The sequence below is a fragment of the Dreissena polymorpha genome, chromosome 11, assembly GCF_020536995.1.
Source record: "Dreissena polymorpha isolate Duluth1 chromosome 11, UMN_Dpol_1.0, whole genome shotgun sequence".
Classification (NCBI taxonomy): Eukaryota; Metazoa; Mollusca; class Bivalvia; order Myida; family Dreissenidae; genus Dreissena; species Dreissena polymorpha.
In genome coordinates this window covers 36,794,465-36,938,643 of record NC_068365.1, presented here as the reverse complement: position 1 = coordinate 36,938,643, position 144,179 = coordinate 36,794,465, and the positions used below count along the sequence as shown (strand labels likewise).

General features: G+C 36.8%; 1 protein-coding gene and 3 long non-coding RNA genes across 6 annotated transcripts; 3 read left to right on the top strand and 1 right to left on the bottom strand.

The window, feature by feature from the left end:
• Positions 1-14,468: 14,468 nt before the first annotated feature.
• Positions 14,469-17,104, top strand: LOC127850320 (uncharacterized). Its single transcript, XR_008035198.1, has 3 exons — positions 14,469-14,544; positions 16,034-16,151; positions 16,570-17,104. It is a non-coding gene; the product is annotated as an uncharacterized LOC127850320 (long non-coding RNA).
• Positions 17,105-56,691: 39,587 nt separating this feature from the next.
• On the bottom strand, positions 56,692-106,672 carry LOC127849765 (protein dopey-1-like). Its single transcript, XM_052382515.1, is given in 39 exon segments — positions 56,692-56,703; positions 58,749-58,882; positions 60,355-60,507; positions 61,573-61,784; positions 65,006-65,115; positions 68,117-68,217; positions 68,900-69,366; positions 69,415-69,795; positions 70,276-70,436; positions 71,581-71,718; positions 72,553-72,681; positions 74,309-74,479; positions 74,776-74,864; positions 74,867-74,979; positions 75,265-75,328; positions 75,430-75,478; positions 75,621-75,683; positions 75,767-75,877; positions 75,961-76,021; positions 77,271-79,064; positions 80,271-80,423; positions 83,156-83,259; positions 84,683-84,835; positions 85,773-85,884; positions 86,641-86,764; positions 87,063-87,148; positions 87,499-87,627; positions 87,902-88,015; positions 88,668-88,781; positions 89,815-89,848; positions 91,494-91,740; positions 91,918-92,040; positions 98,243-98,467; positions 100,098-100,758; positions 101,499-101,674; positions 102,388-102,577; positions 105,631-105,983; positions 106,519-106,557; positions 106,559-106,672. Coding segments are annotated over 39 exon segments (7,764 nt in total).
• LOC127851447 (uncharacterized) lies at positions 62,233-64,255 on the top strand. 3 transcript variants are annotated; one of them, XR_008035770.1, is made up of 4 exons: positions 62,233-62,314; positions 62,449-62,515; positions 62,718-62,784; positions 64,196-64,255. It is a non-coding gene; the product is annotated as an uncharacterized LOC127851447 (long non-coding RNA). The 3 variants fall into 3 exon arrangements; XR_008035771.1 differs by lacking the exon at positions 64,196-64,255 and adding an exon at positions 63,728-63,787; XR_008035772.1 differs by lacking the exon at positions 64,196-64,255 and adding an exon at positions 63,661-63,720.
• A 24,081-nt stretch (positions 106,673-130,753) lies between the features above and the next one.
• LOC127851505 (uncharacterized) lies at positions 130,754-132,370 on the top strand. Its single transcript, XR_008035803.1, has 3 exons — positions 130,754-130,856; positions 131,556-131,655; positions 132,207-132,370. It is a non-coding gene; the product is annotated as an uncharacterized LOC127851505 (long non-coding RNA).
• Positions 132,371-144,179: the final 11,809 nt, after the last annotated feature.

The following is a 144,179-nucleotide window of genomic DNA, read 5'->3' as shown; positions in this document are numbered from 1 at the left end:
TTTTTCCGTAAATTTATAAATCTTAAATCGAAACATCTTCATTCATTTTCATAAGATAATGTTTTATTAATTTTCCATTGCCTTGTGGCTTTAAATTTAAATAATGAGATTTGTGACGTATATCGTGTGTGGTCATTTCAGTGACGAAAAAAAACTAGTTTAACCTCAAAATATTTAACATACAGCCCACACAGGCTAAACAGGGTCGACACTCTTCGCTGTTATGACATTTTTCGTTTAAATGAAGTCTCTTCTTAGCAAAAATACAATTAAGGCGGAAAGTGTCGTCCCTCATAAGCCTGTGCGAACTGCACAGGCTAATCTCGGACGACACTGTACGCACACGCATTATGCCCAGTTTTCTCAGAATACGACACATAGTTTAAACGCATTTTCGATAGAATTAGCGACGACATATGAACGTGGTTTGTTTTTAACAGTTAATTATTTATTCAAAGCATCATCAAATGCAAAACGTATTTAGGATTTTTTTGTTTGTCATGCATTATTGTAAACTTCGATAAGATTAAAAAAGAGCATACATGTGTATGTGGTTAAAAAAAATTAAGATAAATTGAAAGAGAGCATAATGTGGATGTGCATTTCGTTTGACTCTCTGGATTTTAATGACAAGTCGGACGTGGCATTTTAGTTAACAGTAAAATATTTGTTAAAACATCGAACGAGCCCAAAACGCATTTTTGGATCTTGTGTTTGTCATGCATACTAGAAAACTTCCATAGGCATAAAATAACTCGCTTCTACGTGATCGCGGGTTTGTAAAAAAATGGTCAGAATGGTTAGCGTTCGAAACAAACGTTATCAATAATGGTGTGGTTTAAATTAAATTGCGAAAAAGTGACGGAAGTACAAAAATGGTTGTGCATATCATTGTAAATATACCTTTAGACTTTTTTTCGTTGTATATTCGGAGTCCAATGCAATCAATGACGATTTGTCCAGTATACTTATTGAATTATCTGTCTATTTGTAAATCCAGTATGAAATTTATCAAACCCATGTTGATACTTAAAATACTTTCAAATATATATGCATTTAAATACAAGCAAAGTTCGGATTTCAATACACATATCTATACTTAGATTCTCAAAACCATACCCATATCAGTAATTTTAGTCGAAAAACTCACCCCGTATTTTCGGCACATCCCTATATACCCGTATATAGGAAGTTACCCCCCCCTTTTTCCGGGGCTGGATGTCGAAGGCATAAATTGCATTTTATTGGACGAGGTAGATTAATGTGTTATAATGGAAATGACACTTCAAAAGTAACTGTACTGGCGGATATCATTACATTATATCTAAATAGATATCATATATCTAAACATTAAGATATAATTGTTGTACCATAATCACATACCTTTATCTCAGTGCTTGTTCATCTCAAATTACCATGTGCAGTATGGACACAACCATTTTTCATATTGGTTTGTCATTGTGTACCCAACACATCTTTTGTGACACCATCTATTCAATTTGCATCTTTTATTGTCACATTCCACCATATCGCCAACTATATCAGGCAACTTACAAGCGCAAAAAATCTTAATAGAACAACTTTTTGCTACTTTACACGGCATTTTTGGCATTTTTTTCTATTTTTGGAAATGTTGTAAAATGTTGTTTAGTAATACATTCTAATAAATGTGCTCTCATTCTTGGTATATCATATCTGATAATTGAAAAATCTACATCATAATTGTTGTGTAACACCTCAGTAAGATTTGCAATAGCAAAAACACCACAATCTGTGTAATTAGGTTGACGTTGTACGTCGGGTATTTGTACTTGTACACTGCGCTCTCCATTTTCATAGATTTGAGCGATTTGAATTGAAATACTACTGTTTAGAGTTCTTGGAGATTCAAACTGTCCACCACAATAACATGTCGATCTTTCTGTGATTGGTATGATAATACCCAGTGATTACTGGCGTTGTAATGTATTTAGGCGGACGGGGGATTTTGTTTCGTTAAACGTTTATTTATATCCCAGGTACCTAAATCATGATTAAAGTACGGAACAAGAAGTGTGTTCTGCATCCCACTGTCAAGCGCGAATTGTTCTTTTAGCATTTGCTGACATTTGTTTATTATTGGGTGGTTCAGCCACCCAAATGGATTTTTAACTAGCTCTAAATCTATTGTAGATATATTTGCAATTTCTACATTATCGTCTTACGCGTCATCAATGGTCATTTGATTAAAACACGTCTGTTCACTGGTAAATGAATAATCGCTGCTTATATTTAAATGGTTTTCTTCTTCGAGAACGTCTTCTGCAATTGAACTTAAATTGTTGTCAAACTTTATTTGTTTACAAGAAGTGAATGAATTGTTGGTGTTCCGGCTTCTTTTTTTTAGACGTTGGTGTTTTGGGGGTTGATGCTATTAAATTGGCGAGCTTTTGTTTCAGCGATGTGTCGCAAGATTTTCCAGTTGGTGTCATGAGTATTGAATCGGGTGCTGGGTTAATTTCGAAGTCGGCTTTTTTCGGTTTCGTTTGTTCCGTTTTTTTTTGGCAACACGCCGTTTGCTATTTTTTCGAAGAAGCGTGAGATTTTTAACCGTGCGTTTATCACAGATTCCATCAATACCAAAATATGAATCATTTTCTGCACACGTGAAATGCAAATTATTTCATTGCGAATGAGATGCTAATAGACTGATGTAATGACAGCGATGAATTGAAAGAATCTGTTTGTCTTACATGTACACTATACATGAAGGTATCATTAATCTCGTTTATTTTATATATATTATTATGAAAAATTATTCCGTAAAAGGCATAGTCAAACGGAAAAACTTTTCATGGTTATTATTATATATCATTCCTTCACTAAAATGAATGATATATCTTTGAATAGTTGTCAATTTTGTGGTTTAAATTTGAAATGTCATAATATGTAACGTCTCATACAGAGTATATTATATATACGATTTTGTAGTGACTGTCATGTTTTATACATAGCACACACAATGCACCCATATCCGATTTTTCGTCATTTAAAGTCAAAAGTTTCAATTGGTTGCATCAAAATATCACTCACTACAAGTTGGTTTTTAACTACTTCAAAAAATGAAAATGTCCCTTTAATTGACTATAGAGGATTTGACACTATTGAGTTAATGCTGTTAGTACAGATGACATAATAGTTTCAGATTTTAATTCGCACCTTTCGCTTAACTCAACGTTCAATGGCACGCGCACTTATTATTGTAACTAATGCAAGCTAAAATTAATATGTGAATACTTTCTAAAAAACCACTATACTGCGAAAATGGATCTTATTTAATTGTGGTTCCCTCTTATGTTGTCCGTCGACTTTAAGAATAATGTGTCAGTAATAAAAGTATTGTACATATTCACATGCTTTGTAATAAATGAAAGATGCAAATGTGTCCAATTCATCTTTGTCAGTGCGCTTAATGTAGCTTCTTTACCTGTGACTACGTGCTTATTTTTTCGAAGAAATGAAAGATTCAAATGTGTCTTATTGATATAATACTACATGCTATACTGCCAGGGTCACGCGAAAATGGATCTTATTTCTAAATATCCAACTTAATTAGCGCCGTCTTTATTAAGGCTATGTCTATTTAAAGAACAGATTACGGGGCGCCTAGATTACAGTGAAGTTTATACTAATGTGCAACAATGATGTGGGTCCACTCTCGTTGTTTATTTTAAATGTACATAACAATTTGGCAATAAATGACATCAGTTATTTTCAGTAAATCCAATTTGTTCATAACAGTAGCCAGGTGCCTGAGATAGAGCTGATAAATAGGGATAACCACAGCGGGTGGCTAATACACAGTGTAGACTTCCCCTGTTTTATTATTGGAATTGTTTTTTATCTGATTGGCATTTATGAAGTGTATTAATTCGGGTCTGTTGGCGATCATTTTATGTGCAAAACTGTGTTTCTTACATACTTTCAATCGTTATGCTTTTAAACACAATTTCATGAAACCATTTAATTAAATACATTGGCGCGTTGGAACATGAATTATAAATCAAGCTGAGTGGTATCAGTTTTTAAATCGCATAACTCGCCTAAATCAACGTTCAATGTCACGCACGCTTAACAAAATTATAAAAACATCACGTGATTCATTATATTTGTTTAAAAAAGTATGTACACATATTATATGTATTGGTATATTTTGTTTTTGTTTTTAATCAACAAGAAAAAATAAAACATTGTCATATATATAGCGCTTTACCTTTGCAAAATTCTACATTACATAAAGAAGTATCGTATTTGTTAAAGTGAACATGCTTGACATATTTATAATGCATTATTACAAGTATTATAGTGCAAACGGAATTTGACCTTTAAATTTATGCAATCCACATTTTTAAGCGTCGTATTGTAACAGTAGCAGACAACAGGCATCAGGTTAATAAGAATAACTGATGTATTTATTGAACGTGAATAACATCACCAAGTAACATGTTTTGAAATTACAAATAATAGTATAACATTATTCAACTATCAATGGTCATTAAAAGCTATGTTTAAAAGCAAATAATATCAAAATGTTTGCCGAAATAAACAATTGTGCTGTGTTTGTGTCACGCTCTATTGGTATTTAAGTCGGTCCATACAATCACCGAAAAGCACCGAAAAGCACTCAATTTCTCTCTCTCTATTTGCAATATATCGTTTCTAGCGTGTGTTAACGGGTTTAATTAGTTATTAATGGTTATATGAATGTATGTCTATACTACATTTTGCCCAAAATTGGATAAATATCGGCAATATACCGACCGAATAGCAATTCATGTGAAGACCGAAAAGCAATCAATTTCTCGCTATATAAATGAAAAATTGCGTTTCTATTGTGTGTAACGGATTAAATGAGTTATAAATGGTTATATTTTATGCATACTTATACTACCTTTTGTTTATTATGATGTATTAATGCCCAAAATTGGATAAATATCGGCAATATACCGCCCGAAAAGCACTTCATGTGACGACCGAAAAGCACTCAATTTCTCGCTATATATATGAAAACTTGCGTTTTTATTGTGTGTAAACGGACTAAATTAGTTATAAATGGTTCTATTTCATGCATATTTATACTACCTTGTGTTTATTATGATGTATTAATGCCCAAAAATTGGATAAATATCGGCAATATACCGACCGAAAAGCACTTCATGTGAAGACCGAAAAGCACTCCCGCGACAGCACAGAATCACCGAAAAGCACTCAATTTCTTCATATTTACATGAAAGTAAGCCATAAGTGCGGTTTATAATGGATTGAAAACATGTACGTATTAATTAAGTCATTAATGACTTCGTTAAATATTGATTTAAGTTTAAAGATTACGCACAATAGTATTTTTATTTGCAACCGAAAAGCACTATCGCGCCAGCATAGAATCACCGAAAAGCACTCAATTATTCTATATATATACATGAAAGTAATTATAAGGGCCGATTTTAATGGAGTGAAAAAATGTACATATTTATTTAGTCAATAATGACTTCGTAAAATATTGATTTAAGTTTAAACATAAAAAAGGCAGTTCTTCTTTTCATTTGCATCAAATTAAAGGTTAAAGACCGATTGTTTAACAAAACTGCTATTTTATGAATATATATCAAGCACGTACACTTAACAAAAAATACGATATTTCTTTATTTAATGTAGAATTTTGAAAAAGTAAAGCGCTTTATACATAACAATGCTTCTTTCTGGTACTCCTTGAGTAAATAAACAACAATGTATAGCATATTATATTTGTACATAATTTATAAAAAAGAACTATGCGCGTCCCATTGAACGTTGAGTTAAGCGAGAGTTGAGAATTAAATTACACATTCATTGTTTCATTTTTTTTTTAAATTTAAATGATTGAAAAATTATGTCAGAAAACCAGCTTTTCTGCATTAAATGACCTTTAACAAAACGCCATCAGACCCGAATGAATACACGTCATTTATTCCAAGCAGGTAAATAACAAATACTATAATAAAACAGGGGAAGTCTACACTGTGTATTAGCAACCTGCTGTGGTTATCGTATCAGCTCAATACACAGGAACATGGCCATAATGGCTACTGTACTGGAAAAATTGGATTTACAGTCAAAATAACCAATTTCGTTTAAGTCTACACTGTGTATTAGCAACTTGCTGTGGTGATCTTATCAGCTCAATACACAGGAACATGGCTACTGTACGGAAAAAAATGGATTTACAGCCAAAATAACTGATTTCATTTATTGCTGAAGTGGTGTGTAATTTAAATTAACAACGAGCATTGATCCACCTCACCGTTGCACATTATATTAAATTAATTAATTTAATGAACTAATTAAAGACGGCGCTAATAAAGTGTGAAATAAGATATATTTTCGCATGACACTGAATACACACGATACATGGATAAAATATAAATAAGACACATTTGAATCTTTCATTTCTCCAACAAAATAGCACGTAGTCACATATATAAGATAGCTTAAAGGCCAGAAAACAATATAAGTTAGACACATTTGCATCGTTCATATCTTAAAAAAAACAAACATGTGAATCTAAGGCAAAAAAAAACGTTAAAACAGGCTGACTTTGACCGGGATTTACAGGCGGACTCTGACCCTGCCATAAATTATTTTGACATGGTTAATAACTGTGGAGTATCTTCTTTACAACGGTACCATTATAATTAATATCGGACGAATAATAATGCATTTATAACCATTTTCGCTTTGATGCTTCGCCTTATTTCATATTATGCTTTCTCACAATATTTTTTTACATATTTAGAAACAGTGGAAGAATACCGTAACAACGGTTCCAAAAATGTATGGTCGGTTGGGAAAAGGATGCTTTTAGCTTTTAGCTTTTCCATGTTTTCATCAAGACATTGTTCTGTGTAAAAAAACACGGTATTTTTCGGTCAACTTTTACCGCACAGCGATTTACAGGTTGACACTGTCCCTGCCATAAAATATTTTAACATCATTAGAAACTATGGAGGTTCTTCTTTGCAACGGTACCATTATAATTAATATCGGACGAAAAATAATGCATTTATAACCATTTATATCGGTTCCGGGTTTTCTTTACGGCATTTGCGTGTGTAAAAAAAACCGTTAAAACAGGCCGACTTTGTCCGCGATTTACAGGCCGACTACGACCCTGCCATAAAATATTTTGATATGGTTAGAATCTGTAGAGGATCTTCTTTACAACGGTACCATTATAATTAATATCGGACGAATAATGATGAAGTTATAACCATTTATATCGGTTCCGGGTTTTCTTTACGGCATTTGCGTGTGTAAAAAAACCCGTTAAAACAGGCCGATTTGTCCGCAATTTACAGGCCGACTACGACCCTGCCATAAAATATTTTGATATGGTTAGAATCTGTAGAGGATCTTCTTTACAACGGTACCATTATAATTAATATCGGACGAATAATAATGAAGTTATAACCATTTATATCGGTTCCGGGTTTTCTTTACGGCATTTGCGTGTGTAAAATTTTTTGTTAAAACAGGCCGACTTTGTCCGCGATTTACAGGCCGACTACGACCCTGCCATAAAATATTTTGATATGGTTAGAATCTGTAGAGGACCTTCTTTACAACGGTACCATTATAATTAATATCGGACGAATAATAATGAAGTTATAACCATTTATATCGGTTCCGGGTATTACCTAAAAGATTTCCGGGTTTTCCGGATATTTCCGGGTTTTATACCTCGCCCGTCAAAATGGCCGACTTCTTCAGAATGAACGCTTAGAAAGTATTTACAAAAAAACATCATCACAAACGATGTTAAGTGAACCTGTTTTGTAGATAAGTATACGATCCATTGGAAAACACTAACATTTGACATAAAAAAACGCCAGTGGATATGGAAATCATCATCGTTCGAAATAGCAGACGGCGTCAAGACTCAATGGCTGCTAATACATTAGTCAATATAAATTGCCGCCTTAGAGTCTTTTGATGATTTTTGCTTTGGCAGACTCTTGGCGTCAATAGTCCACTCTATCTTTTTAATAGCGAGAGTTCCGACACGAATTTCGGTCGCATCATTCCTGAATTTAAATACACACATATTTGTGACTATTATGAAAGAACGTTGCCTAAATAGCATTTATTGAGCAAAATATATCGAAATTTACCTGTTAATAAACTATATTTCGAGTTTGTTTCATTCAATATAAATCCTTGTATAGTAAAGGGTTCATGTTATCTCCCTTGAACTGGAGGTTAAATTCAACTATGTTTGTAACTGAGTTCGAACACAAAAATTAAGTGTGCAATATGCGCAAAACAGTAAGAAATGAAATTGAAAATAGTAAGAAGATGAAGCAAAAAAAGAATTATAACTATTATAACTCAAAATATTAGAATCGACAGTAACAAAATACCCAAAAAGTAAAAGGTACGAAATAGCTATGGTACGAAATAACAACAACAACAACAATGCTAAAATGGCTGCCTTTGAGAAAATGATCGCTCCATGTCTTTGATTTTAAATGTAATACAGGTAATTTTTGTGAACTAAGTTCATATTTGTCAAACAAAAGGTAGATTTCAGATATATACACTTGTAAATACTGTAATTCCCATAATAATATTGTATTTATTTTTCGTTATGGTTTTTACAGACCGGAGTTTCAGCGTTCAGATTTATTCTGAACGCGAATTATTTCAGCTACTAATACATGTTCGAAAAGAACTCGAGAAAGTATTAACAAAATAACATTATTAAAAATGATGTAAAGTGAACGCTAATTCGCTGTTTTGTAGATAAGTATACGATCTATTGAAAAACCATAACATTTGACACAAAAACACCCATGGATATGGAAATCTTCAGCGTAACGAAATAGCAGACATCACACGGCGTCTCATCTGGGTCTACGCTGTTTGCCAAGGCCGATAATATAATGAATGGAAATGCACAAACTCAGTAACTGGCAAGCATATATGCATTAGTAGGTTGTTTCGTGATTATTCAGAAACGACTACATAATTCTTTTGGTTCAGCCAGTGCAACTTAACAGAAATAAGTATAAAAAGTTTCTTCACCTGACAACAATGTGCCAACTTAATACAAGGTAAGTTGTTTACATTATTTAAAATATTGCAAGCTTACAGTACTGAACAATAAACAGCTGGTACAATGAAATGTCATCGTTTTAATTTTAATAAGCCCGTGGTAAATTACCCTTTTTAATGTTATGGATCAATGCATCTCTAACACCTTCAATAGACTTGTTCATGAAAAATATACACCCTCAGTGCATGTTATCCCATACACCATCAATCACTTACTAAGGCTCGATTGGTCATTCTCGGCTCGGGTACTACTTACCGGTACATGTACCCCGGGTACTCTTAACTTTACTTACATGTTCCCAGGGTACGGTAAATAAACTTAAACATACCCGCAAATATTAGATTATATCCGAGTTGTATATCCGCCAAAAATCCGATGTCGTTAAACATGCTACAGATAACGTAAAACAATATTGTTTACCTTAAACAACCTTCTCTTTTAAAAAATCTACATCAACATGCTTTTTAGTTTGAGTGTTGAGAGGACGCCGTAGGAATAAGCAAGTAATCAAGAATACGTCTCTGTTTCTGCTTTTATTTCCTTCATGTATAACGACGATAAGGATTGACGACTAACATTGACGACAATCATCACAAGCATTTACGACTAACACTGACGACAAGCATTGGCGACTAGATGTAACATTGACGATTCTCTACAATAAATGAAATTAACAATAAAAAATGAATAATAAGATTATAGTACAACAGATATGCTTTTCAAAGTATAATATAATGGCATACACTAATTAGAATAAGAGGTTTCATAAATAACAATTTGAAACATTTTCAATCAATATCGAAATATCTTATACAATATTTATTACACAGCATGAATTAATTGTTAAAACATAATATAAATACCGAATATGGTGTTCCCCATTTAACGGACCTTGCAAACCAAATAATGTTTCTTTTAAATAATCTATGACGGTAAAAAGTGAACGTGCGATGTCACGGAAAATATTATACTTAACGACGTCATACAATGACGCGACTTTAAACAATTTAAGATTTAAAAATAAATCACATTATTGATTTTAACAATGAGTTTTGATAATATAAATGCCATTGAACAGAAAATTGACATAAATGTAAACATAATTAATTTTTACAAAATACCCGACAACAACCGATTTAGTGTTAAAATTCCCGGGTACGTTTTAGTATATTTACCGTACCCAGGGTACGAGCCTTACTAACTGTATTATTATTATATCTCACCGACTACAAGGTACCTTTACCTTGTTGTGTTTATCAACCTGGAATTTATGTAAAATCCGGCTTTCTTTACTTTTATTTTTCATTCATTTGATTACGCAATTGTTGACGTACCTCGTGGGAAATTATTTGAATCTTTGGATTTTAATGTCGACAAGCTGGAAGTGTCAATTTATTTTAAAAACGAATCTAAGATTTTAAGTATTGTGTGTTTGTCATGCATAATTCAGTGTTTTCCAGAAAAAATTGAGTATCCAGTTATATGGCCGGCAACTATGCAGTAAAACAAAAGCATTTATGACATTTACTTGATATATATTGGGAAAAGTAGCCGTCATGTAAATGTAAGAGTAAATGTAACCGGCAGAATCGCTGGCTGCCGGTATTTAAAGAGAACACTGATAATAGTAAACTAAATCTCTACGACACGATTACAGCGTTGTAAAATTGTGTTTTGGGTGATAATGGTTAGTAATTCATACAAATGTTATTAAAAAATATTGTGCTTTAAAATTAATTTTGAGAATGGGATGGAAGAACAGAAAATGAAGAGCATACAGGGATGGAAATAAGTGGTTTCCCATGAGCCCGGGGCAAGTAGATTTTGGCCTGGGCAACTCGATTTCAAAAGTTGGTAAACTTGTTTTTTTTTAAATCTTAAAACAATTCAGTGCAATAAAAATTGAAAAACAATTGATCACCATGGATCAATACTAGTTAAATAACATTCATTATTTAGGAATAGGACATGATTCAATTCAGGCTCATAATAATACATCATGCATTGAACATGTGTATTGTCAGCAAATGTATATAATTATTTATTATTTTATTAAAAAAATGTATAATAATATTCACATGTTCATATTTTTGGGCTCGTTATTCTTTATCTGGGCAACCAAAATACTAAAGATGGTTGCCCACAATAGTAAAAAGTTAGTTTCAATCCCTGGCATATCATTGTAACTTTATTGTTTAACTGCATTGCATTAAAATTGTGATTGAGGTAAGCTTGTTGTTTATAGTATATTTACTTTTTAGCTCGACTATTATATATGAAATATATATAGTGGACCTATCCTACTCACCCCGGCGTAGGTGCGCGCATTGGAATGTTTGCGTACCACCTCGAATATATTTCCTATGTCCATTGACATATTGCTTTCATACATGTATTTTCCTTCTTAACCAACATGACCCCAATGTATAAACAAAAGCAGATAACTGTATCAAGCATTTTGTAACAATTATGGCCTTTTTTTCACTAAGAATAAGCATATAATTGATAAATCTATTTTAAAGTTTGCGTACCACCTTTAAATTCATTTTTTATTGCCACAACTTCTTTATTATGTTCTCCCCAAATTTTTTAAGGGGGAAGCATATAGTCGCCGCTTCGTCTGTCCGTCCGTGCACAATTTTTGTCCGGGCTATTTCTCAGCAACTAATGACTGGAATTCAATTAAACTTAATGGGAAGCTTCACTACCAAGAGGAGACATGCATATTATCAGCCGGTTCTGGTCAAATGATTTTTCACAGAGTTACAATGTATGGCCCTATGAAATTTTCCATTAACTGTACATATAACGCGATCTACCTGTTGGCGTATTCGTTATTACTGGGAAAAATCTAGTTTTTGATTAAATCACGAAAAAGTGGTGTTTTTTATTGCGCAATCGCTATAAACACGTGGCTTGGCCGAAAGTACATCTAGCTTTAATAGCAACCCCAAGACAATTCACCCCCAGGAAACAATTCACGGGCTAGACTATTCAAATAAGATTTTTCATACCCCAATTTTTCGATTTTCGTAATCATTTTTGTCGTACCCAAATGTTTTTCATACCCAAATTTGTTCGTACCTAAAAAAAAAATCGTACCCATTATTTTCGTACCCAAATGTTTTTCGTACCCAAATATTTCGTACCCAATTTTTTTGGTACCCCCTTTTTTCGTACCCATTTTTTTCGTACCTAAATTTGTGTTTGTACCAAATTTTTTTCGTAACAATTTTTTTTTTCGTACCCATTTTTTTCGTACCCAAATGTTTTTTGTTCCCAATTGTTTTCGTACCCAATTTTTTTTTCGTACCCATTTTTTTTGTACCCAAATGTTTTTCATACCCAAATTTGTTCGTACCCAATTTTTTTTTCGTACCAATCTTTTTCGTACCCAAATTTGTTCGTACCCAATTTTTTTTTATACCCATTTTTTTCGTACCCAAATACAAAAATTCGTACCCATTTTTTTAGTACCCATATTTATTTCGTACCCAGATTTTTTCGTACCCAAAGTTTTATTTGTACCCATTTTTTTCGTACCCAAATAGTTTTCGTATCCTAATTTTTTTCGTTTCCTTTATTTTTTCGTACTCTAATTTGTTTTCGTAACCAAATTAGTTTTTTTTCCTGCCCATATTATGTTCGTACCCATTATTTCTTCGTACACAAATTTGTTCGTACACAAATTTTTTCGTACCCATTTGTTCGTACTCAAATTTTTTTCGTACACAAATTTGTTCGTACCTAATTTTTTATTCGTACCCATTTTTTCGTACCCAAATAGTTTTTCGTACCTTTATTTTTTTCGTACCCTTTTTTTTCGTACTTAAATTTGTTTTTGTACCCAAATTTTTTATTTTTTTAGTACCCACTGCCCACATATTTTTTTGTACCAATTTTTTATTTTGAAATAATCGATTTTAAATTTGATATGAACTCTCCACTCATTCCATCCCGCGAAACCCTTAAGGTGTCGCAACTCTAGTATGGAATGAGTGATGTATTGGACGTCATCATTGATGACGTTCATTCGAACGAATGATAAAGGGGGCTAAGTTTCGTTAAGCTGGGGCATATAGCCGCGATTTGAGCTTCTTGAAAACTGGCCCAGCACGTTTGCTGAAATTTGACATGTATATGGAGAAGAATGCGATCTACCTGTTGGCGTAGGCGTTATACCTGGGAAAAATCAAGTTTTCGAGTATTTTGTGTTGAAATATTTTTATGGAAAACGGCACGCGCGCATGACGTCATGAAAAGCGCTTAGGCTAGCTTCCATCTTGTTAATAAACAAAGAAACCAAGTTACGCGTTATTAATTCAGTTAGGCGTTTAATCGATAAACACAGACGTAACAATTGTGTTTGAATATCAATCGGTAGTACACATGCATGTCTTTTGTGCACATTGTGGTTTTTTAATGAACATGACATAAATCTATGTGTTATTCAACGTATTGTGTGCGACGAGTTGAGGAAAGGTTTACACGGCTAGGCTTTCCGAGATAAATGTAAGTACACACTGGTATTTAATTAGAATGGTATTCTATTTATCCGATAATATCTTGAATATAAATGATATTGAGACAATTACATTATTAGGGTTTAATAATTTATTATTTAATCAATAAATAAACGCGAGCAGCAAATCAATTAATTTCGTTTGTAGTGGAAACCGAAAGTAAACAAACCAACCGTCAAAATGGCTGACGACATAGCAACATAACACTCAGAAAATATTTACAAAAGAAGATCATCAGAAATGATGTAAAGTGAACGCTAATTCGCTGTTTTGTAGATAAGTATACGATCTATTGAAAAACCATAACATTTGACATAAAAACTAACGCGGATATGGAAATCTTCAGCCTAACGAAATAGCAGACACCACACGGCGTCTCATCTGATTCTACGCTGTTTGCCAAGGCCGATGGTATAATGAATGGAAATGCACAAACTCAGTAACTGGCAAGCATATATGCATTAGTAGGTTGTTTCGTGATTATTTAGAAACGACTACATAATTCTTTTGGTTCAGCCAGTGCAACTTAACAAAAATAAGTATAAAAAGTTTCTACAACTGACAACAATGTGCCAACTTAATGGGTCTCACTAAAACGCTTACGGAATTTGCATACAATATAGTTGAAAACTGCATACGATATGAACAAAGAAGGAAATTGCAGACGGTAATCGCTGTCCGTTATTATGGTGTTTATTATGGTTTAGTTATTTTATTTTTATTTTTTGATGTTAAAAATACACGATGGATACTTAAATATTGATGTTTACCTTTTTTATTTTGATATTTTATGGTGCAGATTAACCTAAGTTAATATAACAATCAAAACAGTAGGGCATGGAATGGCAGATCAACATAAATTTTCGGATAAACTTTCTGGATTTTGCCAAGGTATATTTTTTCATAGATTTTCAGTTTGTTTGCTTCAAGAAGTAGTATGTAGATAAAACATTTCCTGTAAAAAAATATATTTCATCAATCATAACGTGTTTATGAGACGTATTGGCTCTCATAATGACGATTTTAACGGATATTTCTGTCTGTTACACAGTTGTCAAAATCTAAAACGCTTCACAATTTATCTGTCAAATCATTTCTTATTATACGATTTTAAAATGGCATCAACTGTAGTAACACATCTTTGATAAATTTTAGTGCTTATATGCTTCTCAAAGTTTTCTACTTTCACTTTATTTATTTTTAAGATGATTGTATAACTGTTGATCAATTGGGGTGTGACCCATGAATATGGAATTAGGTTGTAGAAGATACAGTCAAGTTACCATTACCGGATCATTACCCATAGAGGATCACTTTCATGTTCAAGAATGCGCTTCCCGATAAATAGTTGTCAGTTTTGGATGATATTTTGAACACAGCATTTTCAATCACATATAGAAAACAATTATAACAAAAACAAATGAATATAATTTATAATTGGCAATGTAATTGGGGCATTGTAAACAACACAGTTCATGTTTCGACAGTTCAAATAGCGTGGTAGAAGCCCCCTGAGTGGTTTCGATCACGTGATCCGTTATGGCTACAACTGATCTGTTTATGCATGAATTCTGCAGCGAAAAAAAGGTATCACAAATACATTTTGCCTGCGTTTAAAAATAAGACTATTTGCTGAATCAGTGAGCAAAGGTAATATTTAATCAAACTGATGTAAAAGAAGTCTCAAAACATTTATTGCTTTTCACCAGAACAACTTTATTATGCTACTGATCCGGTAATGGTAACTTGACTGTACATGTATTATAAAATTTGTGTTGCAAATCTGTGTGCAATCCTGTAATGGACTGTAAGCAATCGCAATTCTATTTGTAACACCAGAATTAACCCTTTACATGCTGGGAAATTTGTCGTCTGCTAAAATGTCGTCTGCTGAATTTCTACAATTAGCATTTCTTCGATTTAAAAAAAATATACTATCAGAATAGCCAACAGTTTGGATCCAGATGAGACACCACGTTCTGTGGCGTCTCATCTGGATCTAAACTGTTTGCAAAGGCCTTCAAAATTCGGTTCCCGCACTGAAAGGATTAATGAATGCGTCAATGTCAGTTAAGTGTTCATGATCAAGTTGAAATTAAAACAGTGATGCGCAAAGATAAGTATTCATTAAAACAAATATAGAAATAAAAAATGTAGAACAACACAAATTTGGAAGTCACTTTAGAGACTATAGTTTCCAGTTTTAGACAATTTAAAGGTTGTCTGCTCATATGTTTTGGAATATTGGTAAGATTGTTACCAGATTCAATACTTGTGCGGGCATTTTTTTTATTTGTAATATATTATGTTTAAATATAATTAAAACCACACATATATATTTTGCAATAATTTTGTTAAGGCCTGTATCTTGTTGTTTCAGTGAAGAACTCCAATGATATACATGTAGGGGCATGTGTCCAAAGCTGATCCACATCATAACATACTGATTGGGAATAATGACATAGTACCAACAGATGTGCTTACACTGTAATTAGCAGGTATGGTATTACTCACACCATGTATTGTTTACCTCATTTGTGTTTAGTATTTATTCTATTTTTTTCATTAGTAAAACAACATATGATTTATTGATTATCTTATCCATGGCATGCGGATGTTTAGATAAAAACTAACAGAATTTATTAAACAAAAATGCCTTAGCTCTTTTCACTATGCATATCTGGAGGGAACAGAAATAAATTATGTACAAAACAAAAATCTTATTTTCATGTTGATAACAGTGTATCATTTGATTAATAATGTGTTGTGTTATTTTTACAAATATTAAGTTCAATAAGAAAAACAACAATGAAGGGAAAAATAACATGTGGTTACCACTGTATTGATGTATTATTGATGTGTTTGTGGAACGTTGCAGTCATAATTATCAGTCATTGTTATATATTTTCATTGCAGATCTTCACAAATGAACCTGGCAGATCCTGGTGCAACCTTACCTTACCATGTTTACATCTAACCGTCAGTTTGAGCTGTGTGTGGGTGGTAACACGGACTATATACATGTATTGCCCAGTAATTGTCTTGTGATGGACCTTTTTAACATATCAAGTATTTAATTGAAGACTTAAGAGGTCAGATTTCATCAAAGAATTTAAAAATAAAGTTTTATTTGTAAGGGTGAATATGTGGTTATAATGGCATTGATGTATATCTTGTGTCTGTTTTTTAATCAGCCTTTCATCCATAATTATGAATATTAAGCATGATAAAGTATTTTAAGGGAATAAACTGTAGAAATGTTATGTTGTTTCTGCACAAGCATTTGAATACAAGAAATTCTATGCTCACTCAGCACTGTTTACACATTGTCAATAAATTTGCTTGTTTTAGTTTCCAAATCTGTTTGTCTCTAGCTCCCTGTGAATAATGTACTTTTTTACATTGCATCCATTGATTTTAAATGGGGTGTATTATGCACATGTCACACTTTTTTACAAAAACATCAAGGTCAAAGGTAAAATATATGGGTCAAAATCATAACTTTTGCAATATTGAAGATATCAACTTGATATTTGGCATGCATGTGTACCTCATGGAGCTGCACATTTTCAGTTTGCGAAATCGGTGTTAAAGACTAAACATGACAAGTGTCGCAAATTCGTCCCCACCTGGGAATTCAGAGCTAAAATTTCAGATTATAATGTGTCAAATTTTACACTTGTATAATGATGAAGTCATCTCTTGACAAGATGGTGCTGTCCTGATCTCGTGCCAAGCCACAAATGATTCTTGTTTTGGTTCAAAGCAACATATAAACGAAGATTTTTTTAATGTACTTTGTTTTAAATTCTGTTCTTTGAAAAATGCTTAAGTCATCAACTATTATAATTTTATGAAAATATTACTTTAATTTTGGTTAATGCAGTTATTGATAGAAAGTGTTTTAACGCATACGATCTAGATAACGTTCGCGAACCACAATAGAAACGTTCGTTGAGTTCACGTTTAAACGCGACGGTCACGTTCTTACAGTGGGTATTATTTGTTGATCTTACTTCACTTTATCGACCATTTGTCATTTAACAGTATGAACACACGATCAATCAAAGTAAAATTACATGTAAGCGATCGTTTTTTTCCGTTTAAGTTTCAAACATTGGCTCGAAAAAGTGTGTGCAAAGGCTCATTATTGACAATAAAGATAACTAAATAATAAGCTGTAAAAGCAACAAGCAACAGTTTATGGGATTTAAGTATTAGTCTTATTAAAATATACGGTCAGTACAAACATATATTGTAATATATGCTACTAACAATCGTTAAGTATAAACTGTAAGCAAACATCAACAATAACAATAACAGTTCGAGTATAAATATAGGTGAATGGAACAAGTGAAAATCATTTAATTGTCTTATGAAAATTATGAGCACAATGTTCTGGTATTTTCTTTGTGCTGTCGCATTCTTGTAGTTTGACGAAATCTCGTGACACAACTGGAATGGCACGACAGCAACACATGGGTTTGACTGCAAAACATAACAGAAACGCGCGAGTACAAGTGTAACAAATGACAGTGTTTTAACAAGTTTGTATTTCTACTAACCATTACTTCGTTACTATGGAAAAAACAATTTCCCAAAACTGTACAGAACAAGAATTTACGCAGAATTACGACTTTAGTATAACTTGATGTCATGATACAATTAAGTATAAAAATATACTGAAACAATATTGACATTCCTTGAAACATCCTTATTATGTACAAATGCATACTGGTACGCCCTGCTCTAGATATTTTGAGTTCGACTACTGGATAGATATAGATACACAGAGGTTAGTAAGGAAATGCATTAACAGTTATATTGCACAACTATTAAATATAAGTCAAATGTTATGTACACTAGCCTGTAGTGCAGGACGTTGGCGAGTCGGCTTGCGGCATAATACCGAAGGCAACCGGTCACCGAAATCCTGCTATGTGATAGGATTGTACTTATATTTTGTATAAGGATATAGATCGGGCGTGTATAAGTATATAGATCGCGCGTGTATAAGTATGTAGATCGCGCGATTTTTTGGTATTTTTTATTTGCTGGCGCTAGACTGATGTGGTCGTTTTAAAATGATGTTTTTATGTTTACGGTGACAATTATTTAGTCGGTATTAGATTAATTGGAGGCGGTCGGTATGTCAGTTGAGCAGTCAGTTACATTGCACTTAATGCAAACAAAAACTTTATCATTCATTGACACATCCAATGGTATTTTTATACACGATTTATGATACCAAGAAGGACATCGGTCGCATTGAATCATATTGTCAACGCATTCGGGAAGATTACACAAACAGTAGTTATTTATCCGTTCGCGTTTCACATGAAGCATACTACGTTTACTTAACGTTTTTTTGGGTGACCGGAAAAAGAGATATCTCTTCTTGCTCAAAGCAGTGCATCAAGTGCGATCTCATTTTAAAAGAATCAAAAATTATTTCGAATTCCAATCGCTTATTGAGGCAATACTGGGTAGCAAAGGCAATGGCATAAACTCCACAATCAACGTTATTGTTTTGTTTCATCACGGTCGGAATTGTGATATCAATGTATTCTTTGCCTTTACCATATAATACTGAAAGTTGTATTTGAAGGCCATGTGGTATTAATCTGTCTCTAGAACGATCGTTACCTAAGCTGTCCAATAGAAATATTTGATTATCATGCAAAATCGACACGACCCAATGGTAATTATGGGTGTAGTGAATTTGGCAAGCAGGCTGTGTTACTGGTTCCATTAATTTTTCCACATGCCAATGACTCTTATCTTCGGACAACATAGGTACGGATTCAGATAACTGAAGCCCATTTATAACACCATTTGCCTTGCGTCTCAATAAGATATGCGCGGCTTCTATGTGACTTGAATATAATTGATCATTTGATATTAAAGCGTCTTTGTCTGACATCCTAAGGCATAAAGATTTTATCCAGTCTTTGTTTGTGACAGTAGTGATTTTATCATGAGATTCAGTATGTGAATAACGTTCTACATCAATAGGCAAATTCATATGTGTTTGCATTTGTAATAATGTATGCGCGGCGTCTATGTGATCTGAATTCAAAGCCTTATTTGAAAATAATTCGTTGTTGTCTGCGCTATTTTGCAAACGGTCCTCGCAAATGGACGCATGGTTTTCCTGATCAAATGCAGACTGTAAAGAAGATTTTATAACTTTCTGTATTTTTGTAGTTGCTGGTTCGCAAAAGTTTAATTTACGTTTGTTGTCCGGCAAAGGCGTCGATACTGAAATGTTTTTAGTTTGAACATTCGAATTACATATATTAGCGTGAGAGTCGTCATCGCGAATGCATTCTAACTCGTTTTCAAACAGTGGTGAACTAGCTTTTGGTAAATTGGGATTCGACTTAAGAATGGACTTGGGTGTTAAGACGTCAACTCGCAGTTTCTTTTTCGCAATGTCGCCATTTAAGTTAGCACCAAAGGATGCATTCGGATTGCTTAATGTTGTTTCAGTTGGTTGGCTAATGTTAACATTATTTAAAATTGAGTCGGGAGCTGCATTTACCAAAGTGACATTATCAAGATCTCCCTTCCTGCCGCGTTTTGTACCACATTTTCTCATGTGTTTCGGCCGACAATTTTTTCTGAGCTGAGTTAAATTATATACTTTTTTGTCTTCTGGAATAGACATTCCTAAAGAGAGCATAGCGGCAATTATATGATAGCATCGCGTCGTTGCAGGGCATGAACATAATTCTTTTGGGAAAATTGTGACCGAATATTTGCGATCCTTACTACCCGTAACCATAAAGGCCCCCATTTCTGGTACAAGTTGAATGCCCCTATCATTAATGGTTTGAATGGCCATGGCACGTTGGGTTTTCAGCGCATTGTTAACGTTTGTTTTGGTACTTTTTTCGTCATGATTATCATTGACATCACAGCTTTTGAACGTTTGTTCAGACTTTTCCTTTGAGTCAATTAATGCAGCTAATTCGGAATTTACAAATTTGATCAATTTATCAGGATGACACACGTTTTTAGGTAACATTACTGTTTCCGGGTCGCGTTTTGCGTAATGAAAATTGGACAACAAACTCCATTCGCTTTCACCACAAAAGGCTTTTATAATCTCTAACAAGTCATTTCCTTGAAGATAATGTAAGTATAAAACAATTTCGTCTATACGTTTTTCTTTATATTCGACAAGTCGTTTTAGTTTTGCATTTAAACTCTCAACTACATTATTTGTTACGCCTGAATATGAATTGTACATTCCTAGTGGTTCTAATATCCATCGACCCGCATTTTTCTTAATTGGTTCCAATAGATTTTGATCAAAATACGTAACGAACGCTTCACTCCATTTCTGCTTCATACTTAAATACTTCCGTTCAAATGTTTCGACCGATTCAGAATGTAGTAATTCACGAGCTTGCATATCGTAAACACGTTTATCATCGGTTGTACCCCCATGCTTATTTATCCAAAATTTTATGTCGTTCAAAATATGATTCCAACAGATAAGTAAATTGCAATTTGCGGGTTGCTGTTCGAAGGCATTAATTATACCTGTTTCGCGGTCAGTTATGACAGTGACAGCTCTTTGTCCTAGTTTCGGCATTTTCTCGCGCAGAATGGAAATAAATTGCTCATGACATATTTGCAATTTTCTTTCATGAAGCATGAATGCTATCGGCAGTGTTTGTTTATTTGTAAACATTGGATGTCGAATCACTAAGGTCGAAACATAAAAATCCCCTAGATTAAAGGTAGTATCGTAGTAGAATTCTACTGAAACGTCCGGCACGCGAAGTAATCGGTTAACTTCGTCAAATGTTCCAGCGTTGCCTATTACGACTTCTAAATTTGGAGTAGTTTTTTTGCTAAGAATGTAATTTTCTAGCTGGTCAACCAACAAATGCAACCCATACAGTGAATCATGCGATAATTTAGCTTCTTTACGAAGTTTAGATTGTATGTTATGGATTTGCTTGTCATTTCTCGGCACGCTTACGCCCAGCAAATTAGATTCCGGTGATTTCTGACTTTTTATCATGTCATTTAAATGCTTTGGTTTGTCGGTTAAACCAAATTCTCGTATTTCCTGCAAAACGGATGGTTTTGAACGTTTGTATTCGCGATCATTTCGTTTCCGGTTTCCGTGCGATAGTCCCAAATAAGCGTCGCCCTGGCCGTAATACATAATTACCGTCTTTTGATTATAGTCAGTATTTGTGAACCTGAAAACGTGTTTTATAAATCTGGTATCATCGACGCCTTTGTTGGATATTTTAAAAAATCGCTTTTCAATTCGTTTGCCGTTCACCATGAAAGATCTATAACCATATTGTCGCCAAGTGTAGCCATCAGATTTCCAATCGTCTGCAAGATTAGATTTCCCAGAATCACTGTATAAATATACTGAACCTCCACTTGGTCTATATGGGGGCTCATATGAAACGCTTATGTTTTGTTCAAGTATATCTGCTGCTTCTGTGTCAGTTAAAATGCGTTCGGTTTTCGAAAACAGAATGGCCCCGGAACCGCCTCCATACAGTTTATTATTGTTATCCATTACTTCGGAGCCTTTAATTATAGTTTCAGTAGAATATGCACATTTACTGTTGGTTGTGATTTTCTTTGTTGATGTTGAATTGGGTGTGGTGGTGGTGGGTGTTGGCTGCTTGATGGTGATGCATGAAGCGGGTGTTGGCTGCTTGGTGGTGGTGAGTGTTGTCTGCTTGTTGGTGGTGGATGAAGTGGGTGTTGTCTGCTTGATGGTGATGGATGAAGTGGGTGTTGGCTGCTTGGTGGTGGTGGGTGTTTTCTGCTTGGTGGTGGTGGTTGAAGTGGATGTTGGCTGCTTTGTGGTGGTGGATGAAGTGGGTGTTGGCTGCTTGGTGGTGGTGGGTGTTGGCTGCTTGGTGGTGATGAATGAACTGGGTGTTGTCTGCTTGATGGTGATGGATGAAGTGGGTGTTGGCTGCTTTTTGGTGGTGGATGAAGTGGGTGTTGTCTGCTTGATGGTGATGGGTGGAGTGGGTGTTGGCTGCTTTTTGGTGGTGGGTGTTGGCTGCTTGGTGGTGGATGAAGTGGATGTTGGCTGCTTTTTGGTGATGGATGAAGTGGGTGTTGTCTGCTTGATGGTGATGGATGAACTGGGTGTTGTCTGCTTGATGGTGATGGATGGAGTGGGTGTTGGCTGCTTTTTGGTGGTGGGTGTTGGCTGCTTGGTGGTGGTGGATGAAGTGGGTGTTGTCTGCTTGATGGTTATGGATGGAGTGGGTGTTGGCTGCTTTTTGGTGGTGGGTGTTGGCTGCTTGGTGGTGGTGGAGGAAGTGGATGTTGGCTGCTTTTTGGTGATGGATGAAGTGGGTGTTGTCTGCTTGGTGGTGATGGATGGAGTGGGTGTTGGCTGCTTTTTGGTGGTGGGTGTTGGCTGCTTGGTGGTGGGGGATGAAGTGGAGGTTGGCTGCTTTTTGGTGATGGATGAAGTGGGTGTTGTCTGCTTGGTGGTGATGGATGAAGTGGGTGGTGTATGCTTGGTGGTGATGGATGAAGTGGGTGTTGTCTGCTTGGTGGTGGTGGATGAAGTGGGTGTTGTCTGCTTGGTGGTGGTGGATGAAGTGGGTGTTGTCTGCTTGATGGTGATGGATGAAGTGGGTGTTGTCTGCTTTATGGTGATGGATGAAGTGGGTGTTGTCTGCTTGATGGTGATGGATGGAGTGGGTGTTGTCTGCTTGGTGGTGGTGGGTGTTGGCTGCTTGGTGGTGGTGGATGAAGTGGATGTTGGCTGCTTGGTGGTTGTGGGTGTTGGCTGCTTGGTGGTGGTGGATGAAGTGGATGTTGGCTGCTTGGTGGTTGTGGGTGTTGGCTGCTTGGTGGTGGTGAATATAGGTGGCTTGTTTGTGGTGGATGTAGGCCGAGATGTTGTAAGCATTAATACTTCACTGTACAGTAGTGCGGTGTTTATGCAGTGCGGCTCAGGAGATGACGGTGTGGCTTCCGAAGCTCTGGGGCTGTAGACCGCATCGTACATATTGCGGCACACCTCCTCGGTGCCGTCAAAACTGAGGTGAAGCCCATCCCGGCTGAGGAGGCGTCGGTTTGGACCTGATAAAGAAAACAAAAATGTGCATTTCTTCCTTTTGTGCATGCATGTAAAAGCGGTACGTTCATAATAACATCTTACAAAAAGTTACTATTTTGTATTATATTACCTTTGTCACAGAAAATACATTGTATTTACACGAGTACACGTCTTGCGATGAACACATGAACAATTTAGACTATCGATTAAATTAAATAGTATCAAAGAAGAGGTACGCACAATCATTTGAGGCATTTGTTCAAGTAACTGTCGTGAATATAGAAGCGTACTTTAAGACGCCAACTTTGATCATGGCAAATTAACGCAATATTTATAATCCAAGCACAATCATTAACAAAAAGTATCATTTTAATTTATTGTTCGGCTGCTTACCATGCAAATCATAAAATCGCGGATGTCGCACTGGCTGTAACCAGGAGCATGACAACGCTTCTATCTCCTGATTGACGGCCTCCGCATCTCTGTTCCAGCGACAGATGAAGTCCCGCGTGAGGGACCCGTCGAACCGATTCTCGCACCGAGGCAACACGTGCGAAACAAAAACTGTGGCACTCGGTGACAGGTCCCGGACGTGACGGCACAATGATTCAATCGCACGACCTATGTCGCCGGGACTTTTCCTGCCGATGTCGTTTGCCCCCGTCATAATAATTACGCTCTGAAAACATATATATTAAAACTTTAATGAACTGTTGCGTAGCCTTAAACCACCACATGTGGAAGGCATTTGAACGATGGTATTAAAAGTATAGAGCCGATTGGTCCAAAATGATGGCGGAAATCAATTTCGTGACAATAAACACATAAATAAAGCAACGCACGAGTCTTTTTCTGATTATTTGATGTTTTGTTTACCAACCTACAACTGAATGCTCGAGTACGCAAGTGCATAGAAATATAAATTGTATCAAGATTATCACTTTTGTTGAAATTATGATCAGTTTACGTCGTATTTGCTCAATCAGAATTTAATATTATAAGTCGTATAGTCTGTGTAATTTACGTCATCAACAATGCCACCACAACCGTTAAAGCGATTCTAATTGAGAGCGAATTATTAAACAAATTTGATTACAAACCAACACTCGTTCAGTTATTAAATCATTACTTGTAGTATTTATCAAATTATTTTACAATCGCGCACTACGGTATGTTTAAAAAAGTAATAAGAAGCGTTTGAGATCGCCATACTTGTTAGCATCTGTAAATGATTAAGATGATGATACATTATTTGTATTTCATTTCCTAGGCCTATAGGACGAGAATATTTTGAAAATTTACACAAAATAGGCCTTATATAAGCCTATGTTAAATTTTGTGACCCTTCGGGGCAGGCTTACATTTGACCCCAGGGGCATAATTTGAAGAAATTTGGTAGAGGACTATTACATGTCTCTACCTACCAAATTTGATAGACCTAGGCCCAATGGCTAAGGAAAAAGTAGATTTTGATAGTTTTCACAAAATGGGCCTTATATTAGCATATGTTCAATTTTGTGACCCCCGGGGCAGGGTCCAATTTGACCCCAGGGGCAAAATTTGAAGACATTTGGTAAAGGACTATAAGATGTCTCTACATACCAAATTTGATAGCCCTAGGCCCAATGATTATGGACGAGAAGATTTTGAAAGTTTTCACAAAATAGGCCTTATATAAGCAAGTTTTCATTTATTGTGAGCCCCGGGGCAGGGTCAATTTGACTGCGTTTTAGAAGTTTCAACGTTGAAATGTGACGTTTCGGAAAGCTTACATATTATGAAAAGACGTTTTTGTATGTTGCCGTGTGTGTTTTAACAAAAATAATTTTACGATCATTGCTTGATAGCATTGTAATTATTTTAGTGCAGTCAGACGCAGTAGCCGCCGAAACGTACACCTTCTACGTTTGTTAAGTGAAATGTCTGTGCGCCGTTATTTTGCTAGATTTCGTATAACGTCTTCCTTATGAACTGCATAATGTTACAACTTTGATAAAAATCTTTAATACTCAATTCACCATTATTGTTGAGTTAATCATAACGCTAAAACGGACTAACTAATGTACATGGAGAAAGTAAATAAAAAACATTTTCTGGAGCAAGAAGTTGAAAAACAAAACATTACATATCAATTTTGACTTCCATTGCAACCAAATTTAGGTTCGATGATGACAGCCAGATATTGCTCTCTAGTAATTGAATGTTTGAAAAATTCGTTAGAGCAGTATCATGCGAAAATGGATCTTATTTAATTGTGGTTCCCTCTTTCAACTTATGTTGTCTGTCGACTTTTAGAATAATGTGTCAGTAATAAATGTATTGCTTCAGATTCACAAGCTTTTTTTTTAAGAAATGAAATATGCAAATGTATCATATATATATTTTTCTGTTTCTTAAATGTATCTTATTTATTTGTGACTACGTGCTTATTTTTTTGAAAAAAATGAGAGATTCAAATGTGTCTTATTTATCTTTTATCCATGTCTTAAATGTGTATTATTTATATAAGACTACATTCTATACTGCCAGTGTCATGCGAAAATGGATCTTATTTCTTAATATCCACCTTCACTCTTTATTCTTTATTAGCACCGTCTTTAATTAGCTATCACTATTTAAAGAACAGATTACTGTGAAATTAATAAAAATGTGCAACGGTGATATTGATCCATTCTCGTTGTTAATTTTAAATGTACACAACAGTTTAGCAATAAATGAAATCAGTTATTTTGACAGTTAATCCTTTTTTCCAGTACGGTAGCCAGGTGCCTGTGTATTGAGCTGACAAGATAGGGATCATCACAGCAGGTTGCTAATACACAGTGTAGACTTCCCCTGTTTTATTATTGTATTTGTTATTTACCTGATTGGAATAAATGAAGTGTATTTAATCGGGTCTGCTGGCGTTATGTTCAATGTCATTTTATGTGAAAAGCTGGGTTTCGGAATGAATTTCAATCGTTTTGCTTTTATACACAATTTTTGAAATAATGAATATATTGGCGCGATGAAACATGATTTATAAATCAAGCTGACAGAATAGTTTCAGTTCTTAATTATGTGTTCGGTAATTTAATTCTCATCTCTCGCTTAACTTAACGTTCAATTGCACGCGCACTTAACAAAATTATAAAACATCAAGTGTTTCATTATATTCCTTTTTTATAAATTATGCACAAATATTATATGTTATAAAAAACATTATTTTATTTGTTTACTCAACCAGAAAGAAATAATAAAACATGATTATATATAAAGCGCTTTACTTTTGCAAAATGCTACATTAAATAAGGAAATATCGTATTGTTTTTGTTACGTGCTTGATATATTTATAGAAAAGGCAGTTTTTTGTAATACAAGATCGGAATTTGACCTTTAATTTGATGCAATCCACACAAAAAAATCAGCGGCCAAGCGCTCGGCCGCTGATGGTGTATTGTAATATATACAATTATGATAAGAAACAGTAGCAGACAACAGGCATCTGGTTGATAAGAAGAACTGATATATTTATTGGACGTAAATAACATCACCAACTAAAAATGTTTTGAAATAATAAATTGCCCAGAATAATTGTATAACATTATTCATCTAGCGGCCAAGTGCATTAATCTGTTTTACTGTTTAGTAATACCATCCTTTTAAAACTGATAACGGAAATAAAGAAATATCGTGTTTTTTGTTAAGTGTACGTGCTTGAAATAATTATTGTATTACATGTGCCGCATTTAAAGATACTACATCCGCACATCAGACCAAGATAGATATATTTGACATAAGACCACACCACAGTGAGGCGTTATGCGAGACAGTAACGATAAGGGTGATAGGTGACATTGACGCACAGACTGAACAAAGTTCATGTTATGTTATGTACGAACGAAAGGCCGCACGAACGTACAGACCGACGGACGAAGGAACGAAAGGACGGACGTACAAAGGAACGGACGGATTAGCGAATTTACGAATGAACAGACGGACGGATGAACGAAGAAGGGACGGACGGACGAAGGAACAGACGAACAGACGCATGAACGAACGGACGGACGAACGAAAGAAGGGACGGACGAACGAAGAACGGACTAACGAACGAACGGATGCACAGACGTGAGATCGAAGGAACAGACGGACCGACGGAAGAATGAACGAACGGAGAGACGAACGAAAGAAGGGACGGATGAACAAAGGAACGGACTAACAAACAAACGGACGCACGAACGAAGGAACGACGGACGAACGCAGGAACGGATGGGCGCACGAACGAAGGGTCGAACAGACGGGCGAACGAACGGACGCACTAACGAACGAAGGAACGGACGGACGCACGCACGAACAAACGGACGGACGAACAGACGAGTTCCCCATCCAGATCAGCACTAAAGGCGACCGCAGAAGTGCGTGTGCCCATTGCAATAGCACCATTGGTGTGATTTGTGAATGTTTCCTTCCCCCCCCCTCAGTTTCTATTTATTTTCCCCTGTAATATTGCTTATGTTTCTTTCCCTCAATGTGAGTGGACTTGTATAAACGTTGCATTCTGTATTAAGTTTTTTGAACTTGTAAGTTGCGTTTTGCATCTTGTATTGTCAATTTACTACGACGTCATGGCATAATGTCATGCGTAAATATATTATTTATCGGGATAGGGCTCCAATAAGGTTCGCCTTTCAGCCCAATCCTATGTCAGGTCATGTAACTTGTAAATATGTTACTATGTCGTAATAAATAAGTTTAAACCAAATAAATTTCAACAATATAGCAAATGTATCTCAAAATATCAACAATTCACATTTTCGGTTAATCTAGTTACCCCACTTGTCACTCACTCACAGCTTCTTTCGCATATTCAGTCCATCAATCCCATTCTTACAGTAAGTCAATTAGTGAGTTCCCTCTGACTCAATATTTTCATTAGCCGAATTTACGGTAGAACACATGCATTCTTTACATGCTATCAGTTTAATGGCGTTTGATGAAAAAAAGTTATAGCCAAATTATTCAATCAGTGTTACTGTAATTCAATCGCGCACTTGTAAACTCGCACTGTCAGTAAATCGCATGTTCATTCGCGGAGTGAGTCCGTCCCTCAAACATTCTTACAGTCAGTCACTCGCTTACATAAACAGTCGCGCAGTCAGTCGATCACACCGTCGAAAAGTAAATCGCATACTTAGTCAATCACTCACTGTGAAACTCAAAGAGGATGCAGAAAATCTAAATATTCATACTTAAAGAGGATGCAAAAATCTTAAAGCGTGCAACAAATGTCCTTCCTCAGACAACATATCGCAAAATCATGAATTGGCAATAGTAATTGTATAAGTGTATATAGAATGTAATAATATTGTATATGTAGTATACATGTTCTTAAACGACAAAGAACTACTTATTTTGTTATAATATAAAACTGTATCTGAAACCCCTAAATCATTTAAAAGTTACCTTACAGTAAAATACACATGAATCCCAGTTCAAAAGACCCATTTTGCAATCTTCAATAGCTATGCAGTACATAGTTACATCAATAATGTACTTTACGGGGTTCACTATTGGCCCCAATCCTGTGTATTATCCCCGTTCATTGATATCCTGCTGTGGTCACAGAGCAGCGATCATTATCAGCGGTGATCAAAACTAACAGGTGCACAGGAAAAAAAATGCATTAACCCAGTGGTAGGTCCGTTGAGAGCTTATGAGGATTATACACATAATGTGCATATGCTGGGGTCTGTCATTTATTGACGCTGTATTTTTAATAAATTGATACTTTATTAATTAACTCTTTTTGCTGATATATATATAAAGGCAAATAAAAGCATTTGTAAAGTATATCAACGGTCAGGAATATGTTATACATCTTCATTCTGATTTAAATCACACAGCTTTACATTACTTTAATATTTTCATAAAATATTTGATGATATGTAAATCACGTAAGAATGCTTAAAGAATCAATATTACCATTACGTCTGATCTTCAAATTGTATTTTTGAAAACTGATCAACACGATAAGTTAATAAAGTATGTCCGTCTCTCTTATATTAAATACATTGTGAACAAGGGGTTTTATAACAACAACAACCACAACATCATTAGTGGTATTACATAAATGGAGAATGAAATATCTATATTTCTTTATTTGCTCATTGTAAAATGAATAATTTTCTTACAATTTTATTCCGTGTATTTAAAACATTGAATTTGGCGTGTTAACGCGTATACAAAAATCTACCAATTTTATTTTAATAGTTTGCTGACTCCTTTATCAAATAATAAATACAATCAACTGAACCAGGGGTATATTTATAGAACAGAACAGAACAGAATATATTTTAATTTGTTTCACAGGCCACATAAAACAGTACGTAAATTGTAACAGCATTTAGTTCACCAAATTTTATTTCTCAAAACAGAAGTTCGAAGTAACAACAATTACAGAATTATTTAGGGAAGGCGATCAGTGAGTTTACTTTTTGATTTTTGTAGCAGTATCAATCAGTATTTTTTTTCCATTACGGAATATATCTAAAAACAGACATTTACTTTTGTATGCTAGAAGCTTTATTGTAAGCTTTATTGCTGAAATAAATGTTGTTGTTGAATTTGATAGATCTCATGCTTGTTTATCTGTCTTCTTTAAAAACGCTGTGTCTAGTTTTGATACATATCGGGTATTAAAATAGTATAAAAATAATACAAGACACTAGATACATATCGTTGAAGGTTGTATCAAAATAAGGTACATGAAAATTACTTTTGTCACATTACTGGTAATTGCTTTTACTATTACACACTAAAACTGTATATACATATATCAAATGGTAACATTTACGTTTATAATAAGTTTAATACACACAAAGTATTACATTTGCAAATTAGACAGATAAAACATTATTTCTAGTGAACCCTAAAAAACATCAATTATCACTAATTTTACGAGGAGAATAAGAGGTTAACAAGTTGCTTGTTCCCCAACGAACCCCAAACTTTATTTTGGTATTCCATGTTAAGTTTTCATCATTTTTGCTTATTACACTTAATTAGTGCTGTATATTTTAAGATCATATTATCTAAATTTAATAGTTGTAATTTGCCAACAAGTGACGAAAGAGATTATACAGAGATTTGAAAGTTAAATTTATGTCATTTGTATATAAATAAATAATTCTTATTCAATTGAATAGTAAAAACAAGTTAACGACCTATCTCACCTTCTTTTTGTCTATGTAAGTGGAAATTAATCACATTGTTTGGCCTAAATACCCATCAGAATTTCTACGAATTGTCGGAATAGTTCTATAATACAGACGTTTGTTTAATTTTATAAAACTTTTTCTATCATAAAGAGTTGTACACATTAGCGTTTAGCAATTTTATGAACTGAAATCGATAAAACGTATAATCGTACTATTTAATCGCATAAAAGTTTCCCTACGGTTACCTTCCCAAACTTTCGATGGGCGAGTACCCTATTTATAGTAGGGGGACCTACGTACGTTCAATCATTATACAATTTTGAAACGGATATTGCAATAGTTTTAAATCACTACACACGTGCATGTGCATGTATGTATTATACATATGAAATGCCATAGCGTGTAAAATAAACTGTATTTGTAGACTAATGACTTAGGCACCACGCCTAATGTTCAGTGTTATCGTACTATTTGCCCTTCCTAGCTGTATAATCATCACTATCGTTATCACCGTGATTGATATAATCATCATTATTAGTATTATCATTATCACTATCATAATCCCACCTTTATGTTATTGACCCTATACTGGAGATTTTTCATGTAAAACAACTCTTTTTCACAATATCTACTATGATTTATCGTATAGACTACTGTTTGTTTGATATTTGTGACATTCTCTTATAAGTAAGCTCACAAGTTATTACAAATTGTTATTGTTTTGTAAACTGTGAACACTAATAAGATACTGTTCTATTAAGTTATTATTTAATTAACTCATTTTTACATAAAAGGATAAACCAAATGCTTTACGTTCTAAAGTAGATACATGAAGATACTTTTTACCATTTCAAGTATGCCCTTATTCAATTAGTTACCATGTTTTGCTTGCCGATATACTTTGAAACTTTGAATTATATTTATTATTCCATATGAGCAACAGGAAAATGCACATTCGTAACATTTGAAATAAATATTAGCAAAAACATAATGAGCCCTGCTCTGTGAAAAGGAGTTTAAATGCATGTGCGTACAGATTCGTCCCAGATTAGCCTGTGGAGTCCGCACAGTCTAATCAGGGACGACAATTTCCGCTTTTATGACATTTTTCGTTTAACGAAAGTCTCTTCTAAGCAAAAATCGAGTTTATGTGGAAAGTGTCGTCCCTAATTAGCCTGTGCGGACAGCACAATCTATTTTAGGACGACACTTTACGCACATGTACATTAAACCCCTTTTCACAGATCGGGTCTCTAGTATTTTATTAACCGGTGTATCATCATTCCAACGTTCTAATATTGATTCATTGAATAAATATATATTGACTGTCGTTTTAAACGTGCGGGGTAAGAACTATACTGCTACAAATGTTATATTATATTATACATATATCTTATAACATAAAGCAAATTATGCTCTAACTGGAATTTAAATTCTCGTAGCTGTTCTGTTGTTTTATAGTCCTAGGTGCTCGGATTCTTACCACATATTTTTTTTAAACAAATAAATCATATTGTACGGTCATTACACACTTCCGAACAGACAGCATTATTTTGTTGACAGATAAATGTTATTGTGTGTGTGTATAAATAATGAGAAGATGTATAAGCAATGTACGTCTAACTTATTCCCGTCGGCGAGTTATATACAAAATTAATTTATGTTCTTATTTAAATAATAAATACACTGATTTACAGTTATTTATACATTTAAACTCTGTTCTTAGATACAAATCGAGTTGTTAACGGCAGCATTTGTAACACATTCTAGATTATCGTCACATCAAACTGATAATTGTCGCGGAAATTGATGGACATTAATAAGCACGGGGTCTCTTAACTCGAATACTACTACTACTAATTATTATATCTTGAATGTTTGTAGTAGGCCGATTGGCTTATATTTAAGTTAATATAGTTCAACAATATATCGGGAAAAACACTCAATAGCAAAACATGCTCGGTTCTTAATACCATTTACAATCTCATAACATATTCGTTAATGTATATTTAATAAAATTGGACCGGTGAACTCTTTGTATTGTACACATTCCCGCGCCTTTTTTTTATAAATATTATAGCGCAGTAATTAACGTTGCTTAAACTCGGGTCGCCCTTAATCTCATTTATGTATTTCGAGGTTTCAATTCACAAATAAAAGCACATTTAGTTATCATAGGTGTGCGCTAACGTTTCTATCTTTTATTTTATTTTAAACGGAATCGTATATAGTATACATATGCGATATATAATTATTGTGTATTTCCAAATACATGTAAATTACAAATGCCATATATATATATATATATATATATATATATATATATATATATATATATATATATATATATATATATATATATATATAAACAGAGTTTTTAGGAAGATTCTGTATAAACAGTGACACTAATATAGTTAAAAAAATACTTACGGAAAAGAAGGGTAGCACCTCTTGGATGGCATATTCTTTCGCGAACTCATGAGTCTTGTATCCCGGATAGGCGAATACACTGAATTCACTCTTATTGAGATAGTCGGACAAATACTTTGCCTGACTATGACCTATTACCAGAGGCATTCTTAAAGCACACAAAGTATCAACAATATATTAACTAATAAATACTCGAATAAATTTACAAAAAGGCAATGTTACTGACAATCGCAACGCAATTTTTAAACAGTAGAGCTTTATGGGATGTTCTGAACGCAATGTACAGAATGGTTGTAATTGTACAAGTTTTGAACTGATGGAGTCCACCTGCCAGCTCTGCTGACACTTAACTTGTGTATAAAGGACAAAAAGTGGAACAATTTTTTTTTTGCTATAAAAACACAAGAACTGCAGAGTAAGTATATTCTACAATTCTGCTATGGTGTCGCGCAGGGGGATTGTGGATATTTTTCGAGACCAGTATAGAAAATGTTAACACCTATTGAAGCCATATGACACGTGTGACCGGATATTACTAATTAAGCTAGATGTTTTGTGTTGTTTTTCTTAGAACATGGATTGTGTGCGTTAATTCTTAAAAAACAGTGGAAATATATATTAGTTTTCAGCGTTATCTATATCGTTTGCGTTTTCTTGCATACGGTATGTACATAGAAGAAACACGAAAACAACAATCAAACAGCGCCGTGGCATTACCAAGGAAATAATAATTTCAGCAAATATTTATAGTTGTTTAAAGTTTTTTGTTTGTAACACAACACAAATAAGTATTAATTTGCTTATTTTACACGTCATTTCAACACCTAAAACTTAGCATTACACCCGTATAACATTACACGCGGACTTTAAATAAAAATCCCGCCTTTTATTTTTTATTCACGGCGCCGTTAATATATCAAGAATGTAATAATTAATGTTAGCAAATATTTTTATTTCTTTAACGAGTATTTTTTTTAACACGACACACATTTATTTGCAATTAACAGACTAATGACTAATTTATGAATATTTCTGTAAATACGTTACATTTAAGATTTGACAATCGTGTCATTTACATAAAAACGCAGAAATACCTATAAATTTCCTGTCTTTTTTAATTGTATATGAAATTGCAAAGAAAAAAACCCCCGAAAAATTACACCCGTAACATATTACCCACGGACTTCAACCGGTTTTAAATATTTTCTTTTTGATTAAACTATCGGTTCTATGGATAATAATGCATAATAATGCTATTATATTTAATAAAATATCACATTTACAAGTGTTGCGCATCTTAGTGACGTGTTAATAATGATTTAAATCCATTTCATTAAAGCGGTATCCCGTCTGCATTTTCCTTCTTTGTCCATATCGTATGCAATTTCCTTCTTTGTTCATATCGTATGCAGTTTTCAACGTTATCTATATTGTATGCATAATCCGTAAGCGTTTTAGTGACGGCCCAACTTAATACAAGGTAAGTTGTTTACATTATTTAAAATATTGCAAGCTTACAGTATACAACAATAAACAGCTGGTACAATGTAATGTCATCGTTTTAATTTTAATAAGCCCGTGGTTAATTACCCTTTTTAATCTTATGGATCAATGCATCTCTAACACCTTCAATTGACTTGTTCATGAAAAATATACACCCTCAGTGCATGTTATCCCATACACCATCACTCACTTACTAAGGCTCGATTGGTCATTGTCGGCTCGGGTACTACTTACCGGTACATGTACCCCGGGTACTCTTAACTTTACTTACATGTACCCCGGGTACGGTAAATAAACTTAAACAAACCTGCAAATATTAGATTGTATCCAAGTTGTATATCCGCCCAAAACCCGATATAGTAAAACATGCTACCAATTAACTAAAACAATATTGTTTACCTTAAACAAACTTCTCTTTTAAAATTTCTGCATCAACATGCTTTTTAGTACGAGTGTTGAGAGGACGCTGTAGAAATAATCAAGTAATCAAGAATACGTCTCTGTTTCTGCTTTTATTTCCTTCATGTATAATGACGATAAGGATTGACGACTTACATTGACAACAATGATCACAAGCATTTACGACTAACACTGACGACAAGCATTGGCGACTAGATGTATCATTGAAGATTCTCTACAATAAATGAAATTAACAATAAAAAATGAATAATAAGATTATAGTACAACAGATATGCTTTTCAAAGTATAATATACTGGCATACACTCATAAGAATAAGAGGTTTCATAAATAACAATTTGAAACATTTTCAATAAATATCGAAATATCTTATACAATATTTATTACACAGCATTAATTAATTGTTAAAACATAATATAAATACCGAATATGGTGTTCCCCATTTAACGGACCGGTAAAAAGTGAACGTGCGACGTCGCGGAAAATATTATACTTGACGACGTCATAAAATGACGCGACTTAAAACAATTTAAGATTTAAAATTAAATCACATTAATGACGTTAACAATGAGTTTTGATAATATAAATGCCAATTAACAGAAAATTGACATAAATGTGAACATAATTAATTTTTACAAAATAGCCGACAACAACAGATTTAGTGTTAAAATTCCCGGGTATGTTTTAGTATATTTACCGTACACAGGGTTTGGGCCTTACTAACTGTATTATTATTATATCTCACCGACTACCTTTACCTTGTTGTGTTTATCAACCTGAAATTTATGTAAAATCCGACTTTCTTTACTTTTATTTTTCATTCATTTGATTACGCAATTGTTGACGTATCTCGTGAAAAATTATTTGAATCTTTGGATTTTAATGACGACAAGCTGGAAGTGTCAATTTATTTTAAAAACGAATCTAAGATGTATTTACATGTAAGTATTGTGTGTTTGTCATGCACAATTCAGTGTTTTCCAGACAAATTTGAGTAGCCAGTTATATGTCCGGCAACTATGCAGTAAAACGAAAGCATTTGTGACATTTACTTGATATATTTGGGAAAAGTAGCCGGCATCAAGAGTAAATGTAACCGGCAAAATCACTGGCTGCCGGTATTTAAAGAGAACACTGATAATAGTAAACTAAATCTCTACGACAGGATTACAGCTTTGTAAAATTGTTTTTTGGGTGATAATGGTTAGCAATTCATACAAATGTTATTAAAAAATATTGTGCTTTAAATATTAATTTTGCGAATGGGATGGAAAAACAGAAAATGAAGAGCATTACAAGGATGGAAATAAGTGGTTTCCCGTGAGCCCGGGGCAAGTAGATTTTGGCCTGGGCAACTCATTTTCAAAAGTTGGTAAACTTCTTTTTTTTTAAGTTTTAATCAATTCAGTGCAATAAAAATTGAAAAACAATTGATCACCATGGATCAATACTAGTTAAATAACATTCATTATTTAGGAATAGGACATGATTCAATTCAGGCTCATAATAATACATCATGCATTGAACATGTGTATTGTCAGCAAATGTATATAATAATCTATTATTTTATTAAAAGAATGTGTAATAATATTCACATGCTCATATTTCTGGGCTCGTTATTCTTTATCTGGGCAACTAAAATTCTAAAGATGGTTGCCCATATTAGTAAAAAATTAGTTTCAATCCCTGGCATATATCATTGTAACTTTATTGTTGAACTGCATTGCATTAAAATTGTGATTGAGATTAGCTTGTTGTTTATAGTATATTTACTTTTTAGCTCGACTATTATATATGAAATATATATAGTGGAGCTATCCTACTCACCCCGGTGTCGGCGCGCGCATTGGAATGTTTGCGTACCACCTCATATATATTTTCTATGTCCATTGACATATTGCTTTGATATTTTGCATACTTCTTTACCAACATAACCCCAATCTATAAACAAGAGCAGACAACTTTATCAAGCATTTTAACAGAATTAGGCCCTTTTTCACTTAGAATATGCATATTATAGATAAATCTATGTTAAAGTTTGCATACCACCTCAAATATTTTCTATGTCCCTTGACTTATTGCTTTCATACATGTATTTTGCTTCTTAACCAACATGACCCCAATGTATAAACAAAAGCAGATAACTGTATCAAGCATTTTGTAACAATTATGGCCTTTTTTTTCACTAAGAATAAGCATATAATTGATAAATCTATTTTAAAGTTTGTGTACCACCTTTAAATTGCCACAACTTCTTTATTATGCTCCCCCCAACTTTTAAGGGGGGAGCATATAGTCGCCGCTTTGTTTGTCCGTCCGTGCACAATTTTTGTCTGGGCTATTTCTCAGCAACTAATGACTGGAATTCAATTAAACTTAATGGGAAGCTTCACTACCAAGAAGAGACATGCATATTATCAGCCGGTTCTGGTCGGATGATTTTTCACAGAGTTACAATGTATGGCCCTTTGAAAATTTCCATTAACTGTACATATAACGCGATCTACGCGATGTACCTGTTGACGTATTCGTTATAACTTGGAAAAATCTAGTTTTTGATTAAATCACGAAAAAGTGGTGTTTTTTATTGCGCAATCGCTATTAACACGTGGCTTGGCCGGAAGTACATGTAGCTTTAATAACAACCCCAAGACAATTCACCCCCAGGAGACAATTCATGGGCTAGACAATTCAAATTAGATTTTTCATACCCCAATTTTTCGATTTTCGTAATCATTTTTTTTCGTACCCAAATGTTTTTCGTACACAAATTTGTTCGTACCCAAAAAAAAATTCGTACCCATTATTTTCGTACCCAAATGTTTTTCGTACCCAAATTTTTCGTATCCAATTTTTTGTGTACCCAATTTTTTTCGTACCCATTTTTTTCGTACCCAATTTTTTTCGTACCCAATTTTTTTGTACCCATTTTTTTCGTACCTAAATTTGTGTTCGTACTAAATTTTTTTCGTTCCAAATTTGTTTTTTTTCGAACCCATTTTTTTCGTACCCAAATGTTTTTTGTTCCCAATTGTTTTCGTACCCAATTTTTTGTTCGTACCCATTTTTTTCGTACCCAAATGTTTTTCGTACCCAAATTTGTTCGTACCCATTTTTTTTCGTACCATTCTATTTCGTACCCAAATTTGTTCGTACCCAATTTTTTTTTTACCCATTTTTTTCGTACCCAATTAAAAAAAATCAAACCAATTTTTTAGTACCCAAATTTGTTTCGTACCCAGATTTTTTCGTACCCAAATTTTTATTTGTACCCATTTTTTTCGTACCCAAATAGTTTTTTGTACCCTATTTTTTTCGTTTCCTTTATTTTTTCGTACTCTTATTTGTTTTCGTAACCAAATTAGTTTTTTTTCCTGCCCATATTATGTTCGTACCCATTATTTTTTCGTACACAAATTTGTTCGTACCCAAATTTTTTTGTACCCATTTGTTCGTACTCAAATTGATTTCGTACACAAATATGTTTGTACCTAATTTTTTATTCGTACCCAAATAGCTTTCGTACCTTTATTTTGTTCTTACCCTTTTTTTTCGTACTCAAATTTGTTTTCGTACCCAAATTATTTTTTTTCGTACCCACTGCCTACATATTTTTTTCGTACCAATTGTTTTTTTTAGAAAGAATCGATTTTCAATTTGATTTGATCTCTCCACTCATTCCATCCCGCGAAACCCTTAAGGTGTCGCAAGTCTAGTAACAATTCAGTTTTTCAAGCGATTGTAATAATTGAATAACTTTATTACAATTTAGTTTGTATGAGAACACCTTTTAATGTCATTCATAGATCGTAGTGCCCTATTAATATAAATTTTATATACATGTAGCTATGAACTGGGACTTTAATAAGGTGCTATCTTTTGAACTTTATATGACCTTGTCTTAAGAGTCAGCCAGCTGAGCATAATTGGGTAATGCACACGTCCATGCTAGGTTACGGTGTGACACATATTGATATATATTTTTTTTAAATAAAATAGTGGGAATTACAGGCCATAAACGCCCTGTGTTTACATATAGTTTTGTCTTCAACATTTGAGCTTTAAATAGGAACTTAAACTGATGATAGCTATCTGCGTTTTATGTTGAACCCATAATCTAATATCAATTAATATCTCTGCCTAATTAATTTGATTGTTTGCATTATTATATGGATACACTATTCGGTCGATCACCTTTTTACAATGAAATTGTGTTGCCATATTAGGATATTCACATTAATGGCAGATACGTGGTTTTAGTATTAAGCATCTAACATTTAAAGTGTTTACATGTGTTTCAAAATAGTTTGTATCCTTTAATAAATCAGGTAGCTATAGCTTGTAGAAGTCGTTATGTATACTAACATTTGACTTGTGTGACTTTAACTAATAACCAATCGCCTGTGTAAAGCAAAACAGCGAACACAAGCTCATGTCCGGTACTTTAATTCAAGGATAATCTTCAATACCCCAACCCCCAGAGTGCAGAGTTAATTGTCAGGTACAATTCTATATGTACAGTTCACATTACTTGATTTGGGCGGTTAAAACTATCGCACAAATTTACTTTAAGCACCATTGTACGGTACAATTGTTTTTTATCAAACACAGAGCGTGTTATTTTCGAATTGTCATTTTATGTAAACTCATACAACTTAATAACTGATATTGTAATTATCTCATGTGGTTTAATGAGAAATATCATCAATTAATTGTTTCAAATACCAAAGATGACGGTGAACATTATCAATATTGTCAACTGGTACACTGTAAAATGACGAAATTATTTTGACGTAATGACACTATCATTCTCGCAAAAGTATCAAATTAAAATTTTTAAAAATATAAATACACAGCTGACAAGCATTAAACAGGTATTTTTTAAATATTGGTTTCTATAGATTGTTGACTTTATTCATTTTCGCTCATAGGAAAAAAGCTTTTTTACTCATAGCTGCGCCACTGAGAAAAAATAATATTTTTGTTTCCTCATGAAAAACAAGCAATACACTACTTAAACCCACACATACAATCTACATGTATGTATGCACCATCTCAGTAATACTCCTGTTTTAACATTACCGTTAAACACAGAAGACTTTGATATTTATTAAAAAAACATGTTTGTGTACCTCAAGAGGTAGAAATGGGACGTTTTGCTCTCTCATAATGTGTTATTAATGTATTGTAAACTAATGCAAGCTGTTTAAACAGATATATTTTGCATTATAGGTACGGTTGAATTGCGTTTACAAATGTCCTTTCATAAACAAAGTTTGGATTTTGTTAACGTTTAATTTTAAAGCCAAGTAATATTTTATCCTTGAGTATAATGTTTCCCTTGTATGCGCCAGCTCATTTCTGATAGTGTGAACAAAGGCTAGAAGTACGTATCTAAATTAAAAGGCATGTCATTAATAATACGCCAGCGAGTTATTGTCCATTTATAGCATGTGATTGAATTACAATTCTAAAGTTTAACGACTACGGGAGTAACCTGTATCTGAATAGGTTCTGTTTACCTGTTGCGAAGCATGTAAGATTTGGACACTTGCCAATAAGGAGCAGCCTACTGCCAAACATGAAAGTTGATAATTCGCAAGCATTGTATGGCTTCGCTGTGTTTAGCGCTACGATTTAACACTACATACTTTTTACTCGATGAGATAGTTAAGAAGTACACATCCAGGTACATTATTCAGATGGTAGTGTTCAGAATGAGCACGTTCCCTTTAATTTAACGCCCTCAAACACATAAACAGTGTGAAAACATCGCCTAAATATTGCATTGTAATGCAACGGCTAATAATTAAAATAACATGTTTGGAAAGCATAAAAATCGCTTCGTATGATATAATTAAAGGTGTGTATGTAGTTTAAATTTTAATTGTTAATCACGAACATCAATAATTATATTACTAGAAGAAAATAAAACCTTGTTCCTCAAAATATTTCCAAAATACGTTTCAAGTAGGGACAACACTATAAGCCAGATTAAGGAGAGCGAGCAATCTTATACATCTGAATACATATGTTGTATTTACCGCACAAATATTTCATAATATTTCAACGGCAAATTGTTCTTCCAGTTTTATTTGCAATTCGTAAGTATGTCAAAGGATGCAACAAGTCCGCCTTTATTTACAATAAAAACACAACATTATGTTCAGCAATCGGTCAATTTTTAAGTATGACACAAACACATATCATATTAGACATATACACATGAATGCAATCGCATATGGTTAAGTCTATTAGCATCGACCAGCATGTATCCGTGTGTAAATACAGCTATTATATCCCTGGAGTTTTAATCCCCCAAAAATAATATATATATATCGTGTCATATAATTTGTAGAAAGCTAATAGATCCGGGATAGGCCGCAGGTTATAAGGATTGATCATAATGGGTGTTTATCGAAAGGTAAAATCTAATTTAGTATTCAATGGCATGTAGACATAGTTTCGGTTTTCGAGACATGTTATGTGTTTGTGCACATACCGTAATACTTGATTTACAGGCCTTTACAAGGTATGGCTAGTAAACAGAGCACACATGCAGAAGCATGCAATACCGGGAATACATATCAGGTAAACTGTTTACGAGGACATTACCAAATTTCATCAATACACCCTATACAATTTTTATGGCAGTTAATTAATTCTGATTTAATTCCAGCATACAAAACCCTGGATCTTTTTATATAGTTACATTTTGTTAGGACGCCAAACTGTTGAAGGTAGTGCATTATTTAACAGCGCAAAATTATAAATATATATGCTATTTTAAAATGACTTTTTGTTTGTTCAAATATCGGAACGCTGAGCACACAAGGAGTGTATTGCCGAACTATATGGTTATCCGAATATATCACATACCAAACTGCATATCAAAATCACAGGGGAAACGGCTGTCATTTTCCAAGCCTTAGATCTACCTGATTTTGGGCAGACGAAATAGATATTTAATATAGTCGTAATTCTTTCAATTTTTCATTTAGAAAGTTTTTTCTTAAATTTTCTTCCAAGAACATTGCTTACACCTTTTTTAGTGATTTACGTAAAAAAACGTTTTTAGGAACAACAACAAATAATGTTCGTAAAACAATTCTGTTATTGGCAAAAGCGAATATTGGGACTCCATTATTGCTATATTTTAAGAATACCATCTACAAGACGAACTTAAAAGAATTACGTCCATTGAAAACAAATTTGTTGCAATCGAGTAATTGAGCGGAAACCATTTGTTTAGTTGCGATGTAAATGAATGCAAGAATCTGTATCTGGATAACCGTATGTAATATTTATTAATACTATCATGATAACCATATTCATCAGTAATAATGGCCGATATGTTAAGTCTTGTTTGTATATTATTTTAGCAAAGATCTTTAATAAATAATAAGTCATAATAACTGTTTATGCACACAAAAATCACTTTTGATGAATAATTACCCATCAAATTACTAAAATCCTTAAAGCCACACACCTTGAAATGAAGTACATGTTAACCAATACATATAGATGCAATTTGAAAGTGTGCAAAATTGTCATTAAATCTATAGCCTAGTTAGCAAGTAATTTATTATTTATTTTTTTAATTTTAAAACCGAAAGTAGGATTTCTATACTTGTACGTCCGTTGCGACAAAGGCGATTATTTTTAAGTTTTATAGTGCAAACAAGAGCTGTCACCGTAGGATGACATATGCCCCCTATAAATGCTTTGATAGAAGTTATGAGCATTTTTCGAAACCTAAACGCAGATTTTGAAACCTAAACGCAGACTCTTAGTTCAAGGTCAAGGTCACAGGGGTCAAACTTTTTGTGCGTTCGGAAAGGCCTTGTCCATATACACATGCATACTAAATATGAAGGTTATATCTCAAGGGACATAAAAGTTATGAGCATTTTTCGAAACCTAAACACAAAGTGTGACGGAAGGACGGAAGGACAGACGGACGGACGGACCCACGAATGATACATTGTGTGTCTAATAATTTGTGGGACTATCAAAATCGTATTGTGGGTCTTTCTATTTTTGTTTCTAACGAATGATACATTGTGTGTTTTTCAAACTTCTGTGTCTATTTCACTATGTGTCTTTTCATCCAAATAAATTGTGGGATCATTTTATGTCACATAAAGAGTTACAACTCCACTGAAAAACTATGTATTTAACACAAACACCACAAATGACACATATGTTAGATATGTTCAATAAAAACATATTGTATCAAATAACTGTCACGAATGCATACTTTTATAAATGTAAACTACCGGTAATACAATCAAGTATTTGCAATCTATGCTAGTGCTCTAAAGAAACAATAAAACACTTATTCTTTGATTATGTAGAAAAGTTCAACCATTGTAATCACTTTCCCCAAAACTTAAGCAAAAGGAATATTGACATAAGTTTCCTTTATCATGTCAAAAATATTATAAATGAAATGATCCGCATTGTGCATCAAATTGCGCTTAACAACAACTAACTGGATTCACACATTAAAAATGGCAACATTTCATAATTTAATTTCTTCTCTTTCTCACTTTAGCCATACAAAACCAAAGCATCGCACACCAAGACCATGGTTACCTACCAATTCAACATACATTCAGGTACATTTACACAACATGACTTAAAACTACACATTTTTTATTTTTCAGGTGTATGTAAAGACATAGAGTGGATATTTTGCCTGCAAGATAAAATGGTCAAAAGTAATGTGCATCATTGGTCTATTCAAAACAATGTTGCAAACCAGTAAATGACAACATGCAGGCATACTGGACAAACTTTAATAGCATAAGATTAACAAAATGGTTGTGGGATGTCACTAATATGAACCTAACATAAATTATTGTGGGTCATCAAAGAAAGATATAATTAAAATGTTACTGAAAAAAATATGACCTTATTCTTAAACTAAAATATCCGTCTCTGTAGGAAGAGTGTAAAGATTAGTAAATATCAGATTTAACTATGTTCGCAAATGGATTTTACTGCTGCAGAACTAAATGGAACAAAATAAAAGAATTAAAAACGAGGGCTGTCTGAGGACAGCGCTGGTCAACTTTTTCTGAATACTTGTCACATATTTGCTCAGATCACATGTTTATTTTCAATATGTTCAAGTTATTACAGAGTATAATCTCAGATCACACGTACTTTTCAGTACATTGAAGTTTTGTAATTTATGCTTTTGTAATGAAAAACTAACATTGACAAATACAAATAACATTTTCCCAGAGTTATTTGTGATTTATAAAAAAAAATACCACAGCAAATGCCGCGGTGGGTACAATAGCTCTCATTTTCTTTGAAAAGTTGAGCTTAATGACACCTAGGGAAAGTCAAACAAATATTGAAATTGAATGTCGTATTCTTCTACAGACTCAGTATAAATCCTATCTACAACATGTGTAGACAGTTAATATGTATAAAATATATCTCCATTTACCTATACACACACGTGACATGAACTTCAGAACTAGATGCCTGTCAAGCCCAGTGTCAATAAAGCAAAGTTGGTATCCGGTTTGCACACAGACACAATTAATAATTAAAAAAACCTGACAAAAACCAACAAAAATTATTTGTTTAAAAAAAGTGTCAATGCATAAGGGAGATACAGACCGGACAATGTGTATAATGCTAATTTTTGACCTTTGAACTCATATATCGACTTGAGCGACTATATCTGAGGCAATCAGAAGCCTGTTAATGAAAACGACAAGCCAATGAACACCAGGCTTTTTAACAGACACAAGCGCGTACACCCGCGTGTTGGACCATGTGGCTTTTTTGTGTAGTGGGACTGTCAAACTTGCAGAACCCATTCAACGGATTTATATTTGACGGTATTTGAAGTGTGACCTTGACCTTTGAGCTTGAGACCTGGATCTTTCGTGATGCACACTGGCTCATGGTGTTTAACAATTATGCAAAGTTATTTTTTTTTAAAGTGTCAGTGCATAAGGGAGATACAGACCGGACAAGGTGTATAATGTTAATTTTTGACCTTTTAACTCTTATATCGACTTGAGCGACGATATCTGAGGCAATCAGAAGCCTGTTTATGAAAACGACGAGCCAATGAACACCAAGCTTTCTAATCGACGCATGCGCGTACACCCGCGTGTTGGACATGTGGCTTTTTTGTGTAGTGGGACTTTCAAACTCGCAGAACCCATACAACAGATTTATATTTGACGATATTTGAAGTGTGACCTTGACCTTTGAGCTAGAGACCTGGATCTTTCGTGTTGCACACCGGCTCATGGTGTTGAACAATTATGCCAAGTTATTTAAAAAAAAGTGTCAATGCATAAGGGAGATACAGACTGGACAAGGTGTATAATGCTAATTTTTGACCTTTGAACTCTTATATCGACTTGAGCGACTATATTTGAGGCAATCAGAAGCCTGTTTATGAAAACGACAAGCCAATAAACACCAGGCTTTCTAATCGCCGCATTAACGTACACCCGTGTGTTGGACATGTGTGTTTTTTGTATGTAGTGGGACTGTCAAATTCGCAGAACCCATACAATGGATCTATATTTGACGTTATTTGAAGTGTGACCTTGACCTTTGAGCTAGAGACCTGGATCTTTTGTGTTGCACACCGGCTCATGGTGTTTAACAATTATACCAAGTTATTTAAAAACAAATTGTCAATGCATAAGGGCGATACAGCCTGGACAAGCAATCCTGACCCAAAACCTAAACCAACGTACATAAAGACACACAAGTGCAATTGTGGCAACTATATCGAGCTCAATCCCAGTGGCATGACACAAATTATTCCAATCATACTGGTAAACATTCCCATCAGAAAAAACTAATTGTCAGTGTTTTATTCAACTGCCTCGTCCTTTTTAAATATTACAAACCAGTAACTGTATAACAAAAAAACATGCTTAGGGTGTGTGCATATGTATTTTGAACTAACAATTTCAAACTAAAAATGTCTAGACAACTCTTACAAAGTTTCCTCAAGATTTGTCAAACTTGATATTATCTTGAAAAAAAAATGGATCAAAAATGTGTCTTCAAGCATATTTACAATTATTTTTGTAAATTTTTGCACACATTCTAGCTTTTGGACCCACATGACCCAGATTCCATATTGGTCTTGCCAAAACATTTTCTTCAAGTTTGGACCATACATATGGCAGCTTAAGTTACATATTATAAGCAACTTTTGGAAAGGACACACAATCTCTTTTTTTTAAATAACAAAAGTTGTGAATCTGAGAAAAACCACAGGAGAAAAAAGAATCTATTTGGAAAAATGTTTCTTCCTAAGTAGTTACAAATAGAGCTTGCTTCTAAAATTCATTTGTGACCTTATGTTCATAACATGTGTTTTTATTATATACCTTAAACTTTACTTATATTATTTGTAAACTGAAATCAGGTACATAAGAAAATAAATAAGGTACATTCCAAAAGCATCGATGAAGCAAAACGGAAAATATTGTATCTAAGCTTTTGTATTAGCATTTTTAACGTTTGATAATATACCAGATTCGTTCCACCTTTAGACATATACATAGTAAAGTTCAATTCAACAAATAAAATTCACACACAAAAATTACCACTTGCATACAAACATCACCCATATTTGCCAAGTCACTGTTGCATGAACTTTTCAATGTCCCTTGAAGGTATTCTTATAATGTTCTATCCGAGTACTGGTAGTAAACAACATGTTTTTATTTTTTCTTATGATTCATTGCACTAATTTTCTTAATTATCTTGTCGTTTGACCTTTTCCATATTTGCCCAGTTTTCTTACAACTTTTCTGTTTGGCATCTTCAACCTGCTGTTTCCGCGGACAAATTCCACTTTTTAGATATTCACTAAAGTAAGTTTTTATTTCCTCCGTTTCTACCTCTGTGAATTTCTGACGTTTGCAGCCTTTTTGGGGGGGGGGCTTCCTTTTTCTCTTTCCCTCAAATTCCTCTTCATCCCCGTTTGATATAGTGTGGTCATCTTCGTCCATGCTTCTGAAAAAGTTACAAAGAATATTATTCAAATAGAAGCAAGCAACACTAATTCAAAACTTATTACAAAATGTATAGTCCTTATTTCTGACAACACACACTACAGTGGCAATAATTAAATCAAAAGGACACTGAAGATTCTGCTATTTTGGTCTTCTCAGATGAGCTTGTTCTGCATAAATTTCCAATACATGACCAAAACGCAACCTATTGTCTAATAGACAAGATTCACATCAAATATCTAAGCCCTAGTTCTTGCTCTATCAGAAAAGGAGTTTTCTCTATGCTCACAATGAGCATTTTGTAATCAGGTGCGCTGAAAAATAGTACTGAGATTTTAGAAAGCCATTCGAAAAAGTAAGAAAAGTAAAAACACTGGAAAGCGCAACTCAGCTAAAAAACATTGATCTCCAATGGGGATATTAAAGTACATTGTTTCAATTTTTTTTAATTTAACTTACCCATAGCCATCTGGGGCATCAAGACTTTTGTGCTTAGCATCGACTTCTGCTTGACTTTCTGCTCTATTTTCATTACCACATGTCTCTGGACCATGTTAAAATGTCTGAAAACATTCATCAACTGTTTACAATGTGTACTGTTAACAGTAAATGCACCTACATATTTATCGGATTTTCATCAATTTCATAATCAAGCATCTGCCATGTACAATAAAACAACAGTCTACATTATAGCAGGGCCACTATGGGTTGAAAAGGGATATAGATATACAGCCTGCAAATTTAATAATTTGATTGGCTGATAAGGTAGGTCCAAACAATAATATAGATTTCAGCAAGAAACTCCGGGAAATGCTATTTTGTTTTAAGTCAGTCTGAATCTATTCTAGTATTAAATAAGAAAGTAAATGTGAAATGTTATACATACATGTAGATATATATTAAATAACATCATTAATAAGTAAGTGTTTAATATTGGCCCTGTTATTTTTCCTCGGGTCAGTCTTATTGGCCCTCTGCCTTGGGCGAATACGACTGCCCTCGGAAAAATTACAGTTGAGACCAATATCAAATCACTTAATCATCAACAAATAGTCAAAATCAGTGCTAAGAAAATTTATATATATATATTAGATATAAGATGTTTATGAAAGAAAAATATACACAAACATGTGTTGTCCTAGAAAAACATTAACATTTTGCATTTAACTGCTAAATCTGGTACTTACAAAACTTTTATTATTCAATCATTATATTAAATAGTTAAATGTGCTTTTAGTTTATAATTTTTATACCATGAGAACACTGAATCTAATTTAATTATTATTGATTAAAGCAAGATCACCGCATAACGGGTGCCAACGCTCGGCTGCGGATGCAGTATTGAATAAATGAAAGCTTGTCAGATTTTAATTTTTTTCAAGGTCACAGTGACCTTGACCTTTGGCCTTTTCACCCAAAAATGGGTGTGGCATGTAAAACTCAGCAAGGTGCATCTAAATATGAAGTTTTAAAGTTGTAGGTGGAAGCACTTTGATAATAGAGCAAATTGTCAAGGTTTTAGCACCAGGCGGACGGTAGACAGCAGACGCCGACAACGAGCTGGCTGTGACAATAACTAGGGTTTTCTCCGAAAACAGTAGAGCTAAAAATCATCAAAAATACCTTCAAAAGGAATGCTCCCAATTTCATCAAGGCTCTTTCCTACAAACTTTTCTGTAAGGTCCATGTCTTGCATCAGCAATACTTTGCTGATTTTGACTCTTTCAATGAAGCCAGACATTTGCCTGTAGTGGTCCAAGCGCACTCTCGTTGTATGACCCAGGTGGCTATCATCAATCATTGTTTAATGAACTGCACTTTGGTTCTCATTACTTTTTGGACTGATAGGAAGGCTTGTTATTGTGTACTTCATTTAATATGAGAAGGTGAAAAATCATTCTGGCTTAAAAGAAAAGTTCCTGCATTCATAAGTCTAAGAAATTGTGTATTGTGCTTAAAAAATAAAATTAACAAAATATGTGTTTGTCAGAAACACAATGACCCCTATTGCGCCGCTTTGAGGCCATATATTTGACATTTGACCTGGAAGGATGACCTTGACCTTTCATCACTCAAAATGTGCAGCTCCAGGGCTTTTTTTCCTTCTTTGGGACCCGCCGAAAATCGGGGGCCCTTTCCCCTCAGATTTTTTTTTCACCTCAGCAGGTAAATTTTCCCCCAGACTTCATTTTTTTTCCCTAAAAAAAAAAAAAAAAAAAAAAATTGTTTTTTTTTTTTTTTTTTTTTTTTTTTTTCTTTTAATACATAAGTTAACCTGATCCAATGTAGAAAATATAACATATTGCATAATTAAATTATCTGTTGCCTTGATTTTGTTTTAAAAACAGCAAAATATGTTATATTGATTATTTAAGACTTTCCTTATTTTCCCCAAAATCAGCCGTTTCGCGTGATTTTTTCCCCAAAAATCCGGCATTTTGCGCGATTTTTTTCCCCTCAAAAAAGGCCAGGCCCTTTCCCCAAATCAGATAAAAACCCCTGAGCTCTATGAGATACACATGCATGCCAAATATCAAGTTGCCATCTTCAATATTTCAAAAGATATGACCAAGGTTAAAGTTTCAACGACACTTTGAAGCCATATATTTGATCAAGTTGTTATCTTCAATATTACAAAAGTTATTCATTATTGCAAAAGTTTAACCAAGGTTAAAGTATTCAACAGAATGACAGACAGACAGGCGAAAAACAATATACCCCCGATCCTTCGATCCGAGGCCGGGCATAATAATCCACTGTTAAATTTAAATGAGTTTCAAACCCACAAAGTACGAGATATAATCTTTACCTGGCTCAATGTTGCAGTTATTTCCTAAGGTTCACCTCCTGACTGACTGTGTGTGATGTATCTTGACGTTCTGATGAGCAATCCTCTTGACTGGCTGTAGGGAATGTATCTTTATGTGCTGATGGCCAAACCTCTTGACTAGCTGTGGGTGATGTATCTTGACCTGCCGATGAGCAAACCTCTTGACTGGCTGTGGGTAATGTATCTTGACGTTCTGATGGCCAAACCTCTTGACTGACTGTGGGTGATGTTTCTTTACGTGCTGAAGACCGAACCTCTTGACTGGCTGTGGGTGATGAATCTTGACTTCCTGATGAGCACACCTCTTGACCAGCTGTGGGCGATGTATCTTGACCTGATGATGAGCACACCTATTTACTGGCTGTGGGTGATGTATCTTGACCTACATCCTGATTTGAAGGGATAAAATCATTAACAAAAAATAATAAAATGCCAGCGTTTCGGTCAATGATGTGCAGACTAATGAATTATAAAATCAAAAACACAGAAAAGGTGAAAATAATCACATACACAAACATTATGTGTATAGGTAAAGCCAAAATTGTTAATATGTTTGTACACACATTTTGAATTGAAATCAAAGAAAAATGAATAGTTTAAAAACGTGTTACTTTGCAGTAAATGTTGTGGATTTTCAATTTATTTTAGTCAGTTTGTAATACTGAACATATTTAAAAGGCAAGTAACATAAATATTAATGTATCAACAAAAGTTTATGTTTTTATACCTTTAAGAACCGCTCCTTCAGTGCAAACTCTCCATCATTTACGAAGGCCTCCTAGTTCTTTGGTTGTTTCTGTAAAGCCACTGAAATGATTTTTTTTAATTTGATTATATTACTTTTTGTGTCATTAATAGGCATGATTTGTGTATATGAACTACATCACTAGTGTATTTTGTATCCCTATTGCTAATGTGTCTTTAATAACAATCTAGCAACTGTCATGTCCATAACTTGTGTGACTATAATGTCCAAAAGTTGTGTGACTTAACTGTCCATAACCTTAGTGACTGCCAAGTCCATAAATTGTGTGACTTTAATGTCAATAATCTAAGTAACTGTCATGTCCATAACTTGTGTGACTGTCATGTCCCTAAGTAGTGTGATTTAATTGTCCATAACATAAGTGACTGTCATGTCCATAAATTGTGTGACTTTAATATTAATAATCTAATTAACTGGAATGTCCATAACTTGTGTGACTGTCATGTCCATAAGTTGTGTGACTTATTTGTCCATAACATAAGTGACTGTCATGTCCATAAATTGCGTGACTTTAATTTTTAAACTATGAAACTGTCATGTCCATAACTAGTGTAACTTTAACGTCCATAACCTAAGTGACTGTCGTGTCTATAAATTGTGTAACTTTAATATTAATAAACTAAGTAACTGACATGTCCCTAACTTGTGTGACTGAAATGTCCGTAAGTTGTGTGACTTAATTGTCCATAACCTAAGTGGCTGTCATGTCCATAAATTGTGTGACTTTAACTTTATCAAACCATGTAACTGGCATGTCCATAATTTGTGTGACTTTAATGTACATCACCTTAGTGACTGTCATGTCCATAAATTGTGTGACTTTAATGTTAATAATCTAAGTAACTGTAATGACCGTAAGTTGTGTCACTGTAATGTCCATAAGTTGTGTGACTTAATTGTCCATAACCTATGTGACTGTCATGTCCATAAATTGTGTGACTTTAATGTTAATAATCTAAGTAACTGTAATGACCGTAAGCTGTGTCACTGTAATGTCCGCAAGTTGTGTGACTTAATTGTCCATAACCTAAGGGACTGTCATGTCAATAAAGTGTGTGACTTTAATATTAATAAACTTAGTAACTGACATGTTCCTTACTTGTGTGACTGTAATGTCCGTAAGTTGTGTGACTTTATTGTCCATAACCTAAGTGGCTGTCATGTCCATAGATTGCGGGACTTTAATTTTATTAAACTATGTAACTGGAATGTCCTTAATTTGTGTGACTTTAACATCCATAACCTAAGTGACTGTCATGTCTATAAATTGTGTGACTTTAATGTTAATAATCTAAGTAACTGTAATGACCGTAAGTTGTGTCACTGTAATGTCTGTAAGTTGTGTGACTTAATTGTCCATAACCTAAGGGACTGTCATGTCCATAAATTGTGTGACTTTTATGTTAATAATCTAAGTAACTGTAATGACCGTAAGTTGTGTCACTGTAATGTCCGTAAGTTGTGTGACTTAATTGTCCATAACCTAAGGGACTGTTATGTCCATAAATTGTGTGACTTTAATGTTAACAAGGGCTGTTTGTAAAACATGCATGCCCCCCATATGGGCTGTCCGTTGTAGTGGCAGCCATTGTGTGAATACGATTTTTGTCACTGTGACCTTGACCTTTGACCTAGTGACCTGAAAATCATTTGGGGTCATCTGCGGGTCACGATCAATGTACCTATGAATTGTCATGATCCTAGGCAAAAGCGTTCTTGAGTTATCATCCGGAAACCATTTTACTATTTCATGACCTTGACCTTTGACCTAGTGACCTCAAAATCAATAGGGGTCATCTGCGAGTCATGATCAATCTTCCCATGAAGTTTCATGATCCTAGGCGTATGCGTTCTTGAGTTATCATCCGGAAACCATTTTACTATTTCGGGTCACCGTGACCTTGACCTTTGACCTAGTGACCTCAAAATCAATAGGGGTCATCTGCAAGTCATGATCAATCTACCCATGAAGTTTCATGATCCTTGGCGTATGCGTTCTTGAGATATCATTCAAAAACCATTTTACTATTTCTGGTCACCGTGACCTTGACCTTTGACCTAGTGACCTCAAAATCAATAGGGGTCATCTGTGAGTCATGATCAATGTACCTATGAAGTTTCATGATCCTAGGCCCAAGCGTTCTTGAGTTATCGTCTGATAACCACCTGGTGGACGGACAGACAGACCGACCGACAGACCGACCGACAGACCGACCGACAGACCGACCGACAGACCGACATGAGCAAAGCAATATACCCCCACTTCTTCGAAGGGGAGCATAATAATTTAAGAAACTGTAATGACTGAAGTTGTGCCACTTTCATGTCCATAAGTTGTGTGACTTAATTGTCCATAATCTAAGTGACTGTCATGTCCATAAATTGTGTGACTTAAATTTTTCTAAAACTAAGAAACTGTTATGTCTATAACTTGTATGACTTTAACGTCCATTACCTAAGTGACTGTAATGTCCATAAATTTTGTGACTTTAATGTTAATAATCTAAGTAACTGTAATGTCCATAAGTTGTGTGACTGTCATGTCCATAAATTGTGTGACTTTAATTTTATTAAACTGCCATGTCCATAACGTGTGTGACTTTAACGCCCATAACCTAAGTGACTATTATGTCCATTAATTGTGTGACTTTAATTTTATTAAACTGGGTAACTGTCATGTCCATAACGCAGGTGTGACGTGTGACTTTAGCGTCCATAACCTAAGTGACTGTCATGTCCATAAATTGTGTGACTTTAATTTTAATAATCTAAGTAACTGTCATGTCCATAACGTGTGTCACTGTACTGATCATCAAGTGAGTTATTGTTGAAATCAAGTATAAGTGTAAAATAATATCAGACGCCAATTTATATTTTGGAAACTTAACACGGACAATCTAAAGCCAACTCCTATATACCTCCCTTCAATCTTTGAATAATGAATAACTCTGAACGTAATTAGGTGCACTCCAGACCCGGGGGGTTAACTTCCTATATACGGTATACAGGGGTGTGCCGATTTTTTGGGGTGTGTTTTTCGACTAAAATTATAAATATGGGTATGGTTTTGAGCATCTAAGTATAGATATGGGTAATGAAATCAGAAATTTGCTTGTATATAAATGCATATAGATTTGAAAGTATCAGTATCAAAATGGGAATGATAAATGTCATTCTTGTACATAAATGGGTATCAATTAGTAGTGAGAAAGATGCAGAAACAGGACTGTTTTTATATGTTGCTTGATCGAACAAGATGATACTGTGACGTCATATATTAACATACGTCATAATTAAGTGACGAAATCCGTTACATAATCTAAAAGTGCCGGGAAAAGTGCAGTTACTGAAAAATGATTTATGAAAATTGTGTTGGAATTTGACGACTGTCAAAATAACCGACTTTATGCTACATGTGTACACGGAATAATACTCTGCCATGGTGACATCATGGATAATTATATATTTTTTGTAGAAAATTTTGATTATGTGTGGAATCATGAAATCGTTATCACAGGCTTTGAAAGCAAATTAAGAAAAAAATTAATTTCCAGTCATACTTAAGAACGCTCTTTATTATATATCAAAACAACATAAATATTTGCATAATTCAATAAGTATACAATATTGATATGATAGAGATTAAAATTCTAGAATGAAATGTGACCACTTTATCAAATTCTAGTACTGAAATGGGTCCAGTTTATCAAAATTCTTGTATTGAAATGGGTCCACTTTCTCAAAAGTTTCGTATACAAATGGGTCTGCTTTTAAAAAAATCTTGTATCAAAATGGGTCTACTTTATCAGAGTTGGGTCACATTTTGGAAGTCTCAGCGGGACACTCCTACCCTAAAATTTGGGAAGTTACTGAAGGTTGGTGGCTCTACCCAAACGCACAAACCAAATACATAATGAATAAACAATCCCACAATAAAAGTATTTCAGGGCGTTTTTCAAGGGAATGTAAAACTACCCATACCACTGGAATTAAAACAAGAGCACCGCATAACGAGTGCCAACGCTCGGCTGCGGGTGCAGTTTTGAATAAAAGATTGTCGGAATTGTTTTTTTAGAGGTCACAGTAACTTTGACCTCTGACCTAGTGACCCCAAAAATGGGTGTTGCGTGTAGAACTCCTCAAGGTGCACCTACAAATGAAGTTTCAAAGGTGTAGGTGGAAGCACTTTGACTTTAGAGACAAATGTCAAGGTTTTAGCACGAAACGGACGACAGACGGCGGACAAAGAGCTGGCTATGACAATACCTCGGTATTTCTCTAAAAACAGCCGAGCTAAAAATCAGCTCAATATCAGTAGTTTGAAAGAATTGTTCGTATTTGCAATCCTGTGGTATTATCCACACATGTTGATTTGTAGAAAGCAACAAGACTGCTTTACTTTCCAACTGATAATTTTATATCCTTAGGAAAAATTACAGTTCACTCAGTATTTTATTTATCAATTTGCACCATCTTTATTTTTTACATTGATCATAGTGTGAAAATGCACAAAACTTAGACCAGCATTGAATATTCCAATAAAAGTTAAACATTTGATAAACACAATAACTATAATATTTTCTCTTTGCATTGGTCGACCATCAAGGCTGTAAATTTGGCTGAAAAAAGGCCCTGCATTTACCTCAGAATTATTTACAAACAAAATGTACATGCAAGTGCATTGTGTGTTTGTATTGAATGTAAAATTTATATTTACATGTATATGTATTTAAGTAATAACTTTCAACTGCAAATTATATAGCAGCAATGCACCAGCTACTCACATAAAAACAAAATGAACACTGTCAAAGAAAACTAAACAGTTCTGTTCCTCTTGTTTTATAAACTCATATTTTTTTAATAGTTCATCTGGTGACAAACTTTACCCAGATTTAAACTTAACCTAGATATCATTACACGACCCTAATAACATTTCAAGGGACGGGGGCCCTCATGTAGGGGAATTTAACATTGTTTTCAAGAAAAAGGGGAAATTGTTTTAGCTTTATGTTCAATTAATGTTGTTCAAATAAAAGATATCCAACTTCACATTTTATGCAATCTTTATAATCGCCAATGCATCTTTAAAAGAAAATAAGAAAATCCTATAATATGTTTCACTGAAAACAGTGTAATGATCAACGTTTTTGCTTGAGCAATACACATTTATTTGCTCGTAAGATGTAAAACTTAAACATGTAGTCAGCCAACACATGGTTTCCCTGGAAAAGCTACATTTTAAGACACACTGGTAATGGTTACAATTGACAGATAGCTAGTTTCTTCGGCACCTGGTTACTTCGGCATCGTAATTAAATGCCACTTTGGCATTCGGGTTTGACCAGTTTGGCATTTACAGTTTGTCTAATCTAATTAAAATTTCATTATGGTGGCTGCCGCCCCGCAACGCCGCTTTACTTTTTTTCCATATAAAAAAAATTTGCTGCAGCAAAGTTGTTTACAAGCAAAATGGCGGCGTCTTTTTAACGTTGCTAACGACGAGCTGGTGCGCGTGAAAAAACAGCGAAATTATTAACAACTATTGAAAGCAATGTGCGTTTACTCTTTTAAAATTAGTTGTGCTTATGGCATATTGGATGTAAAAAAAATGAGACACAAAGTAAATATTGCATTTCCCGATCACTGTGTGGCCAATAAAACATTTCAAAATGACCTTATTTATTTTCATTGCTTAAACTGGGTGCCATAAGTCATTCACAAAAAGAAAACATCTAAATGGATTATACATATAGAAAGAAAACATACGAAACTTACCTCACATATGGTTCTATAAAATATAAATCCGTTATGTTGGTTTCTGCAACGTTTAAAACAGTCCCACTACACACAAAAGCCACATGTCCATCACGCGGGAGAACGCAGGTGCACGCGCATGCGTCGATTAGAAAGCCTTGTGTTCATTGGCTCGTCTTTTTTATAAACAGGCTTCTGATTGCCTCAAATATAGACGCTCAAACTTTCACGGACACATGCAAAAATAAAAGTTACGGTCTCGTCCATCGCATAGACAGTTTTACATGGACATCCTTTGGACACAGTTTGGACAAAAACGTTGTGCGACTTCTCCAGAAAGATTTAAAGTTGCACAAGACACATTTTGACGAACTTTGGGCAAATGTATTGTGCGACTAGTCGCACAATGAAATTAAGACACACAATGTATATCTAGGCATAAAAAAGTTGCACAATGTATCATTCGTGAGAACGGACTGACCGACCGACGGGCTGACAGACATGTGCAAAACAATATACTCCCTCTTCTTCGAAGGGGGGCATAAATAAAATTATTCTGCTGACCAGCTCAGTGATGATGATTGGCCTCATAGAAGTAAGATGTTGGGCAATCACGAAAACATGGGTTTGTAAATTTATTTTAATAAAGTTTATAAAGTTATTTGGATTGATTGTATGGTATTGTAGAGTATTTTTCAAGTAGAATACATGTCCTTAAAAGAGTGCGATGTAGCAACCAAATACTTTCTGAATGCTCATGGATTTTCAAAATAAAATGGTGTCTGAAGTTTGATTGTATAATCTTAATAGTGAGACCCAGTACAGCCATGAGTTTCCTACATGATTGGCTTTCCACATGATTTTGTGTGGCCTCATTTGTGATGAATAATAATTTCTTCCTATTAACAATAGCAATACAAAATCATCTATAACATCTAAGGAAAATAGAGATTTCCCGATAATGTCATCATTAAATGAAAGATTGTCAGGATAATTAAAACACAGTTCAACTTATATGATTAGAATAACATTTAGAATCCAATAGATAACTAGAGCTTTGTCACAGACGTGACGAATACCCCCACATGCCGCATTGACACAGAATATTTTGCATGTTGTCTTCACAAAAAACAGCAGACACCATGCTCAATGTTAAAAACGCACTAAGTGACCCAGTGGCCTGGTTTTTAACCCTGCATGGCCCATGTTCGAACTTGACCTACACATTATCTAGATACAACTTCTAACAGAGTGTGGTGAAAATCAGATGAAAACCACTTGAATTTGAGAGCTGACACCATGCTCAATGTTTAAAACGCACTAAGTGACCCTGTGACCTAGTTTTTGACCTGCCATGACCTATTTTCAAACTTGGCCTAGACATCATCTAGATACAACTTCTGACCAAGTTTGGTGAAGCTCTGATGAAAACTACTTGAATTAGAGAGCGGACAACATGCTGAATGTTTAAAACTCACTAAGTGACCCCGTGACCTAGTTTTTGACCCGGCAAGGCCCACGTTCGAACTTGGCCTAGGCATCATCTAGATACAACTTCTGACCAAGTTTGGTGAAGATCGGATGAAAACTACTTGAATTTGAGAGCGGACACGGACGGACCGACCGACAGACTGACCAACCGACAAGCTCACTCCTATATACCCCCCTAAACTTCGTTTAGTGGGGGAATAATTATTACTAAAAATCAATTGACGATGACTTAGATAAAAAAAGATATTATATTAAAGGATATATAAAAGATATTATATTAAAGATATTATACAATATTATATTGAAGGATATATAAAAGATATTATATTAAAGATATTATACAATGTTTATAGTATAATAGCTATTATTATATCTACCGGTAAAACTTAAATGATAGTTTTAAATTATCAGTAATGAGGTACATAGCAACTATCTGCAGTTTGGCAGTACTAGGTGACTTCAAACAATATTAATTATACTGTCTTCTCAACATCATAACCAGAATTTTTTTTGGTAACTCAACAATTTTCCAGTGTGTTATTGTTATTTGTGTGAGTGACAAAGAGATAAACATGTTTATGATAGTTCTAATATTATAAATACAATTATTCTGCTGACCAGCTCAGTGATGATGGTTGGCCACATGGAGGTGAGGTGCTGTGGCGAGACACGCAGCATGAGCACCCGGAAACACAGGAACACCTGGGCCATCACAGACGGAGCGGGCACGCATAGGCTTTCTGCCAGCTTCTCTGGGAACATAATGCATGTGCGAAAAGTGTCGTCCCAGATTAGCCTTTGCAGTCCGCACAGACTAATCAGGGACGACATTTTCCACTTAAACTAGATTATAGGTAAAACGGGACTTCCTTCAAATAAAAAAACCCATTAAAGCGAAAAAAGTCGTCCCTGATTAGCCTGTGCGAACTGCAAAGGCTAATCTGGGACGACACTTTTCGCACATGCATTTTGCCCAATTTTCATAGAACACTACACATAGTATCATTAAAAATAAGAAATGAAAAAAAAACGTTGTTATTTATAGCAAAGAAAGATATTTTGAATTAACAAGATACAACAACTTAGCTTGAACTGACAAATTTGAATTTGCAGCAATTGTATAACTGTAATTTTAATAAAATTCCATCTAAATATTAAACTGTTGCAGTTTAAAATGTTTTCAGGATTTTGTGAAGCCATTTGGGAATTTACCCAGCTAATAAGAAATTGTTGTAGTCGATTGCTATTTTGGAAACTGGTTATGCTAATATATACTATAAAATTATAAATATGAGTATTGAACTAAAAACTGTACAATCTTAAAGAAAAAAACAACTCCAATATCTGAAAATTACAAAAAAAATCTTGAAGAGGCCAATTTTTGTACATACATTTCATAATGACAGGAAAGCAATTTTTAAGACAAAATAATCAATTATTGATAGCAGAGAATAATTTAACCAAATACTGTATTTTATAAAGCCATACCTACAAAGAAAATGGTATTTAAGCTTGCAAAATTTCGGTTTTGGAAGTTTTTCAGTAAACTGATTTAAGATATTTTAGCTCCATTACTTATTCTCTGTAGTCTACTACAATTTCAAAATTCTATGAGATATAATGACAAGAGCTGTGTAAAACACAATGCCCCCTACTGCGCCGCTTTGAAGCCATATATTTGACCTTTGACCTGGAAGAATGACTTTAACCTTTCACCACTCAAAATGTGCAGCTCTATGAGATACATCAAGTTGCTATTTAATATTGCAAAAGTTATGACCAAAGTTAACAATATACCCAATCATTCAATCCAGGGGCATAAAAAGTCTTAAAATGTTGTAGGAAACTAGCAATTGGATGGAAATTCAAAGGAAAAGAAAAAGTTCCAAAAATTTCATAAAATGAGACAAGTGACCTGTGTTGTTATGAGTTTTTGAAAACTTATTTTTTACCTTCCATGTTTTGAAAGCCTTATGCTGACAGAAATGATTCAACCCATTTATGCCTAGTGGACTCTCCCATCCTTCTAAATTGGATCAATTTATTTTCAATATAAGAGATGTCTAGAATATTTATTTCTATATATAGAATATTTCTTACAGAAATTCATTTAAGCAAACAGCGCAGACCCAGATCTGGGTCTACTCTGTTTGCCAAGGCCTTTTTTCTAAATGGGTTAAACTTAATTCAAAGTGCAATAGAAATATTAAGAACACATACTGACCTTGTATTTCAGGAATGTTTTTCTGGTACTGGTCGCTCTCACTGCAGAAGATGGTGAATGCCAGTCTCTTGAGCATACCAGCCTTCAGGTCTATCTCCTGCTCCCTACTCGTGAACAGACTCAGGGAACCAGTCTGTGCCATGGACACGCGAGCTGAACAAGAAACAGATAAGATAAAGGACCAGTCAGTGCAATGTACACGCAAGCTGAACAAGAAACAGATAAGATAAAGAACCAGTCTGTGCCATGGACACACGAGCTGAAGAGGAAACAGATAGGATATAGAACAAGTCTGTTCAATGTACACGCAAGCTGAACAAGAAACACATAAGATATAGAACGAGTCTGTGCCATGGAGACGCGAGCTGAAGAAGACACAGATAAGATATAGAACCAGTCTGTGCCATGGACACGCGGGCTGAAGAAGACACAGATAAGATATAGAACCAGTCTGTGCCATGTACACAAAAGCTGGACAAGAAACAGATAAGATATGGAACCAGTCTGTGCCATGGACACACGAGCTGAAGAAGAAACAGATAAGATATAGAACCAGTCTGTGCCATGGACACGCGAGCTGAACAAGAAACAGAAAAGATATAGAACCAGTCTGTGCCATGTACACAAAAGCTGGACAAGAAATAGATAAGGCAAATAATTCTTGAGTTGAGAAAAAATTATTTAATCACATTTAATTAGACGCAAATTGATTAGAATCCTTTGAAGAAAAAGACAAAAACCGTCACAATGATGCAAATTTAAAACAAGACTATTGTCAAGCAATATATGTCCCCTACCGGCTCCACCATTGTCAGAAATTCCACCATTGTCAGATTTTTATAAATTTTTTATTTGTTGCCAAAGCAACCAGAATTTTTGACGTAGGAACAAAATGAAATGACTTGTATAATGTCCATATTGCCATCTATACATGTTTCAAGTTTCATGAAAAAATATGAAGAACTTTTAAAGTTATCACAGGATCCAGACATCCACCATTTTCAGCAGTATTTCTAGTCTATTTGTTGCCATAGCAACCAGAATTTTTGACATAGGAACAAAATGAAATGACGTTTTATGAAAAAATATTAAGAACTTTTAAAGTTATTGCAGGATCCAGAAAAGTGTGACTGACTGACAGAGTGCAAACCATAAGTCCCCTCCGGTGAAACCAGTAGGGGACAATAAGTAAAGGCCATGAAATGCCAGCATGTTTACCCATGAGATCTTTATACGTTGTTTTATCATGTGTAATGAGGTTGTCCACGATGGTGGTCCAGTATTTGATACTTTCCAAGTCCATCTGAAAGAATCCTGGGTCCAGCAAGAGTTCCAGGGCCTCTCGACGCCACGCCTTGCGGGTGTACTGGTAACTGCTGATGGATGCCACAAACTGGGAGGCGGCACGCAGGCTGGGCAGGTAATACGTGCTGTAGGACAATATGGAACATTACAGGGAAATAGAAGCAGCGCCCAGGCTGGGCAGGTTATACAAGCTGTAAGGACTATATGGAACATTACATAGAAATAGAAGCACCGCACAGGCTGGGAAGGTTATACAAGCTGTAAGGACAATATGGAAATTACATGGAAATAGAAGCACCGCACAGGCTGGGAAGGTTATACAAGCTGTAAGGACAATATGGAACATTACAGGGAAATAGAAGCACCGCACATGCTGGGAAGGTTATACAAGCTGTAAGGACTATATGGAACATTACAGGGAAATAGAAGCATTACACAGGCTGAAAAGGTTATACAAGTTGTAAGGACAATATGGAACATTACAGTAACATAGAACTAGAAGCACCGCACAGGCTGGGAAGGTTATACAAGCTGTAAGAACAATATGTAACATTACAGGGAAATAGAAGCATCGCACAGGCTGGGAAGGTTATACAAGCTGTAAGGACAATATGGAACATTACAGGGAAATAGAAGCACCGCACAGGCTGGGAAGGTTATACAAGCTGTAAGGACAATATAGAACATTACAGGGAAATAGAAGCACCGCACAGGCTGGGAAGGTTATACAAGCTGTAAGGACAATATAGAACATTACAGGGAAATAGAAGCACCGCACAGGCTGGGAAGGTTATACAAGCTGTAAGGACAATATGGAACATTACAGGGAAATAGAAGCACCGCACAGGCTGGGAAGGTTATACAAGCTGTAAGGACAATATGGAACTTTACATAGAAATAGAAGCACCGCACAGGCTGGGAAGGTAATACAAGCTGTAAGGACAATATAGAACATTACAGGGAAATAGAAGCACCGCACAGGCAGGGAAGGTTATACAAGCTGTAAGGACAATATGGAACATAACAGGGAAATAGAAGCACCGCACAAGGCTGGGAAGGTTATACAAGCTGTAAGGACAATATGGAACATTACAGGGAAATAGAAGCACCGCACAGGCTGGGAAGGTTATACAAGCTGTAAGGACAATATGGAACATTACATAGAAATAGAAGCACCGCACAGGCTGGGAAGGTTATACAAGCTGTAAGGACAATATGGAACATTACATAGAAATAGAAGCATCGCACAGGCTGGGAAGGTTATACAAGCTGTAAGGACAATATCGAACATTACAGGGAAATAGAAGCACTGCCCAGGCTGGGAAGGTTACACAAGCTGTACGGACAATATGGAACATTACAGGGACAAAGAAGCACTGCACAGGCTGGGAAGGTTATACAAGCTGTAAGGACAATATGGAACATTACATAGAAATAGAAGCACCGCACAGGCTGGGAAGGTCATACAAGCTGTAAGGACAATATTGAACATTACATGGATATAGAAGCACCGCACAGGCTGGGAAGGTTATACAAGCTGTAAGGACAATATGGAACATTACAGTAACATAGAACTAGAAGCACCGCACAGGCTGGGAAGGTTAAACAAGCTGTAAGGACAATATGGAATATTACAGGAAAATAGAAGCTCGCACAGGCTGGGAAGGTTATACAAGTTGTAAGGACAATATGGAACATTACATAGAAATAGAAGCACCACACAGGCAGGGAAGGTTATACAAGCTGTAAGGACAATATGGAACATTACATAGAAATAGAAGCACCGCACAGGCTGGGAAGGTTATACAAGCTGTAAGGACAATATGGAACATCACAGGGAAATAGAAGCACCGCACAGGCTGGGAAGGTTATACAAGCTGTAAGGACAATATGGAACATAACATTGTAATAGAAGCACAACACAGGCTGTGAAGGTTATACAAGCTGTAAGGAAAATATGGAACATTACATTGTAATAGAAGCACCGTCGAAGCTGGGAAGGTTATACAAGCTGTAAGGACAATATGGAACATTACAGGGAAATAGAAGCACTGCACAGGCTGGGAAGGTTATACAAGCTGTAAGGACAATATGGAACATTACAGGGAAATAGAAGCACTGCACAGGCTGGGAAGGTTATACAAGCTGTAAGGACAATATGGAACATTACAGGGAAATAGAAGCACGGCACAGGCTGGGAAGGTTATACAAGCTGTAAGGACAATATGGAACATTTAATAGAAATAGAAGCAGCGCACAGGCTGGGAAGGTCATACAAGCTGTAAGGACAATATAGAACATTACAGGGAAATAAAGCACCGCACAGGCTGGGATGGTTATACAAGCTGTAAGGACAATATGGAACATACTATTGTAATAGAAGCACCACATAGGCTGGGAAGGTTATACAAGCTGTAAGGACAATATGGAACATTAAATTGTAATAGAAGCACCCTCGAGGCTGGGAAGGTTATACAAGCTGTAAGGACAATATGGAACATTACATTGTAATAGAAGCACCGTCGAAGCTGGGAAGGTTATACAAGCTGTAAGGACAATATGGAACATTACAGGGAAATAGAAGCACTGCACAGGCTGGGAAGGTTATACAAGCTGTAAGGACAATATGGAACATTACAGGGAAATAGAAGCACGGCACAGGCTGGGAAGGTTATACAAGCTGTAAGGACAATATGGAACATTAAATAGAAATAGAAGCACCGCACAGGCTGGGAAGGTCATACAAGCTGTAAGGACAATATAGAACATTACAGGGAAATAGAAGCACCGCACAGGCAGGGAAGGTTATACAAGCTGTAAGGACAATATGGAACATCACAGGGAAATAAAGCACCGCACAGGCTGGGAAGGTTATACAAGCTGTAAGGACAATATGGAACATAATATTGTAATAGAAGCACCACACAGGCTGGGCAGGTTATACAAGCTGTAAGGACAATATGGAACATAACATTGTAATAGAAGCACCGTCGAGGCTGGGAAGGTTATATGTGCTGTAAGGACAATATGGAACATTACAGGGAATTTTTTTTTTTACTGATATTATTACCATAGTCATAGTCCAATCTGTACAAAGTATCTGTTTTTTGTATCTAGTCCCAAAATTCACAATTGCTCAGTTGATGGTTTGACAATCAAACGCTTGAAAAAGAATGTGCTGGGTAAAAGTCAAAAGGTTGAAGTAGCCATTTATTTATATATTTTTTAAAACAAATTTCTATTGTATTTAAATCTTATAAACAATGTAAAATGGTAATAAAAAGTGTTGAATAACACGTAATAAAATGATTGAGTTGAAATCAAGAAGTGAGTTTCACATACTGACCTGTGAGCTCGTAGGTAGGGGAAGATGTTGTAGAGGAGGGTGATGAGGAATGGAGCCACCTTTTCCTTCTCCTCACTGCTGTATGTGACATCCAGCAGTGGGGCAGTGATCTGAAATATACAGTGTGACATCCAACAGTGGGGCAGTGATCTGAAATATACAGTGTGACATCCAACAGTGGGGCAGTGATCTGAAATATACAGTGTGAAATCCAACTGTGGGGCAGTGATCTGAAATATACAGTGTGACATCCAGCAGTGGGGCAGTGATCTGAAATATACAGTGTGACATTCAACTGTGGGGCAGTGATCTGAAATATACAGTGTGACATCCAACAGTTGGGCAGTGATCTGAAATATACAGTGTGACATCCAACTGTGGGGCAGTGATCTGAAATATACAGTGTGACATCCAACAGTGGGGCAGTGATCTGAAATATAGAGTGTGACATCCAACAGTAAGGCAGTGATCTGAAATATACAGTGTGACATCTAACAGTAGGGCAGTGATCTGAAATATACAGTGTGACATCTAACAGTTGGGCAGTGATCTGAAATATACAATGTGACATCCAACAGTGGGGCAGTGATGTGAAATAAACAGTGTGACATCCAACAGTGGGGCAGTGATCTGAAATATACAGTGTGACATCGAGCAGTGGGGCAGTGATCTGAAATATAGAGAGTGACATCCAGCAGTGGGGCAGTGAACTGAAATATACAGTGTGACATCCAACAGTGGGGCAGTGATCTGAAATATACAATGTGACATCAAACAGTGGGGTAGTAATCTAAAATATACAGTGTGGCATCCAACAGTGGGGCAGTGATCTGAAATATACAGTGTGACATCCAACAGTAAGGCAGTGATCTGAAATATACAGTGTGACCTCCAACAGTGGGGCAGTGATCTGAAATATACAGTGTGACCTCCAACTGTGGGACAGTGATCTGAAATATACAGTGTGGCATACACCAGTGGGGCAGTGATCTGACATATTCAGTGTGACATCCAACAGTAGGGCAGTGATCTGAAATATAGAGTGTGACATCCAACAGTAAGGCAGTGATCTGAAATATACAGTGTGACATCCAACAGTAAGGCAGTGATCTGACATATACAGTGTGACATCCAACTGTGGGGCAGTGATCTGAAATATACAGTGTGACATCCAACAGTGGGGCAGTGATCTGACATATACAGTGTGACATCCAACTGTAAGGCAGTGATCTGACATATACAGTGTGACATCCAACTGTAGGGCAGTGATCTGACATATACAATGTGACCTCCAACTGTGGGGCAGTGATCTGAAATATGCAGTGTGACATGCAGCAGTGGGGCAGTGATCTGAAATATACAATGTGACATCCAGCAGTGGGGCAGTGATCTGAAATATACACAGGGGGTCAGGTAAAACCTTGCTTATCTATAGACTTGCATATTAACCAGTATGTGAATGTTGTATTAGCATTTCATTTTGTTTTCTTACATTCTGCGATACCTGCAATCATCAGATCACATCAGTTGAATTGTGTTGAATGTGTTGCTCTTTTAACACTGACAAACAGTAATGCTCTTTTGAATATATTGCACAAATTGCATTTATGCTTTTCAATTGTACAGAAAAACTTTATCAGACTTTCATGACAGACTTAAACAAGAAACAGTCGGAAACGGGTGATGCTCCCCAAAGGTTTTTTTGGTCACAATATTGCACTATATATTCAGATAAAAGGAAACGTCTTGAGGGGCATAACTTTGGACAAAATAATACAATGGATGGTTTAGCAACTTAAAAATTTCAAAGGGCCATTACTCTCTAAATAAATCATCTAACCAGAACCCACAAATAACATGCGCATCTTATCAAGGTAGTTAAGCTTCCCATAAAGCTTCATTGAATTCCAGTCAGTAGTTGGGGAGAAATAGCCTGGACAAGAATTGCACTATATGTACAGTTTATAGAAAATTTCAAAGGCCATAACTCTGTGAACAAGGGACAAAATTGTCACAAAACCAGGTTTTCATTGTGAAAAAAATCTGATTAAGAGAGACAACTCAAACTGAACTTTTGAAATGAACAAACAAAATTAACCCCCTTTGTAAGTTTGTTTTAAAATAAATCTATTTTTAGTCGTGGCGACCTTGACATTGGAGATATTGACGTGATTCTTTCGTGCGACACACCGTCCCATGATGGTGAACAAATGTGCCAAATGATTTTAAAATCTCATAATGAATGACATAGTTATAACCCAGACAAGCTCATTTATGGCTATTTTTTACCTTTGAACTCAAAGTGTGACCTTGACCTTGGAGATATTGACGTAATTTTTTCGCGCGACACACCGTCTAATGATGGTTAACAAATGTGCCAAATGATTTTAAAATCTCACAATGAACGACAAAGTTATGGCCCGGACAAGCTTGTTCCGCCCGCCCGCCAGCCCGCCAGCCAGCCCGCCAGCCAGCCAGCCAGCCCGCCCGCATTCGCCAATCTAATAACCAGTTTTTTCCTTCGAAAAACCTGGTTAAAAATCATCCTACCATAACCGGCTGATAATATGCACATCTCCTGTTGGTAGTGAAGCTTCCCATAAAGTTTCATTGAATTCCCGCAATAAGTTGCTGAGAAATAGCTCGGACAAGAATTGCACTATATGTACAATGGAAAATTTCAAAGGGCCATAAGTCTGTGAAAAATCATCCGACAAGAACCGGCTGATAATATGAGTTGAATTCCGGTCATTAATTGCTGAGAAAAAGCCCGAACAAAAATTGTGCACGGACGGACGAACACATGGGCAAGGACAGACGAAGCAGCGACTATATGTTCCCCCCCAAAAATTTGGGGGGGAGCATAAAAAATGAGAACAAAACCATGGTAGAAAAAAGATAGAGACAATGAGAGAAAAAGAGAGGCTTAAGAAAGTGTGCAGGGAGGTTGGGAATAAAGAAAGAGGAGGTAAAAGGGAAGAGATTTGCAACATTAGTGGGAGGCTAGAGATGGATAGTGAATAAAATAGGGAAGAGCAGGAAGAGAAAGATGTTCAGAGTTACTCCTGCGGAGAAAAGACGGCGAAGGGAAGAAAAGTCAGTGAGTACTACCTCTGCCAGTACAGAGAGTGCCTGGACGCTGTACTTGCTCTCAACAGAGTTGAGTCTCACTGGATCCAAGTCAGCCACACGCTTGTGCACCGCCACAGGCTCTGCAAGAAAGGAGAGATAGCATGAATAGTGTACAGCTGGGGACCAGACTTCCCAGTGTCTGGCAGGCCAGTGTCCTCCCCTCTATGTCAGCACTGTGCTGGCTACCAGACTTACCAGTGTCCAGCAGGCCAGTGCCCTCCCCCTCTATGTCAGCACTGTGCTGGGGATCAGACTTACCAGTGTCTGGCAGTTCAGTGTCCTCCCCCTCTATGTCAGCATTGTGCTGGGGACCAGACTTAGCAGTGGCTGGCAGGCCAGTGTCCTTCGCTTCTATGTCAGCACTGTGCTGGGAACCAGACTTACCAGTGTCTTGCAGGCCAGTGTCCTCCCCCTCTATGTCAGCACTGTGCTGAGGACCAAACTTATCAGTGTCTGGCAGGTCAGTGTCCTCCATCTCGATGTCAGCATTGTGCTGAGGACCAGACTTATCAGTGTCCGGCAGGCCAGTCTCCTCCCTCTGTATGTCAGCACTGTGCTGGGGACCAGACTTACCAGTGTCTGGTAGGCCAGTGTCCTTCCCCTCTATGTCAGCACTGTGCTGGGGACCAGACTTACCAGTGTCCAGCAGGCTAGTGTCCATCCCCTCTATGTCAGCACTGTGCTGGGGACCAGAATTACCAGTGGCTGGCAGGCCAGTGTCCTCCCCCTCTATGTCAGCACTGTGCTGGGGACCAGACTTACCAGTGTCTGGCAGGCCAGTGTCCTCCCCCTCGATGTCAGAACTGTGCTGGGGACCAGACTTTCCAGTGTCTGGCAGGCCAGTTTCCTCCTCCTCCATGTCAGCACTGTGCTGGGGACCAGACTTTCCAGTGTCTGGCAGGCCAGTGTCCTCCACCTCGATGTCAGAACTGTGCTGGGGACCAGACTTTCCAGTGTCTGGCAGGCCAGTTTCCTCCTCCTCCATGTCAGCACTGTGCTGGGGACCAGACTTACCAGTGTCCTCCCCCTTTATGTCAGCACTGTGCTGGGAACCAGACTTACCAGTGTCTGGCAGACCAGTGTCCTTCCCCTCTAAATCAGCACTGTGCTGAGGACCAGACTTACCAGTGTCTGGCAGGCCAGTGTCCTCCCCCTCTATATCAGCACTGTGCTGGGAACCAGACTTACCAGTGTCTGGCAGGCCAGTGTCCTCCCTCTCTATATCAACACTGTGCTGGGGACCAGACTTACCAGTGTTTTGCAGGCCAATGTCCTACCCCTCGATGTCAGCACTGTGCCAGGGACCAGACTTACCAGTGTCTGGCAGGTCAGTGTCCTCTCCCTCTATGTCAGCATTGTGCTGGAGACCAGACATACCAGTGTCTGGCAGTTCAGTGTCCTCCCCCTCTATGTCAACACTAATCTGGGGACAAGACTTACCAGTGTCTGGCAGGCCAGTGTCCTCCCCCTCGATGTCAGCACTGTGCTGGGGACCAGGCTTCACAGCATAATTCTTGCGTAGCCACGTAGACTGCTCCAGACTGGAGCCCGCAATGTTGGACACGGCCTCCAGGAGGCGCTGTGCAAGTTCCTGAACCTCTCGCTGTGAACGCTTCTCTGTGAACGCTGGCGTCTTCTGTACAAACTCATTCAGTATCCTGCAATTAACATGCCAGATAAATATGCTATCTTAATGCAAAGCAATATTGAAATAATTTAAGATATAAGCATTAAGTTTAGTGTTTTGGTACAGATATATTTTCTTTTGAGGAACCAATTCAATAACTACAGCCAAAAACATGATATCATATTGGAAGACAATCCATATTATTAGCATAAAAATAAAGAAGAATAAATACTAAATAAATATGTTAAATTTTATTTTAACAAACAAATCAAGTAAAATGTGTAAAGGCTGGTTGACACAGGAAATAATTATTTGAGCTATGTTCTGTGAATACTAAGCTTAAGGCATATGCGTAAAGCGTTGTCCTAGATTAGCCTGTGCAGCAATTTCAACTTGGATTTTAGTTAGCGGAAAATGTCGTCCCTGCAAAAGGCTCATCTGGGATGAGACTTTTTGCACATGCATTAAGCCAAGTGTTCCCAGAAAGCAGCTTGAATATTCCAATTCTTACATAAGAAGCAGGAACTGTCCTGGTGCATTCAGATTGATCTGTAGGGAATCCCTGAGCAGAGTGGAGAGGGCAGACCAGGAGTCAGACAGATGACCGGGGGGGCTGTGCTGGACGTACGTGTAGAAGAACTGCAGCATGTTCACTTCCAGAGATACACTCCTCTGAAATATAGTACAGGAAACGGGTGAGCCTACGTGTAGAAGAACTGCAGCATGTTCAACTCCAGAGATACACTCCTCTGAAATATAGCACAGAAAACAGGTGAGCCAACGTGTAGAAGGACTGCAGCATGTTCAACTCCAGAGATACACTCCTCTGAAATATAGAACAGGAATCAAGTGAGCCTAGGTGTAGAAGAACTGCAGCATGTTCACTTCCAGAGATACACTCCTCTGAAATATAGCACAGAAAACAGGTGAGCCTAGGTGTAGAAGAACTGCAGCATGTTCACTTCCAGGGATACACTCCTCTGAAATATAGCACAGGAAACAGGTGAGCCAACGTGTAGAAGGACTGCAGCATGTTCAACTCCAGAGATACACTCCTCTGAAATATAGCACAGAAAACAGGTGAGCCTAGGTGTAGAAGAACTGCAGCATGTTCAACTCCAGAGATACACTCCTCTGAAATATAGCACAGGAAACAGGTGAGCCTATGTGTAGAAGAACTGCAGCATGTTCAACTCCAGAGATACACTCCTCTGAAATATAGCACAGGAAACAGGTGAGCCTACGTATAGAAGAACTGCAGCATGTTCAACTCCAGAGATACACTCCTCTGAAATATAGCACAGGAAACAGGTGAGCCTACGTGTAGAAGAACTGCAGCATGTTCAACTCCAGAGATACACTCCTCTGAAATATAGCACAGGAAACAGGTGAGCCTTGCTCTGCTAAAACAGGGCTTAATGCATGTGCAGAAAGTGATGTCTCATATTAGCCTGTGAAGGCCGAACAGGCTCATCTGGGACGACACTCTTTACTTTAATGGTATTTTTCATTTAAAGAATGTCTTTTCTTAAACAAAAACAAATTAAAGTGGAAAGTTTCGTCTCTAATTAGACAGGATAATCCAGAACGACACCTAATGCAGGTGCATTTAATCCCATTTTTCAGAGTGCAGCTCAAATGCTATCTTGCAGTTGTCTTACCAAATTCACACATGTTTTTTTGTGAAACTGATAAAAATGGATGATATCTTTATATAACATTAAAGGCAATTTTAGAGTAATTTTAAGGCACTGCTTATTTAAAGCACCTCAAGGTCGTACAGATAGAAGCTCTGTTCACAAGTTTGATGACATACCTTCCTGCTTAGCTCACTGTTTGGTGGGTTGGCCAGCACATCTTTGACTGTGTGTATGAGCATATCCAGCGGCAACACACGCAGGGCCCCCACCAGCTCCACCAACAACACCTGGTCATCACTGGGAGCCTCAGCAACCTGCAGGTGCATAGAAACAGCATGGAATGTGACCGATACACATGAAGCAACCTGCAGTCACATAGCAACAACATGAAATGTGACAGATGCATGTACATGTGTAGCAACCTGCAGGCGCAAAGCAACAACATGTAATGTGACAGATACACCTGTAGCAACATGCGGTCACAAAGCAACAACATGTAATGTGACAGATACACCTGTAGCAACATGCGGTCACATAGCACCAACATGGAATGTGACAGATACATGTACATGTGTAGCAACCTGTAGTCACATAGCAACAACATGGAATGTGACAGATACATGTACATGTGTAGCAACCTGCAGGTGCATAGCAACAACATGGAATGTGACAGATACATGTGATGCAACATGCGGTCACATAGCAACACCATGGGATGTGAACAGAATGCAGTCACATAGCAAAAACATGGAATGTGACAGATTACTGGTTACAGATTATCAACATTTGTCTGGAATTTTGGTTACATCAGACTTTCAGGAGACCAGAGTTTTCCATTCCATAAGACTTCTTTAAAACAGTTACAAACATTAAGTTATATGATCAATAAATGTGCTATATTAAATGGAAGAAAAACGAAGTAGATTAACGCATAAGGAGCACTAATACTGCCTTCTTGTATGAGCTAGCTTTTATAGCGACACAGTAGAGTGTCTGCCTTGGAACTGGGAGGGTCTGAGTTCAATCCTCACAGGATTTTTCTACCTCGGTTACAAGAGATAAACATTAATATTATTGAAGGAGAAACTTACAGAGTGACAAATTTAAATGCTATTCTACTGTTCTTAGTTCATAGGAAACCACAATACCTTTCTGGTGGACTTTGGAAGTGGTTTCCTTCGTCTGTCATTCCATGCTACAGCAATCGCTCCAAGCAGATGTATGCCATGTGGCAGCGATATAGGGCTGATAAACTCCAGTATATACTGGCGTACAACCTACAACATACCTTACATATATTGCCCTATTGATGCAAAAAACTCACATGTGACACATGGTATCATTTTGCACCAAGTGGGCTCACAACCTACAACATACCTCACATGTATATAATGGCACAGGGCCTACAACATTAATCGCTAAAAATACTTAAAACCCTGGATGCAGTAGCATCTACCACCAAACCATTCAAGTGGGCTGGGTCTATTTTATTTAGCTGCTGGAATTAAAAAAGTTTAATAATAGAGCCTTGAAGTCCGCACAGGCTAACCAGGGACAACTATTTCCGCTTTTTTTTTACTTTTCTAAATGAAAATCATGTCTAGGCAAAAAAAGTGGTCCCAGATTAGCCTGTGTGGACTCCGCAGACTAATCTTGTACAACACTTTGTACATGTATGCATAAAGCCCAGTGTTTCCAGAATGCAGCTCTATTAACAAGAGATTTGTCACAAACTTGACTTATAGACCCTCACCTATGTGTCAGCTTTATTAAAGGGCAACTTACTTGGGAATGTGTCTATTATTTGGCATGAAAAACTAGAGCTTTGTCACAGACGTGACGAATACCCCCACATGCCGCATTGACACATAATATTTTGCATGTCGTCTTCACAAAAAACAGCGGACACCATGCTCAATTTTTAAAACCCACTAAGTGACCCCTTGACCTAGTTTTTGACCCAGAAAGGCCCATGTTTTAACTTGGCCTTAAGATCATCTCCATAAAACTTCTGACCAAGTTTGGTGAAGTTCGAATTAAAACTACTTGAATAAGAGAGAGGACACCATGCTGAATGTTAAAATACGCACTAAGCGACTCCGTGACCTATTTTTTCACCTGGCAAGGCCCATGTTCAAACTTAGCCTTAAGATCATCTAGATACAACTTCTGACCAAGTTTGGTGAAGATCGGATGAAATCTACTTGAATTAGAGAGCGGACAACATGCTGAATGTTTAAAACGCACTAAGTGATCCCGTGACCTAGTTTTTGACCCGGCAAGGCCTATGTTTGAACTTGGCCTTAAGATCATCTAGATACATTTTCTGACCAAGTTTGATGAAGATCGGATGAAAACTACTTGAATTAGATGCGGACAACATGCTGAATGTTTAAAACGCACTAAGTGACCCCGTGACCTAACTTTTGACCCGGCAAAGCCCATGTTCGATCTTGGCCTAGACATCATGTAGATTCAACTTCTTTCCAAGTTTGGTGAAGATCGGATGAAAACTACTTGAATTAGAGAGCGGACACTTAATACGGACTGACCGACAGACTGAAAGACAGACAAGCTCACTCCTATATACCCCCCTAAACTTCGTCTGTGGGGGTATAAAAATTGTGTCACATATACACTGCTTGATGATTAAAGATTTTATGTTAAAATTATATAGCATGAAGATAATGAAGAAGTTCACAGCACAAACTTTTGCAAACTGAATCTGCTGATCAGATGTTCATGCCACTAAAGAATAATGCATTAGGTTTCCAAACAAATACCATACAAGAAATGTTTTTATTTAAATCAAGAACTTCCACAAACATACCGACTGATTTTGTTTCCATATAATTTATAAGACCATAAACATGTACATATTGTTAACACTAAACTCCTACATACTTTAGGCGCGCCGAGTACCACAGTGGAAGCCTCATCGCGTCTATCTACGATGTTGACAGCCCTCCACAGAGTGATCAGGCAGGCCATGATACGAGGCATCACTGACAGGATGTTGTTGCGAGCCTCCAGGACAGGAGAGACCACTCCTGTGTCACGCTGGGGACTCGTATCCTGAAGTATGGAGGAAAACACAGGTACATCACCTGATTTTGATTGATAAATATAGGTATTATGGAGAATAAATGGTGTTAAAATTATAAATTATAAACATTCTTAATATTATCAGTCAACTAACAGGGAATATACAACTAAAGTGCTATCATAATTTAAACACAGTTTTATAGAAACAACACAGAATTGCAATTGTACAGAAACATGACCGATGCATTTCAAATCTCAAGAAACATTAAAGATTTGACTGACAAAATTCAGTTGAAAAGAAATCAATCAACATTTAGCCAACATACTCTTGTAACAGGATTAAACACATTGAAGAGGTTAGAGAAATTTTTTGTAGATCCTGGAGTAGCTCCGTTCTGATTATTGAGCTGGGGACCTGCTGACCAATTGAGACAGGCGACACATTGTCCAGTAGGCAGTAGTGGCAGAGGGTCATCAGGGACTCCATCATGGTGAGCAGGTGGTCAGGGGGGATACTGGACAGGGATGGCCTGCAAACATGAACAACAGGTGGTCAGGGGGGATACTGGACAAGGCTGGACTGCAAAAAATGAACAACATGTGGTCAGGGGGATATTGGACTAGAATCACCTGCAAACAGGAACAACAGGTGGTCAGGGGGATACTGGACAAATCTGGACTGCAAACATGAACAACAGGTGGTAAGGGGGGATACTGGACAAGGCTGGACTGCAAAAAAATGAACAACAGGTGGTCGGTGGGATATTGGACTAGAATCACCTGCAAACAGGAACAACAGGTGGTCAGGGGGATACTGGACAAGGCTGGACTGCAAACATGAACAACAGGTGGTCCGAGGGGATACTGGACAAGGCTGGTCTGCAAACATGAACAACAGGTGGTAAGGGGGGATACTGGACAAGGCTGGACTGCAAAAAAATGAACATCAGGTGGTCAGGGGGATATTAGACTATAATCACCTGCAAACAGGAACAACAGGTGGTCAGGGGGATACTGGACAAGGCTGGTCTGCAAAAAATGAACAACAGGTCGTCAGGGGGATATTGGACTAGAATCACCTGCAAAAAGGAACAACAGGTGGTCAGGGGGATACTGGACAGGGCTGGCCTGCAAACAGGATCAACAGGTGGTAAGGGGGGGGGGGGGGTACTGGACAGGGCTGGCCTGCAAACAGGAACAACAGGTGGTCAGGGGGAAACTGGACAGGGATGGCCTGCAAACAGGAACAACAGGTGGTAAGGGGATATTGGACAGGGCTGGACTGCAAACAGGAACAACAGGTGGTCAGGGGGATACTGGACAGGAATGGCCTGCAAACAGGAACAACAGATGGTAAGGGGATACTGGACAGGGCTGGAATGCAAACAGGAACAACAGGTGGTCAGGAATATACTGGACAGGAATGGCCTGAAAACAGGAACAACAGGTGGTAAGGGGATACTGGACAGCGCTGGACTGCAAACATGAACAATAGGTGGTCAGGGGGATACTGGACAGGAATGGCTTGCAAACATGAACAAGTCGTTAGGGGGAATAATGGACAAGGATGGCCTGCAAACAGGAACAACAGGTGGTCAGGTGGGATATTGGACAGGGCTGGACTGCAAACATGACCAACAGGTGGTCAGGGGGATACTGGACAGGAATGTCCTGAAATCATGAACAAAATGTGGTAAGGGGGATACTGAACAGGGATGGCTTGCAATTATGAACAAGTCGTCAGGGGGGATACTGGACAGGACAGGCCTGCAAACAGGAACAACAAATGGTCAGGGGGATAATGGACAGAGATGGTCTGCAAACAGGATCAACAGGTGTAGAGGGGGGGTGGGTAATGGACAGGGATTGCCTTCAAAGAGGAATAATAGGTGGTCATAGTGGATTCCGGACAGGGATGGTCTGCAAAAAGGAATAATATGTGGTCAGTGGGGGGAAATTGGACAGAGATGGCCTGCAACAGGAATAATAGGTATATTGAGCAATCAGATTGTGTATGGTTATGGTCATTTTGATGTACCGTAAACATTAAAGCAGGATCCACACAGTAGAAATAGAACAGTTCAAGACATAGGTATCTGGACGAACTAACAGACTTCCAGGGCAGCTGTCATAACTATAGTTCTCATTTCCGTAAGACATCATGTAGTAATATTTTGTTGATTATCAGCCTATACAAGGCAATAAACAACTTGTAATCCATATGATTTAAATTTAAACCACAATGGAATAAAAGAACAAGTTAACTTGCTGCACTTTTACAGTCTGTCAAGTGCAGATATTAATTTGTTTTGCAATTTAATATATGCACATCGGAATACATACTTGTTGTACATTTGTAGAATTAACACTCATGATAAGAAAAATACCTTGAATCTAACACGATCTGACAACATATAATGCAAAGTCAATGCCAGCTATATTGTTATATGATACAGACTTGTTAATAGAGAAAAAAGGAAAATATCATGGTGAAACCATAAAATCAAATAAGACAAGCATAAAAAGATTGTGTCTGTAATATCTAAATGACTTTTATATGGTTCAAGGTAAACTTGGCATAATACATGTGCGTTAAGTGTTGTCCCAGATTAACCAGTGCAGTTTGCAAAGGCTTATCAAGGATGACTCTTTCTACTTTTACAGAATTTTTTGTTCAAAGTAAGTCTCTTCTTAGCAGTTTAGGCAGAAAGTTTGGACTGCACAGGCTAATCTAGGACGACACTTTATGCACATGCATTAAGCCCAGTTTTCTCAGAACAAGGCTCAATAAGAGAAAGAATACTGCCCCTAGTTGGGTTACCTTCCTTGTCCTTCAGACTCGTAGTACGCAGCCAGTGCCTCAATATTACGACACAGCTGATTGACAACAGCGATCACGATTGCCGGCAGGTGCTTGCCCAGGTGTGGCAGGGAGGCAGTGATGATGGTGAGCCAGTGTCGGTGCATGTGACACAGGTGGCCCTGCTTGAGGGCACTCAACACCCCCGACACAAACATGCCCTGCTGGACGATAGGCTGACCCAGAGTGTACTTGACGTTGTTCAGGGACGGCTGGTAGCTGATCCTCAGTCTGTCACACCCGGAACTGGAAGGGCTGATATCATTGAGGCCCAGATAAAGATAGATTGGCTCCTCCAGAGATATCATCACAGACAGCAGCTCCAGTAACTTGACCAAGAATGTCTCATTCACAGCTGGGAGCAGATTCTCTTCATTGAACTGCACAATGTCTTCAGTGAATTTAGCCACATTTTGTTCAGTATCTTGCTTTTGCCGACTGTTGTATATCACAGCTAACACACAGTGTAGAAGTGCTTTCTTCACTTTGCATCTCTGAAACAAGTCACTCATGTAGGAGGCAAAGTTCTTCCCGGAGTCTTTCATGATGATCACCACCTGAAACAAGATGGAGGTCAAGGTCTCTGTGGCAAGGATATGCACCTGTTTATTGCCAAGCAGATCATCACATGTCAACTTGCAGACCATTAAGTTCGGGTAATATCCTCTCACAAAGAAAAAGCACACAGATATCAGCACTTCAATGAACATACTGCTCCTGTAGGTTAACATCACATCTGCTGGAATGTCACCATAGAAACCTTTACCAAAGACAGACGTTCGGTGCCTGGCCAACAGTAGCTGGAGTTTAGCGAGTTGAGGTGCCTTTAATGAACTGATGTTTGTGGTGACCAGGGCGGTGACCATCAGACGGGGACAGGCAGTCAGCATTGCCTTCACAGTGGATAGGGCATACAGCGTGCGCTCATAGTCATATTTCTGTGTGTACAGCAGCATGTGCATATGCAGGCTGTGGATGTTGGTAGTGTCCCTCTCCATGTCCTGGTACAAGGACATGTCCTTCTCACTGGGGGTGGGGGAGTCAACCCTCTGCTTCTGAACTCTACTCAGCAGGTCCTGATCCCCCACATTGCTGGACGTCGTACTGTCTGCCCTCTGCAAAACCTTCCTAGGCTCTGGTCTCCATTTACTGACACTCTCCCCCTTGTCACTGGTAGACAATGAAGATACTGGATCTGGCTTGATTACATTCAACAGTATGTCTTCAATGATTTCTTTAGCAATGTCCACAGCTTTTTCAGACCTTTCACTGGATTCCTCTGTCTCTCCATCACTGACATCATTTGACGTCTCTTCATCATTCCCTACAAAGTGTATGCCCTCCTTGACACACGTCTCTCTATCCAGTCGTTTAGCTCTCAGCACACCAGCACATGGAGGCTGCAGAGGCATGCTGTCCCAGCCCACAGTGTCGATGGAGCTTTCAGAGCCAAACGGGTTGATCCTCAAACTCAGATTGATGGGATCCACTTTGTCAAAATGAAGCTCCTGTTCAGACTTTGATCTAGCTGATGCGGTGAGTGTTCCTCTCTCTCCAAGGATAGTCATGGCGTGTGAGCGGGTGTGACCACTCGTGCCTGGGTGTCTCTTGGTGTACAGTTTTGGTGAGTTGACGTGGTAGATGACATTGCCCCCCTCGTTGCTGATGGCATAGATGTTGGCCTCCATGTCCTCCCTGCTCTCTGACAGGGTCACCCTGCGGGGCTCGTGAATGCTGATATGCTGCACTGACACCCTGAAACCATGACAACAGTGAATGTTGTTACACTGCACTGACACCCTGTAACAATGACAACACAGACCATTACATAGACCAAACATGTGAAAAACCCGTGACCACTCAGACACTCATTTTGACATATTTGTAGTCTCTTATTCAAGTTTTAAATGCTTCATTTCCAACCCTAAGATACTGATGAGCAGCAAAAAGCATAAAGCCTGAACAGCATACGAGGTACTCACAACCTGGTCTGGTTTTATGCCAATTGCATATAGCCATTTTCACTTTGCTTCTGAGCTGGAAAGGTATAAACGGGTACATTCTAATTCCTTTTTCAGGAACATTTCATACCTTTAATAAGTGTTGCAAGTGTTATTACATTGGCTTATTAAGTGTGAAAAACAGAACCACACAATAACAAAAGGATGTTCAAATACATAATCACTTCATTCAGGTTAACACATATAGAACACCTTATACTTACACTGATAATCATACTTACAACAAAAAATAAAAGAGAAAAGTAGCACATTTTTGGATGTTAATATTCTGAACCTACACATTTATTTGTGCTTGCTTTGAATTAAGAAGGAAAGAAAATTGTGAATAAAAGAGAAAATCAATACACATGTAAACCAGTTCTACAGTATAATAATTTGAGCCGAGTTCTGGGAAAACTAGATTGGACAAAATGCTTGTGCGTAAAGTGTTGTCCCTGATTAGCCTGTGCAGTCTACACAGGCTAATTAGAGACGCCACTTTCTGCTTTTATGGAATTTTTGGTTTTAAGAAAATCTCTTATCAACGAAAAATCCAGTGTATGGGGAAAGTGACGTCCCTATTTAGCCTGTGTGGACTGCACAAGCTCATTTGTGATGACCCTTAACACACATGCATTCAGCTCAGTGTTTCCAGAACGAGGCTCAAATTGAGCTTCTTATTAATGTGTCTATCCAAACAGTGTCTATCCAAACAGTGTCTATCCAAGCAGTGTCAATCCAAACAGTGTCAATCCAAACAGTCTATCCAAACAGTGTCTATCCAAGCAGTGTCAATCCAAACAGTCTATCCAAGCAGTGTCTATCCAAACAGTGTCTACACACCCAAATGTGATACTCTTCACTCTCATTTCTTAATGAGTATTGTTTTAAGTCTGGCTTATCTGGGTCGACACTGTATGTGCATGCATTACGCCCAGTTTTAAGACATCCAATGGCTCACCTGAAAGTGTCCGGATGCAGCAACATCTGCAGGATGGGCTCCATGACCCGGGCAAGGTCGCCCTGCTGTATGACGTGGGTCAGCCAGGTGGTGGCCAGCACCCTGAGAGCACTGGTCTCATCAGAGAGGCAGTCAAGTAATACAAACATGGACCTGTAATAGAGAGCACTGGTCTCATCAGAGAGGCAGTCAAGTAATACAAACATGGACCTGTAATAGAGAGCACTGGTCTCATCAGAGAGGCAGTCAAGTAATACAAACATGGACCTGTAATAGAGAGCACAGGTCTCATCAGAGAGGCAGTCAAGTAATACAAACATGGACCTGTAATAGAGAGCACTGGTCTCATCAGAGAGGCAGTCAAGTAATACAAACATGGACCTGTAATAGAGAGCACTGGTCTCATCAGAGAGGCAGTCAAGTAATACAAACATGGACCTGTAATAGAGAGCACTGGTCTCATCAGAGAGGCAGTCAAGTAATACAAACATGGACCTGTAATAGAGAGCACTGGTCTCGTCAGAGAGGCAGTCCAGTAATACAAACATGGACCTGTAGCATGAAAATATTAACTTGAAAACAAAACATAAGTCTACAACAAACTAATATTGACTACCATACACACACATGGACCTGCAAACACATACATTGACCTCCAAACACTATCATGGCCCTCAAATCACGAATATGACCTGATAATACTAGTATAGACCTGATAACACAATTATGGACCTGATAACACTAGTATATACCTGATAACACTAGTATAGACCTGATAACACTAGTATAGACCTGATAACACTAGTATGGACCTGATAACACTAACATGGACCTGATAACACTAGTACAGACCTAATAACCCTAGTACGGACATGATTACACTAGTATGGACCTGATAACACTAGTATGTACCTGATAACACAAGTATGGATCTGATAACACAAGTATGTACCTGATAACACAAGTACGGACCTGATAACACAAGTATGGACCTGATAACACTAGTATAGACCTGATTATATATGTATGGACCTAATTAAACTAGAATGGACCTAAATACAGTAATATAGACCTGATAACACTAGTAAGGACCAGATAAAACTAGTATAGACCTGATAACACAAGTATAGACCTGATAACACTAGTATGGACCTGATAACACTAGTATGGACTAGATAACACAAGTATGAACATCATAAAACTAGAATAGACCTGCTAACACTAATCTGAACCTGACAACACAAGTATAAACATGATAATACAAGTATGGATCTGATAACACAAGTATATACCTGATAACACAAGTACATGTATGAACCTAATTAAACTAGAATGGACATGAAGACACTAGTATAGACCTGATAACACTAGCAATGACCTGATAAAACTAGAACAGACCTGATAACACAAGTATGAACCTGATAATATTTATATGGACCCGATAATACTAGTATGGATCTGATAACACTATAAAGACCAGGACTCATGTTCACAAAACCTTTTTGCAAATTGAAAATCGATTTTAACTGATATCGATTTTCATTTTTGTCTATCATCTACAATGGAAATCCATTTTCAATGACAAGCAAAATCGATTTTCAAAAATTGTTTTGTGAGCACGGGTCCTGATAACACTAGTATGGACTTGATGACACTAGTATGGACCTGATAACACTAGTATAGACTAGATAACACAAGTATGAACATGATAACACTAGAATGGACCTGATAACACTAGAATGAACCTGCTAACACTGGTATGGACCTGATAACACAAGTATGGATCTGATAACACAAGTATGGACTTGATAACACAAGTAGGGACCTGATAACACTAGTACAGACCTGAAAACCCTAGTATGGACTTGATAACAATAGTATGGACCTGATAACTTAAGTATGAACATGATAACACAAGAATTGACCTGATAACACTAGAATGGACCTGCTAACACTAGTATGGATGTGATAACACAAGTATGCACATGATAACACAAGTATGGATCTGATAACACAAGTATGGACTTGATAACACAAGTAGGGACCTGATAACACTAGAACAGACCTGAAAACCCTAGTATGGACTTGATAACAATAGTATGGACCTGGTAACTTAAGTATGAACATGATAACACAATAATGGACCCGATAACACTAGAATGGACCTGCTAACACTAGTATGGATGTGATAACACAAGTATGAACATGATAACACAAGTATGAATCTGATAATATTATAATGGACATTACTAGACTGGGCCTGATAACACTTGTAAGAACCTGATTCAAATAGTCTTGACTTGAAAACAATAGAATGGGCCTGATAACACTAGTATGAGCCTGATAACACTAATATGGACCTGATAATACAAATATGGACCTGATACCACTAGTATAAACCTGATAACACAAGTTTGGACCTTATAACACTAGTATGGACCTAATAACCCATGCATGGACCTGATAACCCATGCATGGACCTGATAACACATGTATGGACCTGATAACACTATTAAAGAACTGATAATACTAATATGGACCTAATAACACAGGTATGGACCTTCTGACACTAGTATGGACCTGATAATACAAGTATGGATCTGATCACACATGTATAGACCTGAAAACACTAGTTTAGACCTGATAACACATGTATAGACTTGATAACACTCTTATAGACCTGATAACACAAGTATGGACCTGACAACACTAATATGGACCTGATAAAACAAGTATCGACCTAATAACACTAGCACAGACATTATAACCATATAATAGACATTATAACTTGAGAATGGACCTAGAGACAAATTTCTGGACTAAAACACAAAGATGGAACTGCAAACACATGCTTTGACATGGAACTACACATATGAGCAGTGTACCTGTGAAAGTTTCTGTGAGGCTTGCCTGGGATCACATCTGTGTTGCTGCTCCTGGTGAGATGCCAGAGAGTGGTGAACCTGCCAAACGCCTCCATCTGCACCACCTACATACAGACACCATCCAGTAAGAAAACAGTATTATTTGAACCTAGGTGTGGGAAAACTTACACAATTAATGTGCGTAAAGTGTGGTCCCAAATTAGCATGTGCAGTCCATAAAGGAAATGTAGGGGCGAAACTTTCTGCTTTCATTGTCTTTTTTTGTATAAAGTAAGTCTTTTATTAGTGAAACCCAGTTTAGGCAGAAAGGGTTGTCCCTGATAAGCATTGACAGACAGCACAGGCCAATCTTGGCCAACACTTTACGTACATGCATTTGGCCCGGTTTTCACTGACCACTGCTCATACGTTGAAAATAAAAATAATTCAACAACAGATAAACTTCTTATAATTGATCATCAAGGACTCAGAAATCTACAAATATGGGAACCAGGAAAAATGGTTAATTTTTATATCTGGAACAAGAAACATGGCTCTGCCACAAAACCAGGTTTTGCTTTTACCAATGTATTTACTTGACTTAATTTTGCAGTCCAAATGCTGCCTCTGCATGTAGGCCTCTGCATGTAGGCTATGAACAACTAAAATTTCAGTGCAATACCTCCATTAACGCTCAATTTATTGAGTGCAAGCTGTGTAAAGTAGACCATGACCCCATGGGCCCCAAATTCAAACCGACTCAATTTTCTGCATGAACACTACTTCCACAATATATGTCAGCACCATACTTGTTCCTCTATCCTAACCCAAGATATTGAGTGAAAACCATTTTTTCTGTTTTTATAAAAGGTAACCTTGACTTTAACCCCAGACTAGTCAAACATACAATCCAAAGCTAAGTCTCCATTCAAGTCTGCAATATTCAAAATGTCATCCACATTTTTCAATCAAACCATACTTATGAATTAGAGGCTGTCAACCGTCCAACAACCTGCCTGTACGCAACCACGCCTCAAACTTATTACCTTGATTTCCAACATAATTGAAAACCTTTATAATAACCACCAATAGCTCAAGATTTGATAGGCACACGTATCAGTCCTGTATGGTGTATCATATAAAAAAAACTTGGTTTGGAATGGTGTATAATTAAAATTCCCCCCCCTTCCCAAGTCAAGTTTTTTCCCCACACCTTTATGTTGCAACTGACAGACAGTGATAGACCTTGTTATAGCTGCAGCAGGATTTAGAGTACATTATATCAACATAAACCTCATCATGCTGGTTCCCATCCGCAACTCAATTCACCTAGCCACAAACCTCATCATGATGTGACAGCTGGTTCCCTATCATGTCCTCACACATCCATGTGCTGGGAGCCATACAAATCTCATCATGGTGTGTCAGTTGGTTCCCTATCATATCCTCACACACCCATGTGCTGGAAGCCATACACACCTCATCATGGTGTGACAGCTGGATCCCTACTACATCCTCACACACCCATGTGCTGGGAGCCATACAAACCTCATCATGGTGTGACAGCTGGTTCCCAATCACATCCTCACACACCCATGTGCTGGGAGCCACCTGGTGCAGGATGTATAGAAGTTTCACTGCAGTCTGGTGGCAGTCAGGTGTACCATCACCTAGGTAACCCCAGAGCACCTCTGCTGAGGTCTGCAATGGTAAAATAAATGGTGAGAAAATGAAAGTAGTTTTAGAGATAAATCAAGAAATGTGTCCCAAGCACAACAATGTCCCTGCTCATCAGGACTGGAAATGTAATTTTTTATAAGGAAAGCTCATGTGGACAGCGGAAAAAAAGAAATGCCCCTTCACCATTTGAATTGCAGGCACATACTAGAACTGATTCTCAGTAGTGATGAATAGCCCCCATAGCCGGATGTTGGTATATGCAGCAATTTGTAACAATGAACAAGAGCACCGCATAACGGGTGCCAACGCTCGGCTGCGAAAGCTTGTCAGAATTTTTTTTTTTTACCTTGACCTTCGACCTAGTGACCCAATATTGGGTGTGGCGTGTAGAACTCATCAAGGTGCATCTACATATGAAGTTTCAAAGTTGTAGGTGGAAGCACTTTGATTTTAGAGCCAATGTTAAGGTTTTAGCATGACGCTTACGGCGGACGGCGAGCTGGCTATGACAATACCTCGGGTTTTCTCCGACAACAGCTGAGCTAAAAATTGTACACTTGGGAGCGGCTAGTTTTGACCCCAGGGGCCCTTTGTGAAGTAAGTTTTTAGAGAACCACAATAAAATTTTACATACCACAAATTTAAATAAAATGTCTCAAGCTTTTAAAGAAAAATATTTTAAAGTTATTTTTCTGTACATGTTAAAATTGATAATTTCAGTCCCTAGTTGTTGCCAGTTGTGACTTCAGTCATTATTTGATGAAATTACAAAGAGAGCCAATGTACAATTTTGCATATTATGTTGAAAGAAGTGTGTTTTGTACCTACCTGGAAGAAGTGTGTTTTGTACCTACCTGGAAGAAGTGTGTTTTGTACCTACCTGGAAGAATTGTGTTTTGTACCTACCTGGAAGAAGTGTGTTTTGTAGCTTCCCGAAAGAAGTGTGTTTTATACATACCTGGAAGAAGTGTGTTTTCTCAATGAGGAAGGTGAGATGCTGGAAGTGCAACGTGGGCAAGATCTGTACAGACATCACATCCTCCCTGGTCAGGTCAGAGCTAGAGGGCGGCCTTAAGCATACAAAGCACACAATGACATTGTTTATGAAAACAGCAAACAGTGCACAACATTGAGCAGCATTGGGAAAACTGGGCTTAAGCCATGTGCGTAAAATGTTGTCCCACATTAGCCTACACAATTTGCACAGGCTTATCAGACACAAAACTTCTAGTCTTTCTGCATGTTTTCTTAAAATCCAGTTTAGGGAGAAAGTGCTGTGTCTGATCAGACTGTTGCAGACGTCACAGGCTAATCTTAGACAACATTTTGCGCACATGCATTAAGCCCAGTTTTCCCACAATGTTGCTTAATCTGCAAAATCATATTATCACAAAATGGTCAATTGAAATTATCAGACTGTTTGTCAATGATGCATACATACTGGTTTATTTAAAATCCGTTTTACTTGACTGGGGTTTGCTCTTAAGATGTTGCCAGCTGAATCATAGTACCTTGGTACCCCATAATACATTGAATGGTGGCCCTATGCCGGCACCTGATCATTTGTGTGTCTTTCATCTGTAGGGGAGTTGTAATATCAGCCTTTTTGGAGGAAAACAAAGCTTTATGCATGTGCATAAAGTGTCTTTCCAGATTAGCATTTGCTGTCCACACAGGCTTATTAGGGAAGTCACTTTCCAATTTTATGGAATTTTTCGTTTACAGGTAGTTTCGGAAAGTTTTTTGTCTGATAAGTCTATGCAGACTGCAATAAGCCCAGTTTTCCCATTACAAGGCTTGGTATATGAACATGCTGACAAGCATACCTTTGCAAGGACTGGTTGAGAATGATGAGATCTAACAGTGCGGAGATGGCTGCACTCTGTACAGGAAAGCTGTCCACATAGCATGCACACACCACCAGGTCCTGCACCCAGCTGGGCATACAGGCTGAAATGTACATGGCAAGTCAAGGGCTTGTGATAGATGAGTCTCTACATGGCAGGCACACATAACCAGGTCTTGTACCCAGCTGGGCATACAGGCTGAAATACATGGCAAGTCAAGGGCTTGTGATAGATATGAGTCTCTACATGGCAGGCACACATAACCAGGTCTGGTACCCAGCTGGGCATACAAGCTGAAATATACATGGCAAGTCAAGGGCTTGTGATAGATATGAGTCTCTACATGGCAGGCACACATAACCAGGTCTTGTACCCAGCTGGGCATACAAGCTGAAATATACATGGCAAGTCAAGGGCTTGTAATAGATATGAGTCTCTACATGGCAGGCACACATAACCAGGTCTTGTACCCAGCTGGGCATACAGGCTGAAATATACATGGCAAGTCAATGGCTTGTGATAGATATGAGTCTCTACATGGCAGGCACACATAACCAGGTCTTGTACCCAGCTGGGCATACAGGCTGAAATATACATGGCAAGTCAAGGGCTTGTGATAGATATGAGTCTCTACATGGCAGGCACACATAACCAGGTCTTGTGCCCAGCTGGGCATACAGGCTGAAATACATAGCAAGTCAAGGGCTTGTGATAGATATGAGTCTCTACATGGCAGGCACACATAGCCAGGTCCTGCACCCAGCTGGGCATACAGGCTGAAATACATGGCAAGTCAAGGGCTTGTGATAGATATGAGTCTCTACATGGCAGGCACACATAACCAGGTCCTGCACCCAGTTGGGCATACAGGCTGAAATACATGGCAAGTCAAGGGCTTGTGATAGATATGAGTCTCTACATGGCAGGCACACATAACCAGGTCTGGTACCCAGCTGGGCATACAAGCTGAAATATACATGGCAAGTCAAGGGCTTGTGATAGATATGAGTCTCTACATGGCAGGCACACATAACCAGGTCTTGTACCCAGCTGGGCATACAAGCTGAAATATACATGGCAAGTCAAGGGCTTGTAATAGATATGAGTCTCTACATGGCAGGCACACATAACCAGGTCTTGTACCCAGCTGGGCATACAGGCTGAAATATACATGGCAAGTCAATGGCTTGTGATAGATATGAGTCTCTACATGGCAGGCACACATAACCAGGTCTTGTACCCAGCTGGGCATACAGGCTGAAATATACATGGCAAGTCAAGGGCTTGTGATAGATATGAGTCTCTACATGGCAGGCACACATAACCAGGTCTTGTACCCAGCTGGGCATACAGGCTGAAATATACATGGCAAGTCAAGGGCTTGTGATAGATATGAGTCTCTACATGGCAGGCACACATAACCAGGTCTTGTACCCAGCTGGGCATACAGGCTGAAATACATAGCAAGTCAAGGGCTTGTGATAGATATGAGTCTCTACATGGCAGGCACACATAGCCAGGTCCTGCACCCAGCTGGGCATACAGGCTGAAATACATGGCAAGTCAAGGGCTTGTGATAGATATGAGTCTCTACATGGCAGGCACACATAACCAGGTCCTGCACCCAGTTGGGCATACAGGCTGAAATACAACGCAAGTCAAGGGCTTGTGATAGATATGAGTCTCTACATGGTAGGCACACATAACCAGGTCTTGTACCCAGCTGGGCATACAGGCTGAAATATACATGGCAAGTCAAGGGCTTGTGATAGATATGAGTCTCTACATGGTAGGCACACATAACCAGGTCTTGTACCCAGCTGGGCATACAGGCTGAAATACATGGCAAGTCAAGGGCTTGTGATAGATATGAGTCTCTACATGGCAGGTACACATAACCAGGTCTTGTAACCAGCTGGGCATACAGGCTGAAATACATGGCAAGTCAAGGGCTTGTGATAGATATGAGTCTCTACATGGCAGGTACACATAACCAGGTCTTGTACCCAGCTGGGCATACAGGCTGAAATATACATGGCAAGTCAAGGGCTTGTGATAGATATGAGTCTCTACATGGCAGGCACACATAACCAGGTCCTGCACCCAGCTGGGCATACAGGCTGAAATATACATGGCAAGTCAAGGGCTTGTGATAGATATTAGCCTTGCTCTGGGAAAAAGGGGATTAATACATGTATGTAAATTGTTGTTCAGTCTGCAGAAGCTAATCAGGGAAACACTTTCCGCTTTTATGGCATTTTTTGTTAAAAGGATGTCTCTTCTTAGGAAAAATCCAATTGAGGCGGATATTGTTGTCCCTGATAAGCCTGTGTGGACTGCACAGTCTTATCAGGGAAGACACTTTATGCACATGCACAAGTTTTCCCAGAATAAGGCTGATATGAATGCTGATACAAATTAAATAGCTGTTATTGGCTATTATAATATGTTGTGTTCTCTTATTGCAAACAAACACACAATGTAACATGATACAAAATACAATACAAGATTTCAGGAAAAGAATTCAAACCGAAAGTCTCAATAAATTAATCATATAACATTCAGTTGAACCACATTAAGCTGAATCTTGAATGAATCAGATCCTTTCACTTTATACTGTAAAATCGTGATTTTTCTTGCAGCATTATTTTTTGTGGATTTTGTTGGTTGACACATCCACTTATTTAACACAAAAACATCGGAAAATGATCCACTCAAATTCCTTATTATTTGTTTCCCAAATCAGAAAAACAAACACGAAATAGCCATTAAAAAACAAATATAAAATAGCCATTAAAAAACAAAAAGAAAATAGCCATTAAACAAGAGTACCCGAAAGGCCCGAAGTTGCTCACCTGAGATAAAAGGAAATGACCTGTTCTTTGCAGCCCAAGATATCAATGGACCAAATGTTCTAACCAAGTTTCATGAAGAATGAACAACAAATGGCCCCCTGGTGATCATGTTCTTTTAACAGACCTGAACCATTTTTGAACTCCAATATATGTCAAAATTTCATGAAGATTGGGCAAAAAATGTGTCTTCTACACTGTTCACATGTTTTCACAATATACTTAAGTGTTTCACCCGTCATGCTGGCTATCAAATTAAAATGAAGTCAATAATTTTAATTATTATTTATTTATCACATACTGTGACGAGGAAAGCGACTGGGGCTCGTCCGAGCCTAGCTTGAGGCACAAGAAAAATCAACAACAATGTGACTAAATTATTTTTATTCTCTTTAAACAATCATCATTTATACTTAAGCAATAATGCAAACAATACAAACAATTCATATAGAAATACAGTTCATAATCTTTCAAAAGTTAATCATAGTTAAACCAAGGTTTTCGAAAACAATCATACACTTTCATGTCTAAACTTGGTCAACAATTTGTGTTCAGTATGAGGCAAATGCCTATATAAAGCACTAGGATAAACAAACACCTGTGATCGCTATAATTGAATTCACTCACAAACTTCACTTTCACTAAACAAATAATTAAGAACTCACTTTCATTGTATTATTCACTTAAGTCTAATGTAAGACACTTAAAGAAAACAAACAGTTTAAATCCATTTCTTCGGCTTTGATGAATCACTTATAACTTGCGTTAATCACAACACACTAAGTCACTTTAATTAAAAGACTAGCTGTCATTTAATAAATTCACTATGTTCACTCATCACTTATTGAAAACACTAACTTGTTGTTGCATAAATTCACTAAGTCCTGTTCTTTATTAAATCACTAACTCAATATTTTCACTTAGAGAAAAAATACTTAGTCACTTTGCCTTAATAATCACTTAGTTAATAATCACACTTAGTTAAAAGAACTAAACTTACTTCACTAACTTAACATTCCCAGTTAGTGAACACACAGTAAATCACTAATTCAATATTTTCATTTAGAGAAAAATAAGACTAAGTCACTTTTACTTAGTGAAATTTCAACTAAGAACATTTAACTCACCTCCATGATAAAACTAACAGTTGCTACACTTAACAGGTCTGGCAGGTTAGCAATCACTAACCTCAATATTTCAATTAGTGGACTAACTCTTTCAACTTAGAGCCAGGGGGTCTACCATTAGTCTTTCACTTGTATACCCAGATGTTTCTGGTGATTAGTTCTTATGGGAAAGGCCAACAATGTGCCAGTCCCCTGATTCTGAGGTGTAGCTGGCATATATTGCTAGAAACCAAGGTAAACATCCAATCAAATGAGAGCACTGCTATTCTTAGTATCCAGGTAAAGATAAGCAGTGGTCAAAAGAGATGCAGCACAGACCACTGGTGTAAACAATCTGCATCCACACTTTCAGAGAGTTTAAAGCATTGTTTTCATTTCTTAAGAATTATCATACAATGAAAATATACCTGATCTATCATTAATGAATTTATAAGTTATTAACTATCATTAATGAATTAAAAATTTATTAAAAATTGTAATTTAAAGAATCATTATTGTAAGAATAAAACAAAGTAAACAATTACAAGGCAGGCGCTACAATACATATAAAGAAAACTGCCCCAACCCCTGGTGGCCATGTTTTTCCACTGAGCACAACCATTTTCATACTTGTCCGAGACATCCACAAGACAAAAGGCGATCACAAAAGCTCACCATGACCACGTTCTGCTCAGGTGACAAACAAAAACAAAATAGCCATTAAAAAACAAACACGAAATGGCCATTAAAAAAACAAAAACAAAAAAGCCATTAAAAAAACAAACACAAAATTTTATGCTTACCGATATAAATGAATTCACAGTTCATAAATGTTATTCAGAGTTGAGTTTAAACATGGAATGTTTCCACTTACTGGGTTCAGAGTTTGGAGGCAGAGCCTGGCTGAACATGGGGAAGCTGGCAAACTCTACCAGGAGCTGACAGGCTGTGGAGAACGCCTGTACCCGGTCCTGCTCACACCCTGTCAACGCTATCAGACCACAGGTGGAGAGATCAGGGGTCAGGGTAAGGTCAGGGTCATCAACCAGTCTGGCAAAGTAGCACTGAACATGGCACCTCTCCTGAAGCAGTTTCACGTTCACCAGCGTGTGGAAGAATTCCTGTAAGCAGTCTATTCACTGTTGCATGAGGTTCACAGACCTGAAGTGCTTAGAGGGTGTCCGGGTCACTGCTGTCTTATTCCTAGCTTCATGTTCAAGACTTTGAGAATCATCACTTTCTGTGGAGTCTATTTCACCTGCTTTCAAACTATCTTTCATGAGTGTAGACTGTGCTACATTTGGGCCAGAGGAGTCAGGTGGTCTGGGTTCCTCTTTCTTTAACTTCTCATTCAGCTTCAAGGCTTCTTCAACTGACATAGGCTCTGTGACAGGGCACTTAGAGTCTGGAGAACCTCTTAACTACAAACAAACAATAGGCCTTTACCATTACAAGTTAGAAATATGTTTTATTACTTTGATTTCAATTTATTGGTATACGTTACCATTTAAGTTCGAATCTATAAATTGTAGTAAAAGTGACATATACTGTAATAATAATAATAATACCACATGTATATAGCGTCCTTTTAATACAGTATTATGTGTTCAAAGGCGCTTTAAAAAAATGTACATGTATAACAAATAACATTATCAGCGTAACAAATTAAACTACTAACAAAAAGAAATTAAATATTATATTAAATATTATTATATTAAATATTATACACATTGGAAAATTATTACAACAAAAATTCAGTGTTATTAGCGGGTTACAAAATTGACAAATTCCCACTATAAGCAATATTTTACATACAAAGTATACAATGAGGCCACTATGATTAAAATCTGACATCGTGGCGCATGGAGAGTACATCCAGTTGAAAGATAATGCACTGATGGCGGGTGGTTGTTTTGATTGGCATCCAGACGTGGATACCATGATTGAATTTCATGATAAAACCCGTCGAGGTATGAATTTGTACGTAATGCACGGACGAGTCAATGCCTTGGAGCGGTGTCAATGTTGAATCAATACCGAGCATTGCAATTAAGAGATTATTGGACATGAAAGACTAAAAGGCTAGATAGCCAGAACATTGTGTACCTTCTAATTATAGAAGTAACTCAGCTACGTTATTGACGAACAGATACATGTCTTAGAGCGATGCCAGATGGACAGTACAGATGGTATCTTCTAAATAGAGACGTAGCTCGACCCCAAGATAGTTCAGTTGTGTTAGGAAGTTAGATGGGCTTTTTATTGTATATAATCTTAATCATTTTGTAGAATCTTAAGAATTAGTATAAGACTTTGAAATTATCATTTGTTATAACTTTGGATAGAAAATTAATACAAATTATATTAAAGAAAATCAACCTTTTGATTGACTTAGTTGTGTTTTATACTACATATAGAGTTAAGGTGTAGAACTACTTTACAATACTAATAAAGGTGTTATGTTTGTTTAACATAAAAGCATAATGTTTACACATTCCTTTGTTGTACTCATAACTGTAGACATAATATGATAAAAACAACACCATATTTAAAACAAGAGCTGTCACCATAGGATGACTTATGCCCCCTATAAACGCTTGATAGAAGTAATGAGCTTTTTTCGAAACCTAAACGAAGATTTTGAAACCTTAACGCGGGCCCTAAGTTCAAGGTCAATGTCACAGGGGTCAAAATTTGTGTGCGTATGTAAAGGCCTTGGACATATACACATGAATACCAAATATGAAGGTTATATCTAAAGGGACATAGAAGTTATGAGCATTTTTCAAAACCTTAACACAGATTTCAAAACCTAAACGTGGACCCTAACTTCAAGGTCAAGGTCAAAGGGGTCAAAATTTTTGTGCGTATAGAAAGGCCTTGTCTATATACACATGCATACCAAATATGAAGGTTATATCTCAATGGACATAGAAGTTATGATCATTATTCGAAACCTAAACGCAGTTTCGAAACCTAAACACGGACCCTAAGTTCAAGGTCAAGGTCACAGGGGTAAAAATTTGTGTGCGTATGGAAAGGCCTTGTCCATATACACATGCATACCAAATATGAAGGTTATATCTCAAGTGACATAGAAGTTATGAGCATTGTTTGAAACCTAAACGCAGATTTCAAAACCTAAACGCGGACCCTAAGTTCAAGGTCAAGGTCACAGGGGTAAACATTTTTGTGCTTATGGAAAGGCCTTGTCCATATACACATGCATACCAAATATGAAGGTTATATCTCAAGGGACAAAGAAGTTATGAGCATTTTTCGAAACCTAAACGCAAAGTGTGACGGAAAGACAGACAGACAGACGGACAGTCCGATCACTATATGCCCCATTTTCTTCGAAAGGGGGCATAAAAATGTAGATAAATCCCTTAACATTTATACAATGATAGTACATACACAGCTTATATTCAAACATCAATTATCACACTAGTTCACCAGCTACAGAGTATAAACAAAGGCTACACTGAAACACTTAAAAATACAGAAAGACGCTGCAAAAGACTACAGACAGACATTGCATAAATGCTACAGACAGACATTGCATAAAAACTACAGACAGACATTGCATAAATACTACAGAGAGACATTGCATAAATACTACAGATATACATTGCATAAATACTACAGACAGAAATTGCATAAATACTGCAGACAGACATTGCATAAATACTACAGACAGACATTGCATAAATACTACAGACAGACCCTGCATAAATACTACAGACAAACATTGCATAAATACTACAGACAGACACTGCATAAAAACTAAAGACAGACATTGCATAAATACTACAGACAGACATTGCATAAATACTACAGGCAGACATTGCATAAAAACTACAGACAGACATTGCATAAATACTGCAGACATACACTGCATAAATACTACAGACAGACATTGCATAAATACTACAGACAGACACTGCATAAAAACTACAGATAGACATTGCATAAATACTACAGACAGACATTGCATAAATACTACAGACAGATATTGCATAAATACTACAGACAGACATTGCATAAATGCTACAGACAGACATTGCATAAAAACTACAGACAGACATTGCATAAATACTACAGACAGACATTGCATAAATACTACAGACAGACACAGCATAAAAACTACAGACAGACATTGCATAAATACTACAGACAGACAATTCTTCAAGAATACAGAAAGACACTGCATACATACTACACAAACACTGCATAAAGACTACTGACAGACAAGTGTTCAAAAATACAGACAGACACTTGTTTAAGACTACAGACAGACACTTGTTTAAGGCTACAGACAGACACTTGTTTAAGGCTACAAACAGACACTTGTTTAAGGCTATAGACAGACATTTGTTTAAGGCTACAGACAGACACTTGTTTAAGAGTACAGACAGACACATGTTTAAGGCCTAGACAGACACTTGTTTAAGGCTACAGACACTGTTTAAGGCTACAGACAGACACTTGTTTAAAGCTACAGACAGACACTTGTTTAAGGCTACAGATAAACACTTGTTTGAGGCTACAGACAGACACTTGTTTAAGACTTAGTCAGACCCTCGTTAGATTATAAACAAACACTGGTCTAAACCAAAGACAGAAACTGCATTTAAACCAGATACAGACACTGCGTCATTACATACAGACTTGTTTACGGTTTAAGACATACACTGGATCAAGAGCATAGAGGGCCCCATTTTAGACTACAGTCCAACCTCTACTTCCGGTCACCCCTCATCGCCGGTCGCCCTATGTAGGCCACCGGTCTGTGCCGCGACCGTCGATAAACACTATATAATGCACCCCTTTTTAGCGGTAACCCCGTTTCTCCGGCCAGCGGCCAGCAATTTTGCATCCCAAATGTTAAATTCCCCCCATATGAGTGGTCACGCGCGAGTAAGTCAGTCATGTACACTTGCAAAATTGCATCAACGTAACGGCGCAAAAAATCGATACGTACTTCCAGTCTGCTCTATAGGCTCTGCAGTACTGAAGCGTGATGTGTGATAAACATTTTGACAGCCAGTTTGCAAATTGCAATTAATTAGCAGCAGATTATCGGGTTATCGGGTTAAAAGCAATATGCGACTGTTTGATCTTTTTGTTTCCGCACATGCAATTATCATCTATTAGTACTGGAAAAGAGATTCTTAATTTATAATTGATTATGTGTAGCTGTTGAATCATACTATTTCAAGCATTTATGACAATTATCGGCTAATTAAAAGTTAAAAAGAACAACGCAACTTGTAACCGAAATCAACTGCTCTACATGTTCTCTGTGCTACAAAGTTGTTATCCAAAAATCAATACACGCACGCATGGGTATGTCATGACATTGTACATTGGTGCATAATTTTCGCGCGCTTTTGTCGGGACAAAGGAAATACATGAGGACTTTTTTGATGCTAGAATTTGTAAACATCTCGTTAACATAAATCAATGGGGAGTGTGTTTCGGATGACAAATTATGATTCTCATTTGGGAATTTAACAAAACATTTATATTTGTTTTATATTTACAATGATTTCAATATTAATTTTGAACAAACCATTTACGCGGCGAAATAAATGTTTTTATAATATTATGCATGAAAAGCACGATTACCAGTAGGATTACACCTGGTTGCTATTAGCAGTCTCTTAAGTAACTGGCCACGATTTTATCGTGGAGGAGATCACTGTCGGGACTGTCTGGACCAATTCGTGCAGTAGGTATTACAAAGACATAAAACTGCAATAAACCAATTAAATTATTGATTTATAGTGACACTGGAGTTATTCACGCATAACTGATTCACAACTGTTCCTATCTTAAGTGCATTGGGGCCATACAACGCGCATTCTGTAAACAACGAATCATGAGATTCTTTTTCATTGACTTGATTCTGGTGAGGATGATATTGATGATGATTAGAAAGACGAATAGAATATTTTTTTGAATGGAAATGTTGTTTTATAGCTGACTTTAGAAAGGAAGAAATAAAATTATTTAAAGTCCATACATTGTTTAGTTCATGTACCTTATTTTTTCCATTTTGTTTATACAAAAAATGAACAGTTGGCCATGCACTCATCAACTCTAGACTCCCTATGACCCAACCCCCTCTTAAAAGGCCACTCCGCTTAAGCAGCCAATTTGGCCGTTTCCCTTGACTGGCTGCTTAAGAGGGGTTGGACTGTATACACAAACACTGGTTTGCGACAGTGGATAAACAATGGTTTGAGACTACACACAAACAGTGGTTTAAGACTGCAGAAAGACATTTGTTCAGAACAACGGACATACACTATGAGGATGAAATGTTTTCAATATACTGGTTAAGGACAGACACTCATTCAGGACTACAGACGCTGGCACAATACAAGCATTGGATCAAAACAGACACAGATTCAAGAGTCAGACAGACATTGATAGACAGACATTGGTTCAAGACAGACACTGGCTACATAAACGACACTGCATGGATACGAATAATCATTAAAGCAGAGAACAATGATAGGCAAGCACATGTGAGCTGAATAACACATGAATTGGAGCACATTATACATACCAAACAGACTCAAAGTTGACATGGAGTGGCTACAATCTGCTTATTGTTTGTTCACAAACTGAGTCTATTTGAAGTATTTAATTTCTAATAACAGTATTCCAATTTTAACAAATTTCCACCATATGATCATAAGTCTAATCTTTTAAAACGTTACAAATACTTAAATAATGATAAGTATTGTTTTAAATGAAAGAGCTAGAGTCAGCATAAAAATCAATAAAAATAAATACTGTACAATCATGTATATTCATTGGCATGATATTTCATGATTTTTTAAAAGACTTTGGCGGACATGTTAATTCGTGGTTATATAATTTTTGGAGCAAAAATACAATTTGCATTGGTCATTTTTGCATGTGTTTGTGTCATAAATGTAGATTGATCAACCCAAAAATCAAATACAATTGGGCCACGCTCTAGGAAAACCGGGCTTAATGCATTTGCGTAAAGTGTCGTCCTAGATTAGCCTGTGCAGTCCACACAGGCTAATCAGGGACGACACTTTCTTCTTTTATGACATTTTTCGTTTAAATGAAGTTTCTTCTTTGCAAAAAGCAAATTTAGACGGAGAGTGTCATCACTGATTAGCCTGTGCGGACTTCACAGGCTAATCTGGGACAACACTTCACGCACATGCATTAAGCCCAGTTTTCTCAGTACACGACTCAATTTAAGTCCCAAGAATAACAATTATTTTACAGTATGAAGGTCCTCTTAAAAAGTTTGCATGACTTAGTAACACTGATTTTCTGAATGCACAACAAGTAACACAAAGACAGCAACAAAAAACATGCGCCTGATTCTTTGAAAATTGGGATTAGCCTGTGCAATACGCTTAGTCTAATCAGAGACAACACTGTTTGCTTTTCAGTAATTTTGCATTTAAAGAAAGTCTCTTCTTAGCGAAAATCCAGTTTTAAGTGGAAAGTGTTTTCCCTGATTAGCCTGTGCAGACTGCACAAGATATTCAGAGATGGCACTTTACTCACATGCATTTAACCCAGTTTTGATAGAAAGAGGCTCACATAAAGATTCACAGTTAGTACCTCCACCTGCTCTAGCATACTGGCGTCACATGACGTGTCAGCTGACTGGTCATGTGACCCTGACACGGTCATGGTTGGCTGAACCTTGGAGAGGATCTTAGAGCAGAGTCGCAGCATACGGAGGATGTGAGCGTCCGGGAGGTGGGAGCAGTGGCGGCTCAGACTTGTGATCAGACTGCACAGGAGGTGGGGAAGATGCTCTGTCTGGGTCTCACTGAACGTCTCCTGTGGGAGAGACATACAGAAATATAACATCCTGTGGGAGAGACATACAGAAATATAACATCCTGTGGGAGAGCCATACAGACATATAACATCCTGTGATAGAGACATACAGACATAAAAAGTCCTGTGGAAGAGACATACAGACATATAACATCCTGTGGGAGAGACATACAGACATATAGCATCCTGTAGAAGAGACATAAAGACATATAACATCCTGTGGGAGAGACATACAGACATATAACGTCCTGTGGGAGAGAAATACAGACATATAACATCCTGTGGGAGAGACATACAGACATATAACAGATCAGACTGCACAGGGGGTGGGGCAGATGTTCTGTCTGGGTCTCACTGAACGTCTCCTGTGTGAGAGACATGCAGACATATAACATCCTGTGGGAGAGACATACAGACATATAACATCCTGTGGGAGAGACATACAGACATATAACAGATCAGACTGCACAGGAGGTGGGGCAGGTGTTCTGTCTGGGTCTCACTGAACGTCTCCTGTGGGAGAGACATACAGACATATTACATCATGTGGGAAAGACATACAGACAAATAACATCCTGTGGGAGAGACATACAGACATATAACATCCTGTGGGAGAGACATACAGACATATAACAGATCAGACTGCACAGGAGGTGGGGCAGGTGTTCTGTCTGGGTCTCCTGTGGGAGAAACATATGACATTGTTATGGGAAAACTGGGCTTTATGCATGAGCTTGAAGTGTCGTCACAGATTAGCCTGTGCAGTCCATACAGGCTAAGCATACTAATCAGGGACAACACTTTCCGCCTTAACTGGATTTGATTTTTTTTCTTTAAACCAAAAATTCCATAAAAAACGAAAGTGTTGTCCCTGATTTGCCTGCACTAACTGCACAGGCTCATCTGGGACAACACTTCATGCAGATGCATTAAGCCCTGTTTTCAAAGAATGATGCTCATACAGACTCACTGTAACTGGGCAGAACAGGATACAACATGTGAACCCACTCACTGTAACTGGGCAGAACAGGATACAACATGTAAACCCACTCACTGTAACTGGGCAGAACAGGATACAACATGTGAACCCACTCACTGTAACTGGGCAGAACAGGATACAACATGTGAACCCACTCACTGTAACTGGGGCAGAACAGGATACAACATGTGAAGCCACTCACTGTAACTGGGGCAGAACAGGATACAACATGTGAACCCACTCACTGTAACTGGGGCAGAACATGATACAACATGTGAACCCACTCACTGTTACTGGGCAGAACAGGATACAACATGTGAACCCAATCACTGTTACTGGGCAGAACAGGATACAACATGTGAACCCACTCACTCATGACAAACAGGTCATTTAACAAATATGATTGGTCAATCAGAGAGATTAAAAATACAATCAAATTTTTAGATTTAAACCTTAAATGAACTGAAAAGACAAAGACAAAGTAAAAGTCACTAATCATACTGCTAAGCCCTAAACATGGTTTCAACAATTCCAATTTGTACATGCAGTGTGTTGTTATTATCTAAACATATCAATAGAAGTATATGCAAGACCTGCACAAATTTATAGAGCCAGAGCTTTGCATCAGCTACTTGAAGAAAAATGTGTTACCAGGGATACGATGTCCAGCAGATAGGCCACCAGTGTACACAGCTCGTCTATATCAGCTGACTCCTGGGGCTCAGACATGGACTGGGAACCGGATATCTTCCTGAGGGACCTCTGGCTCCCTGCACACCCATCCTGGCTCCCTATACATGCCTCCTGGTTCCCCACAAACCCCTCATGGCTCCCTGCACACGCCTCCTGGAACTTTCTCGAGGCATAGTCCCAGATGAAGTACGGCTCAAAAGTTCCAAACAGTAGGTTGGCTGTTTTCAAGAGTTCTTCATAATAGATGTCATCTTTCTTCAAGGCTTGTTTTACAAAAGCAGAGACTTTGCTTGATTTAGAAATGTCATATTCTCTACACAAGCATCTGAATATAGACAGCAGCACACTTTCTAGGATTACTGGACCGATCTCTGGTTTGTCCAGCAGGCTGATGAGGATTCTGAAGGGTTTTAGGACGGCTGAGCGAGCAGATACTGTGTCAGATCCCCCGGGCTTCTCCACCAGTAGCTGTCTCAATGCCTGCACCAGGAGGTCCCGGGAATACCGCTCAAAGTAGGTCATCTCGCCTGATGGAGACTCTGAGACGTCTCCCTTGGATCTTGCTTCCTGAACTTGCACCAGCGTAGTGTTGCTTCCCAGCAACCAGGCATAGAACCTCCTGAATAATGCACACAGAAAAAATTAGCTGCGTTATGGGAAAACTGGGCTGTCCTACATTTGCCTGTGCAGTCCACAACAGCTAAGCAGATACAACACTCTCCACTTTTATTAAATTTTTCTTTCAAATGAAGTATCTTCTAAATGAAAATCCAGTCTAGGCGTAAAGCATCGTCCCTTATTAGCTTATGTGGACTGCAAAGTCTAATCTTGAATATCACTTTACCCACATGCATTAGCCCAGTTTTGGTAGAACGGGGTACAATGAAAGATAGTTGTGAACATCCATTGAATATTGTATTTATAAATCAAAATTGAAGGATATAAGGAAGCTTATTTGAATGGTATGATAAAACTGTCACGCTCAATATATAACATCATGAAGCATGGATTGACAAATTAATAAATAATTTTACTTGATTTCATGTAACAGTTACTTAGGGATTGCCCATTTTTGGAGTATGGCATGTTAGCAAATTTTCAATAAAGACAAAAACATACAGGAATAATAGAAATGTTCTACAAAGCTCAGTATACAAATGATCAAACAAAAAAATGATGAACATTTGCAAAAAATTGTTTTTGTCTTGCACAATTTACTTCTTTGTCTAAGATCATAACCTTGTAATCTGTAAATATTCTTGCTTTACACACTCAATCAAGAAGGAAGATTTTTTGTAGTACAAGCATGCCATTTCAGTTTTACAAACATCATCAAGATAGGATGCAGCCTCCATGTACCTGTTCAGGGACATGTCCCTCCTGAGAAGTACAGTGATGGTTGCCAGGACAACACGCGCCATGTCCGCGTGGGTCAGTTGGCGGTTGTGCAGGGGGAAGGCCACCAACAGGAAGTCCAGCATACTTCTCTGTACCAGCACACTGCTGTCCTGTACTGCACTGCACAGCGCCTCAATCTTTAATTGGTAATTCATACTTGGTATTAACCACATCTAACTACATAATTCTTTGTGTATTCGTTTTGTTAATGACATAATAACCAATGGTAGCTTGTATACAATGTAATGCCCTTGCGTTAAAATATCTAAATACATGAAGTTGTCAAAAACACTCAGAGTTCCGGCTGGATAAAAAAACAAAGCACACACGAACGAAATCATGCCTACAATTTATATAGCCCTTTGCCTTTCCAAAATGGATAACAAACAGAAACAAGAGATGTGTTTGTCAGAGACACAATGCCCTTTACTGCGCCGCTTTAATTTTTTTATTTTCTATTATATCCCTTTACTTCCCTTGTGAAAATGATCTGTACCTGCAAAATGATATAAAATAGAAATCATCATCCTTTAAAGCTTGTTACTACCCTCGGATTTGTTTTTTTTACCTTTTACCTTTAAGGATGACCTTGACTTTTCAACACTCCAAATGTGCAGCTCCATGAGATACACTTGCATGCCAAATATTAAGTTGCTATCTTCAACATTGCAAAAGTTATAAGCAAGGTTAAAATTTTCAGACAGACGGACAGATTGATGGACGGACAGTTCAACTGCTTTATGCCACCCTACTGGGGGCATAAAAAACATTTGCGACACTTTACGAACATGCATTACGCCCAGGTTTCTCATAACAAGATACATATTTTAAGCAGTATTCAGATGCTTACCGTGAGGCTGATGTTGAGGCCGACCATGTGCAGCTGGTCCTCCATGGTCTGCTTCTTGTTGTAGTGGGCCATGAGGAAGGTGATGGCCGCCAGACGGACGGACGGACAGCTGTGTACGCACTCCCAGAGACAGGTGTAGAAGTATGGGGGGTCTGTGCACTCACAGAAGTCTAGCAACAGGGCATCAGTCCTGTAAACAGGAGATATCATTCAACAATGCTTATGGTATTTTTGATGATTTAGTTTATAAATAATTATTAGCTCGACTGTTTTCAGAGAAAACCCGAGGTATTGTCATAGCCAGCTCGTCGTGTCCGTCGTCTTGTCGTTTCGTCTGCGTCGTGCTTAAACCTTAACATTGTGCCAAGGTTTGGAACATTGGCTCTAAAATCCAAGTGCTTCCACCTACAACTTTGAAACTTCATATGTAGCTGCACCTTGATGAGCTCTACATGCCACGCCCATTTTTGGGTCACTAGGTCAAAGGTCAAGGTCACTGTGACCTCTTAAAAACAAATTGTGACAAACTTTCATTTATTATACAAAAGGGCCAAGATGGCCCTTGTTTGCTCACCTGAGAGGAGTCTGTTCATTCAATCTTTACCAAATGTCAAACTTGATCTAGATATTGTCCAGACAAACATCCTGGTCAAGTTTCATCATTATTTCATCTGCGAGTCATGATCAATGTACCTACAAAGTTTCATGATCCTAGGCGTAAGCATTCTTGAGTTATCATCCGGAAACCATTTTTCTAAGTTGAGTCACAGTGATCTTGACAGCCATTGTGTGAATACGTTTTTTGGCACTGTGACCTTGGCCTTTGACATAGTGACCCGATAATCAATAGGGGTCATCTGCGAGTCATGATCAATATACCTATGAAGTTTCATAAATCTAGGCATAAGCGTTCTTGAGTTATCATCCAGAAACCATTTTAATATTTCAGGTCACTGTGGCCTTGACCTTTGACCTAGTGACCTAAAAATCTATAGGGGTCATCTGCGAGTCATGATCATTCTACCTATGAAGTTTCATGATCCTAGGCATAAGCTTTCTTGAGTTATCATCAAGATACCATTTTACTATTTCAGGTCACCGTGGCCTTGACATTTGACCTAGTGACCTGAAAATCAATAGGGGTCATCTTCGAGTCATGATCAATATACCTATGAAGTTTGATGATCCTAGGCATAAGCGTTCTTGAGTTATCATCTGGAAACCATTTTACTATTTCGAGTCTCCGTGACCTTGACCTTTGACCTAGTGACCTGAAAATCAATAGGGATCATCTACGAGTCATGATCAATGTACCTAGGAAGTTTCATGATCCTAGGCCAAAGCGTTCTTGAGTTATCATCTGGAAACCATTTTACTATTTCAGGTCATCATGACCTTGACCTTTGACCTAGTGACCTGAAAATCAATAGGGGTCATCTACGAGTTATAATCAATGTACCTTTGAAGTTTCATGATCCTAAGCCTAAGCGTTCTTGAGTTATCATCCGGAAACCATTTTACTATTTTGGGTCATCGTGACCAAGACCTTTGACCTAGTGACCTGAAAATCAATAGGGGTTATCTGCGAGTCATGACCAATGTTTCTGTTAAGTTTTATGATCCTAGGCATAAGCGTTCTTGAGTTATCATCCGGAAACCATTTTACTGCTTTGGGTCACCATGACCTTGACCTTTGACCAAGTGACCTGAAAATCAATAGGGGTCATTTGCGAGTCATGGTCAATGTATCTATGAAGTTTCATGATCCTAGGTATAAGTGTTCTTGAGTTATCATCCGGAAATCATTTTACTATTTCGGGTCATCGTGACCTTGACCTTTGACTTAGTGACCTGAAAATCAATAGGGGTCATCTGCGAGTCATGATCAATGTACCTATGAAGTTTCATGATCCTTGGCATAAGCGCTCTTGAGTTATCATCCGGATACAATCTGGTGGGCGGACGGACCGACATGAGCAAAACAATATACCCCCTCTTCTTCGAAAGGGGGGGGGAGGCATAATGAGAAAACAGCCCCCCCCCCCAGCAGCCACGTTATTCAATTAACCGGAACCATTTTTTAACTCAACTCTCGTATCAAGGAAACAAATGTTCTGAGCAAATTTCATGAAAATTGGGCCAAAAATGTGACTTCTACTGTGTTCACATGTTTTCACTATATACATATTGAGAAAAATTCCCCGCCCACTGGCGGCCATGTTTTTTCACCCATCCCAACCATTTTCACACTCATCTGAGATATCATTAAAACCAATGTTTTGACCAATTTTTATGATGATTCGGCAAAAATTGTGACTTCTAGAGTGTTTACAAGGTTTCTCTGTAGCCAAATAGGGGAAAACTGCCACTATATACATATAGAGAAAAATGTCCCGCCCACTGGCGGCCAAGTTTTTTCACCGATCTCGACCATTTTCGAACTCGTCCGAGACATCAATTGAACCAATGTTTTGACCAACTTTCATGATGATTGGGCAAAAATTGTGACTTCTAGAGTGTTTACAAGGTTTCTCTATAGCCTAATAAGGAAAACTGTCCCGCCCACTGGCGGCCATGTTTTTCAACGGATCGGAACCACTTCTGAACTAAACCAAGATATCATTAAGACAAACATTTTGACAAAGTAACATGAAGATTGAGCATGAAATGTGACTTCTACAGTGTTTACAAGGTTTTTCTTTTTTTTTGACCTAGTGACCTAGTTTTTGACCCGGCACAACCCAGTTTTGAACTAGGCCGAGATTTCATTGGGACAAAGCTTCTGACCAAGTTTTTTTCTGACCAAGTTTCATGAAGATGGGACAAGAAATGTGGCCTCTAGAGTGTTTACGAGCAAATGTTAACGAACGGAAAGACATACGACGGACAAAGACCAGTCACAAAAGCTCACCTGAGCTATCAGGTGAGCTAAAAATGCACCCGCAGCCGAGCATTGGCACCCGTTATGCAGTGCCCTTGTTTGTGTTCAACATACTATGGAATTGTTACAATTTTTTAAATCTAGATCTTTCCCTTATAAATGTTCTAAGAACATTTAAAATAAAACTTCATCCTTCACACATGTTAGTATTTACCATAAGCCTTATACTATAACCAGGTGAATGCATGACAATGTTCATAATAAGATTTCTTTTTTTCAAATCCACCATAATGATATCAATAACATAATTATAATGTGTCAAACAAAGTTCAATGAAATGGAATAGTTTGACCTTGACTTACTGGTCATAGAACTCTGAGCCTTCCTCGAGACCTGGTAACAGGCCCAGTAGCAGTCCATTGAGGCCGGGTTTGATCCTGCGCCGCAGCGTCACAAAGTGGTGCTCATATATCAGGAGCAGCACCGGCTTCACATTCATGGCAGAGTAACTGAGCAGCGGGAACAGTCCTGCGCTGTAGATGAACAGGTCCTGGGCAAGCCGGTCGGTGCCTATGCATTTGAAGATGATGTCATACGTCTCCAGGGCCTTCATGTGTACACCGCTGGGAAGGGCGGGATGCAGACACTGGGCCAGTCTCTTGCCTATAGTCACCCGCTTGGGAATCACAGGGTACCGCACATGGGCTAGCAACACCTGCAGTAAACAATTGAATCACTTGGTACCACACATGACTAGCAAAACCTGCAACAACCGATGGAATCACTGAGTACCACACATGGGCTAGCAAAACGTGCAATAACCAATGGAAATATTAAGCTACAGTTCAATTTGTCTGTACATCAGTCATGAAGAAATACATTTCTGAGTTTAACATGCTTATCAATCGGTATAAATGATGTTACAGCAGGTGATAAATAATTTCTCGAAGTTGTCAAACATTTTGTCCATGGACAACCATTTTAAGAAACAATACTCATTGTAAAATAATAAATGACCAGACCTATTTCAATTTCACAAAAGCCTGCGTAGATATAATTTTTTAATTTATCCGTTTTACCCTATTTTAATGCTACTTCTTAATCTGGATTGCCAAACTGCTGATCAAAGTTACACAAATATATGATAAATATTAGAAAATAGTCATACCTAAACTATGTGTATCAAATAGCAATACTGATATTCCATGTAAATGTTAATGTTCAGTATATTAGCAAACAAAAGGGCCCACCTTATTAAGTTTTCCAAGTGCTGATATCAGATCTGCCCATTTCACTCGTCGAGTCAAAACTCTTGAGTGCTTTCTCGACCTGGGTGATGTAGGAACGGTACTTGCTGTCATTGAGTAATTCACACTCCTCGGCAAGGATCGACAGGGCACTCATGACTGGTCAGGAACTTGAGGAAGTGGTACTATCTAAAGTGTAGAAAGTATGCCTGTCAATGGTCAGGAAGTGGTTCTATCTAAAGTGTAGAAAGTATGCATGTCAATGGTCAGGAAGTGGTTCTATCTAAAGTGTAGAAAGTATGCCTGTCAATGGTCAGAAAGTGGTTCTATCTAAAGTGTAGAAAGTATGCCTGTCAATAGTCAGGAAGTGGTTCTATCTAAAGTGTAAAAAGTATGCCTGTCAAGCAATCCAAATTCCTCGCATAGTCTTTCCAGGTACTCAAAATAAAACCAGTGTAATCATACAGAAAATTATTAGTAAACGCATAGAAAAGTGTAAATACACTGCACTCTGAAAATTTAGCAAAAGTGGAACTGAAATTGATGCGCACTGACTGGTTAGAAATGCACAGGTGACATTAACGTACAACATTGTACAGGCAAGTGTTTAGTCAAGAAATCGATAAGAAATACAAAATAAACATTATAACACCTAAATAATATTTAAGATAAGATATCATATTTAGTACAAATATTGTGTATTGATACACTTAATTACATCTTTATAAAATTTGAGTTAGTATATATGGCATCAGAGTAAAGGTGTTTGGAAGACAAACCCATCGACAATTTCACAAAACAAAGCTATGAATAAGCAGTATAATTGTTTTGAAGAAGGACTTCAATGAATTAAATTACAAAAATAACTTGAAATGACGCGGCAGATGCCAACGCGTATCCCCACGCTGCATGTTTGACCCAGGGGGCGTCCCAGGGTTGGTAATGGGGCCATGCATAGTTGAGATTGACCATATTGTCATAAGTGATGTTCAGTATCAATTTGACGTAAATCTGTGTAGAAATGAAAAAGTTAATGTAAAATAACATAAATAATGAGTGAAAATCTCTGACATGGCCCAACCCCAACCCCCATAACTTTTGACCTAGGGGTCAGATCAAAATTCCAAATAGTGCAGGGTCGCACATATGTTTATAGCTACCATGTGTGTACATGTAAGTTTCAAGGTTGTAGTGCTTATAGTATAGTAGGAGATAGTGGCCAGGATGGACCAACGGACGGACAGCGGAGATAACCACAATATCTCCACGCTTTTCAAAAAGCGTGGGGATAATAATAAATTACATAATTATAATTATCAATTATATGTACTTGCTAGTGTGTTTAATTCTTCATGAGGTATTGAAAGTGTACAATGTGTATTCAATGAACCATACAACAGAGCCCTATAAAAAGCAAGAATGATTCAAAATGCAAATTACACAACAGTATTTAAATGTAATGATCAGTTTCTTTTACATTTGATGAATTTTTGTAACATTAAATGAAACTATTGATGAATATCAGGATACGTACAACTGAAAAACAAAACTGTGTCTGATGCCAATTATAGTGTATACATGTATATTGGAATCTCTTCATAAGTAAGTATGAGTGATACATAAATAGCATTTATATACATGTATCAGAAATCAACATTGTTTTTATGTTTCGTTAAAACTTGGCAGTGATCTTTTTTGTTTTAATTTGTTACAGCCTGTGCCATTTGAATTGGGAAAATAAGCGCGATAAACCGTGAAATTGGGAAAAATAGTGCGATAAACCATGAAATTGGGAAAAATTAAGCAATTATAAATATTATTATAAGTTACAGAATTAATATTATTTTTATGTGCATGTTCAGAGTGTTTTCTAGCCATTTTGGGAAAAGGAGTCTGGTCAAATTGGGAATTTTTTTATCGATAAAAGTGGATAATTTGGGAATTATTTATGACAAAAAGGACTAAATTAAAGATTTATATTTTGTATGATGTTTAAAAAATAAAGTTGAGATCTAGAGTTAAGAAATAATAATTAAGTCATAAGAGACTTCTTCCTTAAAAAAAACAACAAAAAAAACAAGAGCTGTCACCATAGGATGACTTATGCCCCCTATAAACACTTGATAGAAGTTATGAGCTTTTTTAGAAACCTAAACACAGATTTCGAAACCTAAACACGGACCCTAAGTTCAAGGTCAAGGTCACATGGGTCAAAATTTGTGTGCATATGGAAAGGCCTTGTCCGTATACACATGCATACCAAATATGAAGGTTATATCTCAAGGGACATAGAAGTTATGAGCATTTTTCGAAACCTAAACGCAGATTTCAAAACCTAAACGTGGACCCTCAGTTCAAGGTCAAGGTCACAGGGGTAACAAGTTTTGTGCGTATGGAAAGGCCTTGTCTATATACACATGCATATCAAATATGAAGGTTATATCTCAAGGGACATAGAAGTTATGAGCATTTTTCGAAACCTAAACGCAGATTTCAAAACCTAAACGCGGACCCGAAGTTCAAAGTCAAGGTCACAGGGGTAAAAAATTGTGTGCGTATGGAAAGGCCTTGTCCATATACATATGCATACCAAATATGAAGGTTATATCTCAAGGGACATAGAAGTTATGAGCATTTTTCGAAACCTAAACGCAGATTTCGAAACCTAAACGCGGACCCTAAGTTCATGGTCAAGGTAACAGGGGTAAAAAAAATGTGTGCGTATGGAAAGGCCTTGTCCATATACACATGCATACCAAATATGAAGGTTATATCTCAAGGGACATAGAAGTTATGAGCATTTTTCGAAACCTAAACGCAGATTTCGAAACCTAAATGCGGACCCTTAGATCAAGGTCAAGGACACAGGGGTAAAAAAGTTAGTGCGTATGGAAAGGTCTTGTCCATATACACATGCATACCAAATATGAGGTTATATCTATAGGGACATAGAAGTTATGAGCATTTTTCGAAACCTTAACGCAAAGTGTGACGGAAAGACAGACGGTCAGTCCAATCACTATATGTTCTTCGAAAAGGGGGCATAACATTTTTTTTTGGAAATTGGGCTTTTTTGGGATATTTTGGTCAGATTTTTGGGGAAAAAAACGTGGAATTTTGTGATTGGGAAGAAGCCGAAAATCAGTGGTAATTTTGGGCAAAAAAATCACTGCTTGGGTCAAACTTAAGTGCTTTTTTTAGGATGTCATTTGTACATTGCCGTAATATAGACTCTTTACACGTAATAACAGAGTTTTAATTGACCAGTACCCGCTCAATATGTTACTGTTTGGAAGTAAATTGCATAATTGTTGAATACTTTAATTTTATGAACTAAACGGGTAAGCATCTTTACAGTGTATAGTTACTGATCATCTAATTTAGACAAATGACTTTTATTTTTTACAATATGTTACATACCTTATTTGAGCAACAGTTAATTATTTTGGTGTAAATTACTCAACTAAATGCTTTCTAAATACTACTACCCAATGAGAAAAAAAGTTGGTATCATAAATTGTGTTTATTACCATACTTTGCCATCTGTGTTTTATGACACTATGTTGTTAGTTAGTTTTGACAATATGATCAAAACAGGGACCTATATTTTTTGCAAATTGTTCCCTTATCAAAACAAATCACTTTGTGCTGATTAAAGAGGCAATTAAACACCGGAATAAAAATGCTCAAACAAATTTAAGATTAATGCAAACAATCAAATCAAAACAATTAAATTACTCACGAAAATGTATTCAATGTGTTACAGTGTTAGTTTTCCCAGACAATTACCAAAGCAGTCAGTTAAATTATATGCTGTGTGTATGGAATCAATGTATTTTTTATCCTTATTTGTTTAGGTACATTAACTTTAATTTATTCTGGTAGTTGTATGAATTTTGATGGTTTTTCTTGTTATAGAAAACTGGTCGCTAAGATGTGTGGTCTTAAAGAGCTCCAGATAATTTTTTCAGCCGAGGGGTATTTCACTCATGAAATTTTTAATTGATGAGTAAAAATCAAAATCCGATAATTTTATGGAGTATTTATGTACAAAGCCGTTGTCTGTGACCTTATTTCCGTCATGTTTCTTTCTCTGCACCGATTTTATGATAACATATGTTAATATACTGTCAATAATAGGGCGTATTATTTTTTCTGGTGTTACAACTGACGTTGTCGGCTTTAAAAATCGACCATTTTTAACTGGCTGGCCATTACTTTTTGTTTTATTTACATGACAACAAAACACATGCAGACTCAGCGGAATACATCACAAAAAGAAAAGCGCTTTCGGGACAGAGACTGCCGGTCAGGACGGAACAGATCGTGACGGTCATATGAAAAACAAGCAAGCACCAAGTTTACGCATTACATTATGATTCAAGTGGATTCATTGATGGCAAACCGGATTTCAATATATCAAACAGGTTAAACATGTGCTTAGTCACGTAATCTGAATGGTAAGCAGGTGGTATCCGTAAAACTTGTTTATTATATGTATATTTCGGCTGCCATTTAAAAAGTGCTTGAAGGAAAAATGTTTTTCCATAGTGCAACACAAGAGATGAACTGATAGCAAACATAATACATGTATGCTTGAAGTTGGGCGATTCGGGTTTTATTGAATGTGATGTTTTCACCAGCAGCGTATATCGATTCTCAACAATGCAGCGGGGAGCCCGTTGTGTCAACATCGACCTTTATCGTGGGCCAAAATGAAATGATACCGTTCTGACTGAGGAGTAAATCAGGTCGGGAATCACATTCTATACTTAGATGGTGATGTCACTACGTTTTTACCAGTGTGGACACAATGACGGGAACCAGTCATGTTTACATGAATTTATATGCATGTATAAACGGCTAATAGGCATTGAAATTGAACACAATGCGTAATCCGAACTTAACCAGGAGTTTTTTTACTCACCACAATTTTAAGTCATAAGTATTTTCTATTTGTTCATGCGTATTTTACGCCATCTTATCTGGCCCTCATGAGATGTACAGATTTTTTTTGGAAACTACATAATAATGAGAACAAACAGCATGTTCAGTTGGTATTTAATTATAAGTAAAACTATTAACAACAACAGTATATTAGTTTAAAAATGAATTTTTCTTTTACACTAATGTTTAATGCAGACATCAATGTGTAAAATAATATTTAATGTATGATATTGAATTATTGTGAACGCTAATATGAATACCCAACTTTTTGCCAACCAGTGGCCGCAGTCTAAACTTTGCAGGTGCACATGACATCACTTGTCAACTCAACTGGTCTATAAAAAAACTTCCTTATCAAACAAAATACTTATGTCAATTCCAACAAAGTAGCAAAACAAACAATATGCACTAAAACTAATTGATATGACAATAACACATGATTGTTATGAATGACGAGTGAAGTTAAAACAATAAAAATCGCTGTTTTAAGTGTTTCACAAACTTACTGAAAAAGTTCAAGTAAAACAACTAAAACAAAAATCAAGTAAATCAGCTGACTGAAACAGTGAAGTGATATTCATATTTGCAATTGATCTAAAGTGCAAGAACAAACAAATCAAAAAGGTCACCTGACGGAGCAACTATATGCGCATTTCACTTGATGTTATAGACTATTTAATTAAACAATAAAACATATTTTTTAGAAAACATTTTGCCATGTGTATTTTTAAGTTTGACACATAACAAGTAGAAAACTACATCGACACCGGTATATACGAATTATTTTATCGTGGTAAGCAAAATAAAAATATTGAGTGGCGCATACAAGCTTATTATAAAATCAACTGCTCCATTTTAAGTTTTTATTCATTTATTTATCGATATGTACTGGTAATTTACATAGAAATCAGTATGTGTTTTTTGGTTCCAATTTTCAGCGACTGATGCAATTCGGTAAAATATTAGACATGTCCCAGGTGTAAACTCACATGGTTTACGGATAACGTCAAGTTAGTCGAAATGGACTTCTCATCAGGATCATCAGGTGGTTTTAAGAATAAAGACGTTGAAAGTCAACTCAGAGCTGTGCAGAATGAAATCAACATGAAGTTAGCAATGGAAAAGCTCCAGGTAATATGGAAACATCAGGGTTTTTGAAAAATAATTGTTCCCTATGTCTATGAAGTATGATATACAATCAATACATCTACTATGACCTTCAAAAACTCTGAATTATCAAGAAGGCAATAATCTAACCTATAATTCTTATTATTTCTACCAAGTTTAGAATTATATTATTAGACTGGTTTACCATTTACAGTCGATTGGTGTATAGCGGATTTTAGTGAGTAACGGAAAGGTTAAACGTTTTTTGCAAAATACTTTTATTTATGTCAAGATTTATAGTTTTCTATGAATTGAATACAAAAAGCCTATCATTGTTAAGTCGATTCATGTTTTTGTTCACATGTGTTTACAACTGTTTCTTTTTTGGAAAGCAAAACAAGGTCATGTTATGTACGCACCGTTTGTGTGACGACAGGAAAAGTGCAGACGAATGTAGTCCAAATTTTTGACGCTCTCAAATATTAAGCTACTTTTTATATGGGTAATATTTGGAGCGTACAAAGGGGGAAAGACCAAATTAATGGTGGGAATTTTTTCTTCTTTGTCTATATTGTTGCGCAAGGATTTTGTGCGCAACATTCAAGCCCTGATATAAGACACTTAATATCAACGGATTGCAATAATATTTACAAATGTACATACCTGTGTTGATAATTCATTTCTCGATAATGTTCCGTAGAAAGAATGTAATGACACTTTGAAATTTGCACGCCTGATCAATTTAAATCCAACCACTATTCAATTTTTAATATCTCTCGATTCGCTCGCTGTGTAGATATAAATCGATAACACGACCTCGATGTAAAGCATCTGGTTTAAAGTGGGAGAATAAACAGCGTAAAATACAGTTTGCGTTCGTCTGTTGTGGTGCAGAGCGTTACATAGTAAACCAATGTTATACTTTTCTGGATTAATTTAGCATTGTTTGTTTTTCTAAATTGACAATTTAAAAGTTCTGAAATAAATTACATCTTTTATTTTTATACTTTACACAAAAAATTTTGATACAAATCGTACAGTACACCGTCCTCCTATGTAACATAGGATGTAAGTAAATAAAACAACACAGACAGAGGTGCAAAAAATACATGCATAAAAACTTGCTGAAACTTAGAACAGTAAATAGAAACTGCACTATATCTGTTTTGAACATATGCTTATTAAATCGACAAAGATTAGCATACTAGATCTATTTAGGTTCAAGTCGGTGTTAAAAGCTCATGTTAAATAAAATTACGCGTACACGTTACACCGTAATGCCTTCTTCTGATTGGTTCATATTCAAATCAGTTTCATGACATGGCTACAGGTCAGTGATTGGTTGGCGATTTAAGCGGAAGTTTAACTGAAGAATTTATGCCTTTCCAACTTCAATTCGACGATATTTGAGGTAAAAATGGACTTCTGAACTAAAACTGAATGAGTTGGTAATGTTATTTTGCAATTTTACGCAAATCGATGAAAATTTAAACTTTCTGGTTTCCAACACATTTTTTACTTTTCCCCGATAAGACGTTCCAAAGAATTTAGCCTATATAAAAAGTATTTCTAAATTCTTTGCGCGTCTTATAAATAAGACTACAGACTAATGGTTTCTTGAATTTTGCAGATTTTGTTTGGTAAACATAATGTTCATTGATGTAATATTTTAGTATTATGTGTCCTTTACAAAAGTAAGAATACTCAGAAACCAAATTGATGCGTACCATATAAAATAAGCATGAAAGCTGCAATTAGGGATTTAGTGAATAACGGACATGTGGTGACCCATATTCAGGAATGTGGGGATTGTCTCACAATGAATATAAACTCAATTGAAGTTGTCCAATACACATGTGGTTAGCGTGTGGCTATGATATTAATTAGTGAAAACATCAGTTTTAATGAAAAATAATCAAATTATAACGAAAAATCGATTTCTCTGAAAACATTTTTCACTATCAAATCTATATATATATATATATAACACAGTATTCAACTCGAAATGACCCGAATATAGGGTGCATCGCTTTGAACAGCCATTACTTCATCAGTTGTACAGCGATTTCCATGAACTTGGTCTTATTAAACGCAGAAATGAATTTCCTTTCTGGATATGAACATATATTGCAATTATTTTTTACAAATGCTGTGTCAAATTTTAAGAAATAACACGATGCACATGTAATCCGATAAACACCTAAGCGATCCGGTAATGGCTGAATCAGTGTACCATGAAATTCGCGCTCTAAACAAATTTTTTTTTTTCTGAAATTTCAAACCGCTGGCATGTTTCAATAGGAAAAACATGTGTCTTTCTAGGTTTAACGGTTTAATTAATGAATGCATGGTGTTTACGTTGAAATGAGACTCGAAGTCCTTAGCTATCCGTTATACACCAATTGACTGTATGTCTTTTGGACTTTGCTTTTGGTTAAGCTTCACACGCATCTGGCATTTTTTAATGGGTTTTATTCTTGTCCCAACAAGCAAAGTCGTTGAATTGATATCCCCTGCCAATATGCTTCTGGACACAAAAGTGTTATATTTGACACTCAAAAAAGCATTTTTTCAAGATACAAAGGGCCAAAACTCTGTTATTAACAGATGGTGTACTATTCCATTTGGCCTGCATCATCCTTTTATCCATATATATACTCATACCAAGTTTCAATGAAATCCACCAAAGCACTTCCAAGATATGGCTCCGGATGGACGGACGGACGGACGGACAATGCCAAAACAATATCCCTCCGCCTATGGCGGGGGATAATAGTCTATCTCTTAGATATTGACTCTACAATAGCATGATTTTTCATGGAAACTCTGCTTCCTGGATTCCAGTGGGCACTTAAGTTGGTTAAATGAGCAACATTGGCATAAATACACATAAACAGTGGCATATATACACACAAACAGCTCATATATTTATCCATAAATCTAAACTTAAAACAACTTACATGTACTTGATGTGGTGTGCTAGTATAATAATGATATTAATCCAAGTTATGGTTCACGATAATGTGTTCGTTTTTGCAATGGAAAACACAGAGTATTCCGAATTTGAAAATGTGCTTATCTATACATCAGCTATCTCCGGAATCCTTGGCAAAATAGATCTAGTGTCTAAATCTTTCAGTGCGGGAACCAAATTTTGAAGGCTTTTGCAAACAGTTTGGATCCAGATGAGATGCAACAGAACGTGGCGTCTCATCTGGATCCAAACTGTTTGCTATTCTGATAGTATTCTTTGAAAAAAAATATAAGAAAATGCTAATTTTAGAAATTCAGCAGACGACATTTTAGCAGACGACAAATTTCCCAGCATGCAAAGGGCTAATCAAGCTACACAGGCTATCTTTGGAACCTCTGTAAGCTGATTGAATCATCAATTCAAAACATTGGTTTTCATTTTGGTTATGTTTTTTTATCAACTTTTTATTTTGAGCATTTATCCACAAAAAACACGCACATTGATGTCGATGTGAATAGTTATTGTGTTTGTTACAATATATTAGGTTGATTGAATTCGGTTTAATATACAAACTTGAGACTTAATTTTTTGACATGGAATTCGGTTTTATTATGAAGAATTCTGAGCTGTGCGTATATACTCATAAAAGCTAAGAGCATTCAAGAAGAACTTAATGCCTACTCATGAAATTTTCAGTTTTCTGCGTAATTGATATCTTGTTGATTCTCTGTAGAATTGTTTGACATTATTAGCTGGGCGTTTTCGGAGAAAATCTGAGGTTTTGTCATAGCCAGCTCATCGTGTCGTCCGCCGGCGTCGTGCTTAAACTTGCACATTTTGCTCTAAAATCAAACTGCTTCCACCTACAACTTTGAAACTTCATATGTAGTTGCACCTTGATGAGTTCCACACGCCACACCCATTTTTGGGTCACTAAGTCAAAGGTCGAGGTCACTGTGACCTCTAAAAAAAATAATCTGACAAGCTTTCATTTATTAGCTCATCTATTTTTTGAAAAAAAATTATGAGCTATTGTCATCACCTTGGCGTCGGCGTCTGCGTCGGCGTCCGGTTAAGTTTTGCGTTTAGGTCCACTTTTCTCAGAAAGTATCAATGCTATTGCATTCAAACTTGGTACACTTACTATCATGAGAGGACTGGGCAGGCAAAGTTAGAAAACTCTGGCTTGCATATTCACAGAATTATGTGCCCTTTTTATACTTAGAAAATTGAAAATTTTGGTTAAGTTTTGCGTTTAGGTCCACTTTTCTCAGAAAGTATCAATGCTATTGCATTCAAACTTGGTACACTTACTTACTATCCATAGGGGGACTGGGCAGGCAAAGTTAGATAACTCTGGCGTGCATTTTGACAGAATTATGTGCCCTTTTTATACTTAGAAAATTGATAATTTTGGTTAAGTTTTGTGTTTAGGTCCATTTTATTCCATAAGAATCAAAGCTATTGCTTTCATACTTGCAACACTTACTAACTATCATAAGGGGACTGTGCAGGCAAAGTAATGTAACTCTGACTGGCATTTTGACAGAATTATGTGCCCTTTTTATACTTAAAAAATTGAAAATTTGGTTAAGTTTTGTGTTTAGGTCCACTTTATTCCTACAGTATCAAAGCTATTACTTTCATACTTGCAACACTTATTAACTATCATAAGGTGACTGTGCAGGCAAAGTTATGTAACTCTGACTGGCATTTGGACGGAATCATGTGCCCTTTTTTTCCTAAGAAATTGAAAATTTGGTTTAGTTTTGTGTTTTGGTCCACTTTACTCCTAAAGTATCATAGATATTGCTTTCATACTTGGAACACTCGCAAACTATCATAAGGGTACAGTAAAAGGACAAGTTGCATAACTCTGGTTGTCATTTTTACGGAATTATGGCCTATTTTTTACTTAGTAAATTTGGATATCTGGTTAAATTTTGTGTTTCGATCCACTAATTTACTTCTTAAGTATCAAGGCTATTGCTTTCAAACTTCAAATACTTTCATGCTATCATGAGGTTACTGTACCTGGCAAGTTGAATGTTACCTTGACCTTTGAATGACCTTGACTCTCAAGGTCAAATTATTAAATTTTGCTAAAAATGCCATAACTTCTTTATTTATGATTAGATTTGATTGATACTTTGACAAAACTACTCTTACCTGACATACCACAATAGACTCCACCCAAACCATCGCCCGTGCCCTCCCCCCTCCCCCCCCCCCGAATTCCCCCCCCTATTTTTTTTTTTTTTTTAAGATCATCTCACGAATGACCACCACACCCTCACACTATATCCCCCACCCCACCCCCACCACCCCATTTTTTTTTTTGAAACGGTTAAAAACACAAATATTTATTTTTATTACTTTATGTTAGAAATACCTTCCAACCATCGCAACCAAGAATCGCCCCCCACCCCACCCTCCCCCCACCCGAATCCCCCCCCCTAATTTTTTTTTTTTTTTTAAGATCATCTCACATATGACCACAACACCCTCACACTATACCCACCCCACCCCACCCGACCCCCCACCCATTTTTTTTTTGAAACAGTTAAAAAACACAAATATTTATTTTTATTATTTTATGTTTGAAATACCGTCCAACCATCGTACCCAAGACCCCCCCTCCCCCCAATATTTTTTTTTTGGCATTTTTTTTCGCATTTTTGGAAAATAATGTTAAAAATGTCCACACCCCCACACTATACACCCCTCTTCACTCCACCCCTCCCTCCTTTGTGATTGAAAATGAGAGTCTCTTCACCTTTAAAAAGAAAATAGATGAGCGGTGTGCACCTGCAAGGCGGTGCTCTTGTTAAAAACTGCACCCGCAGCCTAGTGTTGGCACACGTTATGCGGTGCTCTTGTTTTTATGTATGTTGCAATATTGTTTGAAGAGTTTTATGTCCTTGAACTGAGGCACAGTTAGAATAATTATGTACTTGAATGTGTGGCAATGAAATGTAATCATTCAGTTTTCTGCCTGTCAAAATGAAACTTCATAATTGTTTTTTATGTACATGTAGAAGTGTAAGCTACTATTTTGTATATATATGTCACAATATTCTTTGCATGATTGTGTGCCCTTGAACTTGGGAAAATTGTGGATACTGACATCATGTTTATGTTTTATATTTGGTCGTAAAATTGTCTCTCAGTTATCCGTGTATCATCATGAATCTGTAATTTATGCTACACTGAAGTAAAAGATGTTATTTACATTATTTCGTTATATTCTTTTCAGAGTTATGTTCCCTTGAACTTGAGCAAATGGATACATATATACTTGTACATGTGCACTTTGTGAATATGCAAGATTTTTTTTGTATGTCACACTATTAGTTTTTGAGTTATTTGGACTTATTGATTGAATGAATCAATTTGAAGCCTTTTTTCATTGTATGTGATCATATTGAATTAGCAAACACATTTATTTTAAGGACAAACAACTAATACTCCAGTTTACACCTGCTTGATTTTAACCATTGCAGGGTTATTTGTCTTCCTCAATTATTGTTCTGAGTTTTTTACGTTCTCTTTTCCTTGTAGCTGGCAACAGACAAATGCTTCAGAAAATGTGTGAACAAGCCAGGGTCATCCTTAGAAAGCTACCAACAGGTATTGTATCAGTTCCATTTATAATCAAAACTGTTCAGATATCATCATGATGTGACACACAAAAAAGGACCATTGCTGTGTTGAAAGTTATCCTTCTTTTGTTCATCTATGTTGTTCAGTGAGCTATAATTATGTTCTCAACCTTATGTTGGCAACAGCAAAATGCTCAGACGTCAGGTTAAAGGGGCCGTCCAACAGATAAAGCGTCGTATCGACGCGATTCGATATTTTGGGAAACTACGAGAATTACTTATATAGCTAAAGAATACATCTGCACTAAATAGGAACATGGATGGTCAAGTGGTCTAGGCGGGAGGCTTTTTACTCCAGGAATCCAGGGGTCAGTGGTTTGAGCCCTGTTGAGGGTTACCTTTTTTCCTCTTTTTAGCTCACCTGTCACGAAGTGACATGGTGAGCTTATGTGACCGTGTGATGTCCGGCGTCCGTTGTGTGTGTGTGTGTGCATGCGTCCGTCAACAATTTGTTTGTGTAGACAATAGAGGTCACAATTTTCATCCACTCTTTATGAAATTTAGTCAGAATGTTAATCTTGATGAAATCTGGGTTGGGATTGTATTTGGGTCATCTGGGGTCAAAAATAGGTCACTTGGTCAAAAACTAGGTCCCTAGGTCAAGTAATAGAAAAACCTTGTGTAGACAATAGAGGTCACAGTTTTTATACAATCTTTATGAAATTTGGTCAGAATGTTTATCTTGATGAAATCTGGGTTGGGATTGTATTTGGGTCATCCGGGGTCAAAAACTAGGTCACTAGGTCAAATAATAGAAAAACCTTGTGTAGACAATAGAGGTCACAGTTTTCATCCAATCTTTATGAAATTTGGTCAGAATGTTTGTCCTGATGAAATCTGGGTTGGGATTGTATTTGGGTCATCTGAGGTCAAAAACTAGGTCACTAGGTCAAATAATAGAAAAACCTTGTGTAGACAATAGAGGTCACAGTTTTCACCCAATATTTATGAAATATGATCAGAATGTTATATTAATGAAATCTGGGTTGGGATTGTATTTTGGTCATCTGCGGTCAAAAACTAGGTCACTAGGTCAAATAAAAGAACAACCTTGTGTAGACAATAGAGGTCACAATTTTCATCCAATCTTTATAAAAATTTGGTCAGAATGTTTATCTTGATAAAATCTGGATTGGGATTGTATTTGGGTCATCTGAGGTCAAGAAACTAGGTCACTAGGTCAAATCATAGAAAACCCTTGTGTAGAAACTAGAGGTCACAGTTTTCATCAGATCTAGTTTAAATATTGTCAGATTGTATGTCTTGTTAAAATCTGTGTTGGGATTGAATTTGGGTCATCTAGGGTCAAAAACAAGTTTACTAGGTTAAATAAAAAAAACTTTTGTAGACAGTAGAAGTCACAGTTTTCATCCAAACTTAATTTAATTGGACCAGAATGTAAATCTTGATGAAATCTGGGTTGGAATTGTATTTGGGTCATCTGTGGTCAAAAACTAGGTCACTAGGTAAAATCATAGAAAAACCTTGTGAAGACAATAGAGGTCATAGTTTTCATCTGATCTTATTGAAGTATGGTCAGAATGTTAATCTTGATAATATCTGTTTTGGATCGTATATGGGTAATTTGGGGTCAAAAATTAGGTCACCGGGCCAATTCTAGTAAAACCTTGTGTAGATGCAAGAGGTCACAGTTTTCAAGAAATCTTAATGACATTTTGTCAGAATGTATTAATTAATGACATCTTTTCTTGGGAGTGTGTACTCTACGCGACCCATGATTGTTGCCTTATTTGCGGAGTTAAGGCGGACAGTTTGCTTTTTGAGTGGAAAATCACCGCGATTTCACGTGATTCGTCAATCCGCCGTCGCGCGAGAGCAAGATTATCTTCGCCCTGATTCCCCTCAATTTTTCGGTGATTCGCCGCGATTGGCCGTGATCGCAGTGGATATTGGTGACATCGATGAGTCGCCAATTCATGCATGTACATGTATGGGTCTGATAGAATTTAAGTTGATGTAGCAAGGTTAGTCAGGTGAGCGATTCAGGGCCATCATGGCCCTCATGTTTAAATTGTATTCTTGTTTTTTAACTGGAGATTTTTAGTTCAAATGTTCAAATTTATCAATATAAAGCATTTAAAGCATTTAATGACAAGCCTCAATACATGCCAAAATCTGTTGGACGGCCCTTTTAAGGTTCAAATTCATTTTTAACTACATCATGCACTCCCTTCAAACTTCATACATTGCATGTCTTTAGGGTCTTGTTATTCATTCATAAGTACACGAAGCTGTTTTATAAGTCAAAAACTTCATGTTTTTAAAGCTGTTGACTTTCTTGGACAAAGACATTTACCTGCAAATATTTTTTTTTATGACCCTTAAGCACTTAGAGGTTCCGATTATTGCTATTCCCACAGTACTTTCCCAGGTTTTTGTATTAGAGATAAAAATAATGGCATTCGTATATATATGGGCCGTGCTCTGTGAAAACGGTGTTTAATATATGTGGGTAAAGTATCATACCAGATTACTAGCCTGTTCAGTCCGCACAGGCTAATCAGGGACGACGTTTTTATGATATTTTTGTTTTGAAAAAGTCTATTCTTAGCAGAAATCTAGTTTAGGGGGAAAGTGTCTTCCATGATTTGTCTGTGCGGACTGCACAGGTTAATATGGGACGACACTTTACGCACATGCATTCAACCCCCTTTTCGCAGAGCACAGCTCATATATATTTATACACTGCACCTAAATACAAGTAACATAGTAATTTGAGTTTGTAGCTCATTTTACAACCATTCCAGTCAAAGACTTACCTTAAGCGTGTATCTGTATTGAGTGTGTATAGAGTGCCTAAGCAAACAATAACATAGATAAGGCGGAGAATTGTTTTTATTGCGTATTGTTTGGAGATATTGGCTAAAGATCAATGACATTTATTTTGTGGTACATATTTTAACATAATACTGTATGTGGTGAGAATTCAAGAATTATCTTTATTTTATTTATAGCGTTGATATTATTTAAAGAATGTGTCTTTAAGTATCAAGTCATTATGAATTATTACTTTTCAGAAATGCCTTGCCAACTGTACTGACCGCTACTTTGATGCCGAGGAGCTGGTGTCGCGATCATTGCTGAACCGCATGCAGAGTGAGGCTGGAGTCTAACAAAGCAATGCAACTTGAACAGGGACTGTATACATAGACTGTTTAAAACTAGGGTTGGGAGGGTGAGGGCAACAGAGACTGGTGTTGAGAATAATAGACTGATGAACACTGGGAAGGCAAAGAAAACATTCAAAATGCAGCTTTGCTTGCAGAGTGAATAGCATTATGCAGATCTGACATGAGGTTGACAATCAAGTTTAACAAGAATAGAGAGATATATTTATTATTTTTCAGTGAAGCCATTTGTTAGTTTTAGATACAAGCGCAATGTTTGCGCTTGATGCTGTATTAAGATTAGAATAAGCTGTCCCTTATTTGTAAAACAAGTATAGTAAGCCAACAAAAATGTTTATTTGTTTATGTTCCCAATTTTATTCAAAGTCATGAAAAATATTTCACAAAGTCTTGCAACTCAGTCATCATGTGGAAGAGCCTAAATTTGACTGTTTTGTGTTTTGAATGAATAGTCTAGTGATGTCTCTAACTGTGTTACTAGTATTTGCTTTATTATTGAATGGCATTTCTATTATAAACTTATTGTGTGTAATTACAGTTACTCTTACTTGTCGACTGTTAGCATTGCCTGTTCGAGAAATATCTAAACAATTGTGTAAACAAATTAGATTACACTACTGCTACAACCACCAACGCCACCAACACCACAACCAATATTACCACCACCAGCAGCATTGTTGTCATTACCATAATTACGATGACCATCATCATCAACATTATAAACAAAAATGTATGTGGATAGAGAACAAGACAAATTTTCATAAATGTCAAGGTCAAGAATCGTGTAAAGCCTTTAACAAGTTTTTAAGTGAATTAAACAACATGTTCATTTATGTATTTTTATGCCCCCCTTCGAAGAAGATGGGGTATATTGCTTTGCACATGTCGGTCGGTCGGTCCGTCCACCAGGTGGTTTCCGGATGATAACTCACGAACGCTTGGGCCTAGGATCATGAAACTTAATAGAAACATTGATCATGATTCGCAGATGACCCCTATTGATTTTGAGGTCACTACGTCAAAGGTCAAGGTCATGGTGACTCGAAATGGTAAAATGGTTTTCGGATGATAACTCAAGAACGCATATGCGGCCAACATGGCGAACTCTGAACAATATAACTGAAGCAACTGGTCTGTAATCCTTAATCTATAATTATCAGTCCAATGAAACATCATCATTTGAGTAAAATAAAGTGGATCAGTAAAAATATTATCAGAATATGAGATTTTTTTGTATATTTTGTATATTAAATATTGTGTTAATGTTTAATTTTGTTGATTAATATAAATATAAGCAGGACAGGGGAGGTAATACACTATTATATCTTTCTTATATACAGGGGAAACAAATGCAATAAGTTTAAATTTCATGTTTAATAAATAGAGGATATTTGTTCATGTCAGTGTGAGATCATTTGTTATTTATTTCATTGTCCCTTTACATATTGCTTTTATATTTTGCATACTTGTTTACCAACATCACCCCAACCTATAAACAAGAGCAGATAACTCTATCAAGCATTTTTTCATAATTATTGCCCCTTTTATACTTAGAATATGCATATATTTGATAAATCTATGTTAAAGTTTGCGTACTACCCCAAATATTTCCTATATCCTTTAACATATTGCTTTTATATGTTGCATACTCGTTTACCAACATGACCCCAACCTATAAACAAGAGCAGACCACTGTATCAAGCATTTTGAAATAATTATGGCCCCTTTACACTTAGATAATTGAACAATTTGCTTAAATTGCCATAACTTCTTTATTTATGATCACATTTTATTATTACTTTGACAAAACAACACTTACCTGAATACCACAATGGATTCCACCCAAACAATACCCCACGCCCCGACCAGAATCTCCCCCCCAACCTCACCCCCCAATTTTTTTTAAAACATCTAATAAATTACCACACCCCACAATATACCCCCCTCTCAACCTTCAACCCCCCTACCCCCCAACCACCCCAATTTTTTTTGTTAAACAGTTATAAATTACCACACCCCACATTATACCCCCCTCTCACTCCCCGCTACCCCCCTACCCCACCCCACCCCCCATTTTTTTAAACAACTAATAAATTACCACACCCTACATTATACCCCCTCTAAAGCCCACCCCCCTACCCCCCCACCCCCCCCAAAAAAAAATAAAAAAATAAATATATTTTTTACACATCTAATAAATTACATCACCCCACATTATACCCCCCTCTCACTCCCCCCCTACCCCCTACCCCCATTTCTTTTTTAAACATCTAATAAATTACCACACCCTACATTATACCCCCCCCCCCTCTCACCCCCCTACCCCCCAAAAAAAAATAATAATATCTTTTTATATTTTTGAATGATCATCTAATAAATTATTACATATGAACAATTTCCCCATGATGGCTTACGTTATACTGTCAAGCACTCAAATAGTCGAGCGCGCTGTCCTCTGACAGCTCTTGTTAGGTCTCAAGATCAAAGGTCAAGGTCACAGTGACTCGAAATAGTAAAATGGTTTCCAGATGATAACTCAAGAATGCTTACGCCTAGGATCATGAAACTTCATAGGTACATTGATCATAACTGGCAGATGACCCCTATTGATTTTCAGGTCACTAGGTCAAAGGTCAAGGTCACAGTGACTCGAAATAGTACAATGGTTTCTGGATGATAACTTACATTAGGTCAAAGGTCAAGGTCACAATGACAAAAAAGTATTCACACAATGGCTGCCACTACAACTGACAGCCCATATGGGGGCATGCATGTTTTACAAACAGCCCTTGTTTTTATATAGCCTTGTAGCACAAATTGTGAGTATGCTGTTTCTAAAAAAACAAGCTTTTATATAAAAAAATACTGTATTTTACTAAAACTAAACAACACTTTAGTGGAGGACAAGTTTGCCACAGCTAAGAAATCAATAATGGCGTGATACTAATCAAAGTTAATGAATACCAACATGCGACTTACAGCAAGTTGGAGTGAAACAAACTAACAGAGGTGTGAACATTTTGACTGGGATGGACGAAACACTTAAACCCATCAGAAAATATGACCCTCGCAAATTGGAGCCATACAAAAGAAATCTATTAGAGAAATAGCAACAAGTAATTGGTCCTTCAAGCAGAAATAAAGCCAACCAGATATTTTAACCAAGCGAGTTCAAGCCAACAAAACTCAACTGTTGCTCTTAAGATTTCAATATCTGTGAAATGATCATCCTCATCAATATGTCCCTGATTCTAGTGCAATAGTATGAATACACATTTCGGAAGCGGTAATGCGGTCCTACCGACGCGCATCAAAATGTAAGCGAAATATGTACACAAGTCTGTCAGGAATGATTGAATTAACGAAGAAAATCGTGTATTGATGTAAGTTTTTTGAAGAAATGTGCAGAAAATATATTAAACAAGAGCTGTGTTTGTGAAACACAATGCCCCCTGCTGCACAGCTTTGAAGCCATATATTTTACCTTTGACCTTGAAGGATGACCTTGACCTTTCACCACTCAAAATGTGCAGCTCCATGACATACACATGCATGCCGAATATGGAGTTGCTATCTTCAATATTGCAAAATTTGACCTTTACCTTGAAGGATGACCTTGACCTTTCACCAATCAATATGTGCAGCTCAATGAGATACGCATGCACGCCAATATTGAAAAAGTTATGGCCAATGTTAAAGTTTTCGGACAGACAGACAGACGCTTTATATTTGACATTTGACCTTGAAGGTTGACCTTCACCTTTCACAACTGAAAATGTGCAGCTCCATGAGATGCACATGTATGCCAAATATCAAGTTGCTTTGTTCAATATTAAAAAAGTTATGGCCATTAAAGTTTTCGGACGGACGGACAGACTGACACACTGACTGACTGACAGTTCAACTGATATAGGCCACCCTACCGGGGGCATAACAAGCAATTTTTCTAAGCCACATAATTGTTACTAGTTTGATATCACAAAATGAAAGTGAAAGTAGAACTGTCAAAAATGACAACCTGTCAACGTGTTGTTTTTGCTGGCACGAGAGGGCGATTACACTCAATGTGTTCACATTTTGACCATAGGCTTTGTCAATGACCTTTATAGTATGGGTAGCTTTGATATTATTTATTGCTATCATGTAACTGTATGATTGTGTATATGTTTACAATACACAAAGCATAAATAATGACATAAATATACTGATTGAGCTTATAATAATCTGAGAACTATAGCGAGGTCAATTATGGACTTAAAAAATACAATTTTGTGTCCTGATTTCATGAAGAAATGACCATGCATGTCCTAGATTTCAAATTCAATGCCCTGGTGTGACACATTGGTAGCATTACCGTTAAACTGTTACCAGGCTTATGAAATTAGTTTTTCTTGAACTATCTTACGAAATCTAAATCAGGCACTGATTTTTCTTGTTTTAATACAGTCATAGATCAGTTGTGGCCTCTGGGTAATGACAAATTTTTGCTTACTTGTCACACCCTTAAAACTTTCCACATGTCTATAATAGCAAATCTGGATTAAAGTGATCTTCAATGGTACATTTAAACTTTAGCTCTGTTACAAGAGTGCTGGTAAAGTCCAGTCACATATTTAAATCTAGGCCATGTCAAAATCAAAGTGTCAAAGACAAATGAAAGATGCGTTCATTAATTATTGTCCAGTTGTTTACTACTGCTGTAAGTTTTTATATAATATGACTGATAAACATCATGTGAGAGAAAATTCACAATATCATTGTATATCAGGTTTAGCAGCCTTTTAGATAACAAAGTATGCTAGTTTTCAATGTCGCTTCTGGGGATCAAACCCGTAGGGCTTTTAGGCAGATTCTGTAATTTCGATCCCTCGAGAGCAACCAAACCAAAAATTAAGTCAAATATTGCCGACTCGGTTTTTTGAGTCGGTTCATGAGGGATAATGGAGCTTGAGTGGTCATTGTCGGCTCTGGTACTACTTACATGTACCCCGGGTACTCTTAAGTATACTCACATGTACCCTGGGTACTCTAAGTATACTTACATGTACCCCAGGTACGGTAAATAAACGTAATTGTACTCGGTCCATATTAGACTGTACCCGAGTTGTATTCGCGCCCAAAATCCGATGTCGTAAAACGGGCAACCGATAATCTTAAACACACTTCTCTAAAAAAACACTGCATCAACATGCTTTTTGAGTATGTGTTCCGATAATATAGAGGCCATTCTACAGAAAATTGACATAAATGTGTATATATAATTATTACAAAAAATAGTCGACAACGACTGATTTAGGGTTAAATTTTCCGGGTACATTTAAGTATATTTACCGTACCCGGGATACATGTAAGTAAACTTAAGAGTACCCGGGGTACATGTACGTAGTACCCGAGCCGACAATGAACAATCGAGCGATACTGGAAGGTGCAACATCTCTCACGCCCCCTAGCATCGCCTTTAGCAGTATTCAATTCTCAACAGGAAAGTGCTGGAGTCATTGATCCCGAGGGACAAGAAAAACAATTGATTAATGTTCGAAATAAATAATTTGATTAATGACACTTCTATTATTTGAGCCAGGTCACAGGAAAAGCGCAGTCAAATCAGTATCCAATTAAATTATTTGTTATTGTCAGAAAAACGCTTTTAAGCAAACAGCTTTCAAGCGACTGCAGGCTGATCTAGATCCAAACTGGCCACAATCGCCTTAATGTCTCTTTTACTGGGACACAGTTCATTTAACTTTAAAATGATAAAAAGTACTCACACTAAGAAAAAGTACAAACCAGTAAAGAGTTTGAATTCCAACTATTGTTGTCATAAGCGGAGATTTAGTGAATAAATAATTCATATATCCTAAATGACAGCTTCTAAATAGCGAAACAAGCCAATTTATGCAGTAAGAAAGTTTTGAATCGAGACTCTCATGGGGGCGGCCATTTTTGAATGTTGAAACACGAACGACAACTCTGCTAGGAGATTGTTATCAATGACGAGCAATCTCCTACGCAGTGGCGAATGCAAAAGGGAAGTAACTGAAAAATCGAGTTATCTCAATCGGACTGGCTCGGTCTATTACATAGGTCGCCATTGTGATTTTTTTTGATGGTTATGATATCTTGGACGATGCTGTTCCAGCATCGTCAAAAATGACCATTTTTGACCTTGATAAATCTACGGGTATTATAAACGAGGACATAGCTGCAACCCGGAAGATAAAATCCTTCACGTTCCCTGTAACTTGCAGACGAATTTTGTGCAAGATAGAGTAGGGGTCGGTACACAATTAACACAGAATCTGTATTTTGGGAATAATCAGTTGCATGAAATAAAAAATGGTTTAAAGCAAAGTTTTGCCACTAATTGCATTTCTAAAATATACGACATTTGAAGAAATAGTTTTATTTATGCATTTTGGTTAGCGCAATTTTGAGACGTCTCCTAAAACTCCATGAAGTAATTTTCGATACAATATTTGTTACATTACTTGAAAACATTTGTATCAACAGCATTAAAGTTGAATTCAATATATTTAATATTTTTTCTTGTTCTATGCGTTATAAACTGAACATGTATACTATTTTTATACGCAAAAATGCTTTGTAGCATCACGCTGGGTATGCGGATACTTTGATAACAGATGGCACTTCCATACCAGATAACAACAAAAGCCACGCGCGAGAGGTAAGTTCATCGCTTTTTTAAAGTTATATCATAAAGATTAGTTTTTTAGACAAGGCGCATGGTCGAGTTTATAATTGGTGTATCCTTTTCTAAATAAAACTACTTAGAAATATTGCAAGAAGTTGCTTGATATTCCAGCATGTAGAGTAATCCCTGTGCTTCAAATACTGAAATTTTGATAGTATTCAATGAAATATAAACGAAGATGGAGCATGTTTTAATAGGTGGTATTCATGAAGTTGCGGATACTTTGATTCCCGATATAGGGCACTTCGGATAACAGAGACTTTCAACAAATTGGGCACTCTGATAACCGAGTTTTATATTCTACCTGAAATGAATTTATGTATATCATGGCTATTCTTACCAAACATTTTGAAGTACGAATCAATTTGCATTGTCAAGCCCGACACATTGGGAATCGATGCATAACGTAATTACATACACATGTAAAATATAACCACTGGTGTTGTTCGTTTTCAATAATACATTTGTTTTTAAGTGGTAAATTGAGATTAAGAGAATTGAAATTACAACGGATCTTGTGGATCAACACGACTGTGGTCATTTGAACTTATATTGTAGCAGGACTCTAGATAAGGGGAGCAGGGGGGTCTTGAAGCGGCCAATACACCAAATAAAATCCTTTGTCATTGGTGCTCATTAGAATCGCATCATGAAGACGATACTAATGCGTAGTCACAAAATTTAAAAGAGATTGAAAAACTCCCTTTATATTGAGCTCTACTTATAGGAAGCACTTCCCTTTACACTTCCCTTTCCCTGTTATTATCATATAAGGGATGCGAACATGTTTCGGTAATTCGTTTTTAATTAACGTCACTACATATATTTTTATTTATTGCCTGCTTACTAAAGTAGTATTCCACAGCAAATTCTGCATTTCTGATTCACTATATAGAGTGTGTTATATCTGGTAAAAAGGGTCGAGTTACCTGGAATCGAAGTGCTATTGTCTTTGAGATGATCGGTAAAAAAGTGTCCATGAAAATTTGGCATCCGACTCTTAAAACATATGAATTTCATCAAATACGTCATTCAACTAAAATTTAACATGTTGTAACATTTATGGACATATTGATCTTTTATTTTGAATAGTTGGCACGGTCTTTGATTGATTTCCAAGTATTTTTATTTTGTTGAAATACGTACTGATCATCGAATTCATGACGATTATCGATGAAATTTTATCTCTTTTTTATAGTCCAATGTTTTGTTCACGACTTTCTTGCTCCGCAATACGAAAGTACTATACCATTAATCGACCAAACAATGTTAAGTGTCTGAAAACCAAAGGAACAGAACACAAATGCAAAAAAGCTGATGAACTCAACTCTCGCGCGTGGCTTTTGTTGTTATCTGGTATCGAAGTGCCATCTGTTATCAAAGTATCCGCATACCCGGCGTGAGCATATAAATAAACAAGTATCTTTAACATTTTTGAATTACGCGCTCTTTCTTTTTAGTTAAGTTTTAGGCTTCAACTCACCAAAACGCTAGACTAGAAACAGCTAAAACACAACAAAACCACAAAGAACCTTTTTAGTTCCAGGCACGCAAAAGTACAAAAGCTATTAAAGGTACTTTTAATATTCTAAATTCGTTCAAGATGGTACCCAGTGCGCAGCCGGAGATAAGAAAACTGCAATTAAATACGGTCTAGGTCGTTTTGGGATATGTCAATTCGGTCTACGCCGTCAAAATCATGCACCCAATGGGGAGAATCACGTGGTCAGAATTGAGAAAACATGGCCGCCGATTCCTCGCTTAGATTGAACAATTGAGTGTTCAAACAGGTACATCTTCCTTATTACTTTGTTGTTTTTAATCGGATAACGCCTATCATAGGGCCAGCCGGAAGCGGTTTCATAGAGTATCAGCCGTTTCCCTCTGGTTGGTCGGAGTGTGGAGATTACTCATGGAATATTTTGCGATTTCTTGAACCGTCAATTGCTGTTGTACACGGACTAACAATAATATAACTGTTTTCACAATAATTAGCACTGTTTAAGTACCAGTTGTGCATGTGGACGCATTGCAGCTTACAAAAAATGGATACATCGATTGCTAATGACGTTATTTTCAAGGTAAAGTTGAGTTTCGATTGGTTTTAACGATTGCTGTTGAGCACGCACATGGCTGTTATACACGGACTACTTCTAGAACAACTGTTGTTGAGCACGCACATGTCAAGGAATACCGTTTTCTCCGCCGAATACGTCTAAAACAACGTCGCATGGGCATGTTCTTGTACATGTAGCGATACATATCTTATGTATCCAGCAAAACACACATTTTGGTTGAAAATTGCCGTGTTTTTTTCCATAAACTGCAAAAGTAAACGAAACACACAAAACAACTTTCATGTATGCTAAGCATATACTCAAAACATATAATGATGAAATAGATTTTCCTTGATTCTCTAAGTACTAACACTTTTCCAATAAAACAGTTCAGTATTAAAACTATCAACATATTTATAACTGTTTTCACAGAGTCAGAAGCTCAGGAAAAGTACAAAACTGCTCACATAGGCACCAAACAGTATTGAAAGGGCCTTCGGATTTTGGAAGCGAACCTTTCATGTCCTTCATGGTGAGGTATGTAAAGAAATTGTTTATATTATAAATTATACAATTTATTGAAGATTATAAAATAAAATGTATTTAATCAACAAAGATTGTTAATGGAAATTGACATCATCATATATTTCTAGGCGTATCAAGTCTAAGAGTTGGAAAAAAAGTTATAAATAACTTAACATTATTTTTGCATGCCATAGACACACTTCAATTCTTAAATTCAACTTACACATAGACGGAAAAATATGCTACATATTGATTTTGACATATTGAACAAGTCAATGTAACAGCATTATACAAAACTGTCTCGTTTTACTTTAAGTACTGATACATTACTGAATGCCAGCTAAAACAATTTAAACATTTTTAGATATGTGTTTGTGTATCTGTTAGAGCTCATAAGAAATACATAAGATATTAGTAAATTGTTACACTCGGGGAAAAAGTAGTTGTTACTATTTACTCTGCATCAAGTATTGGGTACACATTTTACAACATTTTTAACAATGTCTTTTGATGTAACATTATTTTTCAATTTATTCCTCCAATTTCTGTTTATAACAGATTGGAATGAAGCCTGCCAAGGCCAGCCGCATCATCATTGCCTGTGCTGTTCTTCATAATCTGTGGTTGATGTGGAGGAACCAGCAGTGGATCCGGAACCTTGAGAAAAGGTTGCCAAGGGAGAGATGTTTCAGGCTGTATCGGATGGGAGAAGAGTTAGAGATACCATTGTGACGATTTTGGCCGGTATTTTATCTTTTAGGTTCATTATTCTTTGAGTTCTTTCCTATTATTTACACCAAAACGAAAGTACATTTCCCGCGAACAAGCATTCGACTATTCGGTACGTTCCACGCAAATAGCGTGTGTATTTTGGATTGATCATTGTATTTTTATGTACATAATTTGATGATTTAATAATACAAGTCGGTTATTAAGATGCACAATATGTATTTCATAATATAGCCACAGCATTATACAATGACTGCTTGAAACGATAGGGTTGTGTTTACATGAAATGAAATAGTAGGGTGATGTCTCTAGCAAGCGGGTCACGTGGTATACATATCAGTATATAAAGCGCTGCTCTTATGGGGAGCGAGCAGTCTGCGTTCGATCGTCGAACAGTTCACAACGTTAAATACGTTGCATTAATTAGAGACCTTATACCATTGAAATTATCTGGGACTTTGGATGCCTTTTGAGTAGAAGTGACCCAAGCAACTTTGCGCACTACACCATAGCTTGCTGGGTAGCTTCAATAGAGACTCATACCTTTGTCCGGGTCACAGGTTTTCATTGGTGATATAAGACGGTGCACGTGTCAGGTCTCGTAGGTCAGCCTGAGTCTCTCAAGCTACTGAGTGTCGCTTGTACAACACTGACCGATTGTCTTCCTTGCATAACGCAGAGGGGGGACATTGATTGTCTTCCTTGCGTAACGCAGAGGGGAGACACTGCAGACTCGTTGCAATAGGTGTAAGACACCCGGGGTGACCCAAGTCACCCAAGACACCCTAGGTGACCCAAGTCAACCCAAGTTGACTCAAATCACCCCAAGTTGACCCACGTCAACTCAAGACGACCCAAGTCGACCCAAGTCGACCCAAGTCGACCCAAGTCGACCCAAGTCAACCCAAGTCGACCCAAGTCAACCCAAGTCAACCCGAGTCGACCCAAGTCGACCCAAGTCAACCCAAGTGATCAAAGCAATCCAAGTCGCACAGGGCATACGGAACCGGCTTGTATAGAGGCAAATTATATTATTTGTTTATCAAATCACACGGCTAAGGAAAGCCCGAGGAAAAGCCATTATATATATATCCCGAAGGAACGGTAGACACGTTACACCATTATCGCAAATAACTTTACTTAGGAAATTAACAGATTAAATATAAATGTTTTCATTATATTTGTGCTTGTATATCTCTGAGTCATACACTGATAGTTTGGTTCATTGTTTGTTTATATGGGTTTAACAGCATTGGAACAACCATTCAAAAAGTGAACAAAATATATTATTTCAATGCCTATATTATATTTTTGAAACAAGGTTTAGGTAATAGCCTCATTTGTACTCACTCATGTTGGATTTTTTTAAATGAGAATAGCAGTCTGTACTGTGATTCTTTCGTAGAACTTTTCTTGTTTGTCTGCCAAGCTGTTCTGTTTGGCATATTACACTATCTGCACCTCGCTAAGTGACCTGTATGTGTTTAAATATTTTTGTTTTTATTGGTTTACTCTATTAACTACTTACAAAAATGATGAGCATTGTTCTGAATGATTTTGATTATTGATAGCCATCAGCTAATTTATTATGGTTATTGTTAAACAATGATAGGATTCTATTGGTTCAGTATGTCAGTTTAATTGATAGCAAATAATTTAAATTTAAAGAATATGACATTGTCATTATATAGTTTAAAGTTGAATTTTAAGCTTATATAAATGAAACTAGGTCCACGAATAGTTATATACATACATATATACATACTTAGTCTGAGGCTCTTTCTTGTTACTGTTGCAACTTGGGTGTTCATCTGTATTTGCTGATGCACATCTTGTCTGCATCTCTGATGAACATACATTATAGATCACTGTTATAGATCTATTATGTTAAGATCATATTATTTGTTTCATTGAGTCAACTTTGTTAAAGCAATAGATATTTTGAAGTTTTTATTTGTTTTATACATGCTATACAGTAGAGATATAATATTGGAAACTGATTCGTACACTTTTAAAATCGTCAATAATCGAAGTTTAGTCTAAACATAATGAAATCTTGGGCAAAATACCACTTTAGCCCCCGCCAGAGGGGTGGATATGCACACGGAATGAGCCCATTGTGTTCATTCAGTATGTATTCACACCTCTGGCGGGGGGCTAAAGTGTAATATTGCCAAATCTTGAGAAATGAATGAACAGTCAAACCAATACAATTTTCTGATTGTTACCACAATAACACTTCGATCAGATAATGGCTTCAGACTGTATGACAGACTTGTTTAACAGCGGTAATTTCAAACATAACTTTTTAACCATTTGTTTCGTAGATTAAATAATTGTACCCCACTCTTGATTTTCCCAACGATGGCAGCTTCCAAGTCCATATTAATCCATCTTGCTCTTTTGACTATAAATGTCGTGTCCAAAACATATTTGATACGTATTACACGTTATTCTATGTCTGATATGGCTTATTTTCAGTACTAATTCATAATTTGATAGCATTTTTGGCAAAGTACTACAGAAATACTTACCTGCGGTAACGCTGGCCTAAACTTTATATTGCCACTGTTATGAAGTTATAGGATCAAAGCTTATTGGTGATTGTTGTTGTAAACTAGTTACCTTGTGAATTGAAATGTGTCTGAGTTGGTGTCTGTAGCTATAAGGTTTTATGCCCGCTTCGAGGTTATATGTACAGTCTGTCCTCTATCCGGCTCATGTAAAACGAGTACTGAAAAGAGACCAATGCAAGACTATTATTTCAATAAAAATATTCTTGATAATACTAACCTGGGACGAAAAATGCTACTAACCTACATGATCAAATGTGTTATGATTTACTCGAAGAAAATACACTTTTTACAAAAATACTTGATGAATTGATATCTGAAAGCGTAAAACACAGTACACAATCTGTAGGAAATAAAATACATTTTTAACTTGTTTAAATACATGCCCAATGCCAAACCATATTCATCCTTTATGTTCTGGTCACAAACTGTATAGAAATAGGGTAAAATGTTATCCTGTCTTTATATGTACTTGTCCCTTAAGCATGAACAATTGTTCTGAAAACAATTGAACATTCACTTAAATGACAATATCATGAAGGGATTTCTTCAAGAAAAAAACAGCAATCCAAAACACATATAAATAAAACTGTCTGAAGGAAAAGCAACATTTTCAAATACTCGCAAGCCATTACAAAAGGCAGCTACACCGAAAGGGGCTAGCAAAAAATTCCTATTGAAAATACAATTTTGATGATCCAGATAGCCAATTTCGTATAAGAATTAACATTTTCGGTGCGTTTACATAAGATATGTATCGCTACATGTATCAGAACATGCCAATGCGACGTTGTTTTAGACTTATTCGGCTGAGAAAACGGTATTCCTTTACATGTGCGTGCTCAACAACAGTTGTTTTAGAAGTTGTCCGTGTATAACAGCCATGTGCGTGCTCAACAGCAATCGTCAAAACCAATCGAAACTCAACTTTACCTTGAAAATAACGCCATTAGCAATCGATGTATCCATTTTTTGCCAGTTTCAATGCGTCCGCACGACCAACTGGTACTTGAACAGTGCTAATTAGTGTGAAAACAGTTATATTATTGTTTGTCCGTGTACAACAGCAATTGCCGGTTCAAGAAATCGCAAAAGATTCCATGAGTAATCTCCACACTCCGACCACCCAGAGGGAAACGGTTGATACTCTATGAAACCGCTTCCGGCTGACCCTATGATAGGCGTTATCCAACTGAAAACAAGTAAGTAATAAGGAAGATGTACCTGTTTGAACACTCAATTTTTCAACTTAAGCGAGGCATCGGCGGCCATGTTTTCTCAATTCTGACCACGTGAATCCACCCATTGGCACCGATTATATTGACGGACGAAACAAAACGACTTCTTCAAGGAGGACCGGTACGGTTTGTGGCTATTTCGAAAACCATTTTGTGACGTACAACCATGTGATCTTGTCAATCTTCGTAAATGACAAAATAAATATTTATAAACGTTCAAGCCCGGCCTCTTTAGAACATGTATTGTTTGTAAAGGGAAGTAAATACATGAGCACGACATTGAAACATGCAAAATTTATTTCAATACTTTCGGAACAGAAATAATATGCATTCTTATTTTGTGTTTATGTTACATATTTGGACGATGAGCAGCACATTTTTATTACAGCAATGTACACAAAAATCTATAAGACAATATTATAACATCGGTATTTCTACCACATTTAACACTACACGAATAAGAATGCTTCTTTTTACTAAAAAGGTAATACGTACATAAATATGCACACAGGCTACTTATTAACTAATAAATTATCAGATAAGATGATTTCTGCTGTTATGCAGACTGTTTAATTTACCGATTGTTCTCTCTTATAGGATAAAAAGGGGCCCATTTGTACTCTTTGCAACATGTGACATAGTGATTGCAACGAATGTAAAACGCGCGGATATTTCTGGAATTTTTCCAAAGGTTGTTAACATGCACATGATTAAACGACTGATAGGAGGCATCTTCACGGAAAATATACTACCTAATTTTCTTCCTCCATCCACCCTTTTTAATCATCTCAAGTGACTGCTTGCACGCAAAATTCAATACGTAGGTGTTTTATCTAAGTTTCTCGTTACTGAAGAAGGATATAAATTGCCGCGACATCTTATCATCAAGCATACATACTTTAATAGACGGCTATCTAAAGTATTATTTACCAAAATCCCCGTCGCGATAAAAAAATGCTCTTGACGATCAGGAAGTTTCTGTTGTCACAAATTATGCTAACCATCGGTCTTAAGTGGTCTGAAGATCGAAATTTAAAGGAACGTCTCAAAACATCGATACATTTAAACTGTAGTATTGTTTTCGATTTATTTTGATTTTATTGTATTGCCTCTTACACAAATGTGTTCATTAATTAAACGTCATATTTGTCATTGCGATTAACAGCACTATGGTGTAAATGTGATTTGCATGGGCTACAAGTTGTTAATCCCAAATTCATTGACACTATCCCCGTCACAGCATTATCTTCCGTTATTTAGCCTTCTCACTCTTATACGAACACTTTAAACTATTTTCATTCTATAGTTTGTTGTTAAAGGGAGAAAACCTTTACATGTTGTCAGATTTCGTCTCACGCATATGCATCGATCATGATATTTAAAATAGGTTCATCGAGTTAGGAGACGACGTTTATGTGGCACATTTGTTTTTTTATGCCCCCCCCCCTTCCCCCCTTTGAAGAAGAGGGGGTATATTGTTTTGCTTATGTCGGTTCGTCCGTATGTCCGTCTGTCCACCAGATGGTTTCCGCATGATAACTCAAAAACGTTAGGTCTAGGATCATGAAACAGCATAGTTACATTGATCATGACTCGCAGATGACCCCTATTGATTTTGAGGTCACTAGGCCAAAGGTATAGGTCACGGTGACCCAAAATAGTAAAATGGTTTCTGGATCATAACTCAAGAACGTTTATGCCTAGGATCATGAAACTTCATTAAACTCCATAGGTACATTGATCATGACTCGCAGATGACCCCTATTGATTTTCAGGTCACTAGGTCAAATGTCACGGTGACCCGAAATAGTTAAATGGTTTCTGAATGATAACTCTAGAACGCGTATGCCAAGGAACATGAAACTCCATAGATACATTGATCATGACTCGCAGATGACCCCTATTGATTTCAGGTCACTAGGTCAAAGGTCAAGGTCACGGTGACCCGGAATAGTAAAATGGTTTCCGGATGATTACTCAAGAACGCTTATGCCTAGGAACAAGAAACTTCATAGGTACATTGATCAAGACTCGCAGATGACCCCTATTGATTTTCAGGTCACTATGTCAAAGGTCAAGGTCACGGTGACCCGAAATAGTAAAATGGTTTCCGGATGATAACTCAAGAACGCGTATGCCTAGGATCATGAAACTTCATAGGTACATTGTTCATGACTCGCAGATGACCCCTAATGATTTTCAGGTCACTAGGTCAAAGGTCAAGGTGACTCAACTTAGAAAAATGATTTCCGGATGATAACTCAAGAACGCTTACGCCTAGGATCATGAAACTTCATAGGTACACTGATCATGGCTCGCAGATGACCCCCTATTGACTTTCAGGTCACTAGGTTAAAGGTCACGGTGACTTGACAAATGGTTTCCGGATGATAACACAAGAAAGCTTACGTCTTGGATCATGAAATTTCATAGGTACATTGACCATGACTCGCAGATGACCCCTTTTGATTTTCAGGTCACTGGGTCAAAGGTCAAGGTCACAGTGCCAAAAAACGTATTCACACAATGGCTGCCACTACAACTGACAGCCCATATTGGGGGCATGCATGTTTTGCAAACAGCTGCTGTTTATATTACACTCATTTCATACAAGTTATTTATCTAACAGGTCTTTTCCTGGGGTATGTACGGGTCTGTTAAATAGGCCATTTTGTTAAGCGAAATGGTATTTTTTTCCAATTTGAAACAAAGTCGTAATTTAATATCTAATGATTATTATATCTCAATTGTATTTCAATCAGATATATACAATTTATATGCATTTTGTTCTTCTCATTTGAATTTTCCCACTTCAGTGTACTTTGGGGTAAAAAATTCCAATCCTGAAAAAATGTTTTATTTCCCAGAAAGGCCTTGTCGAAGCAAATGTGTAAAAGTAAGGCGAGACTACTCTTCATTTGCCATAGTACATACGATATAATGTCAATAACATTCCACTTAATGAAACTCAAACGCAAAACACTGTCATTGACTCTGAGCAGCGATATTGAAGAATTAAAATGCAGGTTTTTTTAAGGATAAAAGTGCATCGTCTTACAAGTCATTAATATGAAATAATAATTTCATGTATTATATTATATTTTAAGCGAATTGATTATTTTTGCAGCTGTAAATTTTGTTGCGGATTGTCCGGGTGTAAAATTTAATCGGAGGCCAGTTGTCCTGGTCGACAAATTTAAGAAGTGCAGTTTGTTCGTGAATGCAAACAACGCATGTTGCCAAGTGTCCGGCTGCCGTTTGTCCGTCTTGGTAACTCAGTATCAATTATGTTTATTTAACTCTGGTCATCACAGTTTAACACATTAGCCTTATCCAGAATCTTTATGCCGATCGAATAAGGGTCCATTTAGGTCACCGTGGGCTACATAGGATTGAAGAAATTATCACAATCATGTTTTCTAATATCAAGATGGAGTAATTTAACAAAGTAGACGTCAATATGTGTGATATGTTTGTTATACAGGTGTTGTATGTGCGGTAAAGGCTTGTTTTCAACTATCAGGCTACTTTGGTGATCTACAATTGTCATATTGTGAAAATACGTTTTTTTTAAAAATCAAATACAAGATTCATTATGTAACTCTATCACATTGTTCTCGATGAGCCGTGTTGTGAAATTACATTTTTAGCTCACCCGTCACGAAGTGACATGGTGAGCTTATTAACCGTGTGATGTCTGGCGTCCGTATGTGCGTGTGTGCGTGCGTGTGTGCGTGCGTGTGTCCGTCAACAATTTGTTTGTGTAGACAGTAGAAGTCGCAGTTTTCATCCAATCTGTTTGAAATTTAGTATGAATGTTTATATTGATTAAATCTTGGTTGGGGTTGTATTTGGGTCATTTGGGATCAAAAACTAGGTCACTAGGTCAAAAACTAGGTCAAATAATAGAAAAAATCTTGTGTAGACAATAGAGGTCGCAGTTTTCATCCAATCTTTATTAAATTTGGTCAGAATGTTTATTTTGATAAAATCTGGGTTGGGATTGTATTTGGGTCATCTGGTGTCAAAAACTAGGTCACTAGGTCAATAACTAGGTTAAAAAATAGAAAAACATTGTGTAGACAGTAGAGGTCACAGTTTTCATCTAATCTTTATTATATTTGGTCAGAATGTGTATCTTGATGAAATCTGGATCGGGATTGTATTTGGGTCATCTTGGGTCAAAAACTAGGTCACTAGGTCAAAAACTAGGTCAAATAATAGAAAAACCTTGTGTAGACAGTAGAGGTCACAGTTTTTATCCAATCTTAATGAAATTTGGTCAGAATGTTTATCTTGATGAAATCTGGGTTAGGATTGTATTTAGGTCAACTGGGGTCAAAAACTAGGTAACTAGGTCAAAAACTAGGTCAAATAATAGAAAAACCTTGTGTAGACAATAGAGGTCGCAGTTTTCATCCAATCTTTATGAAATTTGGTCAGAATGTTAATCTTGATAAAATCTGCGCTGGGATTGTATTTGGGTCATCTGAGGTCAAAAACTAGGTCACTAGGTCAAATAATAGAAAAACCGTCAACAATTTGTTTGTGAAGACAGAAGAGGTCACAGTTTTCATCCAATCTTTATGAAATTTGGTCAGAATGTTTATCTTGATGAAATCTGGGTTGGGATTGTATTTGGGTCATCTGGGGTCAAATACTAGGTCACTAGGTCAAATAATAGAAAAACCTTGTGTACACAAAAGAGGTCACAGTTTTCATCCAATCTTTATAAAATTTGATCAGAATTTTTTTCTTAATGAAATCTGGGTTGGGATTGTATTTGGGTCACTTGGGGTCCAAAACTAGGTCACTAGGTCAAATAATAGAAAAACCTTGTGTAGACTATAGAGGTATCAGTTTTCATCCAATCTTTAAGAAATTTGGTTAGAAAGTTTATCTTGATGAAATCTGGGTTGGGATTGTATTTGGTTAGTCAGGTGAGCGATACAGGGCCATCATGGCCCTCTTGTTAAGGTTAAAGCTTTAGAAGTGCTATTGAGTGTACAGAAACAGAAAAGTTTGATCGCATCAAAGTAAACAAAATCTGTTTTCTTTTAGCCTGGATATTTTCCACGGGAAGTAAAACTCAATTTGATGAACATTGATGTTAAATGATTTATCAAATCGCCCCATTGGTAGAAAAGGTACCAAATTACATTTTGGTCAAAAATGACCTTTTTGTATATTTCATTATGACTTTGTATAATCAACATTCTGTTAAAATATCTAAGCTGTAGCTTGTAAGGTTTCAAAGATAAAGGACAATGTAAAAAGGTACCAAGTGAAAATTGCAACATTTGTTTGTGCAAAAAGAAGGGCTGCACCGAATATCCGAAATATCCGAGATTCGCGGATCCAAACGAGGATTCGCGGATCTAACCTTGATTGGTAAAATCGGTTTCGAATCCGGATCTTATTTGAGTTTAACCTTTCGTTTGCGTTTATTGTTTCTTTCGCCCTAATACGTTTCCACAATGAATACACTTTCCAGACTCTGATAACACTATCAAACTATCCTGTTAACCTAAGATGTCTTGTAATTGGCAGATGATAATTATGAGTGTGAAGAGAGCAGACATACTTAGATTATATACATATGACTTTGTACATGTTATTTATAGGAGGCGATGGAAAGTAATAAAACTGTAAGTATATTTTATTGCAAAATTAAATTCATTTACTAGTTATAAGTTATTAAAACAATGAAAACGTATTAATTAATATAATGCATGCACCCTTTTTGAAAGAGTTGATTTCGTTATTATAAAATAATCATGGATAGTTGTAATTTATATCTTGGAGCAGTCAGGAGAAGAACATACTTTATATTTACTTACGTTTCAAAAGGTAGCTTGTAATTTCACAGTTTTTACGGAAATAAGTTTTAATTTTATTTAGAAATAATAATCAATATATTCACTATATGGTGGTATTTGCTTCACAGAAAGAACACGAGGTTTGGTCCGATGAAGTTTATCATACATTTAACACAAGAGGAACTGTTTGGACCTATGATAGCAACGCAAACAAAAGGCAATTATTCCGACACTACAGTTCCTGAAAATATTCCATTTGCTGATCTTGGTAGAAAAAATAATCAACCAGTTAAAAGGAAACTTATCAAAGTGATAGTGTATTAGATAATGGTGATAGTGCTGATAGTGAAAATCCTAACAAATATGAGATAAATTAAACTGATTCAGGATTCCATGTAAAGAAGCTGAAGACAAAAAAAGAGAAACTTCATTGAAAAAGAAAACCAAGAAATTGAAAATTCGAAAGAAAAATAACATAAGGAGTATAAGTCAAAGTGTACTTGCCAAGAAAATTGAGAGAAACAATAAGGTAGCCAGTGTAGCGGTAAGTACCAAACCTGAAAGCCCTTAGCCACAAATTTCTACTTTCAGGCCATTCCCTAATGGAATGCGATTCAGTCCATTCAGCTATTGAACGTTCCAAAAAAGTAACGCCAGTGTGTGTTCCATCCGAATTGAGTTCTTTAATTTCTCTAGTAAGAAAATCATAGCCATATGTAACTATACCAATGAAATACAATCATGTCATGGACTTGAAAGACTTTGTGAAGAAAAATTGTACAAACCTGAAAACATCAGTCCCTTTACACAAAATAAAAGTGATTTTATGGGCATTTTTGAGCTGAAAATAATTAACAGGTCAAAAGAGTTAGTTAAAATGTGGTTATTGACCAATTATCTGCAACTCATCTTGCTACTAGTTGTTTATAAAAATATATTTTATATTCGATATTATTACGTGACTCACCCAGTCCTCGAGGCCGAAATGATCCGTAAAACAAAATTGTGCCTTTGTGTCGCATGAACGAAATGGCACTAATACTAAATTTAGGTTCACATCGAACATACATGATCAGTTGTCAAACCAAAGTACGGTTGATATTCAAATGCATTATTTTTCTCTTTCCGGGATATTGTTTAGTATGTTGATGCTGCATTAACAAATATAAATGTACATGAAGTGAACACGCCAAACATAAACAACGGTTGCGATAGACAACTATAAACAGTTAGATGCCCATAATATCACTTTAACTGGGTTAAGGTAAAGTGGATACAAGTGCGAAGGGACTACAGCTTTGATCGGTTACAACAACCAATTTCAGGAATTTCAAGTAAAGAAAACAACAAGACAACAGAAAGGCGTTCAGAACACTTGGTCAACTTGTGAGTCAGATTTAAAGCGTTGTTACGACACAAAACTGCCAATGTTGATTCAAAAGAAAAATGACCTTGTTAATTTATGCTCAAAAGGAATCTTCCTGAGGAGTTTCATTCTTATTATGAGTCCTTACCGACGATCAGCACGAAAAAGGATTTTGTACCTAATGGAGTCGGATGATTTAGACACTGATATTGAGTAAAAAATGTTGACAATGTAGATATTATGGGTTCTCTGCACTTTTGTCAAAAACTGACATTTGCAAGATAATTTTTCAAGAATACTATTGTTTTTAACCTTAACAATACTCTGTTTACCTTAACAGATGTGTCACATCTTTGTAAACGTTTAAACTTAACTGTTGTTAATAAAGTATAATCATCATTTTTCACTTTCCAGTTTTGTGTGGTGAAAAAAGGTACCATATGTCATAGTTGGTACCTTATTGTGCCTTTTTAGAATACAAAACACATATAGTTCGTGCAAAAAGGAACAAAATGTGCATATGGTACTTGTTTGCATGTTGTTTACCTTAATATTGAATTATGCAAAAAGGAACCATATGACATAATTTATCAATTATCGTTAATTGATAACTGGAACATGATCAATTTTTGCAAGCATGAAGGTTGTATTTATATCTTAACATATGCACAATTACAATCCTGAGTTGTTAATAGTTAATTTGATATAGACTTTCAAATCTGTAAACGCGATTTTCTCAAAACTATGAAAATGTCACTTGGTACCTTTTGCACCAATGGGGCGAAATACATGATGAATTATGATGT